Source organism: Diceros bicornis, chromosome 22 (genome assembly GCF_020826845.1).
Source record: "Diceros bicornis minor isolate mBicDic1 chromosome 22, mDicBic1.mat.cur, whole genome shotgun sequence".
Lineage (NCBI taxonomy): Eukaryota > Metazoa > Chordata > Mammalia > Perissodactyla > Rhinocerotidae > Diceros > Diceros bicornis.
Genome location: NC_080761.1, coordinates 2,186,706 through 2,330,884, shown reverse-complemented (window position 1 = coordinate 2,330,884; position 144,179 = coordinate 2,186,706). Strand labels below are relative to the sequence as shown.

General features: G+C 43.1%; 4 long non-coding RNA genes across 7 annotated transcripts; all 4 read left to right on the top strand.

Annotated features, from left to right (window-relative positions):
- Window positions 1-11,556: 11,556 nt before the first annotated feature.
- LOC131419892 (uncharacterized) lies at window positions 11,557-48,822 on the top strand. 2 transcript variants are annotated; one of them, XR_009223367.1, is made up of 4 exons: window positions 11,557-11,642; window positions 45,802-45,845; window positions 46,691-46,826; window positions 48,325-48,822. It is a non-coding gene; the product is annotated as an uncharacterized LOC131419892 (long non-coding RNA). The 2 variants fall into 2 exon arrangements; XR_009223366.1 differs by lacking the exon at window positions 11,557-11,642 and having other exon boundaries at window positions 45,767-45,845.
- A 26,407-nt stretch (window positions 48,823-75,229) lies between these two features.
- On the top strand, window positions 75,230-78,197 carry LOC131419895 (uncharacterized). Its single transcript, XR_009223374.1, has 3 exons — window positions 75,230-75,415; window positions 76,279-76,762; window positions 77,845-78,197. It is a non-coding gene; the product is annotated as an uncharacterized LOC131419895 (long non-coding RNA).
- Window positions 78,198-78,204: 7 nt separating this feature from the next.
- Window positions 78,205-86,677, top strand: LOC131419890 (uncharacterized). Of its 2 annotated transcripts, none has more exons than XR_009223362.1 (3): window positions 78,205-78,358; window positions 78,568-78,658; window positions 86,311-86,677. It is a non-coding gene; the product is annotated as an uncharacterized LOC131419890 (long non-coding RNA). The 2 variants fall into 2 exon arrangements; XR_009223363.1 differs by lacking the exon at window positions 86,311-86,677 and adding an exon at window positions 86,019-86,051.
- A 12,475-nt stretch (window positions 86,678-99,152) lies between these two features.
- On the top strand, window positions 99,153-128,979 carry LOC131419893 (uncharacterized). 2 transcript variants are annotated; one of them, XR_009223369.1, is made up of 3 exons: window positions 99,153-99,385; window positions 127,742-128,017; window positions 128,953-128,979. It is a non-coding gene; the product is annotated as an uncharacterized LOC131419893 (long non-coding RNA). The 2 variants fall into 2 exon arrangements; XR_009223368.1 differs by lacking the exon at window positions 128,953-128,979 and adding an exon at window positions 128,588-128,877.
- Window positions 128,980-144,179: the final 15,200 nt, after the last annotated feature.

Genomic DNA, 144,179 nt, shown 5'->3' with positions numbered 1-144,179 from the left:
ACAATAAATGCACTCCAACATAAAAAATAATAGTCTTTTAGGTCTTTAGTCTTTTAGTCTCTGGTCATCATCAACCATGGTGATGATGCAAAAGGATGACCCTATGGAAATAAATGAACAAAGACACAAACTTTGCACCTTAGACATAAATTTACTCAAAATCACTCATCAACTTAAATATAAAATGCAAAACTATAAAAATCATACTGGGAAACAGGAGAAAATCTTCACGAGTTATAGTTTGATGATTAGTTTTCATATACAAGACAAAAAGCACAATCCATGAAGAAACTAATTGATCAGGTGGACTTGGTTAAATTTAAACTGTCCAATCTGGGAAAGACAGCATTCACAGAGTGGAAATACAAACTTCTGATTAGGATAATACATTTGTAAAACACATATCTGCAGAAAGACCTGCATGCAAAATATTCAAAGAACCAATCAAATACTGCAATAAGAAAACAAACTCCCCAAATTAAAATAAATAGACCAAAATATGAATAGACAAGTTACCAGAAATATATATATACATGGGAAATAAACAAATATAAATTTCTCAACAACAAGAAATTATTGGAAAATAAAATCCATTGTGCATTAAGAAAAAGCAAAATTAAAACACCAATGAGATACTCTACTCTTCTTGTAAAATAGCTAAAAACCAAAAACTGACAATACCAATTACTGGTGAGGACGTAGGACAATAGGAAATCTCATTGATTGGTGATGGGAATACACACAGTACAACCACTTAAGAAAACATCTTGCTAATTCTTGTGAAGCTAAATATAGTGTCACTATACGGTGCACCAATTGTGCAGCAGTGTATTTCTCCAACTACTGTGAAAATATACATTCACACACAGACCCCTAAGAACATCTAAAAAGCAGCTTTATTCACAATGGCCAAAACCTAGAAGGAACCAATATGTCCTTTAACAAGTGAATGACACCCAAGCGTGGGACACTGAGTGAAGACACTTGAGGCACACATGGGTTACAGGCACAGGGTAAGGAAACACACGAGTTCAGACAGGGGCTAGAGGAACAGTAAATGAAAACACTGGTTGTCTAGATAGGCTGGAGGCACAGAGAATGTAGACAAACACGAGCTGGCATGGGCTGAAGCACAGCGGACAGGCACGCTCAGGGATGGAAAGGGATGCAGACACATGGAATGAGAGAGACATGTGAGGTCTGGTATAAAATGTGGGCACAGGAGATACAGACACTCGAGGAAATGTATGCGCTGCAGGTACGTGAGTGAATTACATTAGTTGTCTGACATGGGTTTTAGAGAGAGTGGATGGAGACCCATATGGGTTGGCAAGGGCTACAGGAACAAGGAATGGAGACTTTTGAGAGGTGGTATGGACAGAGGGGAGAGAAAATCTTGACAACACAAAAGGGCAGACATGGGCTGCAGTCATATGAGATGGTGTCACTCGACACAAGAGATGAGCTTCAGGTAGAGGGATGGAGACACACAAAGGCTGGCATGGTTGCAGGCTCATGGGCTGGAGACACTATGGGGCAGACATGGCTTGCAGCACAGAGTTTAGAAATACACTAGGGAAGACAAGAGATACCAGCTACATCTGTGTGTAGCCTTAAATGAATGTATGAGTATGGAAGAAAGACAGGAAATCCACAATCTCAGCTTCTGTCTCAAGAATTAAAAGAGAATAACACTGGAAAAAATACAGATAGGAAACAATAATAAAGATAAGAATCAATGAAATAGAAAAATACTAAAGAAATAAATCAAGCTAAAAGTTATTTTTAAAATATTAATAATGTTAATAAACCACTAGCAAAACCGATTAAGGAAAAGAAAAAGAAATGAAACACAAATGACCAGTATCAGAAATCAAATGAGAAGTATTCTCTACAGAGTGCTTAGATCTTAACAAGATACACCATTTTGTGCAATACTTAGCACTATGAATTAGACAGCAAAGGTCAAAATTCACTTTATAAAAAATCCATATACTGAAACTGACACACACAAAAAACCATAAAATAGGAAAACTGACATATCTACTAAATAAATTGAATTGTTAGATGGTCAAACCAACTAACCAACAAGAACAACAAACACTTTCCACAATCAAAACTCTAGGTCTGGGATTATTAACTATTCCAGACAATAGAGGGAGGAAGGAAGGAAAGGTTCAGATTCCAGATTAGACTGAACACAAAACTAATATAATTTTATTCACATTGAATACAGTACAAAGATGATTCTTTACCACACAGGACCTCTGAAGTTACCTTTCCATTATACTACCCAATAAATTGAACCTAGAGAAGAACTGGAGAAAAAAAGCACAACACTTATTAAATATATATATATATTTTATAATTTTATTTATTTATTTTTTTCCCCCAAATCCCCAGTAGATAGTTGTATGTCATAGCTGCACATCTTTCTAGTTGCTGTATGTGGGAAGAGGCCTCAGCATGGCTGGAGAAGCTGTGCGTCGGTGCATGCCTGGGATCCGAACCCGGGCCACCAGCAGCAGAGCACACGCACTTAACCGCTAAGCCATGGGGCCAGCCTTATTAAATATTTTTAATATAGTAAAGAAACTGAGGTGATCTAAACAGAAGAGGAAAATGCTAATAGGTGACAATTACCATCTTCAATGTATGAGGAAGTTCAGAGAATGCTAAATTTAAAAAGTGGATATAAAGTGAAAATTATTTAAATAACACAAAGAAAAATTGTATTATATGGCAAAGTAATATAGCAGACAATCAACCAATCAATAAAAAACCAATTAATTAATGTATATCATTGATTAGAGATATCAGAACTGATTTCTGGAGGTTGTGGAGTTTTTGTCCCTGGAAACTTCTCAGAAACCAACATTAAGCCATTTGTCCTGGATAGACTTTAGACCTTCTCCTGCTGGGGCTCAAGACTCCTTCAAGTTTCTTCTTTAATTTTAATCTACTGCTAAATTAAATGAGAGAAGGCATGGTGAAGTCAAATATAAGTGTGGTCTGGGGGGTTCATTAGAGGAGTGGTAGAGAAACAGTAAACACACCTGGGATGCCGTAGGGTTCTGAGAAGCAGAGCAATAAAAGTCTGTAAAGGGCTTGAGACATATTAGGTCCTCAGAAAATAACCATTGTTATCACTAATAATTCGTTTCCAATAGTGTAGATGAAAGAAAGTTGGCTATTCTGTCAAAAAAATCTTCCTCAAAAATGTCTTAATTGACTGAAGATTGAATAATCAAAGCTGGCTTTGTTTTTAATATTCTTTCCTAGCCAAGTAGGGGTCGAGGGAAGCAAGCAAAGTAATTGGGCAACACTTAGGAGAGCCATAAACCTTGAACTCAGAGTAATCTTTGCTTTAGTCTCTGAAAATTCAGGAGCCTCTATATCCAAATGCCAACACATTCAAGTTGTTGGTGAATCTTGATTAAGATTTTGATAGTTTTGGCTGTCTGCTCAAGAAAAGCATCCTTTGAAACCTAAGGTTTCTAAGCCAGTGGTTCTCAATGTGTAGCTGGTCAGCAGTATCACCTGGAAAATGATCAGAGATGTAAATTCTTGGGTCCGCTATCCTACTGGATCACAAATTGTGGGATGGGCTCAGCATTCTGTGTTAGGGGACCTCCATACGGTTCTAATGCACACTGGAGTTCGACAACCACTGTCTTAGGAGAAGCCAGTCCTAGGTACAACATAGGGTTAGCAAGGATTCCTCTCTCACGAGGGCTTCTCCTGAGGCCCCATGGACAAAATAAGGATTCTTTTGTATGGCCATAGGAAGAAGTATCGGCTCAACTCCAGGTAGCCTTCTTCAGGAATTTTTCTAATATGACCAGGAGCTCTGAAATTTGGATTCAAAAAAGAAAAAAATATTAAAAATTGGTTCAACGTTCAAGAAATTTTCATGCTTCAGATTGAGGGTGGAGAAGTAGCTGAAATAGAAAAATTTTTCCCAGAGCACTGATCTATCATTTCTTGATGGAAACCACTGAGATCTTTCAGTGGAACTAAACAATGACCAGGAAGGTTATGGTTAGTCTGATGTGTTAGAGGAGAAAGAAGCACAAAGAGGGGGGGGAAAAAAAAGGAGAGAAGAAGAGTAAGGAAGGGAGATAGAAACAGCGACCATCAGTCAGAGATAGTGAGAGGAGGGGGAAAGGAATAGAAGATGCAGAGGGAGAGAAGCAGGTGCCACTCGGTAGGAAACATACCTATTGACACTGTGCACGTGTGCCTTTCATAGAAAGGTGTAAGGTTTCTGAAAAGCAAAGAAAATAAAAACAAATCCATCCAATTTAGTAATTTGTCCTAAATATTAATTGATCAGGTCTGACAATCACTCTGATGTCTTCCTTCTCCTTTCTTTCATCCATGTCTCAAATTCTATGTCCTGCCCTTGTCTAAGGCCTCAGAAACACACCACAATTCAAAGTGTCACAAGGTGAACCTTTTAAATCATTTCAACCTCTTCCTTGCCCTTCTGCACAAAATAGATACCCTACGTGTTAGCTTACCCTTCGGTGCCTGTCAAAAAAACTTTATTCTTAAAAGTAGAGTTTTAGATTTACAGATAATTGAACAGATAGTACATAGAGCTCTATACACTCACCGCACTTCCTCTCCCCTCTCTCCCAAACCCCATCTCCCCTATTAATACATTTCATTAGTATGATACATTTGTTATAATGAATGAACAATATTGAAACGTTATGAACTACAGTCCCTAGTTTAAGGGTCACTCTTGGTGTTGTACAGTTTCATGGGTTTTGACTCACATATAGTGACATGTAGCCACCATTACGTACAGAACAGTCTCACTACCCTAACAATCCTCTGAGCATCATATTAGCTCTTAGTGGCTTTTTAAAATATTAACAGTTGTCAGAATAACGTAAATTTTTACGATGAAAAATGCTTCACAGGTGCTAAGTTTTGTTAGTCTCCCTCTTATGATCACTATTAGAAATAACGAAAAAAAATGAACTCCTATATAAATAGCAAAAATCATAGAATTTTAAAGATAAAAAATATCTGAAAGATTAGGAAATCCCACATTCTTCAAGACCCTGCTCTCCAGTCTCTCAGCTTTGTGTGTCATTTATCTGCTGACTCCGCTGAGGAGAAAAAAAACAATCAATAAAGAAAAACAAAGCAAAAAACAAATTTTGGTTCTAAGTAGTCCTCTTGAGCCCAAGTTAATCAAGCATGGATTCTCTATTATTGCCTATTTGCATCAGGAACATAATTATTAGCTAGAGCCTAATTTGAGAACATTCATTACGAATGAATGATGTCATATCTAAGAACAGAATGGAATTCACTGAGGCTTTATTCTTGGGACATTTGTAGGATTAAGTCAGGACATGCTGTGAGAGTGATAAATAAGTTCTATACATTTTTCTTCACCAAGACCATGGATTTCAGCCACACTTTATACCCATGTACTTTGCAACTATGAAAAACAATTAAACACTGACCTTGAATATTTTGCCCTCAGACTCATTAGTCTTTAAAATATAAATTAAGAAATTTAAATCTAGATGAGTGAAAGACTATGGAGACTTCTAGAATGACACGTTAGCTTCTTTAGAAGTGAAGAATTGACTCTATAAAGCATTTCTATTCCTTCTCATACCTTGACAATAGTGCTACTGTGACTCTGTTTTAAAGAGGATAATGGCAGGCTTTACTTTGATTTGCACCTTTTTGTTTTAAGCACACTTACTTAATATTTCTCAGTCTCTTGAAAACTTTTATCATTAAGCTCAACTTTCATTTATATCACCAGACCTATTTGATGAAGGTGACATGAATATTTACTTGCAAACTCCTCAGAAAATTACTAATTTAACCTTACTTCAGATGATCCATTGTCGAACTCAAACTGGATTTCCCAGGCCCTTCAAAACAGCTCATAACTCTGTGTTTGTACATTTATTTGGGAAGATATTATCTAAGGGTAATTAATCTTCCCAAATGCTTTCTTCATCTCAAACAGCAATACTTCCAAAGTGTCGGGGGAAGAGGGAGACTCTCCCTCTGCCCTTTCTCTTAAGGTTTTTATGGCTGGCCAAATAATTAACAAGACAGGCTAGCAGGAGAAATTAATACCAAGTTTAATAACATGTATACATGGGAGAAAGCAGGGACACTGCGTTTTTCAACACAATAGCAGAAATTCTCGTCTTAAATACCATGTTTAGCCAATGACAAAGGAGGATTTGGGGGGGGGAGTCAGTTACAGGAGATTAACACTAAAGCACAGTAAGCAAGTGTAAGGTTTATTATGCAGCCCCAAGGCCTCACCTTCCACATTGATAAGTCTCTAGAAATGAGCTCATCCCCCCTCTTCCCAATACAGAAAGAGAGATACCTTTACAAATGGAGATTTCCCTTATAAATGTAAATGATTGTCTGGCAACTCCTCGCAGGGTCATCCAGAGAATGTGGCCAGAGAGACAGAACTTCTGATAAGAGGGGCTTATTGGTGCCTTTCTTATTGTAATCTCCATCCTACATTATCTTTACAGCCATCGTGATAGATCTGTTCCAGGAAGGAGCCACCATGTCAAATTTTTTAGGCAGTTAGTGGGGGAGGTCAAATGTCCCTAGAGAAAACAACCAAGGTAAAGAGATAGATTTCATGGTGGCCAAATCTTGATCTCCCACAGTCCCACCTTTGAAACTAAAAGTTTCACAGGCCTTTTGAAACTTAAAGAAGTTTCATAGTCTAGAAGCTGAGTAGGTAGGCTGTTTTATCTCACTGAACACATTTTTTTTTGTCCTGATAATAGATCAGTTTAATTAAGTTTATTTTGGAAGGTGGTGATGCAGGTGGGCTCTCAAGGTTATCCCTATATTATGGAAGTAAACAATCAAGTATTTAATGGAAGTATTTTTATGTAAACAAAAAGAAAAACAAGGTTAATGGTTGGAGCAAATTGTAAACCAGTTTCTGAAGTCAGAGGACAGTCACTTAAGATGATTTTTAGATGTCAGCGTCAAAGTATCTCTTGTAGTTTAAAATGTCTCTGATGGTGTCGTCAGGTCATCTCTTAAGTTTATATCAAGTCTATCAGCTTCAGTTTGTAGAGCTTTAGGAAAAAAGGGCAGGTTCAGTTTTCAGTGATTTTAAATGAAAATGATGGAAAAAATTAAAAACGTTAGTTTGGACATCTGTAGCCAGATATTTTAGGAGACTAGAAGAAATCAAGATCCAGTCTAGTCAACAGATATAAAACAAAAACCTTAAAAGACAATTAACAAAACTAGGATCTAATATCTGCAAATGTATATTATAGTTTTTACTGAAATATAATTTTTTTAAAATCACCCTCATTTTTATTAAGATAGCCAAATTAAAACTAACTAGTTTGTAAAATAAGTCTAGTTCCAATAGAGTTGGCCCAATTATTTATATAAGTACAGCAAGAATAGCAATTGATCACATAGGCTCTTTTAAATCTGCTTTGTTGGATCTTTTTATAAAGAATCTTAGATTGAACTTTAAAGGCCTCTCCAGGCCAGGAAAGCCAAGTCAAGGATTTTGTCATCAGACTTCGCCTGTAATATCTACAGATTTGGGTGAATTTTTTTTTTGAGGTTTTTTCAAAATATTTTGAGGTTTTCTGTACCTGCCAGATAAGTGACATTTTTTACTTATCTTGGTAAGTGTTGCTTGGAACTTAAGGTACCAGGCCAATAGTTGTACGTGGCTTTATTCTATAAAGTCCAATCTTTATTTTTCAAAAGCTGTATGGTTATATCGCAAATATGATGTTCTAGTCACAACCTTGGTAATATAACCAGTGTTTCTAATTGTGTCTTGTTATAAGGAGAACAGATTCTTATTGAACTTGTGCAAATAACTATATTGCCATGAAAACAACAATATTCACTTACTAAGAGTTTTTAAATTTGAGGGATCAGATAGAGAGAAAAAGATAAATATTTTAATTTTACTTATAAAAGTATAAGTACCAAATTGTTATAAGTCATAGTTAGTTCAGGAGAAAAGAGAAAAAGTTTTTTTTAAATCTGAAAAAACAAAACATTAAAAATTCAGTAATATTTCAAATGAAAAATCATAAAAATTATAATTTTTAATTATTATCTTTTTTAATCAATCAAACAAAATATTTCTATTCTTTGTTCCTTTTTTATATATCTTATTTTTCCTGTACACAGACATTTTTTTTTAATTTTTAGTAGCTTCAATCATATATATTAATTAGAAATTTTAACCCTTATAGACTTTGACTTTTAAGTAAAAACTAAGTAAGCAGTTATAAACTTTTTCTTTATTAGCATTTTGTGGATTGGAAAATTTATGAACACTTCATAACTTCTAGAAATATGTTACCTTATAGTACAATCTTTTAATAAAACACATGTTTACCCATAGACCCAAAACACCTTTTAGTTTTCTTGTAATGAAAAGCCAAAAGTAGACAAATGTACATTTAGCAATCAATGTCTAATATCTTATCTTATTTGGAAATGATGATATTCAGAGAATTTTTATCATAAAATTTAGCAAAACTCTAAAGTTTTAAGTCACCAAAAAGAGTTTGGAAGCTGTAACCACCATAACACATAATTATCATTTAAAGTTCATCCAACATTTATCTTTTTCACAACTATTTAGTTACTTATTCTCAATAATTATTTAGATTGCCTACAAGACTTCATAAGACTTCAGATAAAATTAGCCATCATTTAAATTACTATTTTTGTTAACCAGTTCTGTAATAGAAATAACATCAGTTTTTTTCTTACAAAATTTCATGTAAATTTTATCACCTCTTATACCTTTAAACGTAGTTATCATTAAGACTTTTATCAATAAGTCTTGGTCTTATAATTTTGGACAAGGGAAGCATTCCCAGTCAGACATTTTAAAACATACTCAGGCAAAGTTGATGTAACCTCTATATAAAATTAGCTCAAACATTCCAACCTTTATAATCTTATCAATACTTACCCTTTTACATGTTCTCAATTTAATTGTAACCTGAGTCAAGGTCTTAAGGCTAGTCAAATTTTTCTGTTCCTTTTTTCTGGCCTTTTCTTTGGTACCAATTAAACAATTATGTGAGAGCTCTCAAAACAATTTTTTTTCCCCCAATTTAGAAGTTTTTCCAATTTAAAGGATCCGTCGTCTGGCCATTGACGAGTAGGATCTTCTTTTGTATATTTATTCTAATAGTGACTCAAACCAATAAGCCTTTTTAAGGAAAGACCCGGAGGTAACTTTCCACGTTTAGAATAAATCTACCATGGACGCAAGAGGCATCTCTGGTGAGGGCGCAGATGATGTAGCCCCCATGATCTACAGAATTTACTCTCAAAGATATTCAGAAAAAGTAAAGACCTTCATTGCACAGGCGGTAAGGATGGTGTAGTGAAAACGGTGTCTCCGGTCTCCCACAATAGTGTGGGACGCCTCCAGTCACAGACCCGCTAATCTGTGACACCGGGCAGGCGATACTGGAATGAGATTTTTCCAGCACTAACAAACAACGAAGTTTAAGACGACAAAAGCCCTTATGGACTGGGCCCTTTATGACAAACTCCCCTGAGAGCTTGGCACAGCCGGACAAAGAGACAGTTCGGAACCCCAGTCTACTCGACTGGCCACCAAGGGGCACCTCGGTAAACGTACCTTCCATATGGTGGAGACCAAGGAGAATATTTTCACTGGTCACAAAGCCAAGTTTTCTCAGGACACAGAACAAGACAGAGACTACTCTGGGAGGAAAAGGGATCAAGATCAAAACCAAGAGTACTCTACCAAATTTAAACCAAGAGTCACTAAAAGCCCAAGAAACTAGTTTCCCAAATATTTTCTCCTGCCAATCTAAATTTAGAAAGAGAAAAAATTCTCACCATTTCCTTCCGTCAGACTCCGCAGATAGAGATTCCGGGAGGCTGACATGGTAAGAAGTCTTACCTTTTGCTGGCTTTCGTCAGGCGTTCCCGTATCTCACCATCTGCAGTAGTCCAGGGAGAAGGCAGGTCTTCCAGCCAGAGAAGGCAACTTGCCAGCCAGTGTGGATCCTGCTGACTACACCAAAACTCTTGAGAAAAGAGGGAGAATCTCCCTCTGCCCTTTCCCTTAAAGTTTTTATGGCTGGCCAAATAATTAACAAGACAGGTTAGCAAGAAAAAATAATACCAAGTTTAATAACATATATACATGGGAAAAAGCAGGGACACTGCGTTTTTCAACACAATAGTAAAAATTCTCGTCTTAAATACCATGTTTAGCCAATGACAAAGGAAGATTTTGGGGGTGGGGGGAGTCAGTTACAAGAGATTACCACTAAAACACAGTAAACAAGAGTAAGGTTTATTATACAGCCCCAAGGCCTCACCTTCCACATTGATAAGTCTCTAAAAATAAGCTCATCCCACCTCTTCCCAATACAGAGAGAGAGATACCTTTACAAATAGAGATTTCCCTTATAAATATAAATAATTGTCTGACAACTCCTCACAGGGTCATCCAAAAAATGTGGCCAGAGAGACAGAACTTCTGATAAGAGGGGCTTGTTGGTGCCTTTCTTATTGTAATCTCCATCCTACATTATCTTTACAGCCATCATGATAGATCTGTTCCAAGAAGGAGCCACCATGTTAAATTTTTTAGACAGTGGGGGAAGTCAAATGTCCCTAGAAAAAACAACAAAGGTAAAGAAATAGATTTCAGGGTGGCCAAATCTTAATCTCCCACAAAAGTTTTAATGAAAATGTGGCCGATTTGGTGAAAACCAAGTGAGTTGTTTGTTTTAACATGCCAATGAGATTAAGAAATAAGTATTTTAATTATTGTTATTGATTACAAATATCAGAAGTTAAGAAAACAAACTTCTTTGTCCAAAGACATTTCTGCAAGTGAAATCATCTGAAAAACTGACAGCTAGCCTCCCGTTTTAACCACTAAACCATAAGAAATGTAATACCACGGGCAAACACTTGAGCCTTGTCACCTGCATGAGTCCCCAACGCTGTGGCCCCATCAGGGCCACAGATCAGGGGAAGGAACCGGCAGAGATGAGACAGCTGTCCTCTCAGTGTCCTTCCTTCCTGGGTCAGAACTCGGTGCCAGCTGCTCGCTGTCTACTCTTCTGGGGAAGCAAAGAATTCTGGGGACACGACACATTCAGTGTTAAGGATGTCATCATTCTTTTTTAAACAAATGTTAGATCATGTGACGAGCTTCTCAGGACAGGAGGAGCCGCCTCAAGGGAAGGCAGATCTTCTCTAGGAGCTGACGATCATCCAGGGAGAGCAGAGTCAAGGGCTGCAGAGCGCCAGCCTGATCCCGCTCTCCCTCTGAGGGACACTTCGATCCTCACCCCCCTCCCAGCGCCCCCCCAACAGTTCCCATTGTATCCTCCGAGGCCCGCGCATGCGCAGAACCAGCGCTCTGAGCGGCAGAGGGGCCGGTGAGCTGGAGAGTGCGGGGGCGCGTGCACTGGAAGTGGGGTCCCTGGTGTGGAAGTGGCTGCCTCAGACGTTTGTGTGGTGGGGGGATTGGAGGTTTCTGGATCCTTCCTCCAGGATTTTCAGCGCTGGGGAGCTCTCCTTTCTGCAGTGTGGAGGAGCGCTGGGCAGGAGGCGGCACCGAGGTAGGCGGTGGGCGGCGGACTCTGTGTGGAGATCTCCACCCCAGATGGCGGGAGCGCGGTGTCGGGGGCGGTGGATGGAGTCGGGGGCGGGGCTGCTGGCGGGCTGCCTGAGGCGGGCGAGCCCAACGTCTGTCCCTTGGAGGAGCAGAGGAGCGCTGCCTGGCCGGCTGGTCTCTCTGCCTTGGCGGGGCCCCACCCAGCGGAGGTGCAGGGGGCGGCAGGGAGTCGCCTGCCCTCTGTGCGCGCCCTTGAGTTCGTGCCCCCGGGGGCCCCGTCTAGGCCAGGTCTCGACATCCCCGGGTGAACACTTTCTTTCAGAAGACGCCCGTGGTCAGCGCTCCTCTGCCTGACTCCACTCAGGCTACTGAGCTCCTCATTGCGTTCTTTAAACAAATAAACATTCCTACTTCTTTGGGACCACCGTTATAGAAAAGACAATCCAATTAATGGTTTCTGATAATTGACTCTATATTTGCAAGGCAAATTTGATGGCTGTGAATGGTTGTAAACTGCATTTAATGAAAGGAGCTTTAAACAATCTTTGGTGAAAATTATGTAAGTCCCTAATAATAACTCACCTTCTGTTAACATAGACTAATGACTGATCAATTGATGATTGACATAATGTGTATGGAATTTTGGTTTCAGTGGAAAGGTTTTTCTTGGCAGTTGGTGCTAAAATTAAAATCAGATAAGGAGGAGGTTTTTAGAAGTAGTATGTAGTGTGTGTTTTGTCTCCATACTCATTTAGAATTGTAAGAATTTAGATTTGGAAAGCTCATAGAACAAGAATTTTCAAATTTTGATTTGACTGAGAGGGTGAAGGGTCAAAAGGCCAAATACGGTAGGATTTCATTTATATGATATTCTAGAAAAGATAAACCATAGGGAAAGACAACAAATCATTAGTTGCCATTAGTTTTAATATTTAGTTAATCATTTAGTTTAATAGTTTAATCATTAGTTTTAATATTTCTGATTTAAAAAAATACATTTTAATGATAGCATCCTAATTATGCTTTTGAATGATACCAGAATTTAACAACCTACGAAATTCTGCAGGAGGAACAAATGACATGTTGGTTATTGGTGTCTTTGAAGTGTAAGTATTGTTGGTAATGAATCTAAATAAGCTTTTTTGGATTGTGAACTACTGATTTTTTTACTAGATCCTGTTGGACATGGCATATTACAAGTTTCAAAAGGCTCTTTAAATTATTGTAGCAGGCTGAAGCTATTAAATTATAATGTAAGATCTTTATAGATGAAACAGGCAAAAATACAAAAAGCCATTCATCTTTTTATCTTTGTTAAAATATCAAGTAAATCTTACCATATACATGAATGACTTTTGGCTAGACAGACCTGAACTTCACAAGTTGGACTCATTAGTATGGTGAATTTGTTTTGGAATGTTAAAATGGGAGAGGACATATGTTTTTCCTGAGGGTGACTCAAATCAATATGGTGGGTTTCGCTGTTTATACGCTCTTTCTGAGTTACGATCTTGATTAAACAGCTCGTCATAGACGTACCAAGAAATTTGGGCCATTTTATGTACCAATATTTTAAGATGTCCAATTTCCCTGATAGTTTCTGATTTCAGGGTGTCTGGGAAAAACAGTTTCTCAACATAGGTACTTTGGAATACAATTTTTGATTGTTGACTTATTGAGTCATAGAATTGTGGAGTTGGAAATAATTTCAGTGGTTGTAGAGCCTAACCTCTTCATTTTCCAGGAAATGGAAAGTGCGATATCTCAAGTTGTCATCCATAGTCTGACTGCTACTTAGTGGCAGAGTTGGAACTAAATGCTCAGATGCTTGTCTCCAGATTCCTAGTACAGTGCTCTCTGTGCTAACTACTATTAAGTAGACAAACCAATGAGTTACCTTCCCAGATCATATACGTAGCCAGCAGGGTTGATTCTTTCCCATATGCATTTTTTCCTTTCTTTTTTAAATAACTACTAACCACAATTAATTCAGTCCCTTATCATGTTTAATGACTATCCTTGTGTGTGTCTCCTTGAGCACATGTGGACTCCCTAGAATGGACACCAGCTTGTGAGTGGATTACAGGAGCAGAGGCTGATGTGCATCTGCAACTTGACGAGCTGCAGCCAAATCATCCTCTGAAGTTTTAAGAATTTTCATTCCCGCCAACAGTGTCTAAGTCATCCTTGCCCTGGGAATTGTCAGATCGGCATTGTCAAATTTTTAAAGTTTTGCCAATCTGATGTGTGAGAAATGATGTATTTGTTTTGTCTTTGTACAACTGTTTTGACAAAGCACAGAGCTGTGCAACTACCAAAATCAAGATACAGAATAGTTCTACCACCCAGAACTCCCTTCAGCTGCTCTTTTGTAGTCAACTCCTCCCCCACCCTTAACCCCTGGTGGCTAATGATCTGTTGCCTTTCCCTGTGGTTTGTCTTTTCTAGAATATCGTATAAATGGAATCCCACAGTATTTGGCCTTTTGAGTCTGGTTTCTTTCATTTAGCAAAATACATTCATTTTAGTGTTCATCCATGTTGTTGCCTGTATCAGCAGTTCCTTCTGTTTTATTGCTGAATGCAGTATCTATTGTATGAATGTACTACAGTTGATCCATCCAGCAGTTGAAGGACATTTGAGTTATTTTCAGTTTTGTCTTTTTTGACTAGCAAAAATCTGATATAAATATTTGCAAACAAGTTTTTGTGTGAACATAAGTCTTCTTCTCTTGGGTAAGCACCTAGAAGTGGAATTGCTGGGTCACATGGTATGTGTATGTTTAACTTTATTTGAAAAACTGTTTGTGGTAGCAAAGTCATGGCCCACAAAGATGTCCTAAACCCTGGAACCTGGGAATATTTTAGTTTACTTGACAAAGGTGAATTAAATTTGCAGATGGAATTAAGGTTGCTAATCAACTGTTTTTAAAATAGGGAGATTATCCTGGATTATCCAGGTGGGCCCAGTGCATCACAAAGGCCCTTAAACGGGAAAGAGAAGCAGTTGAGTAGAAAAAAAGATACAACTAGAGAAGCAGGGCCAGAGAGTTGCAGAGTTCTTGGTCTTGAGGGTGGCAGAGGGGGGCCATAGGCTAAGAAATGTGGTGGTCTCTAGAAACTTGAAAAGGCTAGGAAATGGATTAACTTTTAGAGTCCCCCCAAAAAGAACCTAGCTCTGCCAACACCTTGATTTTAGCCCAAGGAGACCCGTGTCAGACTGCTAACCTACAGAACTGTAAAACAATAAACTGAGTTGTTTTAAGCCATGAAATTTATGGTAATTTGTTACAGCAGCATAACAAACTCCACTTTAAAACTGTTTTCCAGGGACCAGCCCCATGGCTTAGCGGTTAAGTGCTCGTGCTCCGCTACTAGCATCCGGGGTTCAGATCCCGGGCGTGACCGACACACCGCTTCTCTGGCCATGCTGAGGCCACGTCCCACATACAGCAACTAGAAGGATGTGCAACTATGACATACAACTATCTACTGGGGCTTTGGGGGAAAAAATAATTAATTAATAAAAAAAATTTTTATTATAAATAAAATTATAAAAAAAATTTATTGATAAATAAAGTTATTAAAAAAATTTATTTATTTTTTCCCCCAAAGCCCCAGTAGATAGTTGTATGTCGTAGCTGCACATCCTTCTAGTTGCTGTATGTGGGACGCGACCTCAGTGTGGCCGGACAAGCGGTGCATTGGTGCGCGCCCGGGATCCGAACCCGGGCCACCAGCAGCGAAGCGCCCGATCTTAACCGCTACGCCATGGGGCTGGCCCAGGAGTGCACTTCTAAAAGTCCTGACAGCCATTCCTTGAGATGAGGACAGGGTGTCTGTCTCCCAGACTCTGTGAGAGGAGAGAAGTGAAACTTTAATCATTTCCAACCAGCAGACACAACTGGCCAGATCACACTGCACTGACCAACACTCTGTAACTTTTCCCTCCCTGACGCTACTGAGCCCCTGCTCACCCCTCTGCCTGCTCCCTCATTCTCCCTTTCAAATGCCCAGTCACCTCTGTACAAATCAAATTGAGTTCAGTTCACCCTGTTCCCTCTTCCCTAGTGCAGTGGTATATTACTGATTATAATCTGTCCTGACCACTTTCACTAGAGCCTGGCTTTGTTTATACTCTAGGTTTAACACACATACAGATAATCTCATGCATATGCATAGATACGCATATACCAAGACAACCATGGGTCCTCCAGGACCAGTTCAAGTGACCTCATCTTATCAACAGAGTAGCTAAGAGTTTTCTTTCAGGAACTGAGACCCCTCATCCAGATCAGACCAGTTGGGACCACCAACTCATCAACTGGGAGTGCACAAATGCTTTATAAGTGACCTTTGGACATCAAGGAGCTAAAAACTCCATTCTCTGATCATGGTAACACTGCCAATTTGTGAACATACATCCAATGAAGAGCCACAAAGCTTGACTTTGCTTGTGCAGATCATCACTTACCTCACTTCTCCTTACTTCCAATCATGTACCTCAACACGTCAGACCACCCTGCCCTTCATCCCATAAATTGTGCCCCAAGACCTGGATCAGGGAGACAGATCAGAGACAGACACATGCCCCCTGTCTCCTTGCAGATCAATCTCACAAAATAAAGCTACACATCATTTCCCAAAAGCTGATGCCAGAATAATTGGATTTTTTAATGTGCATTGGGCAAGAGAAACCCAATATTGTGCAGTAACATCAATACATATATATGCACTTACTGATTGTTTTATCTTTTTTATTTTCTTTTCTGAGGAGGATTCACCCTGAGCTAACATCTGTTGCCAATCTTCTTCTTTTTGCTGAGGAATATTCACCCTGAGTTAACACCTGTGCCAATCTTCCTCTATTTTGTATGTGGGTGGCCACCACAGCCTGGCCACTGATGAGTGTTGTAGGTCCACGCCCAGGAACTGAGCCAGGACCACTGAAGTGGAGTTCTCTGAACTTAACTACTAGGCCATGGGACCGGCACATCTCTAAATGTTTTAAAGATGTTACTAGATATGCAAATGAAGTTTCACTATGATCTCTGGATTTCCTTTCTGCTCCTTTAGTCCCTCACTTCAGTGTATGTGTTTCTTGCTCCATCATTCATGTTAGAGGAATTCCTCAAATATCAAGTGGTCCTTGGCTACCTGTTCATATTTCTGTGATGGGAAGAAAACAGCTGAGTAGGATCTCTGTGGGCCTGATGGGGCCTGTGAATGTCTGGACTCAATGTTTCTTCAGGGGTGTTGAGTGTTGAACTGGTAACAGGCAAACAATGTTGGTGCCCACACTGATTAATAACATACTTATTCCACACATTCCCACAATGACAGACATCCTCTGAACACGTGGAAATGCTGACAACACACACCCACATACACACTATTTGCAAATGACCATCAGCAGTCAGACTGTAAACTACATCTGATAATGCACACTGATACTCAGAACATACACACAAACTCACACACACATACAGACCACTCACTGTCTCAGAGCCCACAGTGACTTGAACTCTCTAAACACACACACACGTCAACAAAACACACCTTCACATAATGACATAATAGCCATGCACCCTGTGACCATACAGAATTGCTGAACACACACACATCCACATAACAAGGAACGTGGTCGTGCACGAGTGGGCTTGATCAAGAGGTTTTTCACACCTCAGCATCAACATGTACACTCCAGGGCGAGAGGGAGAGGCAGAGGGCATAGGGAAAAAATGTGGGGAGCTGTCAGGAGGCACTTGCATAAAGCAAATATGATACCTGAAAAGCTGGTTGCTAAATGACATGTGACTCAAGGGTAGGAGGACCCAAGAGGATCTGAAATGGTACAAAGAAAGTGACTGATACAAACCCATCACAAGATATTTAAATGTAAGGAACAGTGATATTTTAAATGGCACTGAAGAGAGTGCATCAAAGCTTAGATATAATTCCAAACAATGAATGACATGGAATTCTGGCCAAAGAACAGCCATTATTGCTGTTAAAAGTCCTATTTAAATGTTTCGTATACAATTATAGAAATATTCCTTGAAAAATGACAAATATTCATTGGTTTAAAATATTTAAAACATTTCAGGATAAAATTACTGCAGCTTCCACTTTTATTGAGTAGCTTTTCTTGGGCAGCTATAAGAGCTTGACAAAGCACACAACAGCTGTTTGGAGGGTTGTAGAACATCCTGTGCAGACACGACTTGGGGCTCTACAAGCTCTGAGACAAGGGAAGCACAAGATTGTGAGCACCAGCTCCATGCGGCTTCTCTCCTAAGGCATTTGCTATTTCAATGGTGAGAAAAGAGAGTCTGAGCAGAAAGAGGAGGAAAAATGAACTGAAATTTGGTTCCAGACAAGTCCAGTAACTTCTGCTTCCAGTCAGATGTAAAGGCAGAGCAACAGTTAAACATTGATTTAATAAATACTGTATGTTTGAAAACACCAAAGGGATGTGGAAGCAAACAGGACTAGATGAAATAAAATTTCAAAAAGGAAGGAGCCTTTTTAGGTGAGATTGCCAGACATGCCCTCACCCGGGGGAATTTGCTGAATCTGGACTCTGATAATCAAACCTGTCTTTCCAGAAGACAATTGTAAGTACAGTCTGTCATAGTTGATTTATGTTAGCTTTTAAATAACACAAGTTTTCTTTGTTAATTTTTACTGCCTCCACTAGGAGACTCTATGAAGGGAAAGACATTGTATCATTTGCCACATGATCTCCAGAACATTCTTCAGTTGGGGCTGTATGACTTCTATAAATATTTATTAATTGTTGGTTTCATGAATGCTATGGACTGAATGTCTATGTAATCCAATTTCATAAGTTAAAATCCTAATCCCTGATGTGATGGTATTTGGAAGTGCGGCCTTTGGGAGTTAATTAGCTTAGATGAGGCCATGAGTGTGATGCCCCCATGATGGGATTAGTGCCCTTACAAGGAGATGGAGGGCCAGAGCTCTCTCTGCCAGATGAGGGTAGAGCAAGAAGCTGTCCTTCTGCAAAACAGGAAGAGAGCTCTCATCAAAAGCCACTCAGCTTGAACCTAGATCTTGAACATCCAGTCTTCAGAACTGTGAGGAATGCACTTCTCTTGTTAAGAGTGCCCAGTCTAGGGATGTCCCAATGGTGCAATGGCTAAGTGTGGGTGCTCTGCTTCGTGGCCCTAGGGTTCATAGGTTCAGATCCCAGGCATGCACCGATGCACTGCTTCTCAAACCATGATGTGGCAGTGTCCCATATAAAAAGTAGAGGAAGATGGGCAAATACGTTAGCCCAGGGCCAATCTTCCTCAGCAAAAAAGAGGAGGATTGGCATCAGATGTTAGGTCAGGGCTGATTTTCCTCACACACACACACACACACACACACACACACACAACCCAAAGATGCCCAGTCTAGGGGTCTGCCCCATGGCCTAGTGTTTAAGTTCAATGAGCTCCTCTTCGGTGGCCTGAGTTCAGTTGCTGGACACAGACCTATAACACTCATCAGCAGCCATGCTGTGGGCATGACCCATATACAAACTAGAGGAAGACTGGCACGGATGTTAGCTCATGGTGAATCTTCCTCAGAAAAATATAAATAAATAAAGTGCCCAGTCTATGACTAGGACAATGAGTGTGTGAATAAGTTCATTTAGATTGACGATCCTTCTTCTACATGACACGTTATTGTCAATGATTCCTAAATTGTTGTGAGTCAAATTTCCCTTAAGGATCATAAAGATGTTAAGGCCCTTCTCCCTAGTTATGCACATATTGATACACATGAAAACATGTTGCGTCAAGTGCTTTATTGACACCTTAGTCTCTCACTAGATCCTATTGGCCTTTAGTGAACCTCAGTGTTACAGTCAGTGTATTCCCCAAAGGGCAATAAAGGAAAGTCCCTGGACTGGAGAGGGGTCGGTATCCATCGTGCAGCTCCTGCCCTCTGCCCAGCCAGCTCCAGGGCAGGGTCAATTTACAAGATAGGCTTTTCTCCAGGCAGCTCTGTGTTTCTCCCAGCCTGTTCTCATTTAGGATGATCTCACCAGGAAGAATGAGTGGAAATTTGGAGGGAAGAGCTACAGAAGGCATCTCCCAGGGGAAATTCTTTGTGGTTACATGACCTAGAATGTGGACACCTGACTGCTCTAAGGTGTCCTGAAAATGGAACCCTTCTCGTGTCTGCAATATCCTTCCATGTCCTCTTTCCCCTCCATCTCTCTGTTCTTGGTGGAAAAATTCCCTTGGCAACGAGAATAAAAAAATGAAGGTAGGGAATGGCCCATTTCCAGTCTCAGATTTCTGTGAAATTTTACTGCCTATCTCCAGTCTCCCAGGACTGATACTCTTTTTATTCTTTTAAGATTAGATTACATTTTAATCTCCTTTAATCAGAGTTTTCTCTCATCCTTGTTATGTATATACATGTTCTAATACATAATATTGAAAACATTATTTTTGGCCCTACAATTTCCAGATTCACTCATAGTTGTTTTCTGATGGATGCATGCCTTTGTAATTATGTTTATAACTCCATTAACTATAGAAATTGACTAAATGATGAGTAGTAATGTACTAATACAGGAAAATGGCCCATTTTTATTCAACATAAAGTTTCATGTTTTCATCAAGACAAATACATGAATACTTAATTGTTCAGCAAAAACTCTTACTGTGTACAAGTGAGCAATTATAAATCCATTGGAGTTGGTTTACCTTGTCGATTATTCCTTGTTTCCGAATTGTGCATTCAGCATTTCCATGAACCCATTAGAATCCTGCATCTTTATCCTACCATTTTATTTTTTTTGTTATAATTTTTATTTATTTATTTTTTCCCCCAAAGCCCCAGTATATAGTTGTATGTCATAGCCGCACATCCTTCTAGTTGCTGTATGTGGGACTTGGCCTCAGCATGGCTGGAGAAGCGGTGTGTCGGTGTGCGCCTAGGATCCGAACCCGGGCTGCCAGCAGCGTAGCTCACACACTTAACCACTCAGCCACGGGGCCTGCCCTATCCTACCTTTTTAAATACTAGGTCATTGACAAAAGTCCACATGACTTGTTCAGTTGTGTGCTAATGAGTCCTCCGTAGGGTGTCTTCCCGGGTACGTTTTCCAGTGTGAACTCCAGCTGATGGCCTTGTGACACTGATATAAATACTGGTGTCTCCACAGATCATGGGGCCAATGATGTGTGGTCCTTTACATAGTCATATATAACCTAATACTTTTCATCCTATTAGTGTAAGGAATGCTATGGAAGGTAGATTGGTGACAATTAACAAAAGATGATTGATTATGAACATGCTGTTAGGGAGAAAAATTGGATCTCTGGGTATAAAGTTTTACTTTTTATGCAATTAATCAGCCACCCTAACAAACCCCGTTTATAGGCAGGTCTATATATATATATATATATATATATATATATATATATATTAGATTAAGATTATATCATCTATTAGTTTGAATGTGCCTTTGTAAAGTATGCCTTGTTTCTCTTGCCCTTTTGTACTGGGAGAAATATGGAATAGCTAGAAACTGACTGGATTACTCTGGTCTGAACTCAGATCACGTAGGGCTTGAATCGTTTAACAAATGAGCGATTAATGGCGGCTACACCACTGGGATCTCCTGATCAAACATCGCGGTCATACACCCTATTGTGGATATGGACTGTAGAATAGGACTGTGCTGTTTTCCCGAGGGTAACTTGTTCTGTTGATCAATATTTTGGATCAATAAGTGATAAAATATTTTGACTAGCTGGTCTATATTTTAATCACTCAGAGGTTATTTTATTCTCTGATGTCACCCCACCCAAAATTGCTAGTCCATTTAAGTTTTGTTATCCCTTGATTTGGCTTACCTTTGTTTTTTTTTAATTAACTGAAGCTCCATAGGGTCTTCTCGTCTTACTTTGTCATACCCGCCTCTTCAGGGAAAGGTCAATTTCACTGATTAAAAGTAAGAGAGAGTAAAACCCTCGAGTGGCCGTTCATACAATTCCGCATTTAGACAACAAATGATGATGCTGCCTTTGCAGGGTCCAGTCACTGTGGCCTTTACACCATGTCACTGGGCAAGCAGTGCCTGTAACACCAGAAATGCCAGAGGAGATGCTTTTGGTAAACAGGTGGGGGCTGTGTTTGCCGAGTTTCTTTTACTTTTTTGAATCTTTCCTTGAATGCCTACTTGTGTTGGGTTAACAGTTAATGTAATAAATAATTGTTGGGTTGAATTTATTTTATTGTTAACTTTCGGTGATGATCTGTTCTAAGATTATGCAAGGAGAAATAATTCTTGTTCCTCATAATAACTGTAGTACTTTTATGAATTAATAGATTAATGCAGTATTAGATTAGGAGTTAGTTTCTGTGATTGAAATTAAGATAAGTATATTGTTGAACCTGAAGGCTTTCTTAATTGGTGGCTGAATTTAGGCCAACTAGGGTATTGTTTGTACTCCCTCTCTAACGAAGGTTGTATCCTGTATCTAAAAGGCTGTACCTCTTTAGGGCTGGGTCTGGAGGAGGCAGGAGGCTGGACAAGTGTGGAGCTGGCTCTGGCCCAGAGGGATGAGCAAGAGACACCCGGCACCTGATGCCACACACAGCCGCAGCAGACATCACCAATCAGTCACGACATACTCGGCTGCAGAGCCCAGAGAGCCCCCCAGTCCTCAACAAGTTGCACATGGAAGCCACTCCCGGGCAGAGCAGGGGGCTGTGATGAACCCATTTGCCGCCCCCGCTCCCCTAAGACGTGCTCCAGGCCTCCTTTCCCCACTTACTCCTCCAGCTCCTCACTGTCCTCGGGACTCAGGCCTTCAAGGCCCGCCAGCAGGCTGGCTCCAGCACTTCTCCTTCCTTCCCATCGCCTCCCCTCTCTGCTCCCACTCTAGTTCCAGGGCAAGTTACCTGTGGCTCCTGAGTGCTGCTCCTTGGCCTGGAAGGGCCTTCCTTCACCCCATCCACCCTGTGCACTCCTACTTACCCTTCAAGACTCGACTCCAGTGATGCCTCCTCAGGAAGCCCTCCCTGATGCTCCATCTCCCCAGGCCTGCTCTGGGCCACCACTCTGCCTTCTGTCCACGTCCGTCACTGCCTGGAACCCTGCTGGGCCCCGTTCTGTGGTCTTCACGTGTACCCCAGCCCCTCAGGTGGGAAGGAAATTCTTAGGCTCAGGACAATGGAGCAGATTCCTGGACTGTGGTGACACTGCCCACCTCAGGAGAGGTCATTCTTTGGGCCTCTTCCAGCTGTGGCCCATTGCAGCTCAGCTGGAGCCAGGACACAGGGAGGCTGGCTCTGGGCTCAGTAGATCACAAGGTCGGCCTAGGGAAAAGGCACAGGGGGCCACACAGAGGGGCTCGGGACAAAACTCCAAGTCAACGATACCCTTGCTAAGGGCAGCAGGGGCCAAAGGCAGCTGCACAGGCCACAGGAAGTGCTGGCGAGTTTTTCGTCTGCTCAGAGAGTCCCAGGGCTGGATAGAAGGAACTCAGGAGGCCCATCTGAGGTGGAGGTCACCTCGGGGGCATGCAAGCAGAAGCTCAGGGTCCCATAGCAAGTGGAATCAGAAGAGGTGACCCTGAAACTCCTTGCGGCTCTAACATCTCCGAGTTGGAAGTCAGTCCTCTCTGTCACAACCTCTAGCTGCCCCCTCACAGGGCTGTGGCTCTCAAACACTGCTCCCAAGGCAAGTGGAGGCTGAGGGTGAAGGCAACCTCCTATCCGTGAGAACCGCTGTGGTCACGGCCTCCCACGAGGGGCTAAGGATGATGAGCAAGGGACAGAGGGACTGACCCACATGACTTCCCGTCAGATGCTGAACATGCTTGTGATTCACAGGGCCAATCAGTATCTGTCCTTCTCCTCCACTCCTCTCTCCCCAAAAGGACATGTCAGTGTTTACTATGACATCCACAGACACATCAAGGGCATCTGGGAAGAATCATGTGCACATCTGGAGAGTCAGGAAATGTGAAAACCAGTAATATCTGCATCCATGTGTGCAGATACCGACATCTATATACAGCTGTCACGTTCCTCCAGCAGCCCTGGAATACTCCACAATCATGCTGGCAGGTTTTGGCACATAGTAGCCAAATCAACTGGTGGTGTCCTCATGTGCCACCACTGCTGGGGTCTACCTTGAGATTGGGGGGAGGCAGGGTGCCATGCCCCATCTCACAAAAGTCTGGCTGGTGTCCAGGAGGGTCTCACAGCCTTCGACAATCATGCCCTCCATGGCTATGTTTTCCCGGATGCTCTCTGTCTCGTTTACTTCATTGTACGTTATTCTGCCGGGACAGAAAATGTCAGAGACAGGCTGCCCCCGTCTCTCAGGGAGAAGGGAATGCCGGGCCTCTGGCCAGACCTAGGAAGAAGGCTTGGCACCCAGGATTCTCAGGTGGAGCCTGTGGTCACAAAGGGGGAGAGAGCATGCATATTGAATGCCCGCTCTGCCAGGCACTCTATGGGCATGATCTCACATCATCCTTCTGATAGCCCAAGGAGACAGGTGTTGGAAATGGAAATGGGGATTAATAACTAGAAAGCAGGTCTGATTTAAAAGTTTGAACCACGTGGAACAGAGACGGCAAAACTGGGAGGACAGGAGTATAGGAAACAACCTTTCTTCATTACTCTGCCCCCCACACCACTACTGGCCTTATCTCCATCCATAGAACTCCACCTACCCATCCTTCCTCAGGGTCTTTGCACTTACTGTCTCCACCCGCCCCCCATTGCACGTTATATAGTTGCTTTCTTAATGTTTGGGTCCTGGAATGGCTTAGTTTTGGAGCACCTGGCAATCCAGCTGGCTCACGGAAAGTCTGACTCCAGTAGGCTCCAGCATGTCTGGGGGGAGCAAGACACACCTTGCCCCTTAATCTGAGAATAAGGACAACTCTCCTATTTGTCCTGTTATGACTGCCGCAACACCCCTCCTCCAGGAGGTGACGCCATTTAACTGCTTTTTAAAAATAGCATTGGTGGTGGGGCCGGCCCCGTGGCTTAGCGGTTAAGTGTGCACGCTCCGCTACTGGCTGCCCGGGTTCGGATCCCGGGCGCGCACCGACACGCCGCTTCTCTGGCCATGCTGAGGCCACGTCCCACATACAACAACTAGAAGGATGTGCAACTATGACATACAACTATCTACTGGGGCTTTGGGGGGAAAAAGGAGGAGGATTGGCAATAGATGTTAGCTCAGAGCCGGTCTTACTCAGCAAAAAAAAAAAAAAAGGATTAGCGTGGATGTTAGCTCAGGGCTGATCTTCCTCACAAAAAAAAAAATAGCATTGGTGGGAAAAGAGGCCTGTGAGTTGCAAACTTTGCTAAGAGCCTTGGTGGGTTTTCAGGAGTCTTAGGAAGATAGTAATTTTGTGGGGAGGAGCGTCTGGAGAAAGTACCCCACTTACTCCAAGAAAAGCACAAATGTCTTATTTGTCTGCTGATGCCTCAAATTCTACAACCACGACCAGATCACCAAGAGGGCTGTTTAATATGCATGGCTTCCAAAGTTCTCAAGTAGACACTGTCCAGTTTAACCCTCCCAGCAATGAGAGATGACACTGGTCGAGCTGGATCGGTGATTAACGACCTCAGCGTGATGAGCAAATTACTGGGCCTCTCTGACCCTCAGTTTGCTCGGTTGGAGTGAGGATGGAAGAGAAGGCATTTCACGTGCTGATCTCTGGCCCAACACACAGCAGGCGCTTGAGTAAAGGGCCGTGATCACTGTTGCTAGTATCACTGGTTGCAAAGGTGTTATTATTCAACTATTATTACCTGTTGTTTTCTGGTTATCAGACTGTGGCGTGGAAACGGGATCTCTTCCTTAGGAGCCTCATTCCCTCCCTCCCAGCAATGCTCTTCTCAGCAGCCGAGGCCCTAGCCGTCTTCTGGAAGGGACAGGGCACAGGGAGGCACCTTTCAAGGATATGCTAGTTCCCTGGATAGGGATTCATTTTTGGAGGTTAGCAAAGGTAAGCAGAACCATTTCTTTTGACGAGGGTGGGGATTTTGCTGAGGAGGGCTGTATTTGCTACAAACAAGGGGGCGATCCCACAGTAGCAACACTAGTTTCACCGTTAGACAAGTGCCAGCCCCGGCTGGGGTTTGTGCTGAGAGCCACACCGTCCACGCAGCTGGGGAGGAGTTCCCAGGGCCACGGTCTGCCGAGGGAGCTGGAATTGACGACCTGGGTTACAGTGAGCCCAAGAGATGAGGTTCAGGAGAAAAAGCGGAACAAAGGCCAGAGGTAGGAGAGAGTCAGCCCCAGGGGAGGAGTGTTTCTGAGCACAACCAGGGAGGGTTTGTTATCTGATGGCTTCCTGCTGGGCTGGGAGCTTTCCTCAGTCCCCCAAGGGAGGGAGAGAGGAGGATGAAAGGGCTGCTGTCAGGGCTATAGGAAAACCCTCTTCTGTGCCTCTAGGGTTGTGTTCAGGCCAGATGCAGGTGATCAGGTGATCAGATGAGTAGGCTTCGGGAAAGGGGATCAGGATCTTAGGATAAAGTCCTTGGCACCCATGTGCCTTCCTTGCTACGGCACGCACCGGGACAGGGCATCCCACAGGGATGAGGAGTCTCGTTGTAGTCCCAAGTCTTCTCCTTGGGGAAGTGTGCAGAATTTGGCTCCTTGGGGCACGAGAGGACTGGGGTCTCCACCTCACAATGGTTTTTGTTAGTCTGCAAACACACTCTGATTACATCTGCTCCCTGAATGAACCTCCACTCCATGGCCTGTGCCCTGCCCTAGTCCAGCCTGGTCCTCCCTCTGCCCAGCTGGGAGACGTGGCCCTACTGGCTGCCTTTTGCTGGACTCGGGAAGCCATTTAGGGCACTGAGTGGTTGGCAGGGCTGGGGACTGGACCCCACATGCTGCAGACCGACCCTCCTTTGCAGCTTCTGGCAGCCCATCATTGAGTATGAGGCTGCTCATCATCTCTTGGCCTCCATAAGGTGCAGACCCCAGGGCTTAGCTCTTGGTACGTACCTCGTTCCTGCCTAAACCTACTCCTTTGGTGATCTCATCAGTCTTGTGACTTTAAATACCATCTCTGAGCTGATGGCTCCTGAATGGCTCACTCCCTTACACTCCAGACTCAAACGCCCTCCTCCATCTTGTCCTCTCCACCACTGTTGTCCATCTCAAGCTCAACATGCCCTCAGTCAAGCTTCAGTGAAGCAAGAAAGACTCCCCCTCCACACCTGCCCAGCCTGCCAGTTTTTCCATCTCGGTTAGCAGCAACTCCAACCTTCTGCTTGCTCAGCTAAAAACTCTCGAATCACTCTTGACTCCCATCTTCTCTCTCCCCACATCTAATGCATCAGAAACTCCTGTCGGTTCCATCTTCAAAACACACCCAAAATCTGAACCTCCTCCTCACCTCCACTGCCACCACCTGGTGCCGGCCACCGTCAGCTGCTGCCTGGGCTGTTGTAGGCGCCTCCTCCCTGGTCCCCCTGCTTCTGCCCTGGCAGAGGAAGGTTCCCCCTGGGCTTTGGAGACTGAATGAGGGGCAACAGAGGGGCCTTGACCAGAGGGCTGGGGCCTCTGACACTGGACAAGTCATGGGTTTGTCCATCCATGACACTGCCTGCTGTGATGCAGCCTTGGGCACATGAAGGCCCGTTACCCAGGACCCCCTCTGGGGCTCCTATATCACAGGTTGTGAGACATTGACACTGGAGAACAGAGGAAGTTGGCAGAGTGCCTGCGAGTCCCTGGGTGGATCCCTGTTTTGGCAGGTTGGCCCACGTGAGTGCCCAGGGCCCTTCCTTGAACCCCATCTGTGTCAGGGACAGCACACCACCCACACCATCGCACCAACTGCCCCCTAGTCTTGAGCTGTGAACTCCTCAGATTGCTGGGGGACCCTGCTTCCAGGTGGAACAGGCTGGGGGTGCCCCAACACCCACCTCTTCGGATCCTAACCTGAACATGAGATTTTAGCATCTGGGGCTCAGGAAACTCCCACTGGGGAGCATCCTTAGCCCTGGCCTGTCCACTGGTGGGGGCACCCGGGAGCCGGGCTCACCCAGACAGCTCCCCCAGTTTACCCCTGGCGTCCTCGAGTCTGTTGGCTCTATGTGCTAGTGAAAAGTGGGCCAGGAGTTTGTTCAGTGTCAGAATGTGCCTGGGAATCTGCGGCAGGGAGAAGCAGGGGGACAGGGACAGAGGCAAGGATGGGGAAGGTCAGAGGGACAGGGAGACAGAGGCAAGGAGAGAGACAGTGATGAAGTAAGTCTGAGAGAAAACAGCAATGTAGAGAGGGAGAGAGAGTGACCAAGTGGAAGGAGAATGGTTCTCTCAGCTCCCAACTCTCCTATGAGCAGGGCTGAGGACGGACACCAACAACACTTCTGATCTCAGACTCTAATGTGGAGGCTCTTCCAGGGTCTTGTCTGGGGCAAGAGCCCAGATCTTAAGGCTCTAAGCCAGCAGGAGAAAGGGCCTGGTGGTGGGCTCAGGACTAGGAGCTCCCCCTCACCTTCCCACACTGCCTGCTCTGTGGAGCTGGACAGGCCTGCCATCGGCTGGGTCAGGGGCTGGCTCTAACCCCATTCTCCAGGCAGCCCAGAGCTGGGGCCTGTTAGGGCCTGGGATCTCCCGGCCATGGCCGCATGGTGCCCGGAGCTGTGGCTTGCTCCCAGCTGGGGCCCTCACTGCCATGGACCCCCAGAAGGCTCCCAAGGTATGTGCCCTCAAGGACAGGGCTAGGTGCCAGCTGGAACATGGGGTCAGTGAGGAAGATCTCCAGAACTCTCTCCTTGCAGTCAGTTTGGCCTCATAGTGCTTCAGCAGCTTGTCAAAGTCACTGTTCTGCTTGCAGTGGGCCAGGATCTGCAGGCTGTACTGGTGGCTGGAGACCAACTCCTGATAGAAATTGACCATGGGCAGCAGGATGTCTAATGGGTCTGCACGAGGAGTGGCTCCACAAGCCCTTGGTCACCCAACCCCACCCACAGAGGTCAAGACCAAGTTCAGAGCTCCCACCCAGAGACACCCTTGCCTTTGGGGATGACTCTGGCACCACTGCCCTATCCAGGGCCAGATAGGTGGCCCCAGGCATCAGGACCACATCAGAGTCACAGATCTTTATAGAGATGGGGTCCCGACTAGTCTGTGTCCTGTGTATTGGAAGGTCGGAGAGGGCTGTTGTGGGTGCTCTGGTGTGCCTCGCCGCCTGAAGGGTCTGAAAGCCACCCAGCTCCGGAGTTTTGGGGGTTCAGCTGAGCCCTCTGTGGTCACTGAATTGCAGCTCCACATCCCCCTCAGCCCTGGCTCCTCCAAGAGACCTCCCACCCAGAGTGCCCCACCAGTGACAGAAGTGACCCATCTAAGGTCATAAAGTGAATCAGTAGCTGGCCTGGAACCAGGTCTCCTGAGTCCTCCATTCCAGGGCTTCCCTCCACAAGACATGCCCTCCCGAGTCACGTCCCTTCAGCTGTGTGTCCATTTATCCACATGTCCCTGTCCTTCCATGCCTCCCCAGGTTCAGCAACTTGGATCTGCTGCTGGCCTGCTCTGTCCCAACCACTTGGAAACACAATACCCTGCCTTCCAGCCCCCGAAAGCCCAGCCAATCTCCCCAAACCTGCCCTTCAGTACTTGATTGGCAGGGATGGGTCCACTGAAACCTCTGCTTATAAACTCCATTAAAGAAAAACATGCCTCCTTTGCGATAAACTCTAAGTGGGAGCTTACACAGGGCATTCCACTACCCAAGGGACGGCACCTTCAACCACGCCACTACAGGAAGTGCAGACCTCGTCTTTCTAGGGCCGCTTCCCATTGTGACCTTGGGGAAAAGCAGGGCTCTCTGACTTAGGGAAGTGAACAGCAAAATGTCACACTCAGTGTGGGAGAGGCGCGATGCAGGGGTCCTGCTGTGCAGCCCTCGGGGCCGTCAGGGCGGTGCAGCCAGCTCGGAGAGCAGTGACGCAGGATGGAAGGAGTGGGAGCCTTGACCGTGCTTCTACCCATTGTTTCAGTCGTTCTACTTTTGGAAACCTGTCCCAAGGAAACGCTCTCTCATATGAACATTTCAGATGCAGAGATGAGTGTTTCTAGTAACAAAAATTTGCAACAACTTTAAGAGCCAATGATGGGAGATGGCTGCATGGATGATGGCATGCTCACAGGTACTGGAGCATCATACAGCCATCAAAAAGCATACTTTCAGCATGAGAAAACACTTGTGCTATAATGTTAAGTAAAAAAACAAACACATCAAGATTCAAATTCAGCATTCATATATGTGACGTTATGTAAATAAAGCGGGGGGAAAAAAACCTAAGGTCTGTGCATAGAAAAAAATTTGAAGAAAACACAACAAAGTGTTTACAGTGGTTATCTTTGGAAAGGAGAACTATGGTTGATATAGCTTTTAACATTTTCTGCTTCTCTAGATTGTCAAATTTTCTGAAATGGGTTCATATATATAATTTTTAAAAGGGAAAAGTAGATAAGGAACTAAAAATATATTGCTTCCTCCTAGAAAAATAGCTTTTGCCGACTTGTCTTTCCTCTTCTGCTCCCTCTGAGGGATTCTGTGTGTTTTTAAGGGGCCGCTGTTACACCCCGAGAGGATGGAAGTGCCGCCAGCCTGGAGGAGTGGGCCCTGGAGAGGGACTTCTCAGATGGATTTCAATGCAGGTGGGTCTGGAGACCTCTGCCAGGGCTGCCTGCTCACCCAAGCCCCAGTGGGCCAGCTGGAGATGCAGGTCTTCAGGCCTTGGTAAAGATCTGGTGCAAACACCAGATGGCCTCACTGACAGAGGAGCCACAGGGTAAGCTCCGGCGACGGAGTTCCTGCCCCTCCAAAGCCTCGCCCAAGTCCAGCAGAGCTGAGGGGACTAGGGAGAGGACAGGGGCTGCCACCACCGGTGGGACTCGAGCAACCTTTCTCAAGTGACACCTTATGGGAAAACCCCATCAGCGGGATGGACTATGTAACTTGTGGCCCAGTGCAGAGAAAATATGCAGGACCCCTTCTTAAAAAATGACAAAATTTCAAGATGGTGACAGCAGAGCACTAAATCAAACATAGATTTTTCTAAACATGGATCACACGCCCCAGAAGCTGGCAGAGGATGGCAGCTGCTCTTGCTGCCAGCCTTCCTGGCACCCTCAGTGTCCACCTGCTGCGGTGACCCTAAGGGATCTTAGAGGAACTCAGGGCTCTGGAGAATTCAGAGGAAATGCCACTGATGATGTGAAAAGAGCTAGGGCTTGAGACCCACGCAGAGCAGGCTCAAATCCACCTTATCCTGCTTCTCAGCTGTGGGACCTCCAGCAAGATGCCTAACATCTCTGAACCTCAGGTCTTCCCTGTAAAATATGAAGGTGAAATGACGTCACCCCTGTAAGGGGACAATTTGAGGGCCTGGTACAGAGAAGTTGCTCAGTAAATGCTAGCTCTCGACCACCCCCTTTTGGGGGGACAACTTAGAAAAGTAAAAACACCCAGATTCTCCCATGCACGTGCCCTGTCACCACCTAAAGAGCCCTGGGTATCATGCCTTCTCACTGGCAGCTTAGCACCAGGTTGGGTAATGGGCCTCTGAGCGCTCCTGGCAGCCACATTTGCCGTGGCTCCCCTCCCAGCATCCTCTTCCCCGCCCATGGTTCCAAGCCAGCCAGCTCCAGAACACAGCCTGAGTCTCCTCTCCCAGGATGAGCTGTAAGGATGCCAGAGAGACTTCTGCTACTTCATGCAGCCCCCTCTCCTCCCAACTGTTCCTCCTCTGTCCTTGTTCATCACCCTCAGCTCCTACCACCATGGAGACTTGGGAACCACCCCACTGTGTCTCGGTTTGAGCTGAACGACAGAGGGAAAGCCAAAGGGACTCTGTCATGCACCCCATTTGTGGACAGGAAAACAGGCCCAGAGAGAAAGAGTTAACCCCCCTGGGAGTCAGGGCAGCCCCAGCCTAGGAGCCTGTCCTCACATCCCTGCAGTGGTATCTCTCTTTCTCTGCCACATCAGATGCCCTTCCCTACTGCCATACTCCACGGGTGCTCTCTGCTCCCTCCCTCTGTGATGACCCAGCACTTTGGCTGTTGGAGGCGCCTGGTGTTTTCCTCTTCTGTGAGCTGTCACAGGGGGCTGTCTCCTCTCCTAGCAGTTTTTGCCCTGAGGGCAAACCCCCACCCTGAGTTCTCACTCTCTCAGTACAACAAGAGCAGGGGCGGAACGTGCTGAGTGGACACAGAGACACCCTTGAGCTGTGTGGCACACGTCCAAAGATAGTAGCTCAGGAAATCACAAACATGCCACAGAGCCAGCTCCCCTCCCTTTCCAGGGCATGTGGCTTTGTCCCCTCAAGGCCACTTGCTGAACCACAGGATGAATGGGCTCTGATTGAAGGAATCGAGCACTTTGAAAGCAAAATGGGACAGTTACCCACTCTCCACTTCCGGGTTGCTAAAAGTACCCCAGCCTGTGCTTGAAGAGAGGCTGAAAATATCTAATGGAGAAATATTCAGTGCCAATGCAGGCTTTTCTATTTTTTCCATTCTCTGAGAACCTTGGCACATGAAATAATGGCTGTTCTTGGATCTGAACTCTAAAGAGCTAAGGGACTCACACACAGGCTCATGGAGAGCTCAGAGACACGTGGATGCCCCGTCAGCACCCTCACTGCCCTGATGTCATCACCCCCGTGCCAGTCTGCTCTCTTTGCCAGTTCTGGGATTTGCACGTGGTATCCTTTTCTCTTTAGGATTGTGGGGTATGTGTGTGGGAGTGTGTGTGTGGGTAAATGTAGTCTGTATGTAAAACTGATGGCGCTCTTCTCAGAGGCATCTACAGGACATCTATTCCCCAGGGACCAGAGCAAAAGCCAGATGCAGTCAGGTGAGACGCTCTGCTCCCTACACAGGCAACACAGGCAGTCTGGGAGTCTGATTTAAGGATTGGGCTGGGTGGGCAAAGCTCTGGAGAGCTGTGAGCCTGGGGACCCTGCAGAAGCCTTGGGCTACGGCCCACCCCTGCTAGAAGCCAATGTCAGGATGGTAGCAGGAACCTCTGAGCTCACAGAGCCAACCTTTCCCTTATCCTGCTGGTCCCTTCTGAGGATGCATTTGCTTTGGATCTAGGTTGGCTTGGCTGACATCCAAGACCTGCTCAGTTGACCCTTGTCAGCGATGACAATGGACAGTTGGGAATTTGGCTTATTATCCCAACTCACTGGCTAGAGTCTAGCTCTGGCTACCCAACCTGGCTCAATGTCTGGCGTCTCAGCTGAGCCCTGCCCACTTGCCGCCCCACAGTCTGGCCTTCTTGGCCCATCAGAGGTAAACCCTCATTTGCCACATCCCTTGGCTGCACTGCTCATTGGCTCCTGCCCCACCACAATGCCCTCTCTGGAGACAGTGTCTTTAATCCAGAATGCATTTAGTCAGTGCAGTCATTGATGGAGGAATTAGTCTATGTTTTCTCTCCTTTGTTAGCAGTCAAGGTTTTGCTAAAGATCTCTGTATTTCTTGTTTTTCAAACAGCTGCCACACAACTCAGTTCTCTCTCCTCCCTTCTCCATTCCCTCTGGCCTCTTCCAAGCCTAAGAGATGCCCATCTCTGTCTCCCTTTGTGCCAATGCTGTCAGCATGTCCTGATGCAGTTCGTGTGGTGGGCACCATGCTGGGCATGGGTGAGACACAGCCAGAGGTGGATAAGTCAGATCCCTTCACTGGAGGAGCTTCCAGCCTAAGAAAGGGGTCAGAAACCCACAGAGGTAACTTATACTCCAACAAGGTGAGGCCAGAACAGAGGGGTGCCCCTACTGCAGTGGGAGGGTCTCACCATGGAATCCACAAGCGCTACCCAGAGGTTTTGAAGGACAAAACAGGAGCCCAATTGGTCTGGCCCCGTGGTGTGGCAGTTAAGTGCATGAGCTCCGCTGCTGGCGGCCCAGGATCCAAACTGATGCACCGCTTGTCAGGCCATGCTGTGGTTGTGTCCAATATAAATGTGGAGGAAAATGGGCACAGATATTAGCCCAGGGCCAGTCTTCCTCAGCAAAAAGTGGAGGACTGGCATGGATGTTAGCTCAGGGCTGATCTTCCTCACAAAAAATAAAAAGAAGGAACTCAACATGTGTGCTAGAGTATAGAAGGAATTGGAGCAGAGGGGCTGATGTGAACAAAGATGCAGAGTACAACAGGGTGTTGAGTGCAGGGCTGCAGGGGTGGGGATGGCAGGAGGAACATGGGAAACAGGACTCAAGGCATAGAGTGAGCCCTGCAGAGGGGCTGCCTGGGGAGGGGTCAAGGTGGCCCTCTCCATGTCAAAGTTGGTTTGTAAACCTGATCCCAAGGCTACAGTTTTACCTTGAACTCTGAACTAAAGATCTCTGCAGTTTCTTGCAGAGTCAGCCTTCCAGGATTCTGAGTGCTCCCAAGCCAGGAAAATACCACGACCATCTCTAAACTCCGACCCTGCCCTTTAGGGCTGCTTGAGCAGTTCCAACTTACTTCCAATCATAAATGGGAGAAAAATAGCTATTAAAACAATGAAATGGTGCCTAACTGAGGATTCTAGAGGAGGGGAGGATTCTTCGCAGAAGAGGATGCTCCCTTTGTTTTAGATGGTCCTTGGAGCTTTTTGGTTACAAAAGATGAAGCCCAAGAGGACTCTTTAGATGGGAGAGAAGAGACTGAGCAGAGCTGGACAGTTTTGCTTAATAACTTTGCTTTTGTTTGGGTGTGATCTCCCCTTACCTCTAGGGAGAGTTGGCTGCTGGTGGGGGCTCTGGGAGTAGAGGGTATAGAGGGACTAGAGACAAGGTAGTGTCCTCGATGTCTGACCTGTGCACAGCCTGCTAAGAACGGCCTAATGCCTGGTTTAAGGCTCTGCTGTTGTTGCCTTGAAATTCTTAAGAGCCCTGCATTTTCAATTTGCACTGGACCCAGCAAAGTGTTTAGCTGATCCTGAAAAAAGGTGTAGACAAGGGTATATTGGTTAAAGATTAATTACCAGCTCTCTGAAAGAAAAACTCTGACTGGTAGCACTGGCCAATTTCCATGCTGTAAACATTCCTACCTTGGCCCATTTTAAGCTACCAAAGTGTGAATAACAAGCTTGCAAGATTCTTGAAAATTTCACAACCGACTTGCAAGTTGGTGTGAGCCAGCTCCAGCACATCACTGGATGTAAGGCGAGGGTCTTGGCAGATAAAGGGATTATGAACACCCCCCCCCACCACCACCAAAATGGCAGTTGGGAGAGTGTGGAGAGAGGCCAGCGTGCGGAGAGGAGGTCAGCAAGAAATCCCTGTAGCAGGAAAGGCTGAGTGACAGGAGGGCAAGGATGTCTTCTATTCAGCTTTCAGTTGTTTTCTGTTTCAGTACTGGAAACCCCCTCGACTGTATCTAAGCCTTTCAGAAAGTCTGGTCCATACTTGGCCCATGTTGGGGGCTTTGGGAGTGAAGGAGGAGCCAGTTGGGTGTCATTAGAGCTTTCCTGGATACTCTGGTTCTCCTCCTGGGACACGGCAGGACTGTACTGCCCAGGGCCCTGAAGTCGGGTGTGGTCATGTGACTCGCTTTGTCCAATAAAACGTGAGCAGAGTTGTCAGGCATCATTTGCCATGTTGCTTCCCCTGCCCTGGGACTGGTGAATTTCCTGATGGTGGGACCCCTGTCAGCCTGTGTCCCTGACTCTGAGTGAGAATGTTGTGGAGCAGAACACACAGTGGACACACAGGGTGAGAGAGAAAGCATTCTTTGTTGTTTTAAGCCTCTGAGACTTGGGGGCTGTTTGTAATTGCAGCAGAATCTAGCTCCACCTGACGGACACATGGAGCGACCACAAGGGGGCAAGGAGCAGTCAAGACTGAGTGGAGACTGGCACTGTGGGAAGTGATACAAGAAGCCAGGAGAGCAGAATTGGAAGCCAGATGTGGCCAGGAAAATGGAAGACCCTGAAAATCCTCAGGAATACGTGGGATGGGGCTTGAGGGAGTTTTCTGGCTATCAGGTGGACCCTGAGAGCTTGAGGTCAGCCAGGTGACACAGTGGTTCCTGAATATGCACCTTTTATATGGCCCGTCTCCCCAGCAAGGAAGGAATAATGTGTGTGGCAGTCACAGGCCAAGGATCTACAGCCAGGAGACCCAAGGTTGAGCCTGGGTTCCAGCACTGGAAGTGACCTTGGAGTGACCTTGGATAAGTCCTTTCCTCTTCTGTGGACCTCCCAGTTCTCAGATCCCTCCCAGCTCTGACGTTCTATGACCCTCTGTCTTTGTCATGGGCATCACTCATCACTTACTTGGCTCCTCAGCACCTCCTGCCTACCTGATGGCCTACTTCCTGGGAAATGGGCTCTGTTTCACCTTCCTGGAGCCCCTCCAGAGCACACAGGTGCCCTCTGCTCTGCAAAGTGTGTGTGTCTGTGTGTGTATGTGAGAGTGAGAGAGAGTGAGAGAGTGAGGGAGTGAGAGAGAGAGAAAGACTACAGCCAGAAAGGTTTACCAAGCTGATCTTGCAAAGTCTTACTTAGGGGCCGGCCCCATGGCTTAGTGGTTAAGTGCACCCGCTCCGCTACTGTCGGCCCGAGTTCGGATCCCGAGCGCGCACTGACGCACTGTTCGTCCGGCCATGCTGAGGCAGCGTCCCACATACGACAACTAGAAGGATGTGCAACTGTGATATACATTTATTTACTGGGGCTTTAGGGAGAAAAAGGAGGACTGGCAATATATGTTAGCTCAGGGCCGGTCTTCCTCAGCAAAAAGAGGAAGATTGGCATGAATGTTAGCTCAGGGCTGATCTTCCTCACACACACACAAAAAGTCTCACTTAAAAAAATTGTTTTCCCTGGAGAGTAATGTACTCAGTTGGAAACGTTGCTCCAAATTCCCATTACAAAGGCCTCTGCTGCCACGCTGACACACAAACACTTTCACCAAAACTGACCAGTTTTGTGCCCCCAGCACCAGAGAGGGCCCTGCCCTTTGCACCCACCCCTTCTCTTGCCTACCAACCCCCGAAAACGTTCAAGGCCATATGCGACTTGAACCCATACCTTCTTTGGCCATAAAATGACTCGTTTTCTACCTGGGTTCACACTGCAAGCTCTATTATGGTGCCAGTCACACTCTACCACAATCAGACCTTAATGCTTGAAACTTCCATCTCTTTACTGCCTCCCACAGAACCTGATGTCCATTCATTCATCAAGTCCTTACAGAGTACCTACTATGTGCAACACAGAAGGGACAAGTGATAAAGGACACACCTGCCCACCAGACCAGGTGAGGGACAGACACCTGAGGAGCCGGCTCTGCCATGGCATGCTGAGGGTGGGAAAGCTGTGGCAGCAGGGGTCATGGAACACATTCTGGGATGAGAGTCCCCAGGAGGAGGCATTTGAGCTTGGTAGGATTCCACCAGTCAGGGAAGCGTGGGAGTGGCAGGGGCACTCCAAACAGAAGCCCCAGCATATGCAAAGGCCAAGGTGTGCACAGCTCATGACCAGAGAGCACTGGCTGGAGCCCCGAGTGATGGGGTAAGAGGAGCCTGGGGAAGAGGATGAGGCAGTGGTCAGCTGATCTTAGGCAGTTAGTGAACGAGTGAGTGAGTGAATGACACCCTTGATCATGAAGCCACTAACCTGGTACTGGTCCCTAGACCTATTCCTTTGTCCCTAACAAGGACTCAGCTTGATTTCAGGGATATGTGTAGGGCTAGGATAGATCTCAGAATGAACCAGATGGTTTAGACACGGGACAAGCCCCCATCCCAGGACCCACTAGTAGTGTGGCAAGACTGGCAAGTAGACACGCAGACCTGGGTTCTAGTCCTGGCTCTGCCACCTCCCAGCTGTGTGAGCTTGGGCAGGTGCCTTGAGTTCTCTGAGCCTGCTTCCTCGTTCCATCCTACGAGGGTGGTTATGGGGACTGACAAATAAAGCATCTCTGACAGTGCCTGCTGCAGTGTAGAGGAGGTGTGTGGAATCTGAAACTTTTGTTCAAGCTGAAGTTTCAAGCTGATGTGACCATTAGTTTAGGGCTTGGCAGCGGCACCATAAGGTGGAATTGGAAACTTCAGATCTTTGAACATTCCAGGCAGAGCTGGCTTCAAGGGCGTGTGATGGGGTCCTATGCTCAGAAGGCCCCATGCTTGGGGCTTCAAGTTCTGCAGTTGCAACCTTGAAGTTATTATTTCTCTTTGAATTTGTTTTCATGAGAAACATCTGATGGAACAATGGAGCACACCCCAGGGGCTTGGAGCCTCAGCCCTCATGTGTTGCTGCCTCCTGCTGCCTCCCTGGGATGGTTTCTCAGCTGCTCGCTCCCCACACGCCGGCACCCCAGAACCCATGACCTCCTCTATCCTCTGTCTGGGAGCAAATGGGTGGAGTCAGCCAGGAAGACTCACATTCCAGAGTGAGTCACTCTCCACCCTCTGAAGGGGCCTTGGGGTAGGTGTAGACAGGACGGGTGCAGTGCACACCCGATCGTGTCTCAGGGCAGGGCAAGGAGACAATGCCTGGGCACTAGGTGGGTGACTCAGCAGGGACATCTTGCCCAACCCTCATCTAAGTACCAAGTGTATCATGGCACAGAGTTTAGAGGAGGTTGGAGATTGATATTGGGGAGTCTCCTGCCTGCCATGGGTGGGTTGGTGGTCTGTGAGAAGCGGAGATCGACTTCCCCGACTCCACCCAGGGCCTTGCATCAGGTCCTACAAATCATGCAGCTAACCCTGGTTAGATCTGTTTCCATTTTCCCATCCTCAGCTCAGAGTCCACGGTCCCTATGTGATGTGGCCAAATTGCTCTGAATATCTGGTGCGCACTGGTGAGATGAGGGGGGAGAGACAATCAGATCATTCAGCGCTGGGGTAGACAACTGGTGAGGGGCGTCTAAGGGACAGAGAGCCAGCACCTCCCAAGCTTTAATGTAAATGGCAATCGACTGGGATGTTGTGAAAGTGCAGATTCTGATTCCGGAGGTCTGGGCAGGGCCTGGATTCTGCATCTCTAACATGCTCTTTCTTCATGGACCACAATTTGAGTAGTGAAGTTCTAGAAGGCTTAACCTAGGAACAGCGTGGCCTCCAGACCAATGCCTGGCGAGCCCCTGTAGGAGCTCTTATGACAGGCAGAGGGAACGACTGCTTAGAACTGAGCCAGCAGCCCACACTATGATGACTTACCAGGAACTCTGTGTCCCCGGACACTTCAGCTGATAATGTGGGAATGCTTAGTCAATGTGGTCATCAGCAGAGTAACTAAAAACTCGCCCATAAATAACCTCACTCAATCCTCACAATCTTGTCAGGCAAGTATAAAAAGGCTGCTTTATAGATGAAGGAATGGAGGCACAGAGGACGGGGGGATGTACTCTAGGTTGCAACTGTCAAGTGGCAGAAGTAGGATCTGAACTCAGATCTGACTAAGGCCCTTCCCACTCTGCCAGCATCACTAAATTTAAGTTTGGAGGCTGGCATAGCTGTGACTGGAAGCTGGTCCCCCTGCCCGTCATGTGCCCCCTGGTGCTCCCTGCAGGAGCCCAGAGTGTGAGGTGTTGGCCCTGTGCCTTGGGCCCCCTGGCCAGCCTCCTCTGCACCCCTAGCCAGCAGTCACTTCTGCCTTCAGTCACTCGATATTGATCTCCCCATCCTCGATCTGCTGCCGTAGCTGCTTGGTCACTGTCTTCTTGTCTCCACGATCTGCAGCAGGTGCAGGTACTTCTGCATCAGCATTTCACGCTCCCTGGCCAGGGTCTGGTAGCTGTGGACAGACATAAGTGGCAAGACACTGTCTTCTTGTCCCCCAGAGATCCAAGCAGAAATGAGGCTCCCCCACTGACTGCAATTAGAAGATCCTGACTCCCAGACATGGTGAACAGGGCCTTGACCTGGCTGCAGTGCTGTTACCGACTGCTCTGGCCCCTTCTCCAACTCCTGTCTCACACTCTGACCTCTAGTTCCTCTAACTGATCCTGTTCTCTCCCCTCCCCCTCCAATCCACCCCCTGTGCCTTTGTACAGGCTCACTCTCTTGTTAAGGGGAATGGATCCGGTGACTTTAAGTTAAAGTCAATGCTCAAATGGAACAACAAAGCCTAGATGACAGCACATCTGTTTACAACACGGTTCACTGAATATTTTGAGTCCACTGTTGAGACCTACCACTCAGAGAAAGAGATTCCTTTCAAAATATGACTGCTCACTGGCAAGTGCTGTTGTTCCCATGGAGAGACTGATGCTGGTGTGTGCCCCCCTCCACACACGCACCGAAGTTCGGAAAAGTCTTATGACTCACATAGTAGAGGTCTCCGAGGAGAGCAGGGCCAGAATCTCAAGCAGCTCTGAAATGGCTTGAGAGAGCAAGGAAAGTGGCCTGGCCTGGTCTTTTATTGTGGTTGGAGGTTTTAAAGAAAAATTATTTAATGACACTTGTCAAAGTCGGTAAGGCATATTTTATTCAGAACCACTGTGATACGCAGAGACCACCGTGATGGGATTCACAGTAGGGGAGAAATGAGATTGGGCTCGACTCTGAATGCAGCATGGGCAAGTGGGAATTCATGGCCAGGCAGCATGGTGGGGTTCAGGGGATGGAAAATTACTAAGAGAAAAAACAAGAGTTGGGGTTTCTGGCTAACCTGACCTAACAGGATTCTTACCAACGAGAGGCCAGAGTGATCAGACACCACCTGAGGGATGGTGGAGGAGGAGGAGGAGCCTGAGCAGATCTCGATGGTGATCAGACATACGGGTGGGGGTTCTGGTTAAACCGACTTAGCAAGATTCTTTCTAAAACTGGATTTTACAAGGAAGTGCACAGACAGGCCTACCAGAAGGTTCAGGAGCCTGACTAAAGTTTGGTCAAAGCAAGAAATCTTTGCCAGGGCTGAGACCAGGGTAAGAGTTCTGCGTACAGACAGGGATTGTGTGGTTGGATCCGAAGCCAATGCCAGAGAAGGGAGACACTGAACTTGTTCCTCAGCTTGTCCAGGTGTGGAACCGAGGGGAAGAGGGAGAGGAGAGGCGTAAGCTGTCAGCACACATCCAAAAGTGTGGAGAGCAAACATGCGTACAAAAATATGCATTCACAATGGCTTGTTTTTATAGAAAGAAACACCAACAGCAACCTCAAGAATGATCAAAACTATGTACTGGGGGTGGCTGGAGTAACAGCGCTGGAGGGGACCCAGAAATGTTGGTAGTGACTCCTCTGAAGTTAGACTTTTCTATTTTACAGATTTATCTAATATAAACAGAAATTTACACATACCATGTTTTCCCATTTCACAGTCTTTCTTTAATTTTAACTTCTGTACATAGGAAACCATTCTAAGATTTAATTCCTTTAGCACACTAACGGTTACAAAACAGTAACCATATGAAATGACATTTTCATATTTCTCGCTAACTACAAGGACAAGCTGCATCCTAGTTTGTCTTCCACTGTGTCTCACACAGGCAGGATTTTCAGGAATCAGTGGCATATTATAATGCAATAGGCGTTTGGGTTTAGCTCCTTAAACATAGTAGGATTAGTTTGATTAGTTTTCTCCACATCAATTAAAATAGAAATTCCATTACTTTAGCTTTTTAAATCTCAATGTACTCTAGGGACATGCACACGCAAACAATGATGTAAAAACGAAAAACGCACCTGAAAACTTCAACACATTCGTTTCACACCTTAAGATTCTCTTGCATAAAAAGAACAAAAATTCTCTTTAGTTCCACAATTTTCTTGCCTTATTGACATTATATCTCTCCATCAATTCACATTTTTCAGCCCAAGAAACTCAAAATGTTATTTCTCATACAGGAAATAAAATTACAAAGAGCTAGGGGAAACCAGAAACATAGGGCTGCACTGTTCAATCCATACAGGAATCCAAAGCAAAGAAACACAAATATTGGGATCAGCACAGATAAGCAGCCTGCTTCCCACAGGACAGAAGGAAAGCCACATGCAGAAAGTTAAACACATTCTAAAATCTCCTGGTGGAGACAGAAGCCCTGGAGTGGGTCAGTTCATGGTGCAGGAGGGTGGGGACACATGAGCAGCCACAGGAATGCACTCTGGGAGCTCACACACCCTCCTCTGCCTGGGGAGGAAGAGAAGGGCTCCCTCTCTCAGCTTCCACTCTCACAAGTGAGGAGACTCTCGACAGGATGCAGTTTAAGGTTGTGACTCAAATGAACCCTAAATTCATAAACCCTAATCCAGACACAGAACTCCTGACATTCACAGACTTTCTCAATGTGCACAAATTACCCTATGCAGGCACCTACTCTGTGGGTGCAAAACTCCACCCTGTGTGTAGACATAGGCCCAAGGAGAGCACAGGGACAACCTCAGGAAGGGCAGCAACTCCCTCCCCCTGTGCAGGTGCCTTCCCAGCTTTCCAGGGCTCTGCAGCTTCTCTCAGCAGAAAGACTCCTTCTGTGGTGGATATGAGCAGAGAGGACATGCAGCAAGAAGGTGTGGCCCTCAAGTACTTCCCTGCGCAGGCTCAAGGGGGGCTTAGCTTAGAGACCCCAGGCCTCTGCTCCCAGTCACGTTGCTTTCGGCTACAGTGATCTTGTAAATGGCACAACCCAGTGCTTGAAGAATCCAGCAAATTCACACAAACCTACACTTTAATGGAAAGGAGAGAAGAAAGTTGTAAAGCATTTTTCTAGTTCAACAAGAAAAGCCACATGTATTTATTACTTTCAGAAAATAATGTTAATTAACTGTTGTTTCCATGGCGAGACACTGTTTTATAAACAATTAAATCATACTTAACACTTGCTGATCAAGTGTAAGCCCTGGAATTCCAGTTGAAAACACTGTATCCCAAAGAAAAGAACAGAACTAACAATATGACTACACACGCTCAGGGGAGGCAGAAAGGGAAACAAGAATTTTTAACACATTCAATGTAATAGTAGAATCTTTTATTTTTTCTGAAATTTACCTATTTCTTGCCTCTTTGGAAATATTTTGTACTGCTTTTCAAGCCCACTGATTACATAAACTTTAACTTTTGAAAACCTGAGGCTCAACTAAGTGAGTAAATCTTTTCAAGGTGACAAACCCAGGGAGGGGCAGTGCTGACAGGCCAGAACACCCAAGAAAGTTTGCACAGAGGAACCTCCACTCCAAGACCTTCCCGTAGGATGTCTGTGCCAGGAGAGAGCCTGGGAGGGGCACAGGGACTTCATATGACAGATTCCAGGTGGCCATTCTCTGCTCTCCTCTCGTGGAAAAGAGCCACAGACAAAATATAAATCTCACAGTCAACTCAGCCAAAAGCAAACTCCCAACAGCTCCCCACCAAGCAGGACAGCCCCCAGCCTCCCCAGCTGAGTTTCTTATTTCTTAGCTCAGGCCATAAACTCAGCACTGACTTCAACTCCCCCCTCCCCAGCCCTCACCATTTCCCATCTGTACACAGTACTACTGTCTCGATCTCCAAACACACCCAGAATTCAACCTCCTCTCTCCACCCTGACCTAAGCCTCCAAGGCCTCTTGCCTGGCTTCTTGGAACAGCCTCCTAACTGATCTCCTTGCCTCTGCCCTGGCCCCTCTGTAGTATATTCTCAACAGAACAGCCAGATCGAGTCTGCTAACCTTTTGTCCAGCCATGTTACTCCTTCTCTCAAAACCTTCCAAATGGTCACCATCTCATTCAGAATAAACGCCCAAGTCCTCACTATGACCAACAAGGCCCCATGATTGGGCCCAAGCCACCACTCTGCCTTCAGCTCCTGCTGCCCTCACCGGCTGTGCCCTGGCCACACTGGCCTCCTTACTGCTTCCAGAGCAGGCCACTTGCCTTTCCTCCTACACTGCTTTTGGGCCTTGTTCAAAACCTACCTCTGCAGTGAGACGTTTCCTGGCCCTCCTGGCTACAACACCATCTCCCTCCAGCCTGGCACACAGCACTCTCCCACAGGAGTCACACCATTGGTGTCACATCTAGAACATCACCCAGGGCACGCTTTTTGTGTTTTGTTCACTTCTCTGGCCCCAGGGTCTAGAACAATGCGTGACACAAACCTTGCACTCAATAAGAAATGTAGCTTAACGAGTGGATGACTGTAAAAACAACAAGGAACTGCCTAACACTTGGGCAAGGAAGGCCAAATCTGTAAGAACACCAGGGGCCAGGGGAGGCTGGTCCATTTATCAGCCCTAAAAGGACGCACAGCATCATGCTAGAAAGAAAACTCCCCACCATATCCTACAAATACCATACATCTTTTTAGCAGCATCAACAGAGCCCTTCAAATGTAAACACCTTTTCTACTTTGAAGCAGCCTTCAGTGTCCCATTACCGCTCATCACATGCCTACCGCTAACTTTAACATGATAACTTTCAGATCTAAGGTAATATGACTGACATTAAACTGTGATTTCTACCTTACCCAAGTCTCTCTTGGGAATGATTGTAGGTATGCAAGCAGTAATAACCTGAGAACAGATGGAGAAGTAAATAATTCTATTCCTTCCCCCACCATGTGCCCCAGCAAACAGTACAACACAGTCTGATTCTTTGTCTTTTTTAAACAAACTTCACCAGAAATACATCTGCTGAACATGCTCCTTTGGAATTCAGGGCTACTGTTTCCTTCAGACACCTAACGCATTTAAGTGTCCAGATGCCACAAACCATTGAAATATTGCTCACATGTCTACCGTACAGTTCCCAAACTGAGATTTCAGTAAACTTACGTTGCAGCTGCCAGGAAAAGAAAAAGGAAGCAAAAACAATGCCATCTGCGATGACAAGTGGAATTAAACCAAATGAAAGTTTTCCTTTACAGATGCAGGGATACTTGAAAGCAAATCACTCCTTACAAGGAGTGAGGGAACTAAAATTGCTGTGGGAAGAAAAAGAGAGCCTGTGTACAAATGCTTTCAAGGCAACTTGCAAAATTCCAAATTATCTTGCCAGCAAAGATTAATGCACTGTCTCCTCTGGAGCAGAAGTGTGCTGGTGATGGTGGCCAGGGCAGGCCACCCCAAGATGCACCACTCTGGTATGTGGATTATTTTGAGCTGAAGACAATAAAGAGTCAGGAGACTCAGGAAGAACATTTGCTTTTCCCCTCCAAAACTGCCTAAAGAATTTAACATAGAAGACCTGTTTCAGGAAGGAGCCAATATCATATGATGGCTGTAATATGATGTAAAATAGATGTTACAATAGGATTGGCACCAACAAGCCCATTTTATCAAAATTTCTGCCTCTTCCTGGTCACATTCTCTATAGCTTGCCCTCAAAAGAGTTGTCAGACAAACATTTGTATTTCTATTTCCATGTGAATTGTCTTCTTCCCTGTAAAATCCCAAACCACTACCCCTCCAACACCTTCCACGCCTTTAGCTACAGTACAATACTTAAGCAAGCAGCTTAGACAGAATGACGAGCTGCTCATTTCCGAGTTTCTCACATGTATACATGTTATTAAACTTGGTATTATTTTCTCCTGCTAACCTGTCTTTTAATCATTTGGGCAGCCATAAGATCCTTAAGGGAAAGAGCAGAGGAGGATTCTCCCTCCTGCCCAACACTAGCATTGACCAAAGCACCAATACCCCACCCCTGCTCCCCCAACACATTGTATTAGGACCCCAAGAAGTTAAGGCCCAACGAGATGGATTGTTTCTCTTTCTCATCACAGAAAAAGAAGTTGGAAGGACCTATCAGTCAACAAAAACATGCATGTGTTGTGAGCATTGGAATATGTCCCTCCCCTCCAGCCTACATCATAACTACAGAGGAGTTAGAGAGCTTCCACTTCTTAAGTCCTAGTGGGGAAGGAAAAAGCCTCCCAAGAACCATTGCCCCAGACCCACCCAGTGCCCCCCCTCCCCTCCCTGACTCCCTGCTGCCCTTCCCGCCCCAGCAGCCATGGGCTTGTCAGGCCAGCGCTGGAGCACCAAGGCTGGATGGAAAGTGCGTCCAGACCCACAGGGACCTGGTTGTCAGATGCACCCGTCTCACTATGGGAGCTGTCCCCGCCTGCTCTGCCTGAGGAGCCACTCCCCACAATGGCCCTGCCCCAAACTGCTCCAGCCAGTCCCAGCTGCTAAGAGCCCAGGCGAGCACAGTCTTCCATACCGACCGGTGCAGGTGCACTTACCCGTGTCCCTCTCCCCGCTGCCCAGGAGAATGAGGACAATGTGATGCTCAGCCGCTGAGGCCAATCCAGGTGAGCAACGTGGGTGCGGCCAGAAGTGCGGGTGGAAGTGCATCAGTCGCCATCTTGGCGTCCGGCGGGGCCCCTCTCGGAAGGCCGGCCACATTCTCCCACCTCCTCGGTCTGTGTCATTTGCTATGAATACCGCAGCAGTGACCCATCAGGGCAGCGGAACAGACGCGTTTTGGCAGCGTGACCCCAGGGTGGGTGCATCAGGCAGCAGTTTGCCTAGGCCCACAGACGTGGCCATCTTGCTTTACGGAGGACAGATGGGCACACGCCGCCATCTTGCCATCCTTTGGGGTCTGGGGACCAGCTTCCACTTGCTGCACAGTGTCGCTTTGAGCCCTACTCTTGTGGCAGTCCCACTGTGGGACAGAGAGGAGGGGGATGGAGCCTGGCAGCATGACAGCCTGAGGCCCGGGATGGTGATCACTGCACTGCCACGAACTGATCCCACCACTGGGCAACGAGGAGAAACAGCCATCTCCTTCCACAGGTAACCAGCTGCTGAGGCCCAGTCAGCCCCCCTGGTGTTCCAGCCCAAGGCAGGCAGCACTCTGTGCTTGGGGCCTTGGGGCCGGTCCAGCGGGTGAGTGAGCACCAGGCGCTATGTGGCCTTGGTCTGTGCCACTGTCTCTGTTCCAGGCACCTCGGGCCACCACGGCCATCCCATGGCTACTGGCGTCCACCTTATGGCCTCCACCACACTGTCACCCCCACCCCCTGGCCACTCTGCTCTCCACTGATTCAGGCTGGGGCCAACAATGTCAAGAAACAGGGTATTCTGGAAACACTCTTTCTTAAGTCACTATCTTCTTGCATTTGCCGTGACTTTTCTGCTCTTTTGATGGCAGGGAGCCTGCCTTGATCTCTGCGATCAGGAATGTGGCTGAGCAGATGCAGCTTCTACCTCCAAATGGACACGCCTCTCAGATGCTCTGTTGCTAGAAGGGTCCTGGCAGTGCAGGGAAAGGTGGCTCTGCACTGGAGGTGAGTCCTGGAGAGGCGTCTGACGCTGCAGACTCTGCATGTGACAGCATCCTGGGTGGAGGAGGTTGTGGCCCACTCCTCACTGGGAGGCTTACCCTGGGGACTCAGGGAAGGGGCTCCTCTCTTCACTTCTTCCTTGGGCTCCCGCAGCGGGATGAGAGGTTTGCCTTCCCCTTGGCCTGGCTCCCTTCATGAGGGCTTCTGGAATTCAGCCAGTTGAGTGAGTCCTTTCCTGCGGGCTCTGCAATGGAGGTCTCAGAACAGTGCACTGAAGATATTCTACTTTGAAAACCTCCTGGCAGATCCTTTTGTTTCATGTTGCAGGTTGTTATTGAATTTTGAAAGACCTGAATGCCACTTGTTGTCTTTAGTCTTATTCAAAGTTAACAGTGGTTTTTTTAAGTCGGAAGTTGTTACAATCTATCCAAAGAACTAGTAATGTGAACTTGTTTCAGAGGTCCGACAACATGCTTTCTTGATAGTTTCCTTCAGAGTCTGTGTCCCAAAAGATTTGTTACTGTTTTTGAGAATGAGGCAAAACACTGCAGAGAAGGTTGCTCTTGGCATGTGTCATTGTTTAACGCGGTCTGGGGGCAAAAGAGGTGGGGGTCCTTTGGTAACTCATCACAAAGCATTGAGAAAGTTTAGAAGGTCAGGTTGTTTGGAACTCCCTGAGGACCTAGTATCCACCTGGTCTGGTCCACAACGGCCTCATGGGGGTTAGATGAACTCAGGAGGAGAAGAAAGCCTCGAGAGAGACCCCCTACGTCCCCATGTGCATAGTTTTCTCTAAATAGAGATTTTACCTTAATGAGGAGAAAAGATTATGAAGTGTCTTGGTCAGTACATTTCAGGGGCTGGTTGCTTGGTACAGGGAGCAGCTTTCCTCCTGGTAGTGGAAGGACAAGAGGAACAACGAGACACAGCTCTTGGGGCTGACCTCCTCTTGGCGGCAGTCCCGCATCCTCAGCTGCTTGAGTAGAGCTGGGGCCAGGCGCCCTGCTGAGTGCCTGGGAGGCTCTGCTGGCCGACACCTGGCCTGGCTTTGAAATAGGGGGACCAACCCTCCCCGTTTTAGTACCCAAAATCCTGCATCCCAGGGACAGCAGGAGGGTTGGACAACCATGAGCTTCTAGGAACTATTTCTGAGGCTTCCTGAAGCCTTTCCTGTTGTCTTGGTGTCATCCTGTGCTCTCTGCCCGAGCATCTGTGGCCCTACAGGGCACTTACCACAGCCTGGGAGGAGGTCTTCACCTTCCTTCCTTCTCTGCCCTACAGATGGTCAGCTCCTTAAGGTAGACAGTGGGTCTTTTATCTTTCTATTCCAGTAATAACTTGCAAGCAGAGGTGTTCCTTACATCTTTCCTAAAGGTTTAAATGGGCAAAGTTCCTAAGTGTGGGTGTTCCCAAAAACACTTGTTTTGCTTTTATAGTTGATTATTTTAGGGGGAGACATTTAATTCTTTCTTTTTAATTACTTTTTCATGTATCCATGCAGGCTCCACATAAAGGGCTCAAAACTTCTGGTCCAGTGGCTAAAAGCTGTTCACAGGGATGACTGGAACCTACTAAGCATTCTTTCATCTGTAGTGAACATTTTACCAAAAAAAACTCTTGGGCAGGCTGGAGGATCAGTACTACGTGCTCAAGCCCACGGCCTTGCCCTCCAACTTCCACTTGACTGAGAAGGAGGAGCTGAAGGCCGTGGCCACCCAGGAGAAATGACACCAAGATAGCCGCCGGGGGCCTGAGGAACATGCGAGTGAAGCAGAGGGGAAAGGAGCTTCAGGTTCATCCTCATCCTTGAGGGAAAACCTGAGGGCCCAGCCAGGGTCCCGCAAGTTGAAGAGAGCCCTTCTGCAGGGCGAACCCGCACCCAGTGCCACCCAGGAAGCCACCAGTCAGGCGCGGGCACAGAGTCTCTGGAAGGAACTCCAGGAGACAGTGTGGCCTCCACAGTGTGTGGCAGCCTGGGAGATGCAAACACTTCTGCTGTGGATGCTGGCGATGAGACCCCCTCTGCCCAGCCAGGGCCGGCTGGGTAAGAGTGGCATTTCCGTGGGTGACTTTATCCCTCAGGATCTGAGGCATGTACATTTATTGGCTGGCTTCCTTCTTACAGTTTCTCCTCAGCACACAATCAAGAGAGGCCATCTGTCCCTTGAGAGGCTGTTGACCGAAAGAGGCTGAAGAGAGATGTGGAGCCCAGCTACAGCGGGACCAGCCCTGGGCCTGGTGAGAGCTTGGCCCAGAGCCCCCACATTCATCATTCACAATGATGCCTCAGAAACCCTCCCAGAGCCCCTTCACCCTCCAACAGATGTCACCCCCGAGCCAGCCGCAGAAGATGTGCAGGGCAAACACAGCGACACCGGCCCCACGTCCCTCAGCGGGGTCATCCTGTCAGCACTGGGGGCCCAAGAACTCCTCGACTCGCTGTCTCCTACTACTTCTGCTCCCGGGGGAACCGGAGCACGGGTGCCGCCTGCGGGAGCAGGTGGAGAAGGACAGCGAGCTGAAGAGGTGCAGCTGCCGACAGCCAGGTGCACACGCTGCAGGAGGAGATGGACGAGCTGAATGAAGGGGGCTCCCTAACTGAGGAGCATGCTGCCCCCCACTGAGGTCAGTCCCGGTGCTCGGGGCTCCCCCACTGCCTGCTCCTCATGAGGGGTTTCCTGCTCCGCAGCAGACGGCCCCTGAGCACTTCTGTGTGCAGCATGCCTGCTGCTGTCTTGGGAGAAGGCTCTGCTGGTAGCCGCCCCTCGCAGACAGGGAGCCCAGGCTGCAGAGCTCACCCTGCTCGCTCTAGGGCGCTCGAGAGGCAGCATTAGTTGTCAGGGTTCAGCAGGTGGGGAAGGAGGCATTGCAGGTCAGCTGAGAAAGCCACACCTACCCAATGAATTGTACCTGGATCGTTGGTTTACCACTTGAACAGGAGAAAATCAGCTTCTATTGCATCCCTCACACAAATGTAAATTCCAATGAGTTAGGATCTAAATGTGAAATAAAATTGACATAGTAAACTATTAGAAAAGTTATAGGAGACTCTTAAAGTCATGGGGAGGTTCTTTCCATTTGTGTTTTAATGAATATCCTTGAACTGAAGTCATTTTGAACATTTTAATAATTTCTTTAAAATTTGAAACATCTTTTTGAGTAGAATACATTCTCTTTTGTAAAATTTAAAACACCAGAGAAATATATAAGCTAAGAAGTGGTAAAAACTCCTATTTCTCACCTACCTCCCAACTTTTATTCCTTGTTGGTAGTAAAATTTGGTGTGTAATCTCCTCGACTGTTCCCTGTGCTTTACATACATATTTCTCCACCTGTACAAATTGGTTGGATATATTTTTGGTGTGTTTCTTGGCTATGTTTCTGATTTTCCTGCTCTCTTACAGTTTAGTAGTTGTAAACATTGGTTTCTCGATATTGCTTACATATTGAGCGTACCACCTTTTGCCTGTTAGACATCCATGGAAAACATTTTCCTACCACATTGTTCATTCAATCTGGATCAGTGCTTGTCTTCCCAGATGCCAGTAACACTTCAGGGGGGAAACGGGTCTATGTGACAGGCTATTCAGGATCTCCGGGACCCCCAGGGCAACAACCAGTAGGACAACCCAAAACAAGAAACAAAACCCATCCCTCGTGTTTCCAGATGTATCCTAGGGAAAGGACAGCTCCAGTTGAGGACCACTGATGTCCTGGTCAGAGTTATCCACTATGTTCTCCTATCACGTTAAAGCTGTTTCTGTAGTTTCTCGTATCTGATGGTACAATCTGGTGCCTTTGTCTGTTCCTCTTGGTGCCTTTGTCTGTTCTTCTTGGTCAGACTGCCCAAGGTTTCTCACTGTTACAGGTCTTTCCAGACAACCAGCCCTTGACTCCATTGCTCAGGTCTATGTTTTTGTTCCTGCCTGGTGAATTCTCACTTCATTCTGCTGTCATTGGTTTTATTGTGGTGTTGTTCTTGCTCTTGGAGGGAAGGGCTCAGCTTCTTCGTTTACAGGTGATATTCCCTGATACCTGCAGTGGAGGCTGTGTCCCTTCCTCTGTCCCCTTGTCCCCACACCATGGATTTGTCTCATGCTCCTCTCATTGCTGTTCATTTCTAAAGAGTTTCTCCTGTCTGTCTGGACTCCCTCTTTAACCTGAGAGATTTAGAAGAGTGTGGACAGATTTTCAAGTGGATAGGTTGGGGGAGGGGAGCCAATATTTTGTGATTACTTTTTACTTTTATTGCTTTAAATTCCAGTAATATGGCCACTTATAGATTTCTGCTTTTTGGACTCTTTAGAGATTTCATTGTGGCTTAGCACACAGTCCATTGTGGTGACTGTTTCATTGTGGTTTGAGGAGAATGTTCACTCTCCACTAGCTGCTTACGTTGTTGTCCCTGGGGCTGAGGCTAGATCTAGCTTTTGTGTGTTCGTCAGCAGATCTGTTTCCTAACTTACTGTATCACTTGACCTGTGGCTTTTTAAGAGAGGTAAGGTAGGTTTCCCTGTGGAAAGGGAAGGCATCTCCCTTGGGGTGCCTGTGTCTTCTTGTTTGTCCAGTTTTGCTTTATGCTTCAAGACCATATTGTTAGGTGCATAAGTGTTCCTGACAGTTATCAACACAGAGAACCCCTTTTTGTCCCATTTAAAGTCTTATTTCTTTATCTCCTCATTTTCAACCATATTATATCCCTTTATTTTATAACAATATTTTAACTCAACTCGAGAGCCTTCATGTTTTTCTAGAGCAATTTGATCCATTTACAATTGTGATTATTGATAAATTGGAATGTGAGTCTACCATTTAATTTAATTTTTAATTTGTTAGGTTTTCTCATGATTTTTCTCTTCTTTTAGTGGGTGTCTTTCAGTTTCTAGGAACAACCATTTCTGCCTCTCTTTTTGTAAATGCTTAGAGTTGATCAGTTCCTGTGTTCTACACTCCCAACTCATCACCTTCTGGTCCCCAACTTGAGAATATCTGATCTTAGTTTTGTGTTCTTATTTTCCCCATCAAGCAACCATGATTGGATGTAAGTATAAGTTTTATTGGTTACTTTGTACACAACAATTTATTGTATCCAAATTTTTCCTCCTTTTGGAAAGATTTGATGTTATTTTGAAACTCATATGACAGTAAAATTTTGAGATGAATCGAGTCTGAGATACTCCTTAGGTGCTGATGCTGGGGACCTAGCACCTAAACTCTTAAAGTTGCATCAGTGTGTCAGCAGAGTCGGGATGAGGTCAGAGATGTTTAAAACCGTGGAATTGAATGAGGTTTCCTGGAGACACTGTAGCTGTAGAAGGGACCAGGGCCCAGCCTAGGAGCAGGCAGTGTTTGCAGAGGTGCGGCTGAAGAGGGTCCAGGAAAGGGAACTGAAATGGTGGGGCATGAAGTTTCAGGAACCATGAGGGGAAAGGGTATTGCAGAAAGGAGGGGTGCTCAGCTGGGTAGGATACAGCTCTGATCAGAATGGAGAAAAGATGGCTGGACTCGGCCACATGGGATCACTGGTGACCTCAGTCTCCTTGAGAGGGTGGGAATGAAGCTGGGTCTAGAGTGAGTGAAGGGGGTCCATGGGAGGGCAGTATGTATAAGGCACTTTATTTAAGAGGTTTAGCCATGAAGGGGAGTTGGGAAAGTGGACAGTAGCCAAAAGGGAGCCTGGGTCCAAGGGAGAGTTTTGTTTGTAAGGCGGAGATGAGCTAGCAGGTGTCTGTGCTGCAGGTAAGACCAGATGGAGAGGAAGAGTGTGCTGGGCCCTGAGGAGGTGCCGGGCTGGGCTCCTGTTATGAGCGGTTTGGGGATTCGATTGGAGACGTAAAAGAAACTTTCCACTCCAAACAAATGGGTTGAAGGTATATTGTATTATAGAGAGGATGGTAAAGGTGATAGTCCACAAACAGATCTGAATAGGTCAAATAATAAGAGGGAAAAAACACCAGCTCGACTGGAAAGGGAAAACATCCACATCAGCTGAGATAGCGGCACATTTGAATAGGTCATATAATAAGAGGGAAAAACATCAGTTCTATCCGATAGGGAAACACCAGATCGACTGAAGGGAAATGACACAAATCAACCAGAAAGAGAAATGCCAGGTTAACTGAAAAGAGAACACATCAGATCAATTATTTCACAATAAATCAATTACTCACAACATCCACGCCCCACTGCCGGAAGAGTCCTGTCAATTGATACGGCTGGGCGGGAATCACATGTCCTGGGCAAGGCGTCCCTTCCACAGGTGGAACTCTCACCGGGTCTCAGTCTCCAGCAATTTATATAAGCAGTTACAGAGTTTACAGAGAAAGCATTCAGTGTTCCCATGCACAAATGGTTATCAGTGGCGTACATTCACTGAGCCCCACACTCTGGCTATCGTCCCAGCCCAGTAGTTGTGTACGTGCATTGTTTACCCTGTTTATCCTCCCAGCCCAGCTCAGACGGCCAGTCTGCCCCAGGCTGCAGTGCCCGAAGGGCCTTGAGTTTTTTACACATTGCAACTATCTCCATGGGAGAAGGGCCGGTTCCCACCATGCAGAAAGCAGCTTTTATATTTCTTTTTGTACTGGTGGCTGTAGGTCAATGGAGCGGCCAAACATGGCTGTACTCATGTCAAGACAGCTCCGCTGCCTGGCGCCGTGCAGAGAGCAAGAGGACAGATGTGCTTGTGGAAAGGGCGCCCTGTGCCTCTGCTCCTGTATTCCTGGAGCGTGAGGTGGGCAGTGGCTGGGAGTGGAGGGGCGATGCAGAGGGTGTTAGGTTAACGGCAGGGGGAGGAGGGAGAGGGAGAGAGGACACCCTGGCTTGGTCTTCATGGCTCACACGGAGCTCCCCACTGGGATCTCCGATCACCAGCTGTTGACTCTCTTTGATGTTTTCATCAAAATGTCGGCTCTCTTGATGGTTCCCAAGGCTATTATGAATTTGTTCATCAATGAAGGAAACTTTGGGTCATGTTTAAGGGATTCTATGTCAAAGGGGCTCTACATGTGTTTATTCAGTCCATCATCTTTACCCAATCTCTTTGTTTTTGGACAGATTCCATACAACAGAGCAGCCGGGCCAGTGGCCTGCAAGTTCCACGGTTTGGGAGATTTGCCCTCCAGAAAGCCGGTGCTGATTGACATTCTCACAGGACGTGGTGCTCTGTCCCAGAGCCCGCTCTAATTCTGGGTGTCATGACATTGCAAATCCTGGGGCAGTTCTGTCAGGGCCGATCGTTGGCATTTCTGTGATCAGTGAGGGCAAACATTTTTCTGTGATCATTATCTGTCACTTCCCTGACTGTGTTGTTGCCTGCCTTGCTCACTGAGTTCTGAACCTTCCTGGTGGAACCAGGACGTTCACTCTTTATCCAGTGTGATTGCACGTTCCCTCAGTGTGCCCCTTGAGTACTTGCTTCAAAAATATCTGTTTTCTTCACATTCTTTGATTCCTTCTATATATAATCTAGATTTAATCTGGAGCTTTAAAAATGTTTTATTGTGGAAAACCTTGAACATACACAAATTAAACAGAGAAGTGCGATAGCCCCCCATGTCTCTATTACCCAACTTCAACATTTATTAATATTCTGATATTCCTGTTTCGTCCATATTTCTACCCACTCCCTACCTTCCATTGATTATTTTTTAATTAATAGATTTTTTTTAGGAATGTTTTAGATGAACAGAGAAATTCAGCAGAGAGAGCAGAACATTTCTCCCTCTTCCCCCACAGTTTCCCCTACGGTTAACATCTTGCGTGACCACCTGTGTTAGTGCAGTTCATTCCTTACAAGTGAGGAGCTGATGCTGCTACAGCGTTCGTAAGCAAGTCCGTAGTTTACATTAAGGTTCATTGTCTTGCTGTCATGTACTTGGATTTTGACAAATGCGTAATCTCATGTATCCACCACAAGAGTATCCTACGGAAGAGTTGGGTTGCCCTAAAATCCCTGTGCTTTACCTCTTCATCCCTTGCCCCCCAACTCCTGGCAACACTGATCTTTATATTTAAGTCCACTATGTCTTTTTGTGACTTGATAGCTCATTTCTTTTTTTTTCTTTTTGTATATTGAGTCAAAATATACATAACAAAAAATGTTTCATCTTAACCATTTCTAAGTGTACACTTCAATGACGTTAAATACATTTCCACAGTTGTACAGTCATCACCATCATTCATCCCTATAACTCTTATAAATCTGAAACTCTATACCTATTAAACAATAACCCTCCCTTCTCCCCTCCCCCCAGCCCTTGGCAGCCACCATTCTACTTACTCTCTCTATGATTTGACTACTCTCAGTTCATACAGCATTCGTCTTTTTGTGACTGGCTTATTTCAGTTAGCATAATATCTCCAAGGTTAATCCATGTATAGCGTATTGGAGAATTTGCTTCATTTTTAAGGCTGAATAATATTCCATTGTATGGATATACTACATTTTGTGTATCCACTCATGTGTCAATAAACACTTGGGTTGCTCCCACGTTTTATCTGTTGTAAATCATACCGCTATGAACATGGATGTACAAATATCTCTTCAAGGCTCTGTTTTCAGATCTTTTGGGTGTATATGCAGAAGAGGAATTGCTGGATCACACGATAATTCTATGTTCAATTTTTTGGAGGAACATCAATACTGTTTTCCATAGCAGCTGCACCATTTTACATCCCTATCAACAGTGTACAAGTGTTCCCATTTCACTGCATCTTGGCCAACACTTGCTGTTTTCTGTCTTTTCAATAGCACTCTTCGTAGTGGGTGTGAGGTGGTGTCTCATTGTGGTTTTGATGTGCATTTCCCTAATGATTAGTGGTGTTGAGCATCTTTTCATGTGCTTATATGCCATTTCTAAGTCCTCTTTCGCAAAGGAGTCTTCAAGTCCATGCCCATTTTTGAATTGGCTTGTTTTTAGTTGTTTAATTTAGGACTTGTCTGTATATTCTGGATACCAGTCTCTTGTCAGAAATATGATTTGCGAATATTTTGTCCCATTCTGTGAGTGCCTCTTGATGTACCAACTTATAAAATTTTCATGGAGTCCAATTTTTCCATTGTTTTTCTTTTGTTACCTGTGCCTTTGGTGTCATATCCAAGAAATCATTGCCAAGGCTGGTGTCATGAAGATTTAATCTTGTGTTTTCTTCTAAGAGTTTTCTTGTTTGAGGTCTTACATTTATGTCCTTGATTCATTTTGAGTTAATTTTTGTATATAGTGTTGGATGGGGTGCAGTTTCAAGCTTTTGCATAGGGATATCCAGTTTTCCCAGCACCATTTGTTGAAAAGAAACCTTTCTCCATTCCATGGTCTTGACACTCCTGTCAAAAATCACTTGACCATATATTTGAGGGTTTGTTTCTGGGCTCGCTATTCTATACCATTGGTCTCTATGTCTGTCTTTATGACAATACCATACTATTGATTACCGTAGCTTTGTAGTAAGTTTTGAAATCAAGAAGTGTGAGTCCTCCAGTTTTTTCTTCTTTTGCAAGATTGTTTTGGCTATTCTGAGTCCCTTGAGATTCCATGTGAATTTTAGGACGGGTTTTTCTATTTCTGCAAAAAACATCATTAAGATTTGGCTAGGGAATACATTGAATCTGTAGATTGCTTTGGGTAATACTGACACTTTAACAATAGTAAGCCTTCCAATCCATGAACATGGGATGTGTGTCCATTATGAATGTCTTCTTTACTTTCTTTCTGAAATGTTTTGTAGATTTTATGGTGTAAGCCTTTCACCTCCTTGGTTAAGTTAATTTCTAAGCATGTTATTCTTTCTGATACTATTATAAATGAATTGTTTTTGTAATTTCCTTTCCAGAGAGCTCATGGTTCGTGTCTAGAAATGCTGCTGATTTTTGTGTGTTGACTTTGTATCCTGCTCCTTTTCTGAATTCATTTGTTAGATCAAACGGCTTTTTTGTGGAGTCTTTTGGATTTTCTACATGCGAGATGATATCATCTTCAAACAGAGACCATTTTACTTATTTCTTTCCAATTTAGATGCCTTTTATTTATTTATTTTTATTGCCTCATGGGTCTGGCTTGAACTTTCAATACTGTGTTGAATAGAAGTGGTGAAAGTGGGCATCCTTGCCTTGTTCCTGATCTTAGAGGAAAAGCTTTCAGTCTTCCATCATTGAGTATTATGTTTGCTGTGTGTTTTTCATATATGGATTTTTTTATGTTGAGGCACTCTCCTTCTATTCCTAGTTTGTTGAGTTTTTTATCATGAAAGGGCGTTGAATTTTGTCAAATGGTTTTCTGCATCAATTGAGTTGGTCATTTTTTCCCCTTCATTTTCTGGATGTGGCTTATTACATTGATCAATTTTTGTATATTGAACTCCCCTTGTATACCAGGAATAAATTTCACTTGGTGGTAGTGTATAATTCTTTTAACATGCTGTTGAATTCAGTTTGCTAGTATTTTGTTGAGGATTTTTACATCTATGTTCATCAGGGATAATGGTCTGTAATTTTATTTTCTTTTAGTGTCCTTGTCTAGTGTTGGTATCAGGGTAATGCTGGCCTCGTAAAGTGAGCTTGGAAGTGTTCCCTCTTTTTCAATATTTGACAGAGTGTAAGAAGTCTTGTTTTTAATACTTATTTATATGTTTGGTAGAATTCACCAGTGCAGTCATCTGGTCCTGGGTTTTACTTTGTTGAGAGATTTTTTTTTAGATTTCTTTAAATATTGGTGACATATAACATAGGTAAGTTTTAGGTGTTCAAGATGATGATTTGTGAAAGGATTACCACAATACGGTGAGTTAACACCTCCATTCCCTCACATAATTAACTTGGTTTTTCTAGTGATCACTTTCAAGATCTACTCTCTTAACAACTTTCAAGTCTATAAGAATATAGTATTGTTAATTATGGTCACCATGCTGTACATTAGATCCCCAAAACTTGTTCATTTTACAGCTAGAAATTTGTGCACTTTGACTCACATCTCCCCATTTCCCCCAACCCCGCGACCCTGGGAAACCCATTGTTGTCTCTATTCCTTTGAGTTGGGCTTTTTTAGATTTCACATATGAGTGAGAATATATAGTATTTGTCTTTCTCCGTCTGACTTATATCACTTAGTGCAATGCCTCAAGGTCCATCCATGTTGTCGCAAAATGCAGGATTTCATTCTCCTGCATGGCTGAATAATGTTCCATTATATATTACATGTCTACATATATCTCACATTTTCTTTATCTATTTATCCATTGATGGACACCTGGATTGTGTCCATGTTCTCTGTGAATAATGTTGAAATGAACATGGGGGTGCAGATATCTCTTCAGAATAGTGATTTCAATTCCTTTGGGTATACAGCCAGAAGTGGAATTGCTCATTTATATATATTTCCATTTTTATTTTTCTGAGAAAATTCCATATTTTTTCCATAGTGACTGTAGCAATTTACATTCATACCATCAGTGCACAGGGTTCTCTCTTCTATACAGCCTCGCCAACACTTGTTGTCTGTTGTCTCTTTGAGAATAATCATTCTAGCAGGTGTGAGGTGATATCTCATTGTAGTTTTGATTTCATTTCCCTGATGGTGAGTGATTACGAGCATCTTCTCAGGTACCTGTTGACCATTTTTATGTCTTCTTTGGAAAAGTATCTACTCAGGTCCTTTGACCATTTTCATATTGTTTTGTTGGTTTCTTTGCTGTTGAGTTGTAACAGTTTCTTATATACTGTGGATATTAGCCCCTTTAGTTTGCCAATTGTTTCACTTGCTATGCAGAAGCTTTTTAGATTGATGTCATCCCACTTGTTAAGTTTTGCATTTGTTGCTTGCACTTTTGATATTATATCCAAAAAAATCTTTGTCAAAACCAGTTTCATGGGGCTTTTTTCTCTATATTTTCTTCTAGTTGTTTTATATTTGGTGTCTTACATTTAAATCTTTAATTCAATTTGGGATCATTTATAGAGTGGTGTAAAATAGGAGTCCAATTTCAGTTTTCTGCATGTGGTTATCCAGTTTTCCCAGCACCATTTGTTGTAGAAACTATCCATTCCCCATGGAGTCTTCTTAGCTGACTTGTCAACTGTTAGCAAACTGTATGTGTGTGGTTTTATTTCTGGATCCTTGATTCTGTTCCATTGGTCTAGGTGTCTCATTTTATACCTGTATCATACTGTTTTTATTACTATAGATTTGTAATAAATTTTGAAATCAGAAATTGTGATGCTTTCAGCTTTTTCTTTCTCTGGGTTCCTTTGGTTATTGGAGGTCTTTTGTGGATCCACATGAATATTAAGATTATTTGTCCTATTTCTCTGAAAAATGCCATGGGAATTTTAATAGGAATTGCATTGAATCTTGAGATGGCATTGAGTAGCATGAACATTTTCAAAATATTAATTCTTCTGATCCATGATCATAAGATATCTTTTCAATTCTTTGTGTCTTTGAGTTCTTTCATCTGTGTCTTATAGTTGTCAGTTTCTAGATCTTTCACCTTCTTGGTTAAATTTATTCATGAGTATTTTACTGTTTTTGATGGTATTGTAACTAGGATTTTTTCTTTATATCATTTTTAGATAGTTCATTGTTAGTGTAGAGAAAAGCAACCGATGTCTATATATTGATTTTTTCTCCTGCAGCTTGAGTGAATTTGTTTATTAGTCCTAACAGTTTGGGGAGGAGTCTTTAAGTATTTCTCTACATAAAATCATATCTGCAAACAGAGACCACTTTGTTCCTTCATTTCCAATTTAGATGCTTTATATTTCTTTCTCTGGCCAAATGTCTCTGGGTGAGACTTGCAGCAGTATGTTGAAGAGTGGTGTTGAGACTGGGCTCCCTTGTCTTGTTCTTTGTCTTAGCAAGAAAGCTTTCAACCTTTCACTGTTCAATATGATGTTAGCCGTGGGTTTGTCATGTAAACCTTTTATTATGTTGAGGTATGTTCCTTCTGTAACCCTTTCTTGAGAGTTTTTATCATGAAGGTGCGTTGAATTTTGTCAAACTGCTTTTTCTGCATTGAGACATTATTTTAGGATTTTTATCTTTCATTCTATCAATGCGGTGTATCACATTCATTGATTTGCATCATGTTGAACTTGATCATGTTGTTTGACCCTTTTTTTGAGTTTAGATAGTTTTGTTCTAATGTGTCTTGGAGAAGAAAGTTTTAGTTTGAAATTTTAGGGTGACCAATCGGCATCAGGACCTTGGATGTCTACATCTCTCCCCATATTTGGGACGCTGTCAGCTGCTACTTTTTTAAGTCAACTTTCTTTTCCTTTCTCCCTGTCTTCTCCTCTGGTACTTTAATAGTGCTTATCTATTTCTTTTCAAGGTATCCCATAATTCACACTGCCTCTCCCCAATCCTATCCGTTCCTTTTTTTCTTTTTGCTCCTTTGACTGGATGATTTCAAATGACACATCTTCTAGTGCACTAATTATTTCTTGTACATGGTTGAATCTGATTTAGAAGCTCTCTATTGAATTCTTCAGTTCAGTCATTGTGTTCTTCAACTCTAGGATTTCTGTTTGTTTTTCCTTAATGCTTTCTGTTTCTATGTTGAACTTCTCACTTGTTCATGCACTATTTCCTTATTTCATTTAGTAGTCTATCTGTGTTTCCTTAGAGTTTTATGAGTTTCTCAAAGAGCATTGCTCTGCAGTCTTTGTCACATAGTTCCTATAGCTCCATTTCTTTGTCGGTCATTGGAGTTTTATTCTTTTTCTTTGGTGGTGTCATGGATCTTTGATTATTCATGATCCTTGTGGCCTTCCGTTGGTGTCTGCAAATTTGAGGAAGTAGGCACTTCTTCCACTCGTTACAGACTGGCTTTAGTAAACCAAAGCCTTCACATTCAGCCCATCTAGGGGCCTTGGGTGGGCCATCTGGTGGTGTCCAGGGGCAGGCTTGTTGCTGGAGTCCTTGAGCAACCTGGTACTGGGGTGAGTGGAAAGCTTGGGTCTATGGTATTGTGTCTGGCCCTGGGCAAAGCTGGGACCCTGAGTTCATGAGTAGCCCCACTGGATCCTGTTTTGGCAGGTCCTCATTGAGAGCCTGTGACCACAGTAGTCATCCAGGGCCATGAGATTTGGCCAGTGCTGGGATTATCTGAGAGTCTCAGCTCACGAGAGCCTGCCAGGAGCTTGTGCCATGAAAGACAGTTTGTGCTGGTGTAGGCCAGAAGTCTGTATTCCTGGGAACCTGGGGCCACAGGAGCTACCTGAGATTGCAGGAGCCAGCAGGTGCTGGGTCAAGATGGAAGCCTGGGTTCATGGGAACCTGCCGGTGCCTGGTGCCATGGGATCTGCCTGGGGCCGCCTGAGTCAGCAAGCACCTGGGTGGGCTGGGGGTTTGGTTCTGTAGAAGCCTGTCGAAAGCCTGGTTCCATGAGAGCTGTCTACGGCTGCTGGAACTGGCAGGTGGTGTGGTGAGCCATGGGCCTGAGTTCCTAGTAGCCCCCGGGGAGCATGGAGCCATGGAATCTACCTGGGGTTGTTGGAGCCAGTCAATGGTAGAGTGACCTGGGGTCCTGGGTTTGTGAGAGCCCACTGGGTGCCCAGTTATGGAAGCTGCCTGTGGCTGTGTGTGCTGCCTGTGGCTGCCTGGAGTAGGCAGAAACTTGGGGGAGCCAGGGTCTGAATTCATCAGAGCCCACCAGGAGCCTGGCGCCAATGACACCACTTGTGGTCACAGGAGCCACCTTGGGCTGCTGAAGATGGCAGCCCCTAGGCTGATATGGGGGCCTGGGTTTCCAGGAGCCTGATGGGAGCCTGGCGTCAAGGATGCTGCTTGGGGCCGCCAGAGCTGGCATGCTCCAGGGTGAGCCAGGGGCCTGGATTTGCAGAAGCCTGCAGGGAGCCAGCTAGTTCTACAAGAGTCAGCCTGGCGCTGGGGCAGGCTGGCTCAGGGATCTGTGGTAAATTCGAGCATTCACTTTACTCTCCTCTCGTTGGGAGGTTTTTGATTACTGATTCAGTCTGCTTGTTTGTTACTGGTCTGTTCAAGATTTCTGTTTCTTCATGATTCAGCCTTCATAAGTTGTTTCTAGGAATTTATCTATTTTGTCTAGGTTACCCAATTTGTGAATGTACAGTTCAGAATAGTCTCTTCTGGTCTTTTTCTTTCTGAAGCATCAGTTGTAATGCCTCCTCTTTCATTTCTGATTTACTTTATTTGAGTCATCTCTCTTTTTTTCCCTAGATATTGTATCTAAGGGTTTGTCAATTTTATTTTTTCAAAAAGTCAACTCTTACTTTTATTGATATTTCATACTGTCTTTCATTTTTTTCCACTCTCCTCTTGGTGACTTCCATCCTTCTGCTAACTTTGGGTTTCATTTTTTCTTTTTCTAATGATGTGTGTTGTAAGTCAGGTTGTTTCTTTGACATCCTTCGTCTCTTATAATGTACAAGTTTGTCACTACAAACTTTCCTCTTAGTACTACTTTTGCTGCATCCTATAAGATTTGGTGTTTTTATTTTTTCTTTTTGTATGTCTTGAGCTATTTTCTAATTTCCCTTTTGATTTCTTCTTTGATCTAGTGGCTGTTTAAGAGTTTGTTGTTGAACTTCCATGTATTATGAATATCCCAGTTTTCCATCTGTTATTGACTTTTGGTTTCATGCCATTGTCTTTGGAAAAGATACTTGGTATGATTTCAGTCTTCTTAATTTAGTTAAGACTTGTTTTGTGACCTAACACGTGATCTGTTCTGGAAAATAATGTGTGCCCTTGAGAAAAGACTGCATTTTGTTGCTGTTCAGTAAAATGTTCTGTGTATGTCTGATAAGTCCATTAATGTTTTCATGTCTGCTGTTTCCTAATTTTCTATCTGGATATTCTATCCATTGTTAAAAGTGAGGTACAGAAGACCCCTACTATTTGCAAGTTATATAACTGAGAATGCTCTAATATTGAGACTATATAAAGATCTCTTAGAACTCAATTATAAAAAACAAAGAAGTTTGAAATGAAACTTCATTCAAAGAAATTTGAAATGAAACCATTTTCATTGGGTAACCAATGAAAATGGGTAACTAGCTGCAATGGACATGTCTCCAGGAGAAACATAGATGGCCAATAAGCACTAGATAGATGTTCAGTATCATAAATTATTAGGAAAATGCAAATCCAAAGCATAGTGTGATACTATTTCACACTCAAAATGAAGGCTATACTCAACATAATGGAAAGTAACAAGTGTTAGTAAAGATATGGAGAATGGGAAACCCACATACATTACTGGTGGGAAAGTAAAATGATGCAGCCACTGCAGAAAACAGTTTGCCATTTTTTAAAATCTTAAACCTAGAATTACCATGGACCAGGAGAGTCACAAGGTAGGTATGTCCAAAAGACCATTGGAAACATATGTTCAAAGAAATACTTTTCCATGGATATTCAAAGCAACATTATTCACAATGGTCCAAAAGTGGAACAAACCCAAATTTCTATCCAGTTATGACTGCATAAACCAAATGTGCCCTATTCATAATATAGGACATTATAGAGCCATAAAAAGGAATAAGCTACTGCTACACGCTCGGCCATGGATGAACCTTGAAACGTGTGCTCACTGAAGTCGCCCACATAGGCCACAGATAGCATGATGCCATTTGAATGAACTGTCCAGAATAGGCAAACCAATAGGGAGAGAAAACAGATGAGTTGTTTTCATGGGCTTGGGTTAGGAGAAAATAGTGTGAATGAGAATGGGTTTGTTTGGGGGCATTGAAAATGTTCTGGAATTAGATAGTGGTGATAACCACACGACATAATCATTGTACTAAATGGCACTGAACTGTATACTTTAAATGCTTACAACAGTGTATTCTGTGTTAAGCAGATTCTCCATAAAAATTTTGAATTTTTTAAATTAATCAGGGTATTGATTAATTTTAATTTAGTTAATTTAAAGTTGGTTGGGATAGTTAATAAGGGTAATTAATAGAGTTATTAGGGGTAGGGCACATTGTAGCCAAGAGAGTAAATATCCGATGATGGCTATAGTAACAGATCCTATAATTGTACAAGCAACAGTCTAAAATCCAGTCTGTTTCCATTGTCCCCAACTTGGAGAGACCAGCCATGAAAATATGTCAGTGATCTCGGGGGCCTTGGGTATCTTTTAAAAGATTTAGGTAACATTACGCAATATTTTAACCTCTCGGGCCATCTGGTGGAGGTAGGTTTGAACTTGTGAGTTGATGTACATTCAGCAAGTGGTTCTAAGAAAGGCAAAAACCCTTCCTTCCTTGGTTGGTATAGACAGTCTAGGGCCAGGCCATTCTCTAAAACCATTTAGACGAGAGACTCATGAGACTGTTCCACAAGGGCTAGGATAGGATCTTATGGAGTTGTTGTCGATGTTGGGTTAAGGTTTTCGATACTTCTTGATTGCCTCAGTTACCTGATTTTGCGTGGGTAGGGCCACCGCACCTGTGTCCAGTCCAGTCAGTCAGTCCTAGTAGAAATCAACACCCAGTCCTATAGGACTGACAATGTCTCTATGGGTTGGTGGTAGCCAGTCAGGGCAAGAACCTCGGGGGACCTGCAACCTGAGGGAAGCAGACTGAGATAGACACAATGATGCATTGCAGAATATAGCCTGGAGAAATCTGCTCAGAGGGCTGGGGAAGAGAGAACCTCACTGGGTGAGAGCCTTGTGATATCAGCCTACAGTAAAACCCAAAAGTGGATGCTCCTGGTGTGAAATATTGATTACGGCCCTTGGAAGTAAAACCAGTAATTTGCACCCATTCACTAGTTACCTATGCTATATGATTTCAGGGGGTATAGTTAAAGTGTTTGTTGGCAAAGAGCTGTTTGGGCCTGGGCACAAAATCACCAAGGTGGCCTCGAAGGCTACCCCAAAATGACCCCTCAAGGAGCAGTTGGGACAGAAAGTGGGTAGAGCATTTTGAAGGAAGCCTGGGGCAAAGATGTTGTTGTGCGATTGAGTTGGGTACAACTGAGTGTCTCCGCAGGGTAAGCCCTTCAGCTGGGGTACAATAGGTGATTGGAGGCCAAGTGACAGACCCTGCGACTCCTGATTCCCAGTGCACAGGCAGGCCTCTCAGCCCATTGGACATAAATGGTGGTGGTGTTTGTGAAGCATCTTGATGGCAGTGTGGAAAGTATAGGGGGCGTGTGGTGGGAGACGTCATGATTGTGTCGGGAGGAGCTGTGTGTGAGATTACGGTGTTGAAGGGAAAGGACTGGAAGCAGGTGCAGTGGGTGTGTGACCAACAATGGTCAGTGAAGGGACAGCTGGGGTGTAACTGGGGAAAGCAGGGACCAGCAGAAGCCATGTGTTTAAAACAAGACACCAGGCCCAAATGGAGCCGCTTAGGCTATGACTCACATAAACAAGTCGAGACTTAATTAGACTTTTGGCCCTCCCAGGAATAGAATCTTAAACCAGTCAATCAGGAATCACCTGAGGCACAGCAGGTAGGTCATCTTCCTGATAGAGCCCTGCCATCCTCTAAAGGAAGGTAACCTTGCAGTAACCAACCCGCTTTTTTATCTAGTGTAACTTCCTTGTTCTTGCTCCCTTCTGCCTATAAAATCCTTCATTTTGTAGAACTCCTTGGAACTCCTTTCTCTCTGCTAGCCTGGACGCTGTCTGATTCATGAACTGTTGAATAAAGCCAATAAGATGTTTAAAATTTACTCAATTTTATTTTGTTTTGTTCCAGTTTGGTGGCAACAGTGGGATCCAAAGGAGACACCTGATGGCTTCAAGGATGAGAAACACAGTCATTGGTACCCTCAAAACCTTTGAGTTCTCCATCTTTTTCGCTGTTTCTGAGGGCTGTGGGTAAGTTCCTCTTGGATATGAGATCCACTCTGTTTGCCTTGAGCTCCTGATCTAACTGGCTTTCCAGTCCAGGGTCAGTGGGTCATCTAGACTGACAGGATGCTCTAAGAGAGCATCAGTCTTAGCACTTGGTTAGTCAGCAGTGCCAGGCAAAGGCTTAGTGGTTCAGCTTGAGCTGCCAGATGGTTCTGCCAGGAACCCGAGTCCCTGGCCCTTAGTTAGTCCACAGTCCCCCTTTGTTGGGGTCTGCTGGTTGAGTCTGCAGTCTCCATGTGTTAGGGTCTATTGCTTCAGTCCGTGGTTCTTGCTAATGGAGAGGAGTGGAAGAAATGTGTGCTCCATGCACATCCAGTCTTTGAAAACTTCCCACGTGCATTTTACATGCATTTTGCCCTCTGTTGACTGTCGATGGGTTCTAAGGAAATGGAGAAGGCACAGTGAGGAGGAACTGTGGGTTTCTGCACGACTACCTCGAGGAGTGCCGCCCCCTCAACCTGAACAGCCACCTGGCACTAGTAGAAATGAAAGACATCCCATCACCGTGGATAGGAAGACTCCTTATTGTGCCAGTGTCAACATTATCCAAAGAGATCAACAAATGCAGTGCAATCCTTATCAAAATTCCAAGGGCGTTTTGTGCTGAAATAGAAAAAAACCCATCCTAAGATTCTTATGGAGCCTCAAATAAGCCCAGATACCAAAAATAATCTTGAAAGGAGATACTAAATTGGAGGACTGATTCTTCCTGATTGAAAACTTACTATAAATCTACAGTATCAAAACAGCATTGTCATGGCATAAAGACAGACATATTAACCAATGGAAACAGAATTGAGAGCCCAGAAATTAACCCTCACCCATGTGATCAAATGATGTTTGACAAGGGTGCCAAGATTATTCAATGAGGAAAAGTCTTTTCAACAAGTTGTGCTGGAAAAAGTGGATATCGACATGCAAAAGAATCAACTTGGACATTTACCTAACACTGTATACAAAACTTGATTCTCAGTGAATCAAATACCTAAGTGTAAGAGCTAATGCTATAATACCCTTAGAAGAAAACATAAGGCAAAACTTGACAAGATAGGATTTGGTAATGATTTCATGGTTCTGACACCCAAGGAGCAGCCAATAAAATAGGAAAATACATATGCTGGACTTCATGGATATTAAAATTTTTGTGCCTCAAAAGTCATTATCAACAGAGTAAAAGCACAGCCCACAGGATGGGCGACCATATTTGCAAACCATGTATCTGACAAAGGCTTAATATCCAGAATAGATAGAGAACTCCTAAATTCAACAACAAAAAACAAACAAATCAAAATTGAACAAAGTATATGAGTAGACATTTGCTCAAAGAAGATCTGCAAATAACCAATAAGCATATGAAAAGATGCTCATCATCAGTAATCATTAGGGACATGCAAATCAGAAACACAGTGACAGACCACCTCACATTCATTAGGATGGCATCTACCAAAAAAAAAAAAAAAAGAAGAAGAAGAAGAAAAAGGATAGAACCACTGTTGGCCAAGATGTGGAGAAGTTGGAACCCTTGTGTACTGTGGTGGGAATATATAGTTGCTGTAGAAATCAGTATAACAATTCCTAAAATAAATTAAAAATATAATTATATAGGACCCAGCAATTCCTCTTCTGGGTGTATACCCCACCAACGAGTTGAAAGCATGTTCTCAAAGACATATTTCAACACCCATGTTCATGGCATCATTATTCATAATAGCTAAAACATGGAAGCCACCCAAGTATTGTAATCAAGGAAGGGCTCACAGCCCAATGCACCCCTTAGCCAAAAGGTATACGCGTTCTTGTAGAAGGGAAAAAAGCTTTATTATGAGGTTGGCCAGCAAGGAGACATAGGTTAATTCTTTCTCCCCAATGGACTGTAGAAAAGGGCTTTTCAAGGGCAAAGGAGCGGGTGCAGTAAGTTTGGGAGCAGTCCTAGGCATTTTGTGCAAGCACAGATTTTCATGTTCGGTCACACATCCCACGTTCAAAAGGCGGTGTCCTTAACATGATTGGCAGGGGAGTTCTTGGTCTCCCAGGTCATCCTCCAGTCACTTATGCAGTTGCAGTTTGAGTCTTGCAAGCCGTCTTGTTGTCTCATTGGCTCAAAGTAGTTGAAACTTGCTTAAGGAAGAGAAATAGAGTTTCTGAAAAGCAACTCTCGGCCCAAGATTAGATCCTTAGTAAATATCATATGCGATATGGCTTAAGAAAGTAGTCTCCAGGGTACTGTTGAGAAAAATCTGGCAGGGGCCCCATTTTATTTTGGACTTGGTTGTGGGCCTTGCTATGGTATCTGTCCAGGGATGTATGGATGAGCAAAATGTGCTATATACATACAATGGCATACTATTCATGCTTGAAAAATGAAGGAAAGTCTAAGATATGGCACACCATGGATGAACCTTCAAGATATTACTCTAAATGAAATAAGCTAGTCACAAAAATACAACCTTGTGTGATTTCCCTTCTATGAGGTTCCTGAAATCACCAGATTCAGAGACAGAAAGTAGAATGGTTTTTGCCAGTGGCTGGGAGGAGTGGGAATGGGGAGTAACTCATGAACGGGTATAGAGTTTCAGTTTTGCAAGATGAGAAGTGTTCTGAAGATGGATCATGGTGATGATTGCACAGCAATATTAATGTCTTCAATACCCTTAAAGCATACTTAATTTATCTATGGGGCCTGATGACTTGTCCTGGCCGAGCACATGCTTGTGCTGTTGCACATCTTACCCCTCACTGTACAGTTGGGAAACTGGCCTAGAAAGAAGCAGATACTGTCCCAGACCACAGGAGGTGGTCAGAGTCCTGAAGACTAGAGAGAGCTCCAGCTTACTTGGCCAAGGCTCCACCCCTTCCCTCAGGTTTCCTTTGGCAATGAGAGGCGTTAAGATCCTAGAGGATTGCTGCCCACCCCTCTCCATATGGGGTCATGCTCCTCTCCTCATCATCACATGTGCACAGGCACACTCACTCACACTTGAATTCTCATATGGAGAACTCGGAGGTGCAGTCAAGAAAGAGCTGACACCGGGGAAGTGACAAGAGGCATGAGGGAGAGAGGTTGGAGGCAGCTCTCCCACGGGGCAGTAGCATCCATTCTCCTAGATTCGTGTGCAGGGGCCCAGAGATGGGAAGAGGAATCCCTAAGGTTCCTAGGTGTCTACCTGTTCCAGATCCATCCCTGGCCCAGCCTGGGGAGCACAGGACTGGGGTCCTGCAGTCCACCTCTGTGGGCACCCAGAACTGTGATGAGCCCATCCTCCCCTTGTGTAGGCATTGGGAACAGGAGAGAATACCTCAGTGAGGGTCCTCCTGTATAAAATGGAGTGCATCCAGCAGGTGACTCCAAGTGTTCCATGTACTCACAACATGTCTGTTGGACTAGGTTCTCTGTTGATGACCTACTCTGCTCTGAAACCCTGAGAAAATGATTTCCAGCCCCTGGAGATCCTTTAGAACTGAGGAGGCTAGGGGGCTTGGGTGGAGGAGAACTGAGGATAAGGAAGAAGATGCCAGAGCACTGGACACCAAGTCCAGAGTCCAGGGAGAAGACTAATCCTTGTTGGACCCTTGAGGTCCTCATCTGGAGGTAGGGGGAACCATTGTCATGGCAGCAGTTAGGATGCGTTAGGAGTGAAGAGGACACCTGGTGGGGAACAGCAAGAGGGGGGCATGGTAGGCTCCCGAGACACCTCCCACTCCCTCGAAGCTGACAGGTCCTGCTGCTTTACCCCTGGTACCCTGGAGAGCCTCTGCCTTGAGGACACCTGAAGAAAGGTTGCTTTCTGTTTGGAGTTCCTGCGTGGGCAGCAGTGCTACTGCTGACCACGAGGGGGCGGGCAGCCTCTTGTGTCAGTGGTGGCCAGTGAGTTTTTGTTTTTATTTTTTTCAGTTGTATTGAGATATACTTGATATACAACACTAAGTTAACATTGCTGTGTGGTATATTTGAAACTTGCTAAGAGAGTAGATCCTAAAACTTCTCATCATCAGGAAACAATCTTTTATTTCTGTTTGGTGATTGATGTTAACTAAAATTATTTTGGTAACCATTACATAATATATATATATCAAGTCATTCTGCTGTAAACCTGGAATTTACTCGGTGTCCACTGAACTTTTCTTGAGCTCCTGGAGCAGCGAAGAGTCAACCAGAGGTCTTTCTGGCTGTCCCCCTGCCTCAGAAACAACTTGTACCTCCTATTACTAGTGTTCATCTCCAAAATGAAAGTTGGTCAAAAGTAGGGGGCGAGGTGCAAGATCTACCCATGTACTCATTCAGCAGCTGTGCCCTGAGCGCTCATCCTGTGCCAGGTGCCCTGGTGGGCTGAAGTGAAGGATGAAAATGACCAAGTGGTCCCTGCCTGCCAGGAGCTCACAGTCTAGAGGGGAAATGGACAAAAGCAAAGACATGAGAAAGAAAAGAGCAAGTGCTGTAGAGAAACACATCAGGGGGCTGTGAGGGAGGGCTGGGCATCACTGGGTAGAAGGGTCTGAAAGATCTCACTAGGGTGACAATTTCTGGGACCAGAATGACAAGAGGGAGCCTGCCCTGCACAAGTCTGGGAGCAGTGTGTCAGGGAAATGGCACCACTGGTCCTGAGCCTCACAGGCAGAAGTGAGTTTGGCCAGAGGAGGTTAGAAAGGTGGCCACTGCAGCTGGAGGGAGGCTGGGAGGAGAGAACAGGAGCTGGGGTGGAAGGTAGGACCAGGGCCTGGTAGACTGTGTTCGTTACTTTTCCCTCTCTGACTTCATTGCCCCTAACCTTGCATTTCAAAACATCAAATGTTGACAATATCACAATTTTTGTGTATCAGCAATCAGGCATGTTTTAGCTGGGTGCCTCTGCCTCAGTGAGATTAATAGATTGGGGCTGTGGCCTCAACTGAGGCTCGACTGGGGGAGGACTGGCCCACAAGGTCACTCTCAGCCTTCAGGATTCATTTTGTATTGAGAGCCTGAGTTCCTTTCTGTCTGTTGGCCCAGGCACTCCCTTGCTTCTCTCCTCAATGTGCCTCCACATTGGGCAGCCCCAATACACCGGTATTTGATTCCTCACTTCCAGGGATTTGACAGAGTGAGAGAGAGAGAGATGGCACATGAGAGAGGGAGCAAGAGGAGGTGAGAGACATTTTTAGTTAAAATTTAGACAAGACATCCCATCACTTTGGCTCTTATTATGTTCAGAAGCCAGTTACTAACCACTTTGTGGTTCCACGGGGATGTGTATAACATGGGTGGGGCTTACTGGGTACCACTGTGGAGGCTGCCCACCTCATAGGCCAAGATGAGACACTTGGGTCTCATTCTCCATAAAACAGGAAACAGTTGAATGGTTTTATGCCACAGGATGGCAATATTTGAATTTCCATTAGTTGCAACCCCCTCATGGTGCTGACCTGAAAATGAGGCCAAGTTGGAAGTGACTGTCCCAATATCACATTCTTGGAGCCCAGGCCTGTTTTGAGTGGTGTTCTGTACTACATCCCACCCCTCCTTGTTATTCTTCCATCTCTAAGATTGTGCCTTAGGTACATGTGACACCAGCCCACAAGGGTAATAGATATTATCTCATATACACTGGGTGATGTCCCTAGGAAGTAGATTCTAGCCTGATCCCCATGGTGCTGGTTTAGAGACTGGGGAGGACCTGAGAGGCACAGGGACTATCCCAGGATGAAGAACTAGTAAGGAAAAGGAGGTCTGCATTCATCTCTGTCTCCTCAAAGCTAGGTCCCTAGTTAGGTTTCCAGTGAGCTGTGGGTAGGGCTGTGTAGGCTCATTGTGTACAGTTCAGGAGATGACATGGGGTCATAGACCTCAACAGATCTTAGAACTCTGGTAACCAGGCACCCATAGCCCCCCATCCAGCTCACTTGATTGGAGACAGTCAACAGGCAAAGATGTTTTGTTGTTGTTTCCCAACTTTTGGAGGATCTGAGCTCAAAAAATCCCAGAAAGAGAATCTTTTTGGTAGTTGGCGATGTTGGCTCAGCCCTCATTCTTGACGCCTCTGGGCGTCTGGCAGGAGGCAGTGAAAGGTAACACGGGACAGCCCAGGAAAGGCTAGTGTAGGGCAGGGCACAGCTGTGATCCCACCTGATCAGCCCCACACCCCTTGCCCCTCTTTGTGTGTGTGTGTGTGTGCATGTGTCTGTGAGGAGGAGAGAAGGCAGGACATAAGGGGCGGGTCATTCCTGAGCAGGAGCTGGTTGTTAGGTGTCGGAAACCTGGTGAGTCTGTCATGTTCATACCTCAGGCCATGCCTGGCAACATGAGAAGGTGAGCTCCTCTAATCATATGTTCCAAGTACTAGAGGATTCATCTCCTTCCTTCCCTGACCACAGTTCTTTGCAGGGATGCCCCTCTGTGCGTGAACTGAGGAGCAGACTTTCTCTTGGGCGTTGGCCCCAGTGGGAGTGTGCATGCAGCCCCTGATTCCTTCTGGCCCAGCTCCCAGGCAGTCTTTGCAGAACTCCACTCAGGAGGTTGTCGAGTAGCTGCCCAATGGTTTCAACTCCACCAACTCACTAGACAAGGGGCAGGTACATGAGGCCACCCACACTTTCCAGTACTGCTCTGAGATGAGAGCAGGAGCAGAGAGTCTCCACACTCAGAAGCTTGAGATGACGGGGTTGGACTAGAACTAGGGTGGAACCAGACTGGGGCTGTCCCTTTTTCAAGCTAAAGGGGATGTACATGAATGTCACCTTGCCTGGTTAGGAGATGAGGTGCCGTGACCCTCTTACCCTTGTCTGGTGTGAGCTTCTGGAGGTCACTGAGGCAAAGCCAGAGGGTAAGGGGGACTGCAGGCTGGGTATTCCTGGAAGGGAGGGGGATCTTTCCTGTGTTTAGAAGGACACATGGAGAGTCAGCTATGTGGGTGAACCTTTCTCTTTATCCCGCTCCAGCGCCAGCTACAGAGCTCCAGCCAGCGGCAGAAGAAGAGCAGTGGGCAGTGGTGGAGGTAGAGCTGGCTCCAGCTCCGTTGACACCACCCCCTCTAGCACTGGAGCCAGTGTCCCCTCCACCAGCAGTGTTGGAGCTGGAGCAAGGGCCAACATGGGCTCCAGCAGGAGTGGGAACTGCTGAGCTGGAGTCACCTGGACCATCATTTCTAGTGAGAAGTCCATCTCCACCTGTGGCTCTTAAGGAGCGTGAGAAGCTTAATCTCACGGCCTTCCCTCCTAAGCTGGTGGTGGAGCAGTTGACCGTGATGGATGTGGTGAGCAGCTGGGCTTTCAGGGAGGGGTGGGGCAGGCCTTCCCTCTGCCATCGTTGCCCCAGACCTGATCAAGACTCTTATGATCTGGGCCCAAATCCAGGCTCCACCCTTTACCAACCATAAGACCTGGGCAACTTTCTGAACACTCAAGCCTTTGCTGTCCACCTGCAGACCGTGGAGGTGGACATTAAGAGGACCTGCTGCACAGAGTGACTGTGCCAACTCCATGAGGTAGAAGAGACGGAAAGCTGGGTGGGCCCCGGCTCATCTGTGCAGGGAGGGGCTCACTGTGTACAGCCCGGTCCCTGGTGGCCCAACCGGCTGCTCAGGAGGCTCAACAGCCTCAGGACTTATTAGACATCTGATGTGTACTCCACTACAAGGGAGACAGACAAGGCCTGTGGTTGTAGCTGCCACGCGGGGATGTGCATCAGAATGTGGAGTGGGACCAGAGGGGGGATCAGGGTATTGGAAGATGCCCTCTTGGGATGAGACGAGTTGAGCCACCGTCTGGAGCTTGGAGTTAGCCAGGACGGGCTGGGTCAAAAGCCCCTTTCCCTTCCCTGCCAGTATTGGGTCCTGGGTCATCCTGTGCTGGGTGTCCTCGAGGGACAGAGAAGAAAAGCCAGGGACTCTCACAAGGCTCAGGCCACATCCTGAGCTTTCTGAGCTCCAGCTCTAAACTGTGACTCCTGTGTGGGACTTTGGATGCTGTGGACACAGACCTGGGGTGTGGCAGGGCTGGGTGACACTCCCCCTGTTCCCCAGGAGCTCTTCCGGAAGGTGGTGCCCTCTCCGTGCCTGGGCTCCACCTGGGGCAAGAGGAGCAAGCCCGAAATGAACACCAGACACCCACCGTCCAGGCCACCGTCGACCACATCAGAAGGGTGGCCAGCTTCGTCATCACCCCCTGCTTCGGGGACCCGAGCATGACGGCCCAGGATAGGGTGAGGGTGGTGGAGCGCTGGATCCAGGTGGCCCAGGTGTGCTGTGGGAGGCCCAGTGGAGCCCCTCTCTGAAGCCTTGGGAACCGCCTCTCCACCTTTATCAGCTCCCTGGATTGCAGTGTGTGGTCTAAGCCCCTGCACAGTCCCTAGGCCCTTCCTGCCAGGGGCCCGCTGACTTTGACTCCAGGTCCCAGTGAGAGGATGCTCACTTCCTACCTGGCTCCTTCCCTGGGTTGAGCTAAAATCCTGCTCCCTGTGAGTATTACTCTTTGGGTCCTAAATGTGCCCTTCTGGGGCTCCCTGAGCATCTGTCTCATCCAGGAGGGGAGATTTAAATAGAAGGGGACTGAAGCTAGAGCAAGCACAGCTCCAGCGCCCCACCTCACAGCTCATTCTCTTCCCTTCCCCAGGAGTTCGAGATCCTGAAGAACTTCTCCTCGTCCTGCACTGTCATCTCTGCTCTGCAGGAAACCTCCACAAGCCACCTGAAGAACACACGGGGGAAGTTTCCCGGTGGGTAGGCCTCTCTCCATAGGAGGGCCAGGGTGGATGGGGGATCTCCCGTATGTCTGCCATCGGCCCTCAGTCAGCTGGGAACTCCTGAGAGGCAGCAAATGCTGGGGACCGGGCCTGGGCCTTGGCAGGGGGTCTCTAAGCCTCCCGGGTCCTTAGTCACCAGCTCTGCTTCAGGACTTGGCTTCCCTGAGTGTCGGGTACTCAGTTGAGCCACATTGGAGATTTTCAAGTGTTTATGGCAACAGAACTCTATGCCCATTTGAAACTCAAAGCAGTCAAAACAGAGCTGCTCTGTAGAGCTGGGGAGTGGAGACCCCAGTGACCAACAGGAGAGCCCCCTCCCAGTACCATGAGACCTCAGCGCTCAGAGGAGCCCAGTGAGAACACTTCTCCAGGCCGTTTGAATCTCTCGGGTTTGCAAAGAAAAGGGATTTGCATTCAGACCCCTCACATTATTCCTAAATTTATCCCTCGTTCTTTCCCCTCCCCTGAGAGAGAACCCTGAAAATCTTAAGGAACTCAATAGTCAAGACAAGTCCTTGAACAGAGAACTGATGATCAAGGTAGAGTGGAGGCTGGGGGTCTGGAAAGAGAAGAGGGGTGCGGAGGAGGGGCACTGGGCAGGCTGTGGTTTTGATAGTTTCTCACTTGAACTTTCTCTGAAACATTCCCATCTATTTCATCCAGATTAATAAGCAGAGAGATCTGTTCTGCCCATGGGAAGGTGGGGTGCCGTTTGTGGGCAGGAGGCCCTGGTCATGGGACACAATGTTGTTGGCTGGGCTGTTCCAGGAGGAGTTGCCGAGCTGGCGCCATCAACAGGTCTCTGGCTTCCATGTATGTCCATCCTGCAAGATGTAGCTTCTTCCATGCTGTTGGGTGGTTGGTGTGGGTTTAGCCCTCAGCCTAAAACTATCCTCAGGAAGCCAGGACCCCTCTGCTCCTTCTATCTTCACCACATCTCCAAGGGGCTGCAGCCTGCCTGCCCCAGGGATGTGCGTGGCAGAGGATTCCCATGGCCCAGGTGGACAAACAGGCTGCTCATCCTTAGGTGGCAGATGTGTGTGCATTGTGGGACTCCCCACTGGACCCCTAGTGCAGTCACTTGAGTGAACCACAGGAGTCTAACCTGAGTGCCTGGTTGGCAATGACATAGGCCCCCGGTGGCTTATGAGAAGTGTCTAGGCAACTGATGGATTCTTAGTGGACCCTGCTGAAAGGAAGTTAGGAGCCTCATGTAAACAGGGAATCAAAATGTCCTGTCATCCCCTTCCCTGTTGATCAGAGGTGGCACCTTGGGGGTCCAGTTCCTGAGTGGATAAAGAAAGAGGTCAGGGGCCTGCCCGGTGACGCAAGTGGTTAAGTGCGCGCACTCCGCTGCGGCGGCTCAGGGTTCACCGGTTCAGGTCTCCGGCGCGCACCGACGCACCGCTTGTCGACCTATGATGTGGCAGCGTCCCATATAAAGTGGAGGAAGATGGGCATGGATGTTAGCCCAGGGCCAGTCTTCCTCAGCAAAAAAAGAGGAGGATTGGCAGATGTTAGCACAAGGCTGATCTCCTCACAAAAAAAAAAAAAAAGGATTCAGTGCAGGGGAATGTCCTGAGGCGTTCCTTAGGGAGCAGAAGGCTTTGGCTTGGCCTCTGGCCCAGCCTGGGGGCCAGACACTCCACATGACTGGGGCAGGCAGGAGCCACTCAACCAGACTCCCAAGACACCCCATCCTCTCCATCCATGACTCGGCCCAGGACCAAGCTTTGAGAGCTCAGGGGACAGGACTGTTTTCAGTGGTGGGGCTGGGGGTTAGGCGTGGATGTTGGAACAGGGCCTCTGGCTGAGAGGGGCAAGCGGCCTCTCCTCTCTGGGCCCCTGAGCACCTCTCTGCCCATGTTTGGGCCTCTGTCTCCTCATCAGGGAAATGGAGGGATGGTGATTGTGTTGTGCAGGCCTCACAGGGTGGTGTTGAGGTAAGAGGGAGGAAAGGAATGTGGGAGCTTTCTGCCTGCTCCACCTGGAGGGGTGAGGGCCAGAACAAGGATGACAGTCTTGTGACACTGAGTCCTCATGAGAACCTGTGTGGTAGCTGGAGTTCTCACACTTTCCGGATGAGGAAACAGGCTCAAGGAGGCCAGGCCACGAGCCCAAGCTCACACCCAGAGTGAGAGTTGGAGCTGGGCTTGTTCTGGAATCACAAGACCTTGGAGGATGGAATGACATTGGTACCAGTTGACTCAAGTCAGATGCCCAGTGTCGGAGGCCAGTGGTGCTGGAGAGAAATGGGGTGAGGGGAGTATCGCCTCGCTGACACTGTCCTCGACCCTGACAGGAGGGGCCCTTCACGTTTGCCCCCCCAGAGTGCAACCCCGAGAGAGTGCAGGAGAAGCAGCAGCAGCAGTAGGTGAGTGTGCCTGTGGGCCAGGGGCTCTGCGCTCCCAGCTGGAGGCCTCAGATCAAGAGAGGAGGGCCCTTTCTCTTGGTGCCACAGTGCCCAAATCCCCCAGTAGAAGTGACCAAGAGGAGGGCCTGGAAGAGATGGTGCAGGATGGGTTGTTTTGGGGAGGTCCGGGGAAGGCACACCATGTGATTTGCCAGAAGCCGGCCCTGGGATGTGAGGAGGAGGAGTGTGGTGTTCTTGGGGTGTGAAGGGAGGAAGAATTGAGGGGAGGCTGCTGAGGATCCTAGGCTGCTCCTCGTGGGAAACCTGTGGTGGGGCAGGAGGCTGAGGGTGGGGACTTTTCAGGAGAGGGTCTACATGGGGTCTACTTGAGAGCAAGGGCTCATCCCACCCCACCCCGATGTCACAGGGTGTCTTCCCCTATCTTGGCAATCTGCTCAGTGACCTGCTGATGCTGCACCTGGCGATGGGTGACTATCTCGAGGTGGGTGAACCTGAGGACTAGGCAGGAAGGACCAGGATTCTGAGCCTTGGGATGCGGGAGCCCCCAAACTGAGCTCTGAGTTCTCAGCACTTGGCACATCTCCTCTCATGAGAGCCTCGCAGCTGCCCCTGGGAGCTGGGGCATCAGGCCCATCTTAGGGATGAGTGAAAAGAGGCTCTGCCAGAGACACCCATTCCAGTTCCCCAGGCTGAGGAAGCTCAGAGCTGCCTGATGGCACAGCTGTGTGAGGTTTTATCTGAGCTGGACTCAGCCTCTAACTCCTATGCTGCCCATGAAGGGAGAGAGAAGTCGGGCCCCCCCAAGTCAGGCAGCACATAAGTTGCTGAGCAGTCCCCTCTGCCTAAGGCCTCAGCCTCCAAGTCTGTCATCAGAGAGAGTTGTGCTGCCAGGTCCCTCAGTCTCACCCCCATGTCCTCCTACTCTGGAGCCCAGAGCCCAGCCTAGGTCCAAGTCCTCTTTTCTCAGCATGCCCGGCCCCCTCTGGGGACCTGGCAGTAGTGCAACATGAGAAGGGGTGGGCATAGGGAGCTAGTCAGGCTAGGGGGCTTTGTCTGATGGACTCTGGCTGTCTACCTTTCAGGGGAATGAGATCAACCTTGAGAAGAGGACTGAGGAGCAGCTGTGGCACTCCCTGCAGGGGAGGGGAAAGAGGTGGAAATCAGAGACCTTCTGGGCAGAACAGTCCCTGGCTTCACCCCCTGTATCTTACATTGAGTGGAAGAGTTTGATAACAGAGGAGTGGGAGACCCATCCAATTGGCGGGTGGGTTGAGGGGAGGATGGCATCAAGGATATCTTCCTGGAGGAGGAGCTGATTATTCCCATTCTGAGAACTGGTAGAGCCTGGATGGAACTGGAGGGAAGGATGGTTTCCAGGACTGGTCCCCTGCCCCACTCCTCACCTCCAACAAGGCCCCTGCAGCATCCTCCACCCAGGCCCTGTCTCCCTCATCTCCTTCCCTCTGGTCCCAGGAATACCGAGTCATGAGGAAGATCCTGCTGCTCCAGGAGGCTGCCAAGAATTACAACCTAGAACCCGAGGGAGCAATTTGTGGCCTGGTTCCAAGACATGGAGTTGCTCAACGAGAATGAGAGGTGAGGCCGGGCAGGAGTTGGGTGAGGGCAGGGGTGGACTTTCCCTGTTGGCCAGTCCAGAGAGCCTGTCTCCATGGTCCCCCACTCATCCCCCGGCCTTATTATATGGCGACCTCTGGGACACCCAGACTCCAGCTGCTGGGCAGGCAGTAGGGGGACACCTGAGGTGTGGTTCCTGGTAGGCTCACAGGTGCCTCTCTGTCCTGTAGCTACAACCTGTCCTGCCAGCCAGAGCCCTAGACCTAGTTGGCCTGCAAAATACGCAAGGCCAAGAAGAACCGGCCATCATCAAGGTCTGGGGTGAGTGAGTGTCTGGGCCGGGGTGACTGACTCCTGGGGGTTCAGTAAGGCTTCGGGCTAAGCGTGGCCTTTGGGAGTCGGATAGCTGGCACTGGGATCCCAGCTCCACTATTGACCAGTCCTGCGACTGGGGTGACTCTCTTCAGCTTCCTGAGACTCCGTTTCCCTCTCTGTGAAATAGGTGATACTAAATGATCGCTCACGTGGCAGGGACGAATGGGGTACTGGTGGCTGACAGCACTGAGCACAGGGTCTGAAGCACCCAGTGCAGTGGGGACAGGGTGGGGGGCCATGATTCAGAGGGAGGCTGCAGAAGATAACCCGACTCTTCTACTCACCCCCAGGCCCCAACGCCGAACCCCGTACCAGTGGCCGATCACAGCCCCATCCTCAGCAGCAGGGACACAGTTGGGATGCTTGCGATGCACCGGGCCAGCTCCTCCCACTTGATGGGAAGGGGAGCATTTTAAGCTGATTCCTGGGGTCCCCTGAAGCCCAAGAGAGAAGGGACGACCCCATCCCAGCTCCCTGACATCTCTACCTCAGCACCTACTCACCCATTGGGGAGGGTCAGTGGTTATTTGTTGTAAATAATAAATGACATATTTGAATATTATATTAAAGTCCTGTTCCCTTTACAGCTTGGGAGTTGTGGTGTGGTTCTGTAGCTTTCTGTAGGCATGTGAGTGAGACACAGAATCTCACATTTCTCCTTGAATCAAGAACTCTTCTGAGTCATCAACTTATTGTATGTTGGAGAAGGGAGAAAGGCCAGCCCCTTTTTTGGCTAGTGACATCACTCCCAATTCTCCCTAACTCCGAGGGCAAGATCATTTCAGTATCATTCAGCTGCTCCAGGGGCGGACACTGCCCCCCGCCCGTTCTCTTGGGATTTAAAGGTTGATGGTACTTTCCCAGGCAAAGCAACAACCACTGAAATGTGGGTGTCTTTAAAACAGCACTACCCAGGACCAGGTCGTGCCATAGGCAGGGGGTGCCTTTCTACATTCTGGAGGAAGAGGGAATGTTTTCTGCTTCTCTTGTTGAGGTTTCTTTTGACCAAATTTTAGGAACTTGTAGTTTTCTAGTTCAATCTCTGGAATTGCATCAGCTCTAAGTGGGAAAAACAATATAAAAAGATCAAAACATGCACATGGAGAGGACAAGGCCTGAAAAGGTGATTTGCAAATGGACTAAAGGCAGACAGGACTTTCCCTCCTGAGACCCCTCTAGTGCCTCCATGTTCACTACTGACCTAGAATTGAATCTTGCTGTGATCCTTGTCCAGGACTCTGAATTCTGTTTCCTGCTTGTTTTGTATCCAATGGGAAAGATTTGTGATGCAGCTTTAAGGCTACCACTGGACCTCATTCCATAAATACGACCACTCTCTGTGAACCAGGATTTCCAGCACACCTGCCTTCCTTATGCCATTCACTTTAGGGCAGAAATTCCCTAGAAGGCTCCTCCCTGGCTTGGCCTGATGGATCCCGGGTGAGCTCTACTTTACCAGCATAAGGGACCATAATCTTGACCAGTGAGTGACCCCACACTGTCCCTTGCTGTCCAAGGTGACTTCTGAGCCCATGTCCTTCTGAGGTCCACGGTCTTGGACAGTTCTCCAGTTTACACATTCAGTGTTGATGTTGCCAACTTGTCCAAATGGGGCAATGGGGCCCGAGCCATTAAAGTGTGTCACCCCTGGGTGGTTGTGTTTTTTCCCCCAGTCTTGTGCTGTGGTTACATTACAACCACCTGATGGGGTGTGAACCCTGTTTGGAGCTTTGAAAGATGAGGCATGACAGGGGTGTGGGGTGGTCCAGCAGGAAAAGCCACGGAACTGATGATCCATGGTCGTGTATGAACACAGCCTTACCAATTAAAATACTGAAATTCTTCCCATCTGGTGGTGAATAGACACTGCTCTGAGCTCACACCGAGAACCCACCCCAGGACAAGGGCTTTCAAAGGGTTACCAAGTGGCATTTTGAACCTCATCACTTGGAAACACCCTGTAAGACAAGGGCCAGATGAATCACTTGGCACTTGTGAGTTATCGCCTCCTGACTGATGGCTGCAAGTGTCACCCAGACACACAGGCTGGACTCTGCCAGGGAAGCCTTCTTAGGACAGCTAGAAGCTGAGGATGACTCCTGGTTCCCGGCATCCCAGGCCCTTCCTGACATGGCACAGCCACCCAGGAAAGTGGTTTGGTAATGAAAAGACTGGGAAGGCAATACTTCGCCTCTAAAGAGAAAGAGAAGTACCAATAGCGAAAGCTTGATCCCTCAAATAGTCAATTAAATCTCAACCAGCAGTGAGTTCTTGTCAGATTACTGATGCCGAAATGGTCTCTTTTGATAAGAACATGATCCCCCAGCTGCCATGTCCATCTTCATGAATCAAATTTCCAACACATATGGATCTAAAAAACTGAGGGAAATCTGGCATTTCCTTAGATGCAACTCTGAAGTAGCATGCAAGAAGGAACACAAAAATGGAGACCAAAAGTAAATATCTAATTTGAGAACATAGACATCGAAGTGCTTTTAAAATAATATTTTGGAATCTATTGGAATATTACACAAAAAGAATAATCCACTTTAAGTAGGTTTTACTGTGACTGTATGGGGCAAAACTGAATCATCCCGTGACGTTGATAACTCGCTGATGACTTGAAAGTACAAATCAATAACATACATAGTAAAGGAAAATGAAAGAACAGCATGAAAAAGGAAGATCTTTCTCTCCTCACTTGAAACTCAACCTCTCACCTCAGAAAGAAACCACTGTCTATATTTTCTGTCAAGCAGCAGAGTTTAATAAAAGAAACATATTGGTATATTTCAAAGTTTCAAGAGCTCAAAGCAAGGAAACATGAGGGACGCTGCCAAGAGACCTCACTGAGGTGCCTGCTCCATTTCGTCTGCTGTCAAGACGGCCTTCCTGGCCCCTAACTTTCTCTGCCTCGCTAGCAAGTCTGTTCACCATCAGTGCTATCACCAGTCTCTCTCCTGTGCTCTTCACTGCCCTTTCCTCCTTCCTGATACCTTCCTCAGTCGCCAGAAGTTGTTGGCAGTGGAACTGTGGAATGCCCAGATCAGCTCCTGGAATCATCTCTGCCAAATCTGAAGACCGGCAGGAGTGGGCATGGGACCTGGAGTGCAGAACACCTGCGAGCACACCTGGAAGGGATTCACCTGTGTGACTAGAGGCAAGTTTTTCCAACGCTTTGGCAAGATTGAAAGGATTTACTAGTTGTCCTGCACTTCTGCAGGCCTTGAGTCCTTGTGGTCTCTCGGGCCAGCAGACCTGGTGGGGCTCATCCAAGGTGTCCTCCCAGAGACCCTTCACTGCCAGGGTGGGATGAAATTCTAGTAACTGGTCTCTTGAATATGTCACTAGACATCCTCAAAGGGATGGAGATGTTTAAACCAGGCTTTGGTTTGGACTGGTTCCCACAGTTATGCTGCTTCCTCTGTGAAGACTTGGCTATCATCCTTCTTTTCCTCTTACCCTACAAAAATAAATCATGAAATTGGGTCAAATGATAAAGGAAGCCTGCCTTTTTAGGACAATTATCCTGGCTGTTTTGTACTTCCACCCTCCCTCTATCCTCTGGGGATAGATCTGACCTGTGTCCTGGGATGTCATCAGGCAGATTTGCATCAAGAACGGAAAGCTCAAGGTCAAAACTCAAGGCTCCTCCAGATCATTTCTCCCCCTCCATCCTGTTAACACCCCCTCCTTGTTTGAGTGTGTTTCTATTCTCTTCTTGTCCTTGTCACTCTCAACCTCATAAGGCACTCCCTCTCAGGACAGTCGGTCCCCAGTCCTTTACTAGTTCCCAAATCCTACCATTTCTGTGTTTTCTGACTACTCATTTGCTTAATCCATTGACCACTTGGTGTTCATAGAAGTTAAATCAATAGTGACATTATCAACCACCCCCTGTTAACGACTTACTCCCATATCCCAGATGTTCACATAATCCAAATGGTTATGTTCAAAAGTAAATAATTCAGAAAACATATTCACCCACCACAAATTCCTGATCTCTAATATTTTTATTCAAACACTCATACAGTAGATACCTGTGCCTCATGATCAGAAGTAATGCTAGATCACCGATCCTCACCTTAATTTCCTCCTACAACTATCAATCTTGGATTCCATGGACTATGATCTCAATAATTTCCTTGGAATAATAAAAAATTCATTACCACTCATTTATGTTGTAAACCTCCAAACCCAGAAGATCCCGATTATCTGCCATGCCGCAGCTATGGCTGGTCTTATAACAAGCTGAATAAAAAGCATGAAACATGATCTTTTGGTACCACTGTAAATACAAACCCATCTGCATCAACTGGGAAACATCCATAATGCCTGGAAATTTTGTTCTCTTTTTTTGTGTTGGCTCAATAAGAGAAAGACAAATCAATTTAAAAAATGAGCAAGGGACCAGAGTAGACTTTTTCTAATGAAGACATACAAGTGGCCAAGAGGTGTATGAAAAGGTGTTCAGCATCACTAATCATCAGGGAATGCAAATCAAAACCACAATGAGCTATCACTTCACACCTGTTAAGATGGCCATTATCAAAAAAACTAAAGATGGCAAATGTTGGTGAGGATGTGGAGAAAAGGAACCCTTGTGGGAATGTAAACTAGTACAACCTTTATGGAAAACAGTATGGAGCTTACTCCAAAAATGAAAACTAGCATATGATCCAGCAATCCCACTTCTGGTATATGCCCACAGGATTGAACTCAGGGTCTCAAAGAAATACCTGCACTCTAATGTTCATTGTAGCTAATTCACGATAGCCGAGATATGGAAGTAACCTAAATGTCACTGATGGATGAATGGATAAAGAAATGGAATATTAGTCAACCTTGAAAAAAGAAGGAGATCCTGCCTTTTTTGACAACATGGATGGACCTAGAAGACATTATGCTAAGCGAAATAAGGCAGACAGAGAAAGGCAAATACTCACTTATATGTGGAATCTTAAATAGTCAAACTCATACAAGCAGAAGTTAGAATGGTGGTTGCCAGGGCTTGAGGGGATGGAGAAATGGGGAGCTGATGGTCAAAGGATACAGAGTTTCAGTAATCAAGATAAATAAGTTCTGGAGATCTAGCATATGGCATAGTGCTTACAGCTAACAAGACTGTATTGCACACATCACATTTGCTAATAGTGTAGATATTAAGAGTTCTTACCACACAATAATAGTAATAAAGGAAGTGAGAGAAAACTTTGGGAGGTGATGGATATGTTTGTGGCCTTGATGGTGGTGACAGTCTCAAGGGTATATACTTATGTCCAAATTCATCAAGCTGTATATGGAAAAGTATGACACCATCGTTGATTCTTCTGCACCTTGAAATATGCCGTGTCCTCATCACAAGAGAAAAAAATTTGTAACTATGTATGGGGACGGATGTTAACGGGATTTATTGTGGTGATCATTTCAACATTTATACAAACATTGAATCATTATGTTGTGCCGCTGAAACTAATTTAATGTTGTATGTTAACTTTACCTCAATAAAAAAAAAACACACAACAGAAAAAACCATTTTAATATTGTAAATGAGTTCAGTGAATCCCTGAAACTGCCCCATTCCCATATGAGAGTTACAGGAAGCAGAGAGGATGAGGTAAGATGGAAGAAAGTTGTACAAAACAGTATTCAAATTAAAATCATTTAAGTTGATATCAACTCCTTGTGGCAAAGTTCTGTGAGCACCGATCTTCTTTCACATTTTTCCTGGAAAAGCATACCTACAGATCCAACCCATAATAGTTTCCTCATTTGCTCTAATAAGAAAATTTTAACTTAATAAATAAAACCAAAAGCATCCCTTATGTATGAATAAAGTTAGTGAACCTTACAGAGAAAAGAGCATATTTGCACAGTCTCAATAAAGGTAACAGAAGAACGGAATGATGATGAAGTCTCATTCAAGCTTATCTTTGAAAGCCAGTAAAACCAGGTTATCTTTTCAAGAACGTGTGTAGAGCTGTCAACCTTGGAAGATAGAAATAGTGGCCTCCTCTGCAGCAAAGGTCATGCTTGCTTACTGCCCAGTATAATAAAAATAACACCCCTCCCCAGGCCAAAGGTAGGCAGACTTCCTGCCTGTTATCAAAGATATGAGTTCCTTAAGCTCTGAGATTTTGCAACCCTCTGCATGTCTCCTGGCCCACTGTGTATCACCCTTTGGGAAGTGGGATTTAGTGAACCAGTGCAAATGTTGATACTCTGGCCACTGTCATTGCTGTGTCATTAAGTCCTGTGTCTCTGACCCATGGGTCTCGTGTCTTTTGCCAGCATCTGTAAGACCATGGTAGGCTAACTTATTGGTTTGCAGGTAAGGTAAAATATCAGACAATTGACAGTTCCTGACAAGCCGTTAAAGTAACTAGTAGTCTTAGGAACAGAGAGCTATCCAGAACAATATGCATGGATGGTCTTCATAGAAGACTTCATGCAACCAAAACTTTAATAAGTCTCTCTGACCTCTTTTATTTCTACCTCAATTAGAAGGAGAGGCACCAAGCTTTATAGACCTAGGGTTTATGCAAGCCACGTGGAGACCCAGTGACCAGAAACTTCCCATGGGAGCAAAGACAGATGGGCATATTTCCAAAATGGACCCATATACCTCCCGATCATCCAAAAGACAATACATTATCTTAATTTATGATGATTTGATTCATTAAAATCTTGTGATGGGCCAAAGATACACTTCTAAGAGGAATGAGGCACATGGCAGTTGTAAGCAGATTAACACATTTGGTGAATATCAAACTCTGAACTAACTTTAGAGTTCTAATCAATCAAAAGGTACAACAAATTTAATTAGGTAGATTAAATGATATTTAATGGTATGCCTGATTATTACTCTGCAATAATGAACAAGCAGCTCATGTAAATAACTATAATTGGTCTTTAAAATATGATAGTCAGGACTGTTTGAGATAAGCTGGAGAGAAGGAAGGGGAGAAATAGATAAAAGTTATCTGCTCTGACGCCACTCTCAAAGCCCCCGGATCTACATGTAACCCAGGAGATAGAGGCAGATGGCTGTGTGCCTAGATCCTCCTGCACTGTGGTTCTCACGGATGTCACAGGGCTGAAGCAGCTTCCTGAATCGTGTTTACACGTCCATGTGTACAATACCCTTGACCAAGGGGATGAACCACCATTCAATCATCCCTTACACCCCTCTAACTAACAATTAGATTTCAGAATCATTGTACCATTACATGATAATTTATTTCTCAAACCTGTAGGATGGCGAGCTAAAAGAAAATCAAATTTCAATGGCTTCTTTTCTTTGAAGGACCAAGATGTTCTTTCACACTTAGAATCCGGATTAGAGGATAAATCCCTCAAGTCAATGGAAACAACTTAAAAAAATGGACAGAGGGATATTTCATTCATATATACACAGTTTGCACTGTGGCAAAAATAGTTATATTTTAAAAAATTAGAATTTTTTGAAATTTTATACATATTACTGACTTTGTTCTGCTTATACTCCCTTTGGTTTACCAAATCAAACTCACTCTTTAATGGGCATCTAGCATTGAGTGCTAATAACAGCAGCTTTTTTAAATTCTTATTTTTCCCAGGTCAAAGACCAAGGGAAGAGGTCGTCAAGAGGTCAAGTCTAATCTACCTATGGATGTGGCAGCCTTAACTATGGATGTTCAAACCAGACATTGCCAGCAGAACCACATCTCTTCACCCATAGGTGAGTTTTTACTAGTAATCACAGAGACTTGAGGATATCAAAGGAAATTCTTTATTAAGAACCAAAGTTATAGATCCCTATCTTGGGTTCATTACTTTGAATTTTTGACCCAAATCATATGCATCTATTGGACCATGTTCAATTTTATGATCTTTAGAAGATGCAGCCTACAGCTGAAGAGAAACAGATACAACACCAATATCTTACCCTCTCTGAAGCACAACTGAGAGCCCCTGGAGTCAGAAGTTTTCAAGACAAGAAAAAGTCATTCTTCTTCCGAACAGAGAGAGTAGAGGCTATTCAAACATTCAACTTTAAATTGTTAACATGACTTGTTAGAATGTGATGGAGCAAGCCTCACACCTTCTAAGTTTCATGATTTTTCTCCAGAATACTGAGAGGGATGACCTTAAAGTCCAGTTTCCCCATAAATGTCTTTATTCAGTGATAAAATTAAATTCGCTATAAAATAATTCCCATAGGGCTGGCCCCGTTGCTTAGTGGTTAAGTGCTCTGCTACTTGTGGCCCGGGTTCAGATCCGGCATGCACTAACACGCTGCTTCTCCGGCCATGCTGAGGCCACATCCCACATACAGCAACTAGAAGGATGTGCAACTATGACGTACAACTATTTACTGGGGCTTTGGGGGAAAAAAAGGAGAAGGATTGGCAACAGATGTTAACTCAGAGCCGGTCTGCCTAGGCAAAAAGAGGAGGATTGGCATGGATGTTACCTCAGGGCTGATCTTCCTCACACACACACAAAAATAATAATAATAACAATAATAATAATAATACCCATAAAATTGTTAAAAATATATCATAGTCTCTGACCAAGAGGAAACAAGGAAAATTGAGCAGTTGAATAGCAGTGTAATAAACTCCATACAAGGATCTTACTGTAGCATTATGTATAATAGTGAAACTGGACATAATCTCATCTCTATCAAAGAAGAAATAAACAGATCATGGTATTCCTGTTCTTTGGAGTACCTCTAAAACTTCTAAAAAGCTAAGTTAGGGTGGCGAGCACTGATAAGGAAAGACATCTATGATATATGGTTTGGGAAACAGCAAATTGCAAAATGATGTAGTTATGTCATTTATGTTAAAAAAAACTTTATGTGTATTTATATGTTCATAGGAAATGTCCAGAACAATAAGCTGCAACCTCTTAACTATAGTTCCTTCTGAGTAGGGGAGTGAGTTTGCAGGGAAAGGGATGGATGAGGGAGGTTTCACTTTACTCTAAATAGATCTGGGTAACTTGACTTTTTTTATAGTATGTAATTCTTTCATAATTAGAAAAATGAGTGATGTGACCTTTTGGTGCAGGGCAATACTATTATGTTCTCCAGTGTCTGTACTGTATGTTATTGCACAGCACGGACTGTAAGAGAAAGCCCAGAGGAGCAATGAAGACAAAGAAGACATAACACCTGCAAAAAGTCAGTGGAGTATTTCTCCATAACAAACCTTCCAGGTGAGTGACGGTCAGTATCTTCCACTGCTCCAGCTCTCACAATAAACCTAGAACCTGCCCTGGGTAAGCTGGAGGACCATGCCTGACTAGTCCACTCCCTGCATGGGGCCGGTTTGTGCAGGGTGACTGTCATCAAGCAGACAATGGACTCAGGATGGGGCGTGTGCCTTTGGAGAGGATGGCAGAGAGGCACAAATTGGAATGCCAGCTAAGTGCACACACTTGAGAGGCGGAGTTCCAAGTGGAGACTCAAAATGTACCAAGAAACTGTGTGAAGTGAAGGAAGCACTCGACCACTCTGAGCCTCAGTGTTCCCCCCTGGAAAAGGGGGATCACAGGCCTGCTTCACAGAGCTGTTGGGGAAGATACATAAAAGTGCCTGTGACAGTCAGTGTCACATTATTAACAAAGTCGTCTCCGACTTCAGAAAATCAATGAAAAGAATAATGTGATGAGACCAAAGACAAGATGCCCAGCTTCGTAAGCAGCCCCAGCAGCATGAGAATGAGAGGAGCTCCGAGTAAGCAGGGTTCTTCACAGCTCCACTGGAGAGGATGAACATGGGCTACACCACGATAAGGGGCTGTTGTACAGTGACACGTGTAGTGAGAGTGGGTCCCTAAAGACACTGTGAAATAGTGTTACACACAGTGGCTCCTAGGAAACAACTACAAAGCAATGAATGCAGCAGATAGGAGTGGGAATGGGGCAAGCAGAGGAGGGTCAGAGCTACAAAATCTGACGGAAGACACTGAACCACGACGAGTGCCCAGCTCTGTCAACAGCTGCTGTGGTTGCGCCAGGAGATCAAACGTTTGAGACAGCCATTGTGGGGACTGCTGGGAGCACAGTTGTCACTGTGGCCACACCTCAACAGCAGTGCATCGGAGCACACACACCCCGAGACTTTCCTCTCCATTAATCCTTGTTTTAAGATGACGAATATCCTCATGTTACATTGTTTCCTTCCAACACTTGTGGACGAGTGTCATCAGAACCCCCGAAGAGGGCACAGGCCAGATTAGGATGGAACGCTGGGGGCTGGGGGAGGGGCGCTGCACCTGACTACACGGATTATCACCTGGGCCTATTGAACACGAGAGAAGCACCCAAGGATGTGGTCTAATGAGACTTCCCTGTCTTGCCACATTCAGAGACACTACACACTTTCTCATCCTTTCTTTACAAAAATGTTAAAGAATTCATGTGTCATTAATTCATACAGAGGCAAATTCTTGACAAAGTGACAGGGTCCAGTTTCCATGACCAGGTTTTTCAGTTGCTTTGATAATATCCCACATTCAGAAATCGGAAATGTAACCTATTGGGATGTGTAATATAAACAGGGACTTTTTTTCCTGTAGATCAACGCCCAGATTTTTAGGGACGACATAAATCATGAAAGCTGCTAACCATTCCTCCACAGGTTTCAATAAGACTTTTAAGTTAATTTATCAATCTCAGGAAAAGACAATTTGGCAATTCAAATTTTTTGTTTCTGCATTCAAATGTACAGTACAGCCAAGAGAATGAGCAGAAAAAAATTAACAGGAAGGTCTTGCTTGCATTTTATCTTTTGCAAATAAGCAGGATATTTTATGCTCTATTCCTTTCACCACTCTAATCAATTTTTAAAGAATATGGTACCTCTGACTATCCCTAGGCATGTTTATCTGGGAACCTTGTCAGAATTCAAAGCAGAGATGTTAAAGGTGACGGGTTTCAAATGCTGCCCAAGTGCTGTCTACCTTGAACGTCCCTCTCCCAAAGCTGGACGACTGGTCTCTTCCTGAGTGATCAGAGTCGCCACCCGTGTCCCTGAGAGACTGGCCACTCAGGCCTGAGCTGAGATTAGGTGATCAATCTAAAGGGCAAAATGCTTAAGCTATTCTCATCTTAAGGTTGCTGTTTTGGAGGCCACTGCACTGGAATGCGTTGGTGAAAACGGCCTACTAGATACTTGCCTGGGAATTGGGTTGTTCTCCTCTGCTCTTAGCGGATCCTGGGGAAACCAATGATTAAGCTCACAGATGCCTCAACTTCGATATCTGCAAAAAAGGCAAGCAACAGCCAATGTTACCACCCAGCAAAGCTCTTAAGTTGTACTTGCAAGAGCGGCCACAAGAGCGAATCTCTCTCAAAAGCTGATGAAAGGATGGCACTTTGGCTGGAGAAGGCAGAGGGCAGCAGGCAAAGTGGAAAGTTTCTAGGATGTCAAACCAGTTCCCATAGGCAGTTTAGAGAAGCACCTGGCCCTGGACTAGGTAGGAGGCTATGGAAAGACCCACCGGCACGCAGGTGGGAGGAGGAATCAAGCAATGGAGGGAGGCGGTGTGGAAGAGGCAAGAGTCCGACTTCAATTTTGGACAAAACCAGTTGCACGCTGCAGGCCCTCGGCTGCCCATGCAGCCTCCACATCCTCCTAACTCCCTGGTCCCGCTCATCCCGTGGCATCCCTCCGGGACTCAGCCCACGTGCAGCGGGTGCAGGACCAGAGTCCTGAGTCAAGGGCGGTGTGTCCCTCGGCCAAGCGCACACAGCCCTGCTCCTCCCCCCAGGGTTAGGCACCGCCCCATGCTCACAGCCTCCTGGGATTTGTAGTCCTGCGGTCCTGCAAGCTCCCAGGTGGGAGCGGTTAAGAGACAAAAGCTCCCCGCATACACAGCTAGGGGCCCCAACTCCCACCTTGTCCCCCCGCCCCTGGTCCCCATCCCTCTGCTTCTCCACCCCACCCTCTACCCCGCCTCTTCTCTATACCTTGCCCACTCTCTATGCCCTGCCCACCCCCCAGAGTATGCGCAGTGTGGTTGGGCTACATCCCTTGAGGCCGGCACTCAGGTAGGGGTGGGGCTCAGCAGCCTGGCTGTTGCTGAGGATGCTTGCAGCCTTCGTGGAAACTTCCTGGCCAGTATTTGAAGTGTAAATTCAATACCTAAAATGGAAATACTGGGTGCTTGGGATTCTGGAATTTGCCTTTTCAAGGCCACCTGTCCTACCATCCCCTCCATCCCTCCAGATTACCATGATCCTCCCTCTGGCTTCCGTGGTCAAGGTCGCTGCAGAGATCCTTCCCTTGGACCTCGCCCACCTGAAGGGCCCATACCCATCATAAAAACTCAAAGCCATGACACTTGCCAAATTGAGCCAAAAATGGAAAGACCCAGGGGACCACGCAAGGGTGAAGGCATTAATAGATACTTGGAAGTATTAAAATCCATCTGATGATGCCATGAGTGAACATGTTCCACTTTAAAACAAAACACTGCTGTTATTCTGAGATATTGAGTTAGGATCTTTGTGCAAATATGCAGGATTTAAAGTGTTTATTGATGTATAACATGAGTACAGAAATATATGCAGAAGTCATCCATGTAAACCTCAAAGAATTATTACAAAGTGAACACACTTGTGTGACCAAGAAGTAGCACCGGCTTCACTCAGGCGCTGACAATCCCTTTCTCCCTCCTTCCTCCCAAAAGGTAACCGATATCTTACCAGCAAACACTGTATATCGAGTTTGTCTTCTTATACGAGTGTTTTATTACAGAACAACTTAAACAATATACAAAATAAACAAAATAGCATAGTAGGCCCGTCACGCAGCTTCAACAACTACTAATTGTCTGCCAATTTTGTTTCATCCACAATCCATCCCATTCCCACCTCACTTTATTAATCTTTTAGTTCTTTGTGTGTGTGGGGGTAAGATGTATGCACACAGAAAGACACAACTCTCAACTCTACAGTTTTGGCAAATAAACATGACCATATAACCTTCACCCCTTTAAGACTAGAATAGTTCCATCACCCCCAGAAAACTCCTTCCTGTTCCTTCCCAGGCAATTTTTTCTTTCCCCCGAGGCAACCACTGTTCTGGTTTTTTCATCATAGGTTCATCTTGGCTGAAATCATCCCAAGTGTTTTGTTTTCTGTCCAGCTTGCCTCCCTCGGCACGAGGTTGATGAGACTCACCCAGCATGTGTGTGTCAGCGTTTGCTCCTCGGCACGGCTGAGGGTGTTCTGCTCTGTGGTTGCCCTACAGTGCGCTCGTCTTTCTCCTGGGGACGTGCAGGTCATCTCCTGTGAACACTCTTGTACAAACCCTTTTTTTTGCTGCTTAATTCCTTTATTAGCATTTAAGTGACACACCTTTGCATTTTATAATGGTTGGTCCAGATTACAGTATGCATCTTTAACATATCACCTACCTAGACTCAATAGTGCACCAGTTTAATCAATGTAAAATATGGAAGCCTTGCTACAGAACAGTTCCATTTACCTATGTCTGTCCCTTATGCTATTGTTGTCATAAGTTTTACATCTACCCATGTTATAAATCCGACAATACAGTGTTATAATTTTTGCTTTAAATAGTCATAGGTCTTTTAAAGAAATTAAGAGAAAAAAATTAAGTATTTGGAGGGAGATGCTTTGAGGCTCTACAAATGTACTGTTTCTTCTTTAAGTTTCACCCACAGTTTTTGCATTCATCAATCAGTCTTGCTCACAGTAATTTTTTTGTGTGTGTATGAGGGAGATCAGCCCTGAGATAACATCCATGCTAATCCTCCTCTTTCTGCTGAGGAAGACCGGCTCTGAGCTAACATCTATTGCCAATCCTCCTCCTTTATTTTTTTCCCCAAAGCCCCAGTAGATAGTTGTATGTCATAGTTGCACATCCTTCTAGTTGCTGTGTGTGGGACGAGGCTTCAGCATGGCCAGAGAAGCGGTGCGTCGGTGGGTGCCCGGGATCCAAACCCGGGCCACCAGTAGCGGAGCGCGCGCACTTAACCGCTAAGCCACCAGGCCGGCCCTTGCTCACAGTAATTATTACTGTCGTGTTTTAGTGGCGATTTTCTATTTCATGCTATCCAGCCACATTTATTATTTGGAATTCTGTGAGGAAGATTCCGCCCCTACTTCTCCCTTCCTTCTTCCTCTCTTTTTCTCTTTCCCTCATTCTTTTTTTTTTCTCTTTCTTTCTTCCTTTCTTATTTAATCTATTTTATATCTGTATAGACTCATGGATATTTATTTTGTTCTCTGGGTAATAATCCAATGCCATCATTATTTATTTTGTTGCTCACAATTTTCCAGCTTGAGCCATGATTCCTTTTGACACATCTCATCATTTTCTGTGTTTTGTTAAAACACTTTCCGACTTTCTGGCACTACAAGATGTTCCAGGTTCATCTTGTATTTTCCATCTCCAGTCCTAGAATTAGCCACTTCTCCAAGAAAACCTGCTTCTTTTAATTGGAGAATGATATAAACCCAGATCTGGGAACTAGGTGTGCTCATTGATACTAGAGTGTCGCTGCTTCTAGACCCACTCAGCAGAGCTTCGAAATGTATGTATGAATAGAAACTCAGGTATACACATCTATCTATTGATCTATCACTCTATCTATCAATCTAACTATCTATCTGGATAGATATATTAAAAGAGACATGGATTCATACTGATACTTCCAACTCCAATCCAGCACCACAGAGTTTATTCTAGCATTCTCCTTTTGTTTATATGTAACTTCTTTTACCAACAGTGAGAATCTTAACTCCGGTTATCTACAATATATTTACTAATGTGTCAACTAGTTTCAGAATTGCTAATCCATACCCTTATGAAAAACACATTTATCACCTAGTATACAGTGTTTGTGTACAGTACTTTAGTTTTACAGTATCTCATCAAACCACTATCTTCCAAAGTTACTTAGGTCAGGACCTTTCATCCCCATCCCTTCTGTGTGGTTATGTCACATGCTTGTAATACAGTGAGATTCATTTGTCACTGCACTCCATCTGAGTTCCCCAGCATCCTGATTGATTTTTAAAATTTGCAGAGTAAAATTCACTCTTTGCAGTGTACAGTTCTATGGGTTTTGACAACTTTATGGTCATGTATCCACCTCCACAGTACCATACAGAGCTGTTTTTTCACCCCTAAAATTCTCTCATACTGTCTCTTTGTAGTCAACCGCTTCCCCCACTCCATCCCTTGGCAACCACTGATCACTTTGCATCCCTGTAATTCTGCCTTTTCTAGAAAGTCATATAAATGGAATTATATACCATATAGCCTTTTGAATCTGGCTTCCTTCACTTAGAGAAATTCATCCAAGATTCATCCATCTTGTTGTGTGAATCAAGAGTCTATCCTTTTTATTGCCAAGTACTATTCTAATGTCCCGATGCACCACAGTTTCTTTCTCCATTCACCTGATGAAGGACATTTAGTTTATTTCCAGCTTTTGGCAATTATGAATAAAATGGCTATAAAGATTCACACAAAGGTTTTTGTTTAAACATGAGTTTTCAATTTGCGTCAGTAAATCTCTAGGAGTGGGATATCTGAGTCATATAATAAGTGTATGTTTAACTTTATAAGAACCTTCTCAACTGTTTTCCGAATGCAACTATCATGTTGCATTCCCAGTTCTAGTTGCTCCTAGTCCTCACCAGCACTTGGTATTTACAATTTTATTTTTTATTTTAGCCACTAATGGGTGTGTGGTATATTATTGTGGCTTCTGCTTCCTTTATGAAAGTGAGTTCTGCTAAATATAGAATCCTGTGTTGACTTTTGAGTTTTCTTTCTGCACTTGAAAGATGTCATTTTGTTATTGATTTGTTTCTTTTGTTTTTGATAATGTATCATCCATCATTCACATTATTTCTCCCTGTATGTAATGTCTTCCCCTGTATATATCTATTTCCTTGACTGCTCTCAAGATTTCCCTTTTATCTTTGGATATTAGCAGCTTGACTATCACGTGCCTAGGTATGGTTTTAATTTGTATTTTATTTTGTGTGTTTCCTGACTTTCTTGGATCTAAAATTTAAGACTTTCCACCAAGTTTTGGAAATTATGCTATTACTTATTGATTTGCCTTTCTGCCTCATTTAATTTTTCTGTCTCTCCCCTCTCTGCTGGGGACTCAATCATCTCACAGGTTGTAAGGCTCTCTTCCTTTTTCTTCAAAATTTTTACATTCTTTTCTTCAGACTGGATAATTTCTATTGCCCTATCTTCATGTTTCTTCTACTGTTTCTAATCTAATGGTAAACTCAAAGGTACTTTTTTTATTTCATCTTCCTATTTGTTTCTCTTTTGTAATTTCCATTTCTCTGCTGAGTTTCCACATCTGTTCATTCATTATGAGAATATTTTTGTTTACCACCATGATCATCTTTATAATAGCTACTTTCTTATGCTTGTTTGCTAATTGCAACACCTTGGGGATAGCTTCTACTGCCTGCTTTTGCTCATATATGGATCACACTTTCCTATTTCTTCAAATCTCATGATTTTTTAAATTTTTTCCTGGAAACCATGAATGATAGTTAAAGAGCCTCTGGATTCTATTGTATCCCTTTGAAGAGTGTTGTTGCTTTTCTAGCAGAGAGTTAACTTGGCTGGACTGAAACTCCAATCCTATCTCTTTTACAGTGAACATAGCTGAAATCCTCATTCAGTTCTTTCATCTTCCAACTGTTTTTACACTAGGCCCTCTGGGGCCTACCCTGCATGTGTGTTGTACAAAGATCTGCCAATTTGGTGTGTGTAGGGGGGAGACATTCATACTTATTTTGAGATTTTCCTCTTTGTGGGTCCCTCTCTTCCTGAATTACTCCCCTAACTTTCCAGCAACTCTGCCAGCCCCAAAATACATCCTCTAACATTACAAGTAAGACTGTAGTTTCTCCCCTCTCTGGGCCCTGTAGAGATTTTGGAATGCTTTGAGGTAAAAGACTCAAGCTTGCAAATATCTCCTGGTGCAAATCCCATCATTTAAGGGAAGATTCCCTCTCAGTTCTGCTTGCTTTGGAAGAGATTTATACATACACACATATACACATTTATTATATGTGTATTACATATAGATACATGATTCTTTATAAATATATAAAATATTTTATGCAGATTTTATCATTGTTATCTGTGAGAGTGTTAGTTCAACATGCTACTCCACCATTACTGGAAGCCAGACCTCGGTTTTGTTTCTTTTTTGGATTTTATATAAATGGAATTATAAAATATATAGCCTTTTGAATATAATTTCTTTTATGCCACATTATGGTTTTGATATTTATCCATGCTATTGCATGTAGCTAATGTTTGTTTATTTGTTGAAAATAATTAATTTTTTTAAATGGTCATAAAATATGCATAATGCTAAGGAGTTCTGTGCCAGGAACTGGAGGAAGAGACCAATAAATATATTTTCTATTATTTCAGAACCCATAAGTGGAATTGCTAGATGATATGGTAATTCTATTTTTAATTTTTGAAGGAACTACCATACTGTTTTCCACAGTTTTATATTCTCACCATCAGAGTACAAGGGTTCCAATTTCTCAACATTCTTGCCAACATGTTATTTTCTGATTTTGTGATAGTAACTATCCTAATGGGTGTGAAGATGTATCTCATTGTGGTTTTATTTTGCATTTTCCTGATACTTAGTGACGTTGAGCATCTTTTCATGTGTGTACTGGCCATTTTTTATCTTCTTTGGAGAAATGTCTATTCAAGTCCTTTGTGCATTTTTAAATTGGGTTTTTTTTTTATTGTTGAGTTGTGGGAGTTCTTTATATATTCTAGATATTAATCCCTTATCAGATATGTGATTTGCAAATATTCTCAACCATTCTGTGAGTGGCCTTTTTACTCTGTTGATAGTATCTTGTGATACAGAAAACTTTTGCATTTTGATGAAGTCCAATTTGTTATTTTTTTTGTTGCTTATGTCTTTGGTGTCATATTAAAGATATCACTGTTGGCAATGGCATTTGGACACAATGACACACAGATTTTACCCTGTGTTTTCTTCTAAGGATTTTATAGCTTCAACTCTAACATTCAAATCTTTGATCTATTTTGACTTAATTTTTGTATATGGTGTAAGGTAAGCATCCAACCTCATTCTTTTGCATGTGGGTATCCAGTTTTCCCAGCACCATTTGTTGAAAAACTTATCCTTTCTCCAATGAATGGTCTTTGCACCCTTTTCAAAAATCATTTGACCGTATATGCAAAGGTTTATTTCTGGGCTCTCTATACTATTTCATTAATATATTGTGTGTATTTATGCCAGTACCACACTGTTTTGTTTACTTTGTAGTAAGTTTTGAAATCAGGAAGTATGAGTTCTCTAACTTTCTTCTTCTTTTTCTAGATTGTTTTGGCTATTCAGAGTGCCTTGAGAGTCCATAGGCATCTTAGGACAGATTTTTCTATTTTTGCAAAATCATCATTGAAACTTTTATCTTTTTGAATAAGTTGATTCTTAAGTATTTTACTCTTTTTGATGATATTGTAAATAAAAATGTAAAGTTTGTAGATTTCTTTTTCAGATTACTTATTATTAATGTATAGAACAACTAATTTTTGCATGTTGATTTTGTATCCCACTACTCTGCAGAATTTATTAGTTCTAACAATTTTTTTGTGGAATTTTTAGGGGTTTCAACATATAGGATAATATTTGTAAACAAATATAATATTACTTCTTCCTTTCCAATTTGGATGCTATTTCTTTCTTTTTCTTGCCTAATTGCTTTGTCTGGAACTTCTAATACCATGTTGAATAGAAGTGGTGAATGTGGGCCTTCTTGCCATATTCCTGATCTTAGAGGAAAAGCTTTCAGTCTTTCACCCTTGAATGTGATGTTCTGTGTGAATTTCTATATATGGCTTTTATTATGTTGAAGTAGCTTCCTTTAACCCTGAAGGATTTTTAGTGTCTTAACATGAAAGCATGTTTAGTTTTGTCAAACGTTTTTTCTGCATCCATCGAGATGATCTTTTTATTTTTTCCTTCATTTTGTTAATGTGGTTTATTACATTGCTTCATTTTCAAATATTGAAACATCCTTGCATTCCAGGAATAAATCTCACCTAAAAATGATGTATAATCCTTTTAATATGCTGCTGAATTTGGTTTGTTACTATTTTATTGAGGATTTTTGTATCAATATTCATCAAAGATATTGTAGTTTTCTACAATAGAAATTGTACTTTTCTCTTCTATTGTATTCTATTGTAGTTTTCCATTTCTGTAGTTTCAAAGACCTGTCATTTTATTTTCTCTTAGCGTCTTTGGCTCTGATATCAGGATAGTGCTAACCCCACAGGATGAATTTAGAGGTAGTTTCTCCTCTTCAACTTTTTGAAAGAGTTTTAAAAGAATTGGTGTTATTTAATTTAAAAAAACGGTTTGTGCCCAGGAATAAATTCAGCATAAAATAAATACAAATAAATATTTTTTAAAAATGTGAAAAAGTTGTTTTCCTAAAATAAGTTAAAAATTAAGCAAGTACATCACTTACCACTTTATTTCTTAAAATTTTTAACCTAATAATAGGCAGGAACAAATTGTTAGAATTAAAATGACTCAAGTGTTAATTTTCTTCATTGCAAATTTTTTGAGAGAAGTATATGATGCCATCATGTATGACATCTTTTATGAAAAAAATGGTCATTTTTTGTAGTATTTGAGAACATTATGAATTTTCCCAGTGGACTCTGATATGCAAAGTTATCTTTTCAACCTATATGTCTTATCATCATCCTTACCAAATTAACAAACTCTGTCAGGTGCTAATTAATCAACTACTTTTCATATGATTCAGGTTCTCCACCATTAATTTCCCTAACCATCAGGAAATTCTACAACTTCTCAAGATTAAGAATTTTACCTTATACTCTATTTATCTCATATAGTTTAAAACATTCAAAAATCATTGATAAACTGACCCTGCCCAAACTAAAGCATGGTGAATTATAAAAGATCGTCTCCGTTAAGTGGGGAGGGATTTCAGGTTGAACTTAATTTTATAAGTGGTCAATTTATTACAGTGTATTGTTCTCTTATGTATTTCAATTCTTTTTTTAAAAAAGTGATAGTTGAGGGCACTTAGATAATAAAAAGTTGAGAAAATAAGGAACTGATATACTTTGTAAGCTTCAAATGTTTTCAAGCATAAGATACAATAAAAACTAAAACTAAGAAATGGCAGAGGAAATAGAGATAAGAGGATGAATTTGCAAAACTGAATCTATAATAATATCTCAATGGATAGCATTGTGGTGCCAAGAAGGTGGTGAAGTCAAAGAATTCGTAAAGATGATAATAAACAGACTGCAAAGAAAAAAGATCGAAATTTTTATAGAGAGAATTTTTACAGCGATATTACAAATAGAGAACAGGGAAGAGGAGTTGGAGTGAGAGACTATCTGCTTGTTAAATTACTCCCACTGTAGAGAACAAAAAACCAATTTGCTGAAATCTTTGTTTCCCTCTATGACCCTATCTTTATCTGTAAAATCTCAGCTCTGAATCAAAGTCACAATCCAGCTTTTCCATCACTGGGGAACAGAGCATTTACGCTCATCTGAAACCTCATCTGCCCAGCCTGTGAAATAAGGCTGGCCATCCATTCTCACAGAGGAGCCAACTGGAGGTAAGATTTTTGGTTCTGAATTCAGCTAAACATCTTCTAAGAATTGTATCTGGCCTTCCTCATCCAAGGCTATCAGTGAAGGGTTGGCTGGCTTTCAGAGAAAACCAATTCACAGTCAGCTGAGACATTTTCTGTTGAGCTTTCTAGAGAAGGCTGTGGGGCTTGTCAGTAAGAGTTGAATCTGTACGGGTTATATTTTTTAAATTTTATTCAGAGATTTATAAAGAAATTTATATGGTATTACTTATTATCAGGAAAAAATGTTGTCTATTCTCTGGTCATTTAAGCAAAATCCTCCTCCCAGGGCCCACCCATGGACAAAGCCCAGATTTAATCTCCAAGCGTCTGCCAGGCACACTGTGGTCAGTGGGAAGGCCTCAAGTTGGCAGCCTGTTCTCTTGTGTCCTGTGCTGGTACTTAATCTTCCATCTCTTCAGTGTACAACTAGACAGAGGCTCAAAGGACTTGACATTGGAGAAATGTACTTTTCATTGTCTTTAGACTTCCACACTTTTCAAAAAGACTCTCAGCATTTCCAGTAATTGTGCAGCAGTGTACCCAACACTAAGGTTCTCACTTTAAAAATTAAAATAAATAAACTTTGAAAAGGAAAAAAGTGATCTCTGCAATTTTGTACAGAATCTATATAATGGGTGTATTTTTATAAATGGAGGAAAGATAACAAATTTAACTGTTTTGGTTAGTTAACACAGTATTATATTTTATACATTACCAATTTTGAGATTATTTGTATTTAAAAATACTGTTTCAAACCTCTAAATCATTGTAAGTGGTAGAGTCTGCCATCTGCTTTGGCTGAACAATTATATACAATAAGTCAGCCAAAACTCTTCCATTCCTGTATAATCTTATATGTGGGTGGTAATGGTTAGTTCTTATAGATTGTTTGAACACGTGCATATCACAAAATACAAGTGGCCATTAAAAATTAAAATGTTCACCAAATACAAGATTATCTGATTCCTAGAAAAAGAAAACAATACTGTAACATTAAGGCTAAAACTGTCAAAAAGGAAGCCAAGATACACTCAAGTCAAGCTTTTGCTGAAAAGTTAATTGGCTCATCTTTGAAACTTTGTCATGTTTATTGTGTAAGCAAGATGCTTTCAGAGCCAAGAATATAGAAAGTGCTTATTGGTAAGTTAACATTGTGATCGTTTATTTTGTAAATGTTAATATGAGAGATGTAATTCATTTTCTACTATATTCAGATTTTCAAGTTCTGCTAAATCTAAGGCCACATTACTGGCAAGTTGGGATACCTCTAGACATCTGAAAAATATGAGTCCTACACAGAAGCTTATACATTCTCTATTCATCAGGTTCTAAATTCTAAAGCATTCTAAGGTTTTGGAACAAACCAATGGCATTCCACATTTACAGTAAGGCTGCATGTGCAATACATGATCTTATAGGAAGAGAAATCCAGATTTTAAATGAAAGAGATTGTGAACAAAAAATAAAGTATATTTTCACGTCTGAAAGGGGATTTCAAGAAAGAAGGGACTCTCAGAACATGTGGTAAGTGGTAAATAAGTTACCAAAGGGTCTCTAAAAGAGAACATATTGTGGGAAAAAGAGCCTAAAGACAGAGAGCTAAAATGGCATCTCTGGAATCCTTATGATGAAACAGACGCTGAACTACTTTTTCCTAAAATTTAAAATGCATCTTATCCCCTAAACAAATACCACCACGCTGCCAGGGAGCTTACCTGGGCATGGTGAAGTGTTGGAATCATTTTTCTAATTCATTGGTTCTTAAACTTGATGAACACCAGAAGCACCTGGAGGCCTTGTTGAAACCCAGATTGTCGGGCCCCACCGCAGAGTTTCCAGTTCAGCAGGTCTGTGGTGGCACCTGAGAATTTGCATTTCTACCCACTTCCCAGGTGATGCTGATGTTGCAGGTCCAGGGACCCCACTTTGAGAACCACAGCCTAACTTACACCCTATATATGGTTACCAAATCCATTATTTCATCCTTTGGCTGCTACTTTTCCTTTATCACATCAGCACTTTAGATGCGAATCTCCTCACCTAACAATGGGAATACTTGGAGAATTTAACAGCTGGTCCTCCTTTCCAGCTCAGTTCTCCCTCTTCCTCTCAATACTACATTCTCTTGCCAGGTAATTGTTCCTTAAACATCAGTTCATCATAGATCTTCCTTGCTCAAAATCTCATGGCTCTTATGCTGAGCACAAGACATTTTAAATTCTCTGCTTGGCTCATACGGTTTGTAATAGCCTGTAGAATGTGGACTCCCTGTTCCCTACACTGCCTACTATAAAGAAGTACGTGAGGATTACATAAGATACAGTCAGTTCTCGTTATGCACAGTGTGACATTCTATAAAGTCGCTGTGAACACTGAATTGGTGAATATGACCCACTGCTCCTATGGGAAATGCAGGGTTAGGTTGCTGCAAGCCTTAGTCACAATTTCTTCAACTGATCAATACATAACCTTGTTCTCTGTGTGTTTCTCTTTAAAGTCACCTTATTTAATATATATTGTTGATATATTAACATTGAACTCACACTAACAGCACTGTACCTCATCTGAAAGAAGACTGTCCAACACACATACTTTCTCTGTAAAGGTACGTCACAGCCTCCTGCCCTGAGGAACACCAGGCAGCATTGCAGCACTACACATGGGGGACATATTAAACAGCAAAATCATCAACACAAGGCACAAAAAGATAAGAAATGAGGCACTAAATAGACTGCAAGAAGGACACTTGTTTACGGTGTGGGCTGAAACGAGGGCAGAGCGTCACCTGGTTCCCCCTCAGCTGGGAACGTGCACGTCCAGTGAATCAAATTTTTCACCACTTTGTGCATATCTGCAAATGGACATGAAAGCCCTGTGGGTGTTTATTCGGAGGCTGCCAGTACATTTTAGCTAGTGGGCAAGTGTGCAAACACGGAATCCACAAGTAATGAGGATCAACTATATTATGAAAGCATGTTTTCAAAACCAGAGTATTGTTCAGATATAAGAGCAATAATGATAACTTAAGATAGCTAACATTTTAGTGCCTACTATGTCCCAGGAGCTCTTCTAAGTACTTTACATAAGTTAATGAATTTAAATCTCACTAAAACCCTATGAGACAAGAGTTATCAGTAGCCGCATTTTATAGATGAGGAAACTAAGGCTCAGAGAGTAAATACTTTGCACCTGTTCCCCAGTTAAAAGTGGAATAACTGGGATTTGTGCCCAGACAAACTGGTCCAAAGCCCACAGACTCAACCACTATGGTAGGAATGTGAGCGTATTTTCTACCACTCCCTGAAAAGCCCCTTCTGCTCCAGCCAGTGTTGTCTCCCAAATATTCACTCATCAAACATTTTCTGAGTGCCCCAAAGGTGTCAGGTACTGTGTTTAGATACTGGAAGGACTAATAGAATGTCGACGCAAATAATCCAACCAATATATAAATCAAAATTGGGTTGAGTTTATGATGAGCCAACCTTTGAGGGCCATAAAGCCCAGGAGAGTCCTTTCACAAAGAAATGGAGGCCCAAAGAAGTGAGGTGTACAGAGTGGTTATAGACCATCAAAGACCATGTATCACATGTGATTGCAATGTCCCTTTTACAGTAGTCATGATGTTGACCTGTCAGCACGTCGATTGATGGACACAGTGGGTATCAGGTCTGCTGTCTCCATGTGCGTGGCTGTTGTCTCGAGTTGGGTGGTCACAGGATGAGCACAGCAATCAAATCCTAGCCTAGGGAGAAATGCTTATCCTTAAGGAAATGCCAATGTGGGGGAAGTTGCATTTACAACTTAAGGACATTGCTTTTGTCTTTGGGACATGTTAATTGCTTAAAGCAGATATACAATGGATGAACAGAGGCTACAGGCCCCTTTTGGGAAAAAAAAAAAAAACAAGTTCAGGCCCAATTAGTTTTACACCAAATGGCTTCCTCATGTGCTCCAATATATCCTATTGCTTGCCATTTATTCATCAAGAAGAAGGATAGTCTCAGCTTTAAGGAGCTCGCTGTCTATGAGACATGAATAAAACTACAGTTATGGAAAAGTAGATAAGTACAGGGTCCCAGAGTGGGGACATCCAAAGGGGTCTCTAGATGGATACCTCTCAGGAAAAGTGTCCAAGAGGAAGGAACATTTGACACGAGTTTAGATTAAGAAATAGGAATTAATAGATCAAAAAAGGGAGTAGGAGGACAGAAGAAACACATATAAAAAGACAGATATAAAGGATGCTAAAGCTTTCAGAAAATGGGGGTATTTTTAAGGCTGGAACAAAGCGAACATGTAAGACACAGTGGGTGATGAGGCTAAAGATGAGGACAGCAAGGCAAAGCCTGCGTGTCCAGCTCAGGAGTCTGAATGATCTCACGGATGCTCTGAGCAGTCATTGAAAGAGTCTAAGCAGACGTCAGATTTAAGCAAATTTGGATTCTAGAAGGTAAATTTGGAGGCATTGTGGAGGAAAGATTAGAAAAAATTAAGACTGGAAGTAAAGGGACATGTTGGGAGACTAGGCAGCAATCCAGATAAGATAGGCCTTGGCTTAGGCGGGGGGTCTGCAGGTGGAGGAGGCCAGGAGGTGGGAAGCAGTGCTGGGAACCTGGAAGAGGAAACTGAGCTGCCTCTCAGTCACGAGAAGACTGCCTGTCGTGGCCTCCACACCCCCATGCCCAAATGCCATGTTCCTTTCTACGTCTGTACATTTCCCCTCTTCCCCCATCTGAAATCCTCACTCTTTCTTCCCTCCACCTGCCCAAAAGTGGTCCCTTTGAGGACTTGATCTAGTCCACCTCTCCTAAGAGGCTGTCCTTAATTACAATTTCTCAATAACATTCTCATTTTTTTAAGTTCTGTAATACAACATACACTAATTACCTTGGCAGAATCTAAATACATCTTGCAAACCATTTCATGTATGTGGACGAGCTTGGAACCTTATAATTCTTTGTATTTCCCTCAATACCTACCACAAATACCTTGCACATATAGGTCAATGGATGTCCAGTAAAGTTCAATAAAGAAGAATCACCTTTTATTAGCTAAGAACTTTTATGAGTTCAGTTATTCCTTTAGATCAGCTGCTTGAACCATTTGTATTTCTCCACAGGTCAACAGTGTTGCCCAACACAAATGAATTTTACATCTTCTCAAACTCAATAGAGCAAAGATGGAACATCATTCCCCCTGCAAGCCTTGCTGCCCTACAGAAAAGCAAAAACAACGTGTGACATCTAATTCTTTCTCCACATTCTCATCCTAAATTGCATCTGTTTTCCAGATGCTAACTGGTTTTCATTCTTAAAACTGACAGAAAAGTTTCTCATTATTTCCTTTTCTTTCTTTTTTTGTGAGGAAGATCAGCCCTGAGCTAACTTCCGATGTCAATCTTCCTCTTTTTGCTGAGGAAGATTGGCCCTGGATTAACATCTGTGCCTATCTTCCCCTACTTTATATGGGATGCTACCACAGCATGGTTTGACAAGCAGTGCATCGGTGCGCGCCAGGATCCGAACCTGTGAACCCGGGACCGCCGCAGCGGAGCATGTGTATTTAACCGCTGTGCCACAGGGCTGGCCCCTCTCTTTATTTCTAAAGCTGAAATGTCTAAATTGTTCTCTGGGCTAGTTGGAGTTTCCACAAAGTGAAAACGCACATTCCAGAAAAATCCTTATCTTTCCAGGATAATCCTTAATATATTATGGTAAACACCTTGGCAAAATGTCACTGATTTTCAATGTCAGTGCCTCCACAAGGGTATCCTTGCATTGTCTCCCCTCCCAACCACCTCTCACTTTGCCCCTCCCCAGGCTCATGGGCTCAAAGTGTTTACTGAGCACTAAGAATGATCAGAGTTTGAGGGAGACTTCAAGGATGACTCAGCCATGTTTTCTGACCCCAACAATCTCTCTCCATCTCTCCTTTAACCTCTATTTTTTTTTAACTCTGGTTTCTACTTTAGTTGTTTACTTGTCTTGTGAATTGTTGTTTTGTGGTTTATAATTACCATGTAAATCCATATTACTTTTTGCCTTCGAGTTTTGAAAGAGCTCACATTAAACAAGTTTTTTTTCCCAGCCCTTTGATGGGTCTAATATCTTCCAATGTAATTCAAGTGGCTTCTTGCTTTTACGTCTCCATCATTATTCCTTCAGAATTATGTTCACCCCACACTTGTGATCTGACCAATGCTGCTTCACTCTTTAAACTTTTCTATGCCAAGATTCACGTGAGGAATCCCTCAAGCACCATCAGCTAGGCGACCCCACATTCCTGACATCTGTTTCCTTGATTTGTTCCTAAATAAAGATGTTACATTTTTTGTTTTGTTTTGTGAGGAAGATCAGCCCTGAGCTAACATCCATGCTAATCCTCCTCTTTTTGCTGAGGAAGACTGGCTCTGAGCTAACATCTATTGCCAATCCTCCTCCATTTTTTTCCCCAAAGCACCATTAGATAGTTGTGTCACAGTTGTACATCCTTCTAGTTGCTGTATGTGGGACACGGCCTCAGAATGGCCAGAGAAGCGGTGCATCAGTGCGCACCCGGGATCCAAACCTAGGCTGCCAGTAGCGGAGCGCACGCACTTAACCGCTAAGCCACGAGGCCGGCCCAAGGTGTTTCTGAAACTAATAATAAATTGTACCAAGTGGTCATTGTATAAAAAGCACTATCACAGATACCTTCAAGGGAACAAATGGAAAAGAATATTCAATTCCTCAGATAGGTTTGCAACCAAATGAGGCATTGAGGGGACCAGGGGGCACTGATCAGAGCAGGACCCTAAGAGAAGAGTTTTAAGTCAATTTCAAATGAGGTTAAAACTGGAATGAGATAATATTTTACCAGTTAGCTGAAATCATAAGCATTTTTCTGACCTTTGAGAGTTTATTTGCATATAAACTCTACATGTGGGGTAAGAGAAAGCTGATATTGTTTAATTTCTTGTTATTATTCAGCACTTTGTAACAGATGTGGCTATTCACAATTAATAAATATCATAATGTGGAGAGACCCAACTTTCAACTGCCTGATATTATCAATTCTTACACAAAGCTAGAGTTTTAAAGATCAAATTTCATTCTAGTTACCTTTCAACTAGTCCATTGATCAGAAAGATGCTGAGTTTTAGGAAAATACTTCAAAACACAAATTTTATATGTAATTTCAGAAGCAAAAAATGAGTTAAAAACTGGGGGGTAACCAGTTTTCCTACAATATATTAATCTTTAACATGGGAGCAAACATTTTTAGAGAATATAATTGAAATTTGCCTATTTGTATATTGTAGAATGTTAAAGGATTTACAGTTTTAATAGTATTTCAAATACCAGAGAATAAAAAACAGAATTGTTTCAGTTTTGTGAAATAGTTTTTTAGACATAGTAGATTTTCACAGCATATTACTTGAAAATAAAATAATCAGTTAGTGATGTTTAATCAATGTGGTTTTATTTTAAACTTGCTCATTCCATAGGAGCATCAATAAAAGCCCTCCAGGAGTGGCTGACGCTCTTTCCCTCCACATGAGCACCAGCTGTGTTTGCTTTAAGCATCAGACTCTCGGGCAACACCATAGCCCTCAACTCCGTTTAGTTGAGAAAAGGCTTTATGAGTCGTGTGTTTTTTCTAGGGGTATGGAGCTCCCAGACTTATTAACTACAGGGAGAGAGTAAGAGTCAGAACACATTCAATAAACTCCAGTGTGCTCAGGTGAGAGGATAGGTGCCTGAACTCACATCTGAAGAAGAACTTAGAGGATGCTTTCTGACTCTGCTTCGTGCCTTTGACTAAGTAATCCTGGACATCGCCGTTACGGCCACAGAATAACACAAGCAGCCTTGATGGACCAGAAATCCTCCTTTGTCCATCATTTGTACAGAGCAAACTGGCTTAAGATCTCTCGTTTCCTGCTGCAGTGGTAATTTACAGAGATACAGAACTGCCATCTAGTGACTAAGAAGAAAACAGCAAGGTGCTTTACATGGAAAATGAAATTGTAAGTTTTTTAAAAAAGAACAGTGCAACACTAAAGTTGGTAAAGTTGACACAATGTGACACATGAAAGTTATAGTAAAACTGAAAAATGTGTAGGTGAAGTAATCAGTTGTTCTCTCTGCCTCTAAAACATGTCTTGACATCTGACTCATAAATAGTTTAAATATAATAGAATAACTTTGGAAATAAACTTCTCATCTCATCTCATCCAATGATGCTGGCAGGAACTGGTATTAAACAGCCAGATGGTGAGTACCCATGTTGAAGCACCATTTTTATCACAGTAGAGAGAATAGAGGCATAAACCCAACAGACTGATGTTCAGATCTTCCCTCTTGCCCTTGATCAATTTTGTAAACATGGTCTTATTTTGTTTGTGAGGAAGATCAGCCCTGTGCTAACATCTGCCAATCCTCATCTTTTTTTGCTGAGGAAGACTGGCCCTGGGGTAACATCCATGCCCATCTTCCTCCACTTTATACAGGACGCCACCACAGCATGCCTTGCCAAGCCGTGCATCAGGCATGCGCCCAGGATCCGAACCAGTGAACCCCGGGCCGGCGCAGCGGACCGCGCACACTTAACCGCTTGCACCACCGAGCAGGCCCCTAAACATGGTTTTCTTTATCAATTAAATATGAATTATAATAGTTACTTTAAAGGATTACTGTTAGAATTGCATGAGGTAATACAGTAAAGGAACCGGTGTAGAGTGATAGTTAATTCTCCTGCCCTGTCTCTCTTCTATGAAACATACACAAATCATCTAAGAAGAGAACTCGTCTATACAATAAACATATGACAAAGAGTCAATGGCTCCAGAAGTAAGGGCCATCATTGTTGAGGGCTTAACCTCAACTGCTTCCAAATACTGTTAACTCTTAATTAATTTTATGTCTTCCAGACACTTCACTGGCTAGAAGGAAAGAAGGTGTGAAATTTAAATTGATGTATTTCACCCTTGAATGTCCAAGCTGTAACATCAGGTGTTTTAAATCACCTAATTCATCAGGTTTTCTGCTTATTATTATATATTTTACCATGGTTCACAGCCCGAGAAAAACAGAAAATCATTATAATTTTGCACACATGAATATATATCTTGACTATTACAGCTGGAATCTTAATGTATAGAGCAATGTTGTACATGTTTTGTCCTTGTTGATAGTACAGAATACTTTTGTCCAGGTTTTCTTTCGCATTATCATATATACTGAAGAACTCAGTAACATATGCCCTGGAGATAAGGATTTAGAAAAATCTAACATACTATCCTAGCCATGCCTCAAAAAAAAAAAAAAAAAAAGCTATGAAAATAATGAGAGAATATTTTGAAGGCGTTATTTTTCTTAATTATTTCCAACTTTATGTCCATTTACCTGTTTTTAATCATTCTGCATCCTATTCGTTATTGGCTAATCATCTCAAGGTAATTAAATAACCCTCAGCTGAGTCCACCATGCCTCTTCAAGTGCCCCAGCCTGATGTTGGTTTCAGCTCTGACAAAAAGTAGCTGGGAAAACCTGTTTTGTGGCACTATTCTTAAGGATATCTTTACTCTTACAATAATAGCTATATTTTTGAAAGGCACCAGTGGATTATAAAATCAAGTACTCGACCAATGTCGTATCCTCATTTTCCCTCCAGGAGGAGCACAACTTTCCTGTGTAATGCAGGTCTGCGGCTTTATTTTTTCCTTTCAAGATGTTTTATTACTTGTAAAACATGTCGATGTAAATAATCCATAATCAATCTATAAATCAAAATTGGGGCGAGTTTATTAGGAACTAACTTTTGAGGACCATGGCCCTGGGCCTTCCTTCCCTAAGGAAGGAATGGCACCAAAGAAGTGGAGTGTACAGAGTGGTTATATACTGTGAAAGAGCATGTATCACATGAGATTGCAATGTTCCTTTTACAATAACCACAAGATCGCCCTGCCAGGTTGCCCTGCCAGAATAGCTATTGATGGACACAGTGAGGAGCAGGTCCACTGTCTCGATGGGCATGGCTGGTGTCAAGTCTGTTGTCTAGAGCTGGGCTGTCACAGGATGACTGCAGCAGTCAAATCCCAGCCTAGGGAGAAATGCTTATCCTTAAGGAAATGCCAAGGAGGGGGAAATTGCATCCTCATCTTAAGGTCATTTACTCTTCTCTTTGGGACATGGCAAAGCAGATACACAATGCAGGCGACAGGCCCTTCTGGAAAAACAAACCCAGGCCGAATTAGTTTTACCCCAAACGGCTTCCTCATATGCTCCAATATATCCTATTGCTTGCCATTTATTTATCATTTTCCCCTTTTTGATCTATAATATTTTGATAGAAAGCATTGATGATCAAAATATTGTCCGTCAGCCCCAGGGTGGTTGCTGCCTGTCCTGGGTCCCTCATGTCCCTCGGTGCCAGGCTTTTATCTCATTTATTTGCCCACTTGTCCCCGTTGGGGGGATTTAATTGAATATAGTGGACAAGCAAAGAGGTATACATATATTAATAGAGGAAGCATTTCATGGGTTTTGGATTTATTTTAGGTTGTTGCACAAACATTGTGTATGTGCTTTTTATCACTACTTGTATTTACGCTACGCACAATTATAGAACAAGTACAGTAACAATGATAATAATTTAACATCTTTGAAAAGATTATTTTAAAATGAGTTCTTAGGCGTAGTCCTTATCAAAAAGAGAAGTTTGTCCAAGGTTATAGGATCAATCGACCACCTCAGCTTTCATTACTCCAGCTTACATGACAGTCTCACAGCACTGAGTAAAGAAAACAGCAATTAGTTTAAGGATTATGGCTAGTACAAGAATTCCATGAAGTAATAGAAATAGGAATTGCAATGCAGATGGGAAAAGGGAACCAATACCAGAAGGGAAACAACCAAACAACTCAAGACTGAGCGCAGGATTGCTTCAGGCATTCACCTGCTTTTTCATGGGCTTTAGCAGAGATGACACATTGGAAGACTCGTCAGGTATGAAAACACAGCATTCAGTTTGAATGATTGTACATGTACCACCTTGGGATGTAGTTAAAATATCTAAGGCCATTCTATTTCGAAAGACAGTCTTTTTATTAAAGACATTTTAGTATTTAATAAGGCAATTCCTGCTTGACTGTCACTAAGGGCTTCTGTATGTGATGTGACATCCTTTAGTCCTAAAAAAGGAACAAATATAGCTAGCTGCTCGGTGGTCATACCAGGGGAACACTGAATGAGTCCGTCTGGCCTTAAGCAGAGGAAGGTTGGCAGCATTTGTCACTGTGAATCCTTCCCTGCATTTAAGGGAAGATCGGGTGTAGTGTTTTAGCCATCAGGCCAGTAGTCAAGGCCTGAGATTTGTTCTATACAACCATTAAGTTATATTAGGAGCCACCCGATAAATGCCTGGACATTAAGACCAGTCTGTTTCAAATCAAGCACCTTCCTTAAGTATGATAGTACTCTGAAAATCTTAACTGTAACAATTATAAAATAAGTATACAGTTTAAGCATAACAAAGGTTTAAATGAGTGGATTTAAGGTTGGGAATACAGGCCTGGTCCGGAGTCTTGGGACAGCTGTCTACAAGTGATGTTGTCTTCTTCTCATCCTGGTTTGGAGATAGTCGTATTGGCCAGTTGAAGTCAGGTTTCACAAATAGGAACTGTAACGCGCTCAGATGCAAAAGCCTCTTTTTAAAACAAGAAATGTGACTCCATGAGTCTATGTCTTTTGATTCTGCAGCGCACTGTGGGATATCAAGATTTGGCCACCCTGAAATCTATCTCTTTACCTTGGTTGTTTTCTCTAGGGACATTTGACCTCCCCCACTAACTGCCTAAAGAATCTGACATGGTGGCTTCTTCCTGGAACAGATCTATCATGATGGCTGTAAAGATAACGTAGGGTAAATGTTACAATAGGAAAGGCACCAACAAACCCCTCTTATCAGAAGTTCTGTCTCTCTGGCCACATTCTCTGGATGACCCTGTGAAGAGTTGCCAGACAATCATTTGCATTTATAAGGGGAATCTCCATTTGTAAAGGTATCTCCCTCTCTGTTTGGAGAAGAGAGGGGCATGAGCTCATTTCTAGTGACTTATCAATGTGGAAGGTGAGGCCTTGAGCTACATAATAAACCTTACTCTTGTTTACTGTGCTTTAGTGAAAATCTCCTGTAACTGACTCCCCCCACCCCCAAAATCCTCCTTTGTCATTGGCTGAAAATGATATTTAAGACGAGAATTTCTGCTATTGTGTTGAGAAATGCAGTGTCCCTGCTTTCTCCCATGTATACATGTTATTAAACTTGGTATTATTTTCTCCTGCTAACCTGTCTTGTTGATTATTTGGCCAGCCAGAAGAACCTTAAGGGAAAGGGCAGAGGGAGATTCATTCTCTTTCCCCTACAGTTTTGGCGTAGTCAGCAGGATCCACACTGGCTGGCAAGTTGCCTTCTCTGGCTGGAAGACCTGCCTTCTCCCTGGACTACTGCAGATGGTGAGATACGGGAACGCCTGAAGAAAGCCAGCAAAAGGTAAGGCTTCTTACCATGTCAGCCTCCCGGAATCTCTATCTGCAGAGTCCGGCGGAAGGAAATGGTGAGAATTTTTTCTCTTTCTAAATTTAGATTGGCAAGAGAAAATATTTGGGAAACTAGTTTCTTGGGCTTTTAGTGACTCTTGGTTTAAACTTGGTAGAGTACTCTTGGTTTTGATCTTGATCCCTTTTCCTCCCAGAGGTAGTCTCTGTTTTTCTCTTTTGTCTGTGTCTTTTGTCATAAGAAGGAAATACCATAGGGTAGGACGCAGGCATAGGCCCTATAAGCCTGCTGTCTGGGCCGGCCCCACAGACTGGTAAGTTTGCGGGTCTCACCAGACCGGCGTCTACAAACTTTGCTGTGGGTTAATATGCACGTGAAGTGAAGGTCATTGCCAAGGGCATCTTGGAAGCCAAAAAGGCCGCAAATTTGATGGGCGTGGGTTGAGCATTTAAGAGCCATTGGGGCGCTCGCCACTTTCAGAAGACTCCCATGTCAGGATATGTTGGGTCACGGAACGGGGTAGATGACACAGGTCCCCCACCAACTGCAAGAAAATGTCCGTGCAACGATCAGGTACTCTGTAAAGCACACAGTCCCCAACCCCGTGGCACCTCCCCCTCTAGGTATTATTCTGGCTCCAAGAGACCTAAGGCGTGGCTAAAGCTGTCATTGTGCACATAAGAAAAAAAAAAAACCGGATGAGGTTTTTCCTTCTGTCTTGTTCTGTGTCCTGAGAACTTGGCTTTGTGACCAGTGAGAATATTCTCCTTGGTCTCCACCATACGGAAGGTGTATTTACCAGAGTGCACCTTGGTGGCCAGTCGAGTAGACTGGGGTTCCGAACTGTCTCTTTGTCTGGCTGTGCCAAGCTCTCAGGGGATTTTGTCATAAAAGGCCCAGTCCATAAGGGCTTTTGTCGTCTTTACCTTCGTTGCTTGTTAGTGCTGGAAAAATCCCATTCCAGTATCGCCTGCCCGGTGTCACAGATTAGCGGGTCTGTGACTGGAGGCGTCCCACACTATTGTGGGAGACCAGAGACACCGTTTTCACTACACCATCCTTACCGCCTGTGCAACGAAGGTCTTTACCTTCTCTGAATATCTTTGGGAGTGAATTCTGTGGATCATGGGGGCTACATCATTTGCGCCCTCACCAGGGACGCCTCTTGTGTCCATGGTAGATTTATTCTAAGTATGGAAAGTTACCTCCAGGTCTTTCTTTAAAAAGGCTTATTGGTTCGAGTCACTATTGGAATAAATATACAAATGAAGATCCTACTCATCAATGGCCAGACGACGGATCCTTTAAATTGGGAAAACTTCTAAATTGGGGGAAAAAAATTTTTTTGAGCGCTCTCACATAATTGTTTAATTGGTACCTAAGAAAAAAGGCCAAAAAAAAAGAACGGAAAAATTTGACTAGACTTAAGACCTTGACTCAGGTTACAATTAAATTGAGAACATGTAAAAGTGTAAGTGTTGATAAAATTATAAAGGTTGAAATGTTTGAGCTAATTTTATATTAAGAGGTTACATCAACTTTGCCTGAGTATGTTTTAAAATGTCTGACTGAGAATGCTTCCCTTGTCCAAAATTAAAAGACCAAGACCTATTGATAAAAGTCTTAATAATAACTATGTTTAAAGGTATAAGAGGTGATGAAATTGACATAAAATTTTGTAAAAAGAAAACTGATGTTATTTCTATTACAGTACTGGTTCACAAAAATAGTAATTTAAATGATGGCTAATTTTATCTGAAGTCTTATAAAGTGTTGTAGCCAATCTAAATAATTATTGAGAATAAGTAACTAAATAGTTGTGAAAAAGATAAATGTTAGATAAACTTTAAACAATAATTGTGTGTTATGGTGGTTACAGCTTCCAAACTCTTTTTGGTGACTTAAAACTTTAGAGTTTTGCTAAATTTTATAATAAAAATTAAGTTGAGTATCTAGATTGTTTCCAAATAAGATAACATATTAGACATTGATTGCTAAATGTACATTTGTCTACTTTTGACTTTTCGTGACAGGAAAACTAAAAGGTGTTTTGGGTCCATTGGTAAACATGCGTTTTATTAAAAGATTGTACTATAAAGTAACATATTTCTAAAAGTTATAAATTGTTTATAAATTTTCCAAGCCACAAGATACTAATGTAAAAAAAAGTTTATAATTGTTTACTTAGTATTTACTTAGAAATTAAGGTTTCTAAAGGTTAAAATTTCTAATTAATATATGTGATTAAAGCTACTAAATATTAAAAAAAATATGTCTGTGTACAAGAAAAATAAGATGTATAAAGAAAGAACAAAGAATAAAAATATTTTGTTTGTTTAAGAAAAATAAATTTGTCCTCAAGTACTAGAAAGAAAAAAAAAGACATGGGACAAATTCTGAATGTAAAAAAAAAGTTATAAAAGGTTTGTGGAAGAGGAATTCTGGAAAAGGAGTTTTTGCATGGTCAAGTTGGTTAAGATTGAAATGAATTTAATTAAGTAAATGAGTTTTAATAGCAGAAGTAAGCTGGTGCAAAATTGAAATTTCTCGTAAAAAGATAATTTGCTTAAACTTGATAAAGAGGTTATACAAAATTTTTCTTTCCCTTTGAGTAAGTCTACCTAAAAGACAAAAAAAAAAAACAACTGTTAAAATAATTTCTTACGTTCAAAAGACTGAGGTCTCTCTATTAAGGCTTTTTAGACAGTTAATGCTCTGTTTCCTTTATTGTTTATAATTTTGACAAGCTCCCCAAAATTCATATCTTAAATAAAGTATTTATTTTTACTTTTTTTCTTTGAGAATTTTCAAAGAGCCCTGAAAGTTCTCAAAGAAATTTGCTCTCTTCCTATAAGGAGAAAGATACTAAACTTATTAGGCTTATTCAGTATGTTAAATGACATAGAAAACATTGTCAGACAAGTGATGATAAGTCTGCTTAGGTGCTATTATGTGGGCAAATGTTATTGATATAGGCATTTTAAAATTGTATAACATTACTAAAATTCTTATCTGTCTTGGTTATCAGTCATAATTCTGGTTATTATTATTTTAAAGTGTTGTATGTCACAAAATTAACCAAATTTCTTTGTCAATTGCCATTTTGAGGTCTTGTTTACAGACTTATTTCTTTGCTCTAATGCTTTTACAAAATATGTTTCAACTTCAGAAAAATTCATAAAAAAGACTCTGACATTTACACTAGAACACAGTGACAAACTTTCTGACATACTTTCTGATCATAAAACTGAACTTGGTAAAAAACAACTACAAAAATCTGATAGAGAGACTGATAACTTCATGAAGCTGCTAACAAAAAGATTGGGATCAATAATAGATTACACAGGACTGAATGAACTGATAAAGATGATTATAATTTTTATGATTGTTCATTTAAAGTATTGCTAAATTTTTAATGTTTTGTTTTTTCAGATTTAAGAAAAACTTTTTCTCTTTTCTCCTGAGCTAGCTATGACATAACAATTTGGTAAATGATACTTTTGTAAACAAAATTAAAATATTTACCTTTTTCTCTCTACCTGATCCCTCCAAGATTTAAAAACTCTTAATAAGTAAATATTGTTTTCATGGCAATATAGTTATTTACGTAAGTTCAATAAGAATCTGTTCTCCTTATAACAAGACACAATTAAAAACACTGGTTATATTACCAAGGCTGTGACTAGAACATCATATTTGCGATATAACCATACAGCTTTTGAGAAATAAAGATTGGACTTTATAGAATAAAGCCACGTAGAACTATTGGCCTGGTACCTTATGTACCAAACAACACTTACCAAGATAAATAAAAAATGTCACTTATCTGACAGGTACAAGGAACCTCGAAATATTTTGAGAGAACCTCAGAAGAGAGAAATTCACCTAAATCTATAGATATTACAGGCGAAGTCTGATGACAAAATCCTTGGCCTTGTTTTCCTGGCCTCGAGAGGCCTTTAAAGTTCAATCTAAGATTCCTTATAAAAAGTTCCAACAAAGCAGATTTAAAAGAGCCTATGTGATCAATTGCTATTCTTGCTGTACTTATATAAATAATTGGGCCAACTCTATTGGAACTAGACTTATTTTACAAACTAGTTAGTTTTAATTTGGCTATCTTTGATAAAAATGAAGGTAATTTTAGAAAAAAAAATTATGTTTCAGTAAAAACTATAATATACATTTGCGGATATTAGACCCTAGTTTTGTTAATTGTCTTTTGAGGTTTTTGTTTTATATCTGTTGACGAGACTAGATGCTGATTTCTTCTAGTCTCGTAAAATATCTGGCTACAGACGTACAAACTAACGTTTTTGATTTTTTCCATCATTTTCATTTAAAATCACTAAAAACTGAACCTGCCCTTTTTCATGAAGGCTTACAAACTGAAGCTGATGGACTTGATACAAACTTAAGAGATTACTTGATAACATCATCAGAGACATTTTAAACTGCAAAAGATGCTTTGACGCTGACATCTAAAATTCTTCTTCACTGGCTGTCCTCTAAACTCAAAAACTACTTTACAACTTGCTCTAACCATTAACCTTGTCTTTCTTTCGTTTACACAGAAATGCTTCTTATTAAATACTTGATTGCTTGCTTCCACAATATAGGTTTAACCTTGAGAGCCCACCTACATCACCACCTTCTAAAATGAACTTAATTGAACTGATCTATTATCAAGACTAAAAAATGTGTTCAGTGAGATAAAACAATCTACCAACTCAGCTTCTGGACTATAAAACTTCTTTAAGTTTCAAAAAGATTGTGAAACTTATAGTTTCAAAGGCGGGACTGTGGGAGATCAAGATTTGGCCACCCTGAAATCTCTTTACCTTGGTTGTTTTCTCTAGAGACATTTGACCTCCCCCACTAACTGCCTAAAAAATTTGACATGGTGGCTCCTTCCTGCAACAGATCTATCATGATGGCTGTAAAGATAATGTTACAATAGGAAAGGCACCAAAAAGCCCCTCTTGTCAGAAGTTCTGTCTCTCTGGCCACATTCTCTGGATGACCCTGCGAAGAGTTGCCAGACAATCATTTACATTTATAAGGGGAATCTCCATTTATAAAGGTATCTCCCTCTCTGTTTGGAAAAGAGAGGGGGATGAGCTCATTTCTAGTGACTTATCAATGTGGAAGGTGAGGCCTTGAGCTACATAATAAACCTTACTCTTGTTTACTGTGCTTTAGTGATAATCTCCTGTAACTGACTCCCCCCGCCCCCAAAATCCTCCTTTGTCATTGGCTAAAAATGATATTTAAGACGAGAATTTCTGCTATTGTGTTGAAAAACGCAGTGTCCCTGCTTTCTCCCACATATACATGTTATTAAACTTGATATTATTTTCTCCTATTAACCTGTCTTGTTGATTATTTGGCCAGCCAGAAGAACCTTAAGGGAAAAGACAGAGGGAGATTCACTCTCTTCCCCCTACAGCACGAACTGATTAAAAGTACCTGGTATGTTCCTTTCCAATAGGGCTGTAGAGTCTTTTATTTGATGACTCTTCTGATAAATAAATTTTCTAGGTTATCATCCTTAAGGTCTGGGAGGGCTCTGTAAAAAGAATCAGCTACCAACTTCTCATATATATATATTTTTAAGTGTCTCAATGAGAACTTGGCAGTAATTAAGATATTTTCTTTACGTGAAGTTGATTCATACATTTCTTTATCTAATTGCATAGGCTGTCCAGGTGTTATCTCAAAAGGAGACAGGCGATGTTTAGCAAAGGGCGTAGATCTAAGATTGAGGAGCAATAGTGGAAGAGCTTTCAGCCATGAGATGAAATGTTCCTGAAAGCTTTGCCAATTGAGTTTTGATTGTGCCGTTAGTTCTTTCCACCAATCGTGAGGATTGAGAATGTTAAGCGCAGTGGAAATACTGTATCATTGGCCCAATATTAAAATAGACTAATTATTTGTCCAGTGAAATGAGTTCCCTGGTCACTATGTAACTCAGCAGGAATTCCCCAAACAGGAATTATTCTCTCTAATAGTAATTTACCTACTATTAGAGCCATTGCTCTTCTGCAAGGAAAGGCCTCAACCCAATGTGAGAACAGGCAGTCATTACAAGATATATTTATCCTTGAGATGGTGGCATTTGGACACAGTCCGATTGCTATACCACAAAGGGTCCCTTAGTAAAGGCAAAGTGGCCTTGTGATTCATGTAGTAGTGTCCCTAGATGATATTTTGGGCATATAACACAATCAGTATAGCTTTATGAGCCACTGTGGGAGAAGGTTTTTAAAAGCATTGCTCTTCCCACAAAATTATCTTTTCAGGTGCCCATGGGTTAATTGGTGTATATGCTGGAGCAGTGGCAATTGTGCTCCAATAGGGACTATGGGTTTTTTTACTGGGTGCAAACCACATCTGTGAGGGGGTGTCAAAAACTTCCCCTTTTGACTCCTATATCTGTTTCTCTTCTTTGGTGGAGATTTCTTTCAAGCCTGTGGAAAGTCTTTTATTGGGTTAGCAGAGTTAATAGGAATTAGCAGGTGTGGGAGGTCAAGATTTGGCCACCCTGAAATATATCTCTTTACCTCGATTGTTTTCTCTGACGGAAATTTGACCTCCCCTACTAACTGCCTAAAGAATTTGACATAGTAACTCTTTCCCGTAACAGATCATCTATCTGATGGCTGTAATATAATGTAAAATAGATGTTACAATAGGAAAGACACCAACAAGCCCATCTTATCAGAAGTTCTGTCTCTCTGGCCACATTGTCTGGATAGCTTTGTGAGGAGTTGCCAGACAAACATTTACATTTATAAGGGAAATCTCCATTTGTAAAGGTATCTCTCTCTCTGTATTGGGAAGAGGGGGTATGACCTCATTTCTAGAAACTTATCAAAGTGGAAAGTGAGGCCTTAAATCTGCATAATAACCTCACTCTTGTTTACAGAGCTTTAGTGGCAATCTCCTGTAACTGACACCCCCCACCCCCAACATTCTCCTCTGTCTTTACATAAAGACGGTATTTAAGATGAGAATTTCTGCTATTGTGTTGAGAAACGCAGTGTCCCTGGTTTCTCCCATGTATACATGTTATTATAGTTGGTATTATTTTCTCCTGCTAACCTGTCTTGTTTTTTATTTGGCCAGCCATAGGAACCTTAAGGGAAAGGGCAGCGGGGGATTCTCCCTCTTCCCCCACACAGACATTCTCGAGGCTGGACAGCATATCCAGCTTAGTAATATCTTGTTTATCACTTAAGTAAGACCCATCTGTAAACCAAATCAAATAGAATGCAGTCGTGGTCCTTCCTCTTGTAATGTTGGAAGCAAGATAGCAGGGTTAAAATAGTGAGTAATATTTACCTACGCAGTATAACCTAAGAAGTTTTATCATTTACTTGACAATGCTGCCCGTGCAATTTAGCATACTTAACAAGCCTAGTTAGTTTAGTATCTCCCTCTTTATAGGAAGAGATAAAATTTTCTTGAGAATTGCCAGGGCCCTTTGAAAATTCTCAAAGAAAAAGGTTATTAGACAGACTTTATTTAGGATATGAATTTTGGGAAGATTGTCAAAAATATAGAAGGGTTTTAAACACTTGGTCAGACAAGATCAAGGAGTTGTTGCTCTTGTCGCAGGGAAATCATGCTTGGTTAACAAACAGCAGTTAAACAGTCAAAAAGACCTTAATAGAGAGACCTCAGTCTTTTGAACATAGGAAATTACCTTAACAAAACAGATCTCTGTTATTTAGATAAACTTAACTCAAAGGTGAAGAAAAATCTTTTTAATTAATAACCTCTATTGAGAGTAGATTAAGAGTAGAATAGGGCCAGCCCCGTGGTTTAGCGGTTGAGTGAGCACGCTCCACTGCTGGCGGCCCTGGTTCGGATCCCAGGCGTGCACCGACGCACTGCTTCTCCAGCCATGCTGAGGCCACATCCCACATACAGCAACTAGAAGGATGTGCAACTATGATGTACAAGTATCTACTGGGGCTTTGGGGGAAGATAAAAACGAGTAGAATAAAATTATCCTTTTAAAAGGAAGAAGACCAAATTTGAATTTTGTACCAGCTTACTTTTGATATTAAAAATCATTTACTTAATTGGATTTAGTTTAATCTTAGCCAACTTGACCATGTATAAAACTCCTCAGGTTTTCTCTTCAACAAACCTTCTATAACTTTTTGTTTACATTCAGAATTTGTGCCGTGCGCTCCTTTTTTTCCTTCTAGTACTTTTCAGGGCAAATTTATCTTTCCTAACCAGACAAAAATATTTCCATTTTTCATATCTTCTTAATGAAAACACACATCTTACTCTCCTTGAATACAAACATAGTTTTCTTAATTTTTTAGTAGCTTAATCACATCTTAGAAATTTTTAACCCTTAGAAACCTTAATTTTTAAGTAAAAACTAAGTAAGCAATTATAAAATTTCTTTTACCATAGCATTTCGTGGCTTGACAAATTTATGTGGACACTTTTTATAATTTTGGGAAACATTACTTTATAATACAATGTTTTAAATAAAACACAAGACATGTTTACCAATAGACCCAAAACACCTTTTAGTTTTTCTGTAAAAAGCCAAAAGTAGATAAACCTATATTTAGCAATCAATGTCTAATATTTTATCTTATTTGGAAATGATCTAGATACTCAATGAATTTTTTTTTTTCTGAGGAAGATCAGCCCTGAGTTAACATCCATGCTAATCCTCCTCTTTTTGCTGAGGAAGACTGGCCCTGGGCTAACATTTGTGCCCATCTTCCTCCACTTTATATGGGACACTGCCACAACATGGCCTGACAAGTGGTGCATTGCCGCGCACCCAGGATCCGAACCCGAGTCACCAGCAGCAGAGCGCGCGCACTTAACAGCCAAGCCACGGGGCCCGACCCTCAATAATTATTTAGATTGCCTAGAAGACTTTATGAGACATTAGATAATATTAACCATCATTTACTATTTTTGAGACCAGTTTTGTAATAGAAATAACATCAATTTATTTGACGAATAAAGGCTGCATATCTGCTTTATATCCAATGCTGAAAACTAACAAGCTGAAATAAGCTTTTATTTACCAAAGATTATTTCATATCACGTTAACTGGAAAAACAACTTTTGTAGGTGCTTACTTCAAGTTAATTGAATAGACCTCTTGATTTTGACCATACCCTCCGGAGGTAAAATATCATGCACATATAACATACATGTAGAGACACACACATAAAGAACAGACAAATGCAACAAAGATTTTATAGCCACTGTTTTAGAAAATTTATTAGTTTCTATCTGCAGAAAGCTTCTTAACCATTTTTTTTTTCTTTCAGTCTTAGGCCCCCTGCTGTCTTAGCACTTGGGCAAGTCTCCTGGGTTCAGAGGCCAGGCCACCCAGCCGGGAACGGTCCAGCAAACTCAATTTCCCACTTTTCTTTTCTTTTATTTTGCTACAAAGTCTGAACAATTTCTAGGGACTGTGTAGTGGGTCAGGAGTGTACTACTTGTGAGTGTTACTCGCTAAAGAAAGGTCGTAATCACTCTCTTACATGCCTCGGTTTCTCCCACCCGCAGTCTAGGTACTGCCGTGGGGGTTTGGAGCACGGGTGACGAACCCTCCTGTGCACGTTCCCGGACAAACCTGTGATTAATTAACATGAATGATAGTGGAGTTCCCTATAGGAAGGACCGTTACACGTCGTGGTGTTCGCCTCTGACACCCCCGATGAGATTCTCAGTTGCCTGAGAATGCCCGAAAGGCCGGGAGGAGCAATGTCCCTTTTCTTCAGAGCTGAACAGATTCAGTCTCTCATTTCTCTATCAAGCAGTTTTGATCATACTTTATAAACATAATTCTTCCCAATTTTAAGCCATATTAATAAGTCACCCTGCCCCATTCACTCCAAAAGTTCCCCCTAGGCTCCCCAGGCCTATGAAATTCCCTTTACATTTCTCTTTCCTAGGAATTCCTCCCTAGGTTCCTCTGACCTAGAGAATGTACCAGTACCCCCTTAAGACACCTAGCCTTAAGCCTTGAAAACAGCTCGAATAAACTCTGGACCGTCGACTTAAAATAAAGAGGTCTAGGTTTCAGGAAAACTCACTGGGGTCACCTGAAGAATGCAGTGATCTGGAGGGCACAGTGGGCCCCTATTGGTACCCAATGCTAGTTCGGTGTAGATTCCAAGTGGTCTCTGGTGGGTTTCTCTGAAATCCTGCCATGACTACACCAAGAAATGTCTATGTAAATAATCTGTAACCAATGTATAAATCAAAATTGGGATGAATTTATTATGAGTCAACTTTTGAGGACCATGGCCCTGGGCCTTCCTTCCATTAGGAAGGAAGGGCACTGAAGAAGTGGGATGTACAGAGTGGTTATATATCATCAAAGAGCATGTATCACATAGGATTGTACTGTCCCTTTTACAATAGCCACAAGATCACCCTGCCAGGTTGCCCTGCCAGAATACCTATTGATGAACACAGCAGGGAGCAGGTCTGCTGTCTCGATGGGCATGGCTGGTGTCAGGTCTGTTGTCTGGAGCTGGTGGTCACAGGATGAGTGAAGCAGTAAAATCCCAGCCTAGGGAGAAATGCTTATCCTTAAGGCAATGCCAATGAGGAGGAAGCTGCATCCTTATCTTAAGGGCATTTACTCTTCTCTTGGAGACATGGCAAAGCAGATACACAATGCAGGCGACAGACCCTTTTGGAAAAACAAACTCAGGCCGAATTAGATTTACCCCAAATGGCTTCCTCATATGCTCCAACATATCCTATTGCTTGCCATTTATTTATCAAGCTCAGGGCATGTCTTTCAAACAGAAATCATCGATAATAGCATGAAGTAGTCACTTACCAACAGATGTCACTGTGGCAACAGAAAATTAACAAGTGGCCATCAAATATAACCATTTTCCCAAATATTGTATTTCATTGAGTTAATCAAAAAGGAATTCTTCTTTCTTATACTCACAAATCTCAACTCTGAACTGAACACTAGAGGTAGCCAATTTTGAATAAAGACATTTAACATCAAAGCCAGCCAATAGATCTTGTTAAAGCAAATCCAAACTTGGGAACACTTTGTTTTCAGTCACATGCAAATCCTCTCAAACTCAAGATAGGGTCCCGGCTTTGTGCAGATGGAGAAAAGCTTCTCTTCCTCTTTTTCTATTCAGATAGTGCAGGGAAGAGCCCAAGAGGTCTCTTGGTGGAACATGAACAGTTCTTTACATTAGAAACGCAGGCAGTGTTTCCTAGCTTCTTTTCTATAGGCCGAGCGAGACCTGCTGACCTGCGCAGAGGAGCAAAATTCTGGTCTCCAACAGTAAATAAGACTGTGTGCAGTTTATCACACCAATGAACTACAAAGATGTATCAAGAAATATTTTGAACACCCACACCTAAGCTCTTAGTTTCCCTCTGTCTAATTCCATGGCTGCCTGATCTGAACTCATTCTCCATCCCCATCCCTTTCGTGATAGTTTTTATCTCCTTGAATCACCATGTTATAACATCTAAGAGAAATTTATCCAAACACTTTCTTCAAAATAGCTAGCTGAAGTATAAGAGTTGTAGAGGGTCAAGATTTTAAGATGAACATGATGTACAGAGTAACTGTACTACAAAATAAAAAGAAAATGAATGAGAACAATAAGAGAAGGAAGAAAAAATTGATAAGGAATATATAAGGAATATAATAGAGAGTAAAACTAAGAAAGAGAGAAAAAAGAAGAAAGAAGGTGTAGGAAAGAGAAAGAGTTAGGAGAAGCATGAGAAATGGCAAAAAGGGGCACGAGCAGAGGGAAGACACCATGTTCAGAGCGAATGACAAGTCAACTGGCTTCCGAGCAGGGCTCAGGTCTAGAGTCACTGGGCTGCATTTGAGAACTCCACTCAGTTCTAACATCCACGGAATGACCACGCCTCATCCAAACTCTGACGACACTGATTATTAGCGCTGTCCTTTCCCGGGGCCTGCTGGAGCTTTGGGAACTGCCTCTGTCAGCAGCTCTGGGACTGACAGTCCCCATTAAATATTCATCAACTAGGATTGTGGTTTTTGTTTTGAATTACTTTTTTTTAATTTTATTTATTTATATTTTTCCCCCAAAGCCCCAGTATATAGTTGTATGTCATAGCTGCACATCCTTCTAGTTGCTGTATGTGGGATGCGGCCTCAGCATGGCCGGAGAAGCTTTGTGTCTGTTCGCGCCTGGGATCTGAACCAGGGCCACCAGCAACGGAGCGCGTGCACCTAACTGCTAAGCCACGGGGTCAGCCCACGATGGTTATTTTGAAAGAGTAACCCAGAAAGAGATCTCTCAAGGGTACATTTAATCCTGCCAACTCCTTCACTCACCCATCTGAAGAATTAAGACACTAAACTTTTTTTTTTTTTAATTACTGTGAAGAAATTTAGGAGAAAATTTTTCTGGCTAAATTTTAAATGTTCCATCTTCTTTGAAGTTACCTCACAAAATTCTGAGCATAATCTAAAATTCTGGGCTCCCTACAGTTCCAAACATGTTTCAGAAATGATCTCTTTATCCTCACAACGTAAGCCTATGCCTTATAAAACAAAATAAACTTGGATGAGTTTTATCTTGTAGAGAGAAGGCAGCAAGAAAAAGAGTAGGATGTGCCTTTCTACTATGAAGGAAAATAAATAAAATCATCAAAATATACAAAATATGCCTCTAAAACTGAATGAAGCAGTCTCTAAACAGTTTTACATTTTAAGTAAAGATGCACCTATATAAAATTATACATCAGTTTGTCTGAAATCTAGTCAACTTGATAGAAGAAGAACTCATTAAGTTTCATTTAAATAGCATGACTTATGATTAGCTGCATAATAAATGGCAGATATTTTTATTCTGGTATACCATGTCCTTCCACCAATGAACGTGGGTTTAACCTGTAATTTTCCTAAAAGGGTCCAACCGGATGTTCTGCTTATTTGATTATTTAATAGTATGGATCTGCTCCTCATTGCCAACGAAGGATGTCTACACACAGGCTTTAGCTTGCATATGTAATGGGAAATGCAGACTGAGTTTACAAAAAGAAAAATTGAAAATGGAGCATTGTCTTGAGGAGACGTGGTCAATCTGTTCAAGAACATTTTCTCCTTTGGTCAAGTGAGAAGCTGAGAGAGAATGCTGTCGGCTTCTTCCTTGGCCCCTTATAGAATTCTGCATTACCTCAATTGAACGTGTCCTAAAATGTTTGAACTAAACTTGGAAATGAGTTGATGATACTGTATTTGCATCATGTCACACAGAATCTCTTTCATTAGGCACCATTCAAAACACTTTTTGGGACATTAGAGGCCAGAAAGGTTCACTTCTCTGAGAGACTGTTGCTTTTAATCTCATGGACATGAGATAATAGAGAATTGTTCCCATTTCCCTTTCTACTTTAAACCTGAGGGATACATTTCCAACTACCTTTAAAAACTGCGGGTCCTTCCGAAACACATTTCAGTGCGCTGGCTTACTTCAGCTTCATCTCATTGTTCCAGCCTAAATTCCTTTCAGTTTGATCTATTTTCCTTTCTAATCCTTTTGTATACCTAGATATTTAAAAGCTGCTCAAATCTATATTGGAGAAAAGTTGGGTTACAGTTCTTTCAGACAGCATGTAAACCCAATTTTTAGGGTTTCTACACAAAAAGTTTCTGCCATGTTTCTACCAGTTCTTCTTCTATATTTTTTCCTCCAAGATTTCCTGTGACAAAATTGCCTTTCTAAAAGCCAATCCTCTGTTCTTTCTCTTGGACAGTCACATTTTCATAGAAAAATAAAGGATTGGATTTTCCAAAGATGCAACAAGAATGATCAAGTCCTGATCCACACCTAGATATGCTGTTCCTGTTCTCCAAGAATTTTAAAACTAAAGTTAATTATCTCTTTCATTTTATCTAAATCTATTGAGTAACCTTGGCACTGAGCCCCTAAACTGGTCCACAGCCTGCTTCAGCAGACACAAAACTCTCTCTCAAATGCTTGCATTCATGTGCTTAGTAGGTATTTTATTTATTTTTATCTTATTCCACAAAAGAGCATCATTTATTCATTCAAATACTTAAGTATACACTATGTGCCAAAAGGTCTTGAAATGTTGGCAGTCTGCAAGGAAGACAGATATGTATGAACAGATAAATTACAATACAGAAATAATTTGAATGAAAGAGGTATGAATAAACTGCCGTGGGACTCCAGGAAAAGAACCACCATGGGGGGTGGACATGGTTTGTACCATCTAAGTAAAGGAAAATGAAGATAGAGAACATAAAGAGAAAACAAGATAAATGGAAACGTGTTTTTCTTATTAATGTTTCTGCCACCAACTTTTGGAGCACACTGCTTGCTGATGTCCTTTCTAGCCAATCTTATCCTTCAGCAGGCTTCTACAGACTTCAAAAATTCGATTGTACCAAGCTGGGCTCCTCTGTGGAGACAATGCCAAATATGTAGAGAGTCAGGAGGGGATCAGAAGATTCACAGGAATCTGCAGGCCTTCTGCAGCTCACTGGTGGGGAGGGGCACCAAGGCTTCACCTTGGCCTCTGTCTCCAAGTTCACATAAAGGATGGTCCGTACCTTCCTCCACGTTCGAAGGTGGAGATAAATATCTTTCACAGACGGGATTATAGAAAAACTAAAGTGAGAGCCATGAAAGAGGCAGAGGACGTAGCACCATGAATCTGAAGTAACTGGACATGTGAATTAGTAACCAATATAACGAAGAGCTTAGGACAAAAAAAAGAAGGCAAAAAACAAGTTCTCAATTTTCTAAGATGGAAATGCACGTCTTTCTTCTTCTTCAAAAAAAGTCATTGAACGCTTTCCTTTAAAATAAAATTGAAAGGGGTCACATGTTGCAAATAACGGTTTTAACCATGATGTCACTACACAATAATGTGTAGCAATCAGTTGTTACGTGCACTGCAAATAGTTCATTGCTTAATAATTATGTTATCAAAGTTTGCTATTGATATATATATTTTAGTAAATAGTAGACTGTGTGCAAAGTTGTCACTATATTATTGACAGTGTCACTCTTACAAGTGAAAACATGACTAGGAGGGAAAAGATGGTGTGACCTCAGATTGCTAGAGTCACAGCAAGAAAAGTGAAGAAAGTGCCATCAGGTCATTTGGACAAAAGGATGCTATATGGCTGTTGGGTTTATAACAGATCAACTGGAGAAAAACAAGTCATTACATTAAATTACTCTCTACTTACCTCCATCACCCTCTCCAAGGACACATATTTTAAAATGACACAATATATTACATGAAAAATTGCTTGCTCTGTCATTTTGAAAACTACATCAAATAATGAAGAAGAAACTAGGTTACAAACATCCTGTTATCAATTCCAACTACCATCTTTTACCAAACTAAAACTCTATCACTAATTAACATGCAATCTAGAGCTCCTCTAGTATACAAAATCAATAACTTAAAATGTTTCATAACTTTTTTTAAATTGTCCTAAAATTTTAGAGAATGATATAAATATATCTCTTGGAAAAGTTGAGAAAGATAAAGACACTAGGAAAGGAAATGATGAAAATATTACCATAATCAATGATGTAAAACACAAGATATGAACAACTGTTAAGAAGAATTCTCTATGAAAATGATCAATTCTACTATCTCCACACCTGGCTATTTCCTATCAGTAATTTGATGCATAAACAAATAGAATAGTGTATTTAATGGGATCAATTCTTTTAGTTGTGTGCTTTTCCTTTTAAAACTTCATATGCTTTTATGTGCTTGCTTTATTTTCAGGTGGTGTCACATTAGAACACCCTCATCTCTGAAGATCTTTGCATTAAGGAACTCTACCTTTGCCCTTGATCAACTGAACTCAGAGTTATGATAAACTCAGAGACCTACATGGAACAATGTTTTCTACGTCTTATCTCCCATGAGTTGTTCATGTCAGGGAGTATAGTCCACCAAGTAAACACTAAGCAGTGTCTCAAAAGCATCGGATACTAAAAGGAGGACATGCAGGGCTGGGTGTGGACCGCCATTCAGTGCCTTAGTGCAAAGAAGAAAGAGGTAAATGTATCCCTCTAGAGACTGGGATAAGAACAGGAGGTTAAAAGCACGAGGCTCCCTTTGTAGGTCTTTAAGCAGGGACGTGGAATAAAACTGTTGACACTGTGGATCATTGTTGGTTTTACAGGGAACTCATGAGGAAGATAAGGACATGAAATAATGATAATTATAATAACGACAGCAAACACTTCTACTGAACCAGGCACTGCACTCTGAATGTTAATTCTGTGCTTGAACATACATTAACTCCCATAACCCTCAAAATATCCTGACGCAGTCAGTGTTGTGCTTCTCATCATTTCATAGATGAAGAGACTGGGTACAGTGGCTGGAAAACTCAGCCAGGTTACAAAGCTGATACATGGCAGAGCCCAAGCTCAGTGCTCTTCTGTGATGCTCTTGGGCTACAACTCCAAGTGAAGTCTCTAACGACTATCTTTCTCTCTATAATCCAATGGGGGAAACATCAAAATTCTTAACTCTAACACCCATGCTACCATTTAGGAAAAGTTAGTGAGAAAGAGATTTATGAATAGTAACAATGCCCTTCTATTTACTCTTCACTTATAGATCAGACATCAATATTCCTGATCAGTCCACCAAGAAGAAACTGGGACTTTATTGTGCCAAAAAGAAGAAAAAACAAGGAATAAAACAACCAAATTCTTTTAAACATCATTACACGAATGTGATTCTTAATTCCGTATGACAAATATAAAGTGCTTTCCTGGTTTGGGACTCAATATAAAGCCGATGTTAATCTCATGCTACCTTCCCAGCCAATAACACAAAATATTTTAAGACAACAAAAGGCAGAAAGACAAAAAACAACCCAACAGAAAAATAAATATTACATCTGAACGCTGTACACTTTTTTAAAGATTACCTAAAAGTTAGATTTAGTAAAATTTGTATCTCTATCTTGCCTTTCCCAGTTATCTCTGAAGGTAAAGAAAAGGACTAAGAGAGGCACAACGAAGCCAGTTAGGGAAGCGAGTCAGCGGGAAGAGGTGAGGTGGCCGCCCCTCTGCAGACGACAGACAGAAATCTCCCCTGCGAGCCGTCTCAGGCCTCACAACATGTGGAGGTTTGACCTCGGGCAGTGGCTACAGCTGGACGCCAGCAGCAGTGCTTCTCAGACTTCAGTCTACACGATAATAACTGGACAAGTCCAGTGTCCCTTCCCCGGAATTCTAACTCAGCAGCTTTGAAGTTGGGACATGAGAATTTTCCATTTAACAAGCCTACCAGTGATTTTCCTTGAGTTATTTGCAGATTATGACCAAAGGCACACCTTGAAGAGAAGCACAAACTCACTACCCAGTATGCACTGCACAGACACTTTGTGTCACACACTCTCAGAACATTCCCTGCTCCAGGGCTCCCACCTGCTTCAGCATCTTTGGGTCTGTGTTCTTCATCAGGAGGTTCCGAGGGTGGCAAAGCAGACAGGACTCACCTGGGAAACTGCCCTTCTGTGTAATTCAGTGAGTGCGTGGGCTGCCTGCAGCCCAGGTATAAAGTGGGTCTTGCTATATTTAAAAATAAATTTCTTTTCAATTTTATTGAGGTCATATGGCTTATAACTGTGTAAATTTCAGGTGTACATTACCATATTTCAGTTCTGTATAGACTGGATCATGTTCACCGCCAATAGTCTTGTTTTCATCTGTCACCATACATATGTGCCCCTTTACAGCTTTCCCTCTTTCCCTCTGGTAACCACAATCTGTACTCCTTATCTATGTGTTTGTTTATTTATTTTCCCAATATGAGGGAAATCAATCAGTATGTTTCTTTGTCTATATGACTTGTTTCACTTAGTATAATACAGTCAATGTCCATCCATACTGTCACAAATGGCATGATGTTGTCTTCTTTATGGCTGAGTAGTATTCCATGGTATATATGTATATATATCACATCTTTATTCATTCATCCATTGATAAGTACTTGAGTTGCTTTCCAGTGTTGGCTATTGTGAATAATGCTGTGAAGAACATAGGGACACATACATTTTTTTGAATTACTGACTTCATATTCCTTGGATAAATATCCAGAGGTAGAATAGCTGGATCTTATGGTATTTTTATTTTTAATTTTTTGAGTAATCTCCATCCTTTTTTCCATAGTGGCTGCAGCAGTTTGCGTTCCCACCAGCAATGTATGAGGGTTCCCTTTTCTCCACATCCTCTCCAACACTTAATATTTTTTGTCTTTTTAATAATAGCCATTCTGATGGGTGTGAGGTGATATTTCATTGTAGTTTTGATTTGCATTGCCCTAATAATTAGTGACGTTGAACATCTTTCATGTGCCTTTTGGCCATCTGTATACCTTCTTTGAAAAAATGTCTTTTCATAACCTCTGCTCATGTTTTGATCAGGTCGTTCATTTTTTTTGTTGTGGAGTTGTTTGTGTTCTTTATATATTATGGAAATTAACCCCTTGTCAGATATATGATTTGCAAATACATTCTCCTAGTGGGTAGGTTGTCTTTTCATCTTGTTGACAGTTTCCTTTGCTGTGCAGAAACTTTTTAGGCTGATGTAGTCCCACTTCGTTATTTTTTCATTTGTTTCCCTTGCCTAACAAGAGACAGAGACAGACATTATATAATGATAAAGGGGACATTCCACCAAGAAGACATAATACATTAATATACATGCACCTAACACAGGAGCAACAAACTATGTAAAGCAACTATTAACAGACTTAAAGGGAGAAATTGACAGCAACACAATAATAGTAGGGGACTTCAACACCCCACCCACATCAATGGATTGATCATCCACACAGAAAGTCAACAAGGTAACAGTGGCCTTAAAAGAAACATCAGACCAGATGGTCCTAATAGATATATAGAGAACATTTCATCCCAAAACAGCAGAATACACATTCTTCCCAAGTTCACATGGAACATTCTCAAAGATAGACATATGTTGGGAAACAAAGCAAGCCTCAATAATTCTAAGAAGACTGAAATCAGATCACGCATTTTTCTGACCACAATTGTATGAAACTAGAAATCAACTACAAGAAAAAATTGGAAAAGTCACAAATATTTGGACAGTAAACAACATGCTACTGAACAACTATTGGATCAATGAATAAATCAAAGGAGAAATCAAAATATACCTAGAGACAAATGAAAATGAAAAATAATACATGAAAACTTATGGGATGCAGCAAAAGTAGTACTAAGAGTGAAATTTATAGCAATAGAAGCCTAACTCAAGGAACGAGAAAAAGCCCAAATAAACAATCTAACACTGTACCTAAAAGAACTAGAAAAAGAAGAATAAACAAAGCCTAAAGTCAGTAGAAGGACAGAAATAAAAATCAGAGCAGAAATAGATGAAAGAGAGGCTAGAAAAAGAATAGAAACGTTCAATCAAAGTAAGAGCAGTTTCTTTGAGAAGATAAGTCTCTTCCTTTTGAGGTAGAGATGGCATGTGGGCAGAGATTATAAGATCAGAAAATCCAGACGCTCAGTGAGAGAACTCCCTGAACTTTAAGCATCTTTTAAGCAATTTTTTAGAATCTTTAATACATTCAAATATGCTGTCCCTTTAACATCTGTTTGAATACATGTGGCAAAGTCAAAGGACAGGCTGTACTAGGCACCAGAGGATGATAATACCTTCCCTGCCTTCAACAACAAAAGGTCCAGGAAACTGACTTATCTTAGGTCCAAGTTGGGAACTGTTTGGGAGAAATATAGTGAAAAAGTAAATAAACCAGACAAGAATAAAAGAATTGGACAGAGATCTGCTAGCAAAGAAAACTTTTCTCAGCTACAGACAAATAGAATCTGGACAGAATGAGAAGGCTCATAACTACACCTGGCACCAGGGAGTAAAGTGGAAATCTCACAAAGGAGGCCACTTTGAGGCCTATAAACACCTTGCAAAACTACTCATTAGTATTTCAGAACAACAACATGTTTAGGATGTATGTGTTCAATATATGCATGTCCTGGGTTCTCCCTATGATATTTTCCTTACTTATATGTATATTTCGCTAAACCTTTGTTGATTATAAAGCAAAGCAAAGAGAATAAGAGTGTGGCAGAGGTAAAGAGCAAATTAAAAACAAAAAACATACTGTAGTTATCATGTTGAGACTATAAAGTAAACTGAATTGACTGATGGACAGGAGATGTTTTTTCTGTAATTTTTTTAACAAATTAAGAGATTCATAATATATTCTTCAGCATTGGCGGTAATATACAACGCATAGATGAGTTAGTTCAAGCTTTACCTTCAGGGACAGTCATTGACCCTTATAGAGAATTCAGATTCCAGGGGTCAGCTAGTCTTATATCAGAAAGTGTCACAATTCAGAGCTGGCTGTGCGTTTCAGCTATTCACGTCCCTTTAAGCTAGTCATATCATGATAAGCACCACAGGCTTTGCTACTTAGCTTACTGAATATCAGAAATAGCTTTTCATTGGTGAAATGAGTGGTTCGTTTAATTAGCACGAATTTGGAAATAAGCTCTCATTGGTGAAACTGAAAGAATTCTGTATATGTGGATTGGCGAAAATATCAGAGAATATCCTCATACTTAGAGGAAGAAGGTAAGACTCGGGCAAGAGAGGATGTCAGGCGTGATGTCCTGACAGTGCTGCACCAGCTGCTGGTTTAGGAAAATGTCTCCCTGCCTGTTGCCAGCCATTAGGCACAGGATCCTGCCTCCTTCATATCTGTATCATGTGAACCTTTCATGGAAGTTGTAGCCGGGCATCTATCAGGGTAGCAAACTGCACATCCCCTGATGAATGCACTCTTGCTTAGAGCGCTTCCTCATCCTAATACAATGATTCCACTCAGTCTTGGACATCGCTGGCTCCATACAAAACAAGCGGCACCAACAGCCAAAGGGATAAATGGTTTCACTTAGGATTCCACGTTCACCCCAATACAATGTATGCTATAAGCACTCTATACAACCCCATGTAAACTATATATATACGGAAAGTTCAGTTGGTCCTCCAGGCTTTCAGCCACACCCCGGGACTCTCACACATTACAATGCTGTGATGTAATCTCAAAACCTCTCCTTCACCGCATGGCTCCAGTAGCAGAAAATAAGGAAAACACAATTTCTTTCATGGCTTTTTAGTGTCTACAGATGCCATCCCTTCAACCAGACTATCATTTATATTTTTCTACATGCCTCTCGTCCACCCCCGAAATTCGTCTCTCCCTGTTTCTTGAGTCAAACTCCACTTCTCTAGAAGGCCCTCCCTGGTCCTCCCCTCACAGAGTCTCATCAATCACTAAAGTCTGGTTGATGGCCCAGCTCACCTGGACCCCTCTGGAATCAGCACACAGACACGGCACACCTGCACCCCTCGTTTTGACAATAATGTTGTGCTTTCTGGAAGGGTGGCGGCTTAACACTTTCCTGAGTGTATCTCATCTTCCCTCAAATGCACTGAAAGTCTCTTCAGCACGAGAAGTGTGCACACTTGTCCTGTCAATTCCCCACTCTTGACAATGTGATGATGACTGTATAACAGCCACTTAATATCTATTGAATGAACACGCTTGTCAGGTAGAAAAATAAAGGAGATGGCTTGTCAATATGAGCAGCAGCTGTAGCTGGTAATCTCATATTTTCATCATTTGCTTAACAAGGGACCAAAAGATACCCACAAACTTTGTGGGTTTCATTTGAAAAACCAAGGTAGAAAGTTATCAGTTATATTGAAATAATGGCAATTACAGAAGATAAAGAAAAATATTGAGTAGACAAAAATCCTAGGATATCATCAATACCGGCGCCCAGACAGGTCTCCTAACTTTACAAGGCCTCAGCGTTCTCATCAGGAAATCAGGAATGATACCCGCTCTGGCCCTGTTCATAGGGCTGGTGTGAGGCAGGAGCAAACACTATGCGGAAAGAGCTAAGACGATGACAGCTGTTATTCAGAAATAACACACCAGGAGTACCACTCGTTTTGACATTTTAAAAATCTATGTTTAGGGCCGGCCCCGTGGCTTAGCGGTTAGGTATGCGGGCTCCGCTGTTGGCGGCCGGGGTTCGGATCCCAGGTGCGAACCAACGCACCGCTTCTCGGGCCATGCTGAGGCCAGGTCCCACATACAGCAACTAGAAGGATGTGCAGCTATGACATATAGCTATCTACTGGGGCTTTGGGGGAAAAAATAAATAAATAAAACAAAAAAAATCTATGTTTAGTTAGAATAATCACACATTATTTCCTGTGTTTAAAAATTTCTCCTCAGAGGAATTCAAAGTCATCACCATATGTCCACATCAAGGCCTCTCCAGAACCAGTGCTGAATCTTTGCTTTATTGTGAGAAGCTAGTTGAGCTAGCTTGAGACTCCAGAGCTTTCTTGACATTTGTGTTGATTGTCACTGTTTTGCATTCACTTAATAAATTTGCTGTGGCATTTCCTCGACCATTGAGGCATGTCTTTTTCTCTGCTGTGTTTCTGTTTAGCATTTCAGAAATGTAGTTATTGGGGCCGGCCCCAATAACTGCTCAGGTTTTGGGGGGGAAAAAAAAGGAGGAGGACTGGCAATAGATGTTAGCTCAGAGCTGATCTTCCTCAGCAAAAAGAGGAGGATTAGCATGGATGTTAGCTCAGGGCTGATCTTCCTCCCAAAAAAAAAAAAAAAAGAAATGTAGTTATTTTCCAAGTAGGGTGATAAGCTCCTTGTCTGCAGACACTATATCCTATAACCCCTGTTTTCCCCAGGATATTACATATTCTGTATACATAACAGACACACAATGAGTACTAAGGAACTGATAAGTAAATGGCAAGCAATTGGATATATTGGAGCACATGAGAAAGCCATTTGGGGTAAAACTAATTTGGCCGGAGTTTGTTTTTACAAAGGGGCCTGTCGCCTGCATTGTGTATCTGCTATCCCATGTCCCAAAGAGAAGAGAATATGCCCTTAAGATAAGGATGCCCTCATTGACATTACCTTAAGCATGAGCATTTCTCCCTAAGCTAGGATTTGCTTGCTGCTCTCATCCTGTGACCACCTAGTTCGAGAGAACAGACCTGACACCAGCCAAGCCCATTGAGACAGCAGACCTGCTCCCTGCTGTGTCCGTCAATAGCTATTCTGGCAGGGCAGTCTGACAGGGCGATCTTGTTGCTATAGTAAAAGGGACATTACAATCCTATGTGATACATGCTCTTTGACAGCATATAACCGCTCTGTACACCCCACTTCGTTGATGCCCTTCCTTCCTTAGGGAAGGAAGGCCCTGGGCCATGGTCCTCAAAAGACGGCTCATAATAAACTCACTCCAATTTTGATTTATACATTGATTATGGATTATTTATGTAGACATTTGTTGGTGTAGTCATGGCAGGATTTCAGAGAAACCCACCAGAGGCCACCTGGAATCTACACTGAACTGGCATTGGGTACCAATAGGGGCCCACTGTGCCCTCCAGATCACTGCATTCTTCAGGTGACCCCAGTGAGTTCTCCTGAAACCTGGACCTCCTTATTGTAAGTCAACAGTTCAGAATTTATTTGAGCTGTTTTCAAGGCTTAAGGCTAGGTGTCTTAAGGTGTACTGGTACATAATCTAGGTTAGAGGAACCTAGGGCGGAATTCCTAGGAACGAGAAACCCAGGGGGAATTTCCTAGACCAGGGGAGGCTAGGGGGCAATTTTGGAGTGAAGGGGCCAGGCTGACCTTTTTAATTTGGCTTAAAATTGGAAAGAATTGTGTTTATAAGGTCTGAACAAAACTGCTTGATAGAGAAATGAGAGACTGAATCTGTTCAGCTCCGAAAAAAAGGGACATTGCTCCTCCCGGCCTTTTGGACATTCTCAGACCTGAAGCTGTAAAACTGCTAGAAGAAAACATAGGGAAGAGGCTCCTCCACATTGGTCTTGGCAATGATTTTGTGGATATCCCACCAAAACTGCAAACAACAAAAGAAAAAATCAACAAATGGGACTACATCAAACTTAAAATCTTCTACCTAGCAAAACAAACAACCAACAAAATCAAAAGTCTAGGAGAAAAGTTTCACAAACCATGTATCAGATAAGGGGTTAAATATCTAAAATTTATAAAAAATTTATACAACCCATAACAAAATTTATAAAGAACTCATACAACCCAATAACAAAAAAGCAATCCAATTGAAAAATGGGCAAAGGATTAAATAGACATTTGTCCCAAGAATATATCCAAATGGCCAACATGTACATTAGAAGGAAATCAATGTCACTAATCATCAAGGAAATGCAAACCAAAACCACAAAGATCTATCCTCTCACGCCTGTAAGGATGGTGATCATCAAAGAGACAAGAGATAATAAGTGTTGGCAAGGATGTGAAGAAAAGGAAACCCTTGTGTGCTGTTCATGAGAATTTAAATTGGTGCAGCCACTATGGAAAAGACAGTGGAGGTTCCTGAAAAAATTAAAAATTGATACACTTCAGTATATTTATCCAAAGAAAATGAAAACACTAACTTGAAAAGATATATGCAACCCTGTGATTATTACAGCATTATTTATAATAGCTAAGATATGGAAACAACCTAAATGTCCATCAATAGATGAGTGGATAAAGAAAACGTGGTATGGGCCGGCCTGGTGGCATAGTGGTTAAGTGTGTGTGCTCTGCTGTGGCAGCCCGGGGTTCAGATCCCGGGTGTGCACTGCCTCACAACTTGTCAGGCCATGTTGTGATGGAGTCCCATATAAAGTTGAGGAAGGTGGGCACGGATGTTTGTCCAGGGCCAGTCTTCCTCAGGAAAAAGCGGAGGATTGGCACATGTTAGCTCAGGGCTCATCTTCCTCACAAAAAAAAAGTAAAGAAAATGGGGTATATATTTACAATGGAATATTATTCAGCCATAAAAATGAAAAAATCTTGCCATTTGCAATGTCATGGATGTACCTTGAGGTCATTACGCTAAGTGATATAACTGAGACAGAGAAATATAAATACCATTTGCTCTCAGTTATACATACAATCTGGCTCTGCAGTTTCTCACCAAACTGCCACTGGCAGGCTGAGTCAAGTACCAGTTTTCTTTAGTGAATCCAAGCGAATGCCTCTCAGAAAAGGCTTTTAATTGCAGTGTGTCTTGGAATTTATGTGTGAGACAGTCTTAATTCGTAGAGCTGAGGAAGGTTCTGCACAGTTTCAGATCCAGAAATGGAAGACAGAGATAGTTTGACTCAGCTCTAGGGACAAGCCTCTAAGGGCTCTGCAGTTTCTTGCCAAACTGCCACTGGCGGGCCGAGTTGAGAACTGGCTTTCTTTAGTGAATCTGAGAGAATGACTCTCAGAAAAGGTTGGTAACTGCAGTGTGTCTGGGAAGTTATGTGTGAGAGAGCCTTAATTCCTAGAGCTGAGGTAGGTTCTGCACAGACTCAGTTTCAACAATGGAAGACAGGGAGAGTTTGGCTCAGCTCTAGGAATAAGCCTGTAAGGGCTCTGCAGTTTTCTTGCCAAACTGCCACTGCCAGGCCGAGTGGAAAACAGGCATTCTTTAATGAATCCGAGGGCATGTCTCTTGGAAAAGGCTTGTAACTGCAGTATTAGTGGTGGCTGTGTGCCTTGGCAGTTCTGGTGAATGGCTGAAATTCAGTATTCAGATTATTCAATGCCATGATTTGGGATGTTCAAACAGAAACGGAGCCCCCTGTTCTGTGCCCAGATGGGAATTTATAGAGATATCATGAAGAGAGGTTCAAATTCAGTATACAAAATTCAGTTGATTTTCTATATACCAACAAATAATTGGAATATGAAACAATACCGTTAACAATACACACACATACACAAAGAAATCCTCAAGTGTAAATCCAATAAAATATTTACAGATATCTGTGGAAAAAAATATGAGACACTCTTAAAAGCAATAAAGGAAAAAATAAATCAATTGAGATATATTCCTTGCTCATGATCAAAAGTCACAATTTTATTAAGATGTCAATTCTTCTTAAATTGATCTAAAGATCCAGTGCAATTCCAATAAAAATCTCACCAAGCTATTTTGTAGATATTGAAGAACTCATTTGAAACCTTGAGTGGTCTAGACAATCCTGATGAAGAACAAATTGATGAACTCACACTTCTCAATTTCAAGATTAATTACAAAGTCAAGAGACTGCGATATTTTACAATACTACAATAATCAAGAGACCGTGATTTTTTTTTTATAATTTTATTTATTTATTTTTTTCCCCCAAAAAACCAGTAGATAGTTGAATGTCATAGCTGCACATCCTTCTATTTGCTGTATGTGGGATGCTGCCTCAGCATGGCCGGAGAATCCGTGCTTCGGTGCACGCCCGGGATCTGAACCGTGATATTTTAAAAATAGGGCCGGCCCCATGGCTTGGCAGTTGGGTGTGCACGCTCCGCTGCAGGTGGCCAGGGTTTGGATCCCGGGCTCGCCCCGACGCACTGCTTTTCCAGCCATGCTGGGGCCGCGTCCCACGTGCAGAAGCTGGAAGGATGTGCAGCTGTGACATACAACTATCTACTGGGGCTTTGGGGGAAAAATAAATAAATAAAAATTAAAAAATAAATAAAAAAATAAAAAGAATAGACACAGAGGTAAATGAAAAATCATGGAAAGTCCACACATAGACCTCTGCAAATACAGACAACTTGATCTTGATCAAGACAATAAATGCACTCCAACATAAAAAATAATAGTCTTTTAGGTCTTTAGTCTTTTAGTCTCTAGTCATCATCAACCATGGTGATGATACAAAAGGATGACCCTATGGAAATAAATGAACAAAGACACAAACTTTGCACCTTAGACATAAATTTACTCAAAATCACTCATCAACTTAAAATAAAATGCAAAACTGTAAAAATCATTCTGGGAAACAGGAGAAAATCTTCATGATTTATAGTTTGATGATTAGTTTTCATATACAACACAAAAAGCACCATCCATGAAGAAAATAATTGATCATGTGGACTTGGTTAAGTTTAAACTATCCAATCTGGGAAAGATGGCATTCACAGAGTGGAAATACAAACTCCTGACTAGGATAATATATTTGTAAAACACATATCTGCAGAAAGACCTGCATGCAAAATATTCAAAGAACCAATCAAATACTGCAACTAGAAAACAAACTCCCCAAATTAAAATAAATAGACCAAAATATGAATAGACAAGTTACCAAAAATATATATATACATGGCAAATAAGCAAATATAAATTTCTCAACAACAAGAAATTATTGGAAAATAAAATGCATTGTGCATTAAGAAAAAGCAAATTAAAACACCAATGAGATACTCTACTCTTCTAGTAGAATAGCTAAAAACCAAAAACTGACAATACTAGTTACTGGGGAGGATGTAGGACAATAGGAAATCTCATTCACTGCTGATGGGAATACACATAGTACAACCTCTTAAGAAGACATCTTGCTAATTCTTGTGAAGCTAAATATAGTGTCACTATATGGTGCACCAATTGTGCAGCAATGTATTTCTCCAACTACTGTGAAAATATACATCCACACACAGACCCCTAAGAATATCTCAAAAGCAGCTTTATTCACAGTGGCCAAAACCTAGAAGGAACCAATATGTCCTTTAACAAGTGAATGACACTCAAGCGTGGGACACTGAGGGAAGACACTTGAGGCACACATGGGCTACAGGCACAAGGTAAGGAAACACAAGATTTCAGACAGGGGCTAGAGGAACAGTAAATGAAAACACTGGTTGTCTAGGTAGGCTGGAGGCACAGAGAATGTAGACAAACACGAGCTGGCATGGGCTGAAGCACAGCGGACAGGTATAAAATGTGGGCACAGGAGATAGAGACACTCGAGGAAATGTATGCGCTGCAGGTACATGAGAGAATTACATTTGTTGTCTGACATGGGTTTTAGAGAGAGGGGATGGAGACTCATATGGGTTGGCAAGGGCTACAGGAACAAGGAATGGAGACTTTTGAGAGGTGATATGGACAGAGGGGAGAGAAAATCTTGACAACACAAAAGGGCAGACATGGGCTGCAGTCATATGAGATGGTGACACTCGACACAAGATATGAGCTTCAGGTAGAGGGATGGAGACACACAAAGGCTGGCATGGTTGCAGGCTCATGGGCTGGAGACACTATGGGGCAGACATGGCTTGCAGCACAGAGTTTAGAAATACGCTAGGGAAGACAAGAGATACCAGCTACATCTGTGTGTAGCCTTAAATGAATGTATGAGTATGGAAGAGAGCCAGGAAATCCACAATCTCAGCTTCTGTCTCAAGAATTAAAAAAGAACACTGGAAAAAATACAGATAGGAAACAATAATAAAGATAAGAATCAATGAAATAGAAAAATACTAAAGAAATAAATCAGGCTAAAAGTTATTTTTAAAATATTAATAATGTTAATAAACCACTAACAAAACTGATTAAGGAAAAGAAAAAGAAATGAAACACAAATGACCAGTATCAGAAATCAAATAAGAAGTATTCTCTACAGAGTGCTTAGATCTTAACGAGACACACCATTTTGTGAAATTCTTAGCACTACGAATTAGACAGCAAAGGTCAAAATTCACTTTATAAAAAATCCATATACTGAAACTGACACACAAAAAAACATAAAATAGGAAAACTCACATATGTACTAAATAAATTGAATTGTTAGATGGTCAAACCAACTAACCAACAAGAACAACACTTTCCACAAGCAAAACTCTAGGTATGGGATTATTAACTATTCCAGACAATAGAGGGAGGAAGGAAAAAAAGTTCAGATTCTAGATTAGACTGAACACAAAAGTAATATAGATTTTATTCACATTGAATATAGTACAAAGATGATTCTTTACCACACAGGACCTCTGAAGTCATCTTTCCACTACACTACCCAACAAATTGAACCTAGAAAAGAACTGGAGAAAAAAAGCACAACACTTATTAAATATATTTATATATTTTTTATAATTTTATTTATTTATTTTTTTCCCCCAAATCCCCGGTAGATAGTTGTATGTCATAGCTGCACATCTTTCTAGTTGCTGTATGTGGGAGGAGGCCTCAGCATGGCTGGAGAAGCTGTGCGTCGGTGCGTGCCTGGGATCCGAAGCCATGGGGCCGGCCTTATTAAATATTTTTAATACAGTAAAGAAACTGAGGTTATCTAAACAGAAGAGGAAAATGCTAATAGGTGACATTTACCATCTTCAATGTATGAGGAAGTCCAGAGAAGGCTAAATTTAAAAAGTGGATATAAAGTGAAAATTATTTAAATAACACAAAGAAAAATTTTATTATATGGCAAAGTAATATAGCAATCAACCAATCAATAAAAAACTAATTAATTAATGTATATCATTGATTAGAGATATCAGAACTGATTTCTGGAGTTAGTGGAGTATTTGTCCCTGGAAACTTCTCAGAAACAAACATCAAGGCATTTGTCCTGGATAGACTTTAGACCTTCTCCTGCTGGGGCTCAAGGCCCCTTCAAGTTTCTTCTGTAATTTTACTCTATTGCTAAATTACATGAGAGAAGGCATGGTGAAGTCAAATATAAGTGTGGTCTGGGGGGTTCATTAGAGGAGTGGTGGAGAAACAGTAAACACACCTGGGATGCCGCAGGGTTCTGAGAAGCAGAGCAATAAAAGTCTGTAAAGGGCTTGAGACATATTAGGTCCTCAGTAAATAACCATTGTTATCACTAATAATTCATTTCCAATAGTGTAGATAAAAGAAAGTTGGCTATTCTGTCAAAAAAATCTTCCTCAAAAATGTCTTAATTGACTGAAGATTAAATAATCAAAGCTGGCTTTGTTTTTAATATTCTTTCCTAGCCAGGTAGGGGTTGACGGAAGCAAGCAAAGGAATTGTGTAACACTTAGGAGAGTCACAAACCATGAACTCAGAGTAATCTTTGCTTTAGTCTCTGAAAATTCAGGAGCCTCTAGATCCAAATGCCAACACATTGAAGTTGTTGGTGAATCTTGATTAAGATTTTGATAGTTTTGGCTGTCTGCTCTAGCAAAGCATCCTTTGAAACCTAAGGTTTCTAAGCCGGTGGTTCTCAATGTGTAGCTGGTCAGCAGCAGCACCTGGGAAATGGTCAGAGACGTAAATTCTCGGGTCCCCCATCCTACTGGATCACAAACTCTGGGATGGGCTCAGCATTCTGTGTTGTAGGGGACCTCCACACAGTTCTAATGCACACTGGAGTTCGAGAACCACTGTCTTAGGAGAAGCCAGTCCTAGGTACAACATAGGGTTAGCGTGGATTCCTCTCTCACGAGGGCTTCTCCTGAGGCCCCATGGCCAAAATAAGGATTCATTTTTATGGCCATAGGAAGAAGTATCGGCTCAACTCCAGGTAGCCTTCTTCAGGAATTTTTCTAATATGACCAGGAGCTCTGAAATTTGGATTCAAAAAAGAAAAAAATATAAAAAATTGGCTCAAGGTTCAAGAAATTTTCCTGCTTTAGATTGAGGGTGGAGAAGTAGCTGAAATAGAGAAAATTTTCCCAGAACACTGATCTATCATTTCTTGATGGAAACCACTGAGTTCCTTCAGTGGAACTAAACAATGACCAGGAAGGTTATGTTTAGTCTGACGTGTTAGAGGAGAAAGAAACACAAAGATAAAGGAAAAAAAAAAAAAAATAGGAGAGAGGAAGAGTAAGGAAGGGAGATAGAAACAGCGACCATCAGTCAGAGGTGGTGAGAGGAGGGGAAAGGAATAGAAGATGCAGAGGGAGAGAAGCAGGTGCCGCTCGGTAAGAAACATACCTGTTGACACTGTGCACGTGTGGCTTTCATAGAAAGGTGTAAGGTTTCTAAAAAGCAAAGAAAATAAAAACAAATCCATCCAATATAGTAACTTGTCCTAAATATTAATTGATCAGCTCTGATCACGCTGATGTCTTCCTTCTCCTTTATTTCATTCCCGTCTCAAATTCTATGTCCTGCCCTTGTCTAAGGCTTCAGAAACACACCACAATTCAAACTGTCACAAGGTGAATTTTTTAAATCATTTCAACTTCTTCTTCCTTGCCCTTCTGCACAAAATAGATGCCCTACAGTGTTAGCTCACCTTTCGGTGCCTTTCAAAAAATCTTTAAACACTTTATTCTTAACAATACTGTTTTAGATTCACAGAGAATTGAACAGATAGTATGTCGGGAGAGGGAGAGAGTCTCCCTCTGCCCTTTCCCTTAAGGTTCTTATGGCTGGCCAAATAATTAACAAGACAGGTTAGCAGGAGAAAATAATACCAAGTTTAATAACGTGTATACATGGGAGAAACTCAGAAATGAGCAACTCGTCACTCTGTCTAAGCTGCTTGCTTAAGTATTGCAGCTAAAGGGGAGGAGCGTGTTGGGGGCGGGTAGTGGCTTGGGACTTCAGAGGGCAGGAAAACAATTCTTTTCAGGGTCATCTATAGATAATGTGGTCAGGAGACACAGAGTTTTTGATAAAAGAGGCTTGGTGCCTTTCCTATTGTAACCTCTATCCTACATTATCTTTACAGCCATCATGATAGAAGATCTGTTCCAGGAAGGAGCCACCATGTATAAATTCTTTAGGCAGTTAGTGGGGGAGGTCAAATGTCCCTCAGAGAAAACAATCAAGGTAAAGAGATATATTTCAGGGTGGCCAAATCTTGATCTCCCACAGTACATAGAGCTCCATACACCCACCGTACTGCCTCTCCCCTCTCTCCCAAGCGCCATCTCCCCTGTTACTAACACCTTGCATTAGTGTGATACGTTTGTTATAATGAATGAACAATATTGAAACGTTGTTATTGTTGGGGAAGTGAGAGAGAATCTCCCTCTGCCCTTTTCCTTAAGGTTCTTATGGCTGCCCAAATAATTAACAAGACAGGTTAGCAGGAGAAAATAATATCAAGTTTAATAACATGTATACATGGGAGAAAGCAGGGACATTGCGTTTCTCAACACAATAGCAGAAATTCTCGTCTTAAATACCATGTTCAGCCAATGACAAAGGAGGATGTTGGGGGTGGGGAGAGTCAGTTACAGGAGATTACCACTAAAGCACAGTAAACAAGAGTAAGGTTATTATGCAGATTTAAGACCTCATTTTTCACATAGATAAGTTTCTAGGAATGAGGTCATCTCACCTCTTCCCAAATACAGAGAGTGAGATACC